Source organism: Mytilus trossulus, chromosome 10 (assembly GCF_036588685.1).
Source record: "Mytilus trossulus isolate FHL-02 chromosome 10, PNRI_Mtr1.1.1.hap1, whole genome shotgun sequence".
In the NCBI taxonomy this organism is placed as follows: Eukaryota; Metazoa; Mollusca; class Bivalvia; order Mytilida; family Mytilidae; genus Mytilus; species Mytilus trossulus.
Genome location: NC_086382.1, coordinates 38,543,618 through 38,672,088, shown reverse-complemented (window position 1 = coordinate 38,672,088; position 128,471 = coordinate 38,543,618). Strand labels below are relative to the sequence as shown.

The following is a 128,471-nucleotide window of genomic DNA, read 5'->3' as shown; positions in this document are numbered from 1 at the left end:
CGGAAATCGGTGATAAAAGTTCGCGATTACAAACTCTCTGGGCGTACTGTATCAGACATTTTCAGAGAACCCCAATAATTAATTTTTTGATGAAATTGAATTTAAATTTAATTTTGGCCCCTTTGGGACCAAAACTATCAAAATCAATCCAAACCTTCATTTTGTGGTAATAAACCTTGTGTTAAAATTTCCTAGATTTCTATTAACTTATAACATGTATAATAAAGTAATTGTGCAAAAACAAAGAAAAATGCTAATTTGGGACCTGTTTTTGGCCCCTTATTCCTAAACTGTTGGGACATAACTCCCAAAATCAATCCCAACCTTCCTTTTGTGGTCATTATCCTTATGTTAAAATTTCAAAGATTTCTGTTAACTTTTACTGAAGTTAAAGTGTGAAAACCAAATGTATGCGGACGACGACAACTTGATACCAATACAGACCAAAAAATTTCAATTTTTGCGGCCGTATAAAAAGTATTATATGAATATTTCTTAAGGTGGTACCTAACACTTTCACTAAAATTAATTTGGCTCATTTAATTTTCATAAAATTTTGTAAAACTATTTACTTTGACCCTTTAACAAAAATATAAAAATTTTAAAAATTTGAACCAACCGTTTTGTCAGAAAAATTACACTGGTTATATAGCAGTTTGACAAACATCAATTTTGATCATTGAGAAGCTTAATATTCCTTTTTCAACACAACCAAGGTTGGCAAAAAAGTGGTCAATACTAATATGACCATGCCAGTGGTAAATACCGGTATTTACCGGGAAATACTGGCAAATACTGGGATATACCGGCAAATACTGGTCGATTGGAATTTTGAGTGGTCATTACTATAAAAAAACACTATTTACTTGGTCAATTAATTATAATTACAATTAATAATTAATTTATAAAGAAAGTGTTCAAATCGTTTTTAATGCTTTCATTTCTAATTCTATAGTAAATTCAAAAAGGGATCTACATTGATAAATGTGTACATAATATACAAAAGATAAAAACTTTTTGTCCCTGCTTTAAATTTCCATTCCCATGCAGCATGAAGAAGGTTTTAATCTCACAGTTAAATAGCTATAGACAGGAAATAATTTATTGTTCAAGGGAGTCTTCATATATCAATTTTATTACTTTCAACCCATGTACTGTCAACTTTTATTGGAGGCTGTTGTTTTAGTAATTAAATTTTCACACCTAGCAATGCCAGGTGATAGGTAAAAAGACCCATGTAACTTCATTTACCTGTAGTTCTATTTACCTTTAATTTTAATTACCTGTAAAATCATACATTTTGAATAAAAATATATTGATTGAAACATGTTGAAATAAAATATAAAATTTGTAAATTCTTAAGTATGCAATATCATTATTCATAAAAACTAAATTTTAAATCAGTAAGAATAAGTGTTATAAATGAATAAAACATATCAAATTCATTCATTTTATAAGCTGACACATTATATTTGTCTTTTGATCAAGATTTTACTTCAATCAATAGTAGAAACAACCATGAAAATTTCAATTGACCAGTATTTGCCAGTATTGACCACTTGGGGAGTATTGTCCGGGGCGGTAAATACCGGTAAATACCACTGGTAAATACCGGGGGTGGTATTTACCGCCCAACCTTGAACACAACGTAATTAAAATGTTTAGCTGACTTTACAGAGTTATCTCCCTGTAGTGTAAGGTACCACCTTAATAACATGAAAGTTTATCAACAACATCTTCATCACAAGCACATTCAAAACCATATTTACTGATTGTCACGAGAGAATTAATAAACAGCTGCGCCATGAGCACATGACACGCTCGTCGTCTTGTGTGAAAGTTTTATGCAATAATCATAAATAGTTTCTGAGAAAAAGTATACAGATCTTTAGATTTATATTACAAAGAAGTGTGTAAAGTTTAAGCAATAATCACAAATTGTTTTTGAGATAAGGTGCTACATGTAAAAAAAAAACTCCCCCCTTTTTTTACAAAATACTAAATAACTGAAAAATAAAATTTTGAATCATCACCAAAAAGTATACATATCTTTAGATTTATATAACAAAGAAGTGTGTAAAGTTTAAAGCAATAATCATAAATCATTTTTGAGATATGGCGCGACATGTAAAGACACCCTCCCCTTTTTTTACAAAATACTATCTGTCATTGAAATAAACAAATATCTGATTATACATGTTAAAACGTGCTCAATCCCCATGCTTTTTGTGATTCGTTTATTATAAGGTGACAATCGGTAAAACTCGGCTTCAAAACACGGCATTTTATGAGCAACCATATTTGTTAAATCATAACAAACAGAGTTCAGTTTAACCAGGTTTCACTGTATATTATTTTGAGATGAGATATCATATACAATAATTCAAGATGAGGGGTCAGTAAAAGCCTTTGGCTTATGTAACAACCCAAAGATAAATGTATAAAGGTATATAATACTTGAGCATGAAAACTCACAAGAAAACGATAAATATAATTTAATAAAATATCTTTTCAACACAAGTTAAACGTTCTTCTTACAGTAACAACTAACAAGTGCATTCAGTTAGTTTCATTTGTATTTTTTTTAATGTTATACCGTCGTTAATATGGTGACGGACATTTTTTATTTTCATTTTTTCTGTACACTCTGAGACTACATGTACTATAACACATGTGTTATAGGGAAAACGGTAGAATTACATTTTCCCAGCATTAGGTTGGCCTTTTAAATTTGTGTACCCAAGACAGGGCGTAGGAAGTCAACTTAAGAGTGCTGTGATTGGATGTAAGGGTACAATATATTTTTTTATTTATCTATTAATAACTGCAGTGTGTATATTTACAATATAAATTTTAAAACCTATTGAAATATTTTCTATAGAATTATTCGAAAAGGCTTCCAAAATTTCATAAATTTGGTGTAAAATGACGGTGGGCATGGATAACATAAACCAGCTCCGTTGGAAATTGGGAATCCATGACAAAACGCTCCACTGGCAGATCGCACCACTCCTAATCACCCCACTTTTTCACAAACTCGCCCCATTTCATAAAAAAACGCCCCACTCTTGTTTACCAACTCGCCACACTTATGAAAAAGGATAAAATCCCAGTGCAAAAAGGTTGAACAACATACCCCATATATGAAAAGGGTTGAAATCCCGCTGAAATAAGGTTTGCAATTTAGCCTCACTGGGGACAAATAGATAAACCACAATGAATTTATTAGTGTCAACTCGGCCCACTTATGAAAAAAAGATGCAATCCTGTTGTATATCTATGTCCCTGTCCCACTCTTATACCTATGAAAACCTTTGTGAAGTGCACACGCTATAACATCAAACTGCTTTTAATTGAAATCCTTCAATTGTATAATTATGATACAATACACCTTATCGCTATTAGCCTACTCAGCCGGCGGACCCGGCCGCTAGACCTTTTGACACATACAACAATCACTTTTCCATTGTGGCGTCAGATATTTTGTTTTATGATGTCAAAATTTTACGGGAACCTGTGTGATATCTTGTAATGGCGGACAAATAGTGAGAAGGTGTATTAACAGGTTTTTTTCAATTGCTATACAATTAAGCTTACAAGTATACAAATTAACAGGATTTTACCCTTTTCACAAGTGAGGCTAATTTCTAAAAAGTGGGGCGAGTTGGTAAACCCGTTTGGGGCAATTTTTTTAATAGTGGGGCGAGTTGGTGAAATAATGGGACGATTTGGTGTGGGGCGTTTTGCCAGTTGGGCGATTTGTCCTGCTTCCGAAATTGGTCATGATACTACATGTACTATTTGGCTTCAATTTTTAAAATAGAATAATAAAGTACTAACACCACACATAACTGTTTTATCCAGGTTTTTATTATAAAAAGTGGGAAATTTAGAAAAAATGTTAGTATTGTCGCCTATGGCTGAATAAATAGTACCGTTTTCCCTATAGTAGTCTCATGTACATAATGTACACTCGATTAACTTTATAATTTTTTCAATTTTGTTTTGACTTTTGTCTTTTGTGGTGTCTCGTGTAAATTTTAACCTACTTTCTGTATATCTGCAGGACGATGAAAATCTCAGTTTCTTTAAATAAATATCTATTGAATACTAATCAATTACTGAGAGTCTAAGATACAACTATAAACATGATAAACTGTACGTGCGAAAGCATGTAATTGTACGAAAATCGGAAATCGACAACTGTTTCTAATATTCAATACGAAGTCGGTTCCGATTCCGGAATTAAAGATGTAAGTGCTTTTCGCTAGTCCGAGTCGCTAGTAGACTGAGTAAATGACATGAAGCATGACAACTTTGGTCAAAACTAATGAGTTACGACATATCTCAAAGGCTATGGAAATATGTTGTCTATATCATATATGGTTATTGAAAAGAAAAGAAAGCCAAAAATCAAAATTTAGAATATGACCTTGACCTTTGACTTTGACCTAATATTCATTTATTTGGACCAAGAAACTCAAATTTAAAGACCCCAGGTCTTTATCACTTATGGTTTACCAGTTAGAAATGCAAATCACTTATATGAAATACATAAGGGGGAATAACACTCATATGGAGTCTCTGGATAGCTTCGGTGTAAATGAATTTTCTTATCCCAAAGATGTAACGAGCAATTTGGTAAAATAAGTTTTTTGTTATCTTTTTCGGTTGCGAAGGAGTAGTGGCCACAAGAAAAACAGTGTTTGGGGAGATAACTCTTACAACGTAAAGTATTTTGTTACGCCGTTGTCAGTTTTTAAAGCGTATAAACTACATGATCTCATATTCCAAATATCTAAGCGACATCTTATGAAACAACAATACTACGCAAGAAAAAAATTGGGCGGAAGAAAAAAAAAAAAAAAAATAATAATAATTAAAAACCAATTGTTCAAAGAACAATTGAAGGTCTTTCCACAAGTAAAGATCTATTTTATTATCAAAATATTAAAAATCAATCTAAAATGTCAGTTCCTAAGACTTTATAATGTATAAATATGAATTTAAAGCGAAGGTCAAAATCTAGAACGTCCTATTAACCTTTGACCTTGACCTCAATTTCAAGGTCACCAACCAAGGACCTCAAACAAAAAGACCCTATGTCTGTAATATGTATGGTTAATGAGTCATATCACTATAGGCATGATTTTAAATATAAGATGGGCGAAAACTCTCATTTATTGTTTACGCACCCTTCCAACCAAAATTTATAAGTTACAACATGTCGCAACTCACAATTTAGTAAAAAGAATTTGTCAATATCTTTCACGGTTGTTGAAAATAAGAGAAAATAAACCAAAATCAAAAATTTAGAATATGACCTTGACCTTTGACCTTGACCTTATTTTCTTTTATTTGGACCAAGGACCTCAAATCTAAAGACCCTTGGCCTAAATCACTGATGGTTTACCAGTAAGAAACGCATATCACTTATATCTAATGCATAAGGGGAAATAACTCTCATATGGAGTCTCCAGATAGCTTCGGTCCAAATGAATATTCTAATCCTGAAGACGTAACGAGCAATTTGGTAAAATAAATTTGTCGTAATCTTTTACGGTTGCGAAGGAGTAGTGGCCACAAGAAAAACAGTGTTTGGGGAGATAACTCTTACAACGTAAAGTATTTTGTTACGCAGTTGTGAATTTTTAAAGCGTATAAACTATACGACATCATATTCTAAATATCTAAGCGACATCTTTTGAAACATCAATACTACGCAAGAAAAAAATTTAGGCGGAAGAAAAAAAAAAAAAATTAAAAACCAATTGTTCAGAGAACAATTGTAGGTCTTTCCACTAGAAAAGATCTATTTTGATATTGAAACATTAAAAATCAGTTTAAAATGTTAGTTCCTATGGCTTTATGATGTATTTATATGAATTTAAAGCAAAGGTCAAAATCTAGAACGTCATATTAACCTATGACCTTGACCTCAATTTCAAGTTCACAAACCAAGGACCTTAAATCAAAAGACCCAAGGTCTTTAATATGTTTGGTTTATTAGTAATATCACTTTACGCGTAATTCTAAATGTAAGATGGGCAAAAACTCCCATTTATTGTCTGCGCACCCTTTCAATCAAAATATACAAGTAAGGACATGTCGCAACTAACAATTTATGAAAAATTATTTGTCGATATGTCATTAGGTATTTGAAAATAAATGAAAATAAGCCAAAATCAAAATTTAGAATATGACCTTGACCTTTGACCTTGACCTCATTTTTATTATTTTCGACCAAGGACCCCAAATCTAAAGACCCTATGTCTTTATCACTTATGGTTTACCATTTAGAAATGCATATCACTTAATTTAAGGGAAAAGGGGTAATAACTCTCATATGGAGTCTCTGTAAAGCTTCGGTCCAAATGAATATCCTAATCCTGAAGATGTAACGAGCAATTTGGTAAAATAAATTTGTCGTAATCTTTAATGGTTGCGAAGGAGTAGTGGCCACAAGAAAAACAGTGTTTGGGGAGATAACTCTTACAACGTAAAGTATTTTGTTACACAGTTGTAAATTTTTAAAGCGAATAAACTATACGATACCATATTCCAAATATCTAAGCGACATCTTTTGAAACATCAATAATACGCAAGAAAAAAACATAGGCGGAAGAAAAAAAATAAAAAAAATAATAATAATTAAAAACCAATTGTTCAGAGAACAATTGTAGGTCTTTCCACTAGTAAAGATCTATTTTGATATTTGAATATGAAAAATCAGTTTAAAATGTTAGTTCCTATGGTTTTATGATGTATTTATATGAATTTAAAGCAAAGGTCAACATCTAGAACGTCATATTAACCTATGACCTTGACCTCAATTTCAAGTTCACAAACCACGGACCTTAAATCAAAAGACCCTAGGTCTTAAATATGTTTGGTTTATTAGTAATATCACTTTACGCGTAATTATAAATGTAAGATGGGCAAAAACTCCTATTTATTGTCTGCGCACCCTTTCAACCAAAATATACAAGTAAGGACATGTCGCAACTAACAATTTATGAAAAATTATTTGTCGATATGTCATAAGGTATTTGAAAATAAATGAAAATAAGCCAAAATCAAAATTTAGAATATGACCTTGACCTTTGACCTTGACCTCATTTTATTTTTTTGGACCAAGGACCTCAAATCTAAAGACCCTAGGCCTATATCACTGATGGTTTACCAGTAAGAAACGCATATCATTTATATCAAATGCATAAGGGGAAATAACTCTCATATGGAGTCTCCGGATAGCTTCGGTCCAAATGAATATTCTAATCCTGAAGACGTAACGAGCAATTTGGTAAAATAAATTTGTCGTAATCTTTTACGGTTGCGAAGAAGTAGTGGCCACAAGAATAACAGTGTTTGGGGAGATAACTGTTACAACGTAAAGTATTTTGTTACGCAGTTGTGAATTTTTAAAGCGTATAAACTATACGACATCATATTCCAAATATCTAAGCGACATCTTTTGAAACATCAATACTACGCAAGAACAAAATTTAGGCGGAAGAAAAAAAAAAATAATTAAAAACCAATTGTTCAGAGAACAATTGAAGGTCTTTCCACATGTAAAGATCTTTTTTGATATTGAAATATGAAAAACTCAGTTAAAAATGTTAGTTCCTATGGCTTTATGATGTATTAATATCAATTTAAAGCAAAGGTCAAAATCTAGAACGTCCCATAAACCTATGACCTTGACCTCAGTTTCAAGGTCACAAACCAAGGTCCTTAAATCAAAAGACCCTAGGTCTTTAATATGTTTAGGTAATGAGTCATATCACTGTATGTGTAATTCTAAATGTAAGATGGGCAAAAACTCCCATTTGTAGTCTGCACACCCTTTCAACCAAAATATACAAGTAAGGACATGTCGCAACTAACAATTTATTAAAAATTATTTGTCGATATGTCATAAGGTATTTGAAAATAAGTGAAAATAAGCCAAAATCAAAATTTAGAATATGACCTTGACCTTTGACCTTGACCTCATTTTCATTTTTTTAGACCAAGGACCTCAAATCTGAAGACCCTAGGTCTCTATCACTTATGGTTTACTAGTAAGAAATGCATATCACTTGAATCAAATGAAAAAGGGGGAATAACTCTCATATGGAGTCTCCGTAAAGCTTCGGTCCAAATGAATATCCTAATCCTGAAGATATAACGAGCAATTTGGTAAAATAAATTTGTCGTAATCTTTTAAGGTTGCGAAGGAGTAGTGGCCACAAGAAAAACAGTGTTAGGGGAGATAACTCTAATAACGTAAAGTATTTTATTTTGTCGTTGTAAATTTTTAAAGCGTATAAACTATATGATATCATATTTCAAATATCTAAGCGACATCTTTTGAAACCTCAATACTACGCAAGAAAAAAAATTAGGCGGAAGAAAAAAAAAAAAAATAATAATCAGAACAAATACAATAGGTCTTTCCACGGAAAGGTGGAAAGACCTAAAAATAATAATAATCAGAACAAATTCAATAGGTCTTTCCACGGAAAAGTGGAAAGACCTAATAATAATAATAATAATAATCAGAACAAATACAATAGGTCTTTCCACGGAAAGGTGGAAAGACCTAATAATAATAATTAAAAACCAATTGTTCAGAGAACAATTGAAGGTCTTTCCACTAGTAAAGATCTATTTTGATATTGAAATATGAAAAATCAGTTTAAAATGTTAGTTCCTATGGCTTTATGATGTATTTATATGAATTTAAAGCAAAGGTCAAAATCTAGAACGTCATATTAACTTATGACCTTGACCTCAATTTCAAGGTCACAAACTTAGGACCTTAGATCAAAAGACCCTAGGTCTTTAATATGTTTGGTTAATGAGTAATATCACTTTACGCGTAGTTCTAAATGAAAGATGGGCAAAAATTCCCATTTATTGTCTGCGCACCCTTTCAACCAAAATATACAAGTAAGGACATAAAGCAACTAAAAATTTATGAAAAATTATTTGTCGATATGTCATAAGGTATTTGAAAATAAATAAAAAATAAGCCAAAATCAAAATTTAGAATATGACCTTGACCTTTGACCTTGACCTTATTTTCATTTTTTTGGACCAAGGACCTCAAATTTAAAGACCCTAGGCCTATATCACTGATGGTTTACCAGTAAGAAACGCATATCACTTATATCAAATGCATAAGGGGAAATAACTCTCATATGGAGTCTCCGGATAGCTTCGGTTCAAAGTAATATCCTAATCCTGAAGATGTAACGAGCAATTTGGTAAAATAAATTTGTCGTAATCTTTTACGGTTGCGAAGGAGTAGTGGCCACAAGAAAAACAGTGTTTGGGGAGATAACTCTTACAACGTAAAGTATTTTGTGACGCAGTTGTAAATTTTTAAAGCGTATAAACTATACGACATCATATTCCAAATATCTAAGCGACATCTTTTGAAACATCAATACTACGCAAGAAACAAAATTAGGCGGAAGAAAAAAAAAAAAAATAATAATAATCAGAACAAATTCAATAGGTCTTTCCACGGAAAAGTGGAAAGACCTAATAATAATAATCAGAACAAATACAATAGGTCTTTCCACGGAAAGGTGGAAAGACCTAATAATAATCAGAACAAATACAATAGGTCTTTCCACGGAAAGGTGGAAAGACCTAATAAAAATTAAAAACCAATTGTTCAAAGAACAATTGAAGGTCTTTCCACAAGTAAAGATCTATTTTTTTATCAAAATATTAAAAATCAATCTAAAATGTCAGTTCCTATGACTTTATAATGTATAAATATGAATTTAAAGCAAAGGTCAAAATCTAGAACGTCCTATTAACCTTTGACCTTGACCTCAATTTCAAGGTCACCAACCAAGGACCTCAAACAAAATGACCCTAGGTCTGTAATATGTATGGTTAATGAGTTATATCACTATAGGCATGATTTTAAATATAAGATGGACGAAAACTCTCATTTATTGTTTACGCACCCTTCCAACCAAAATTTAAAAGTTACAACATGTCGCAACTCACAATTTAGTAAAAAGAATTTGTCAATATCTTTCACGGTTGTTAAAATAAGAGAAAATAAGCCAAAATCAAAATTTAGAATATGACCTTGATCTTTGACCTTGACCTTATTTTCATTTTTTTGGACCAAGGACCTCAAATCTAAAGACCCTAGGCCTATATCACTGATGGTTTACCAGTTAGAAACGCATATCACTTATATCAAATGCATAAGGGGAAATAACTCTCATATGGAGTCCCCGGATAGCTTCGATTCAAAGGAATATCCTAATCCTGAAGAAGTAACGAGCAAATTGGTAAAATAAATTTGTCGTAATCTTTTATAGTTGCGAAGGAGTAGTGGCCACAAGAAAAACAGTGTTTGGGGAGATAACTCTTACAACGTAAAGTATTTTGTTACGCAGTTGTAAATTTTTAAAGCGTATAAACTATACGACATCATATTCCAAATATCTAAGCGACATCTTTTGAAACATCAATACTACGCAAGAACAAAATTTAGGCGGAAGAAAAAAAAAAAAAAAAATAATTAAAAACCAATTGTTCAAAGAACAATTGAAGGTCTTTCAACCAATAAGGATCTATTTAGATATGAAAATATTAAAATTCAGATGAAAATGTCAGTTCCTATGGTTTAATGATGTATAAATATGAATTTTAAGCAAAGGTCAAAATCTAGAACGTCTAATTGACCTATGACCTTGACCTCAATTTCAAGGTCATAGACTAAACATCTCAAATAAAAAGACACTAGTTCCTTAATATGTATGGTTCATGAGTAAAATCACTTTACGCATAATTCTTAATATAAGAGGGGCGAAAACTCCCTTTTATTGTTTACGCACCCTTGGAACCAAATCTATAAGTTACAACATGTCGCAACTAACAATTTAGTAAAAAAAAATTGTCGATATCTTATAAGGTTAATGAAAAAAGGTGAAAATAAGCCAAAATCAAAATTTAGAATTTGACCTTGACCTTTGACCTTGACCTAATTTTCATTTTTTTGGACCAAGGATCTTAAATCAAAAGACCCTAGGTCTCTATCACTTATAGTTTACCAGTTAGAAATGCATATCACTGATATCATATATAAAAGGGGGGATAACTCTCAAATGGAGTCTCTGGATAGCTTCGGTTGAAATGAAACAGAACATCCTAAGGATATAACGAGCAATTTGGAAAAATAAATTTGTCGGTTTCTTATACGGTTGCGAAGGAGTAGTGGCCACAAGAAAAACAGTGTTTGGGGAGATAACTCTTACAACGTAAAGTATTTTGTTACGCCGTTGTCAGTTTTTAAAGCGTATAAACTACATGATATCATAATCTAAATATTTAAGCGACATCTTATGAAACAACAATACTACGCAAGAAAAAAATTGGGCGGAAGAAAAAAAAAAAAAAAAATAATAATAATAATAATAATAATAATAATCAGAACAAATACAATAGGTCTTTCCACGGAAAGGTGGAAACACCTAATAATCAGAACAAATTCAATAGGTCTTTCCACGGAAAAGTGGAAAGACCTAATAATAATTAAAAACCAATTGTTCAAAGAACAATTGAAGGTCTTTCCACAAGTAAAGATCTAATTTATTATCAAAATATTAAAAATCAATCTAAAATGTCAGTTCCTATAACTTTATAATGTATAAATATGAATTTAAAGCAAAGGTCAAAATCTAGAACGTCCTATTAACCTTTGACCTTGACCTCACTTTCAAGGTCACCAACCAAGGACCTCAAACAAAAAGACCCTAGGTCTGTAATATGTATGGTTAATGAGTTATATCACTATAGGCATGATTTTAAATATAAGATGGGCGAAAACTCTCATTTATTGTTTACGCACCCTTCCAACCAAAATTTATAAGTTACAACATGTCCCAACTCACAATTTAGTAAAAGGAATTTGTCGATATCTTTCACGGTTGTTGAAAATAAGAGAAAATAAGCCAAAATAAAAAAAATTTAGAATATGACCTTGACCTTTGACCTTGACCTTATTTTCATTTTTTTGGACAAAGGACCTCAAATCTAAAGACCCTAGGCCTATATCACTGATGGTTTACCAGTAAGAAACACATACAACTTATATCAAATGCATAAGGGGGAATAACTCTCATATGGAGTCTCCGGATAGCTTCAGTCCAAAGGAATATTCTAATCCTGAAGACGTAACGAGCAATTTGGTAAAATAAATTTGTCGTATTCTTTTACGGTTGCGAAGGAGTAGTGGCCACAAGAATAACAGTGTTTGGGGAGATAACTCTTACAACGTAAAGTATTTTGTTACGCAGTTGTAAATTTTTAAAGCGTATAAACTATACGACATCATATTCCAAATATCTAAGCGACATCTTTTGAAATATCAATACTACGCAAGAAAAAAATTTAGGCGGAAGAAAAAAAAAAAAAAATAATAATAATTAAAAACCAATTGTTCAAAGAACAATTGAAGGTCTTTCCACAAGTAAAGATCTATTTTTTTGTCAAAATATTAAAAATCAATCTAAAATGACAGTTCCTATGACTTTATAATGTATAAATATGAATTTAAAGCAAAGGTCAAAATCTAGAACGTCCTATTAACCTTTGACCTTGACCTCAATTTCAAGGTCATCAACCAAGGACCTCAAATAAAAAGACCCTAGGTCTGTTATATGTATGGTTAATGAGTTATATCACTTTAGGCATGATTTTAAATATAAGATGGGCGAAAACTCTCATTTATTGTTTACGCACCCTTCCAACCAAAATTTATAAGTTACCACATGTCGCAACTCACAATTTAGTAAACATAATTTGTCAATATCTTTCACGGTTGTTGAAAATAAGAGAAAATAAGCCAAAATAAAAATTTGGAATATGACCTTGACCTTTGACCTTGACCTTATTTTCATTTTTTTGAACCAAGGAACTTTAATCCAAATACCCTAGGACTATATCACTGATAGTTTACCAGTTAGAAACGCATATCACTTATATCAAATGCATAAGGGGAAATAACTCTCATATGGAGTCTCCGGATAACTTCGGTCCAAATGAATATCCTAATCCTGAAGAAGAAACGAGCAATTTGGTAAAATAAATTTGTCGTAATCTTTTATGGTTGCGAAGGAGTAGTGGCCACAAGAAAAACAGTGTTTAGGGAGGTAACTCTTACAACGTAAAGTATTTTGTTACGCAGTTGTGAATTTTTAAAGCGTATAAACTATACGACATCATATTCCAAATATCTGAGCGACATCTTTTGAAACATCAATACTACGCAAGAAAAAAATTTAGGCGGAAGAAAAAAAAAAAAAATAATAATAATCAGAACAAATTCAATAGGTCTTTCCACGGAAAGGTGGAAAGACCTTATAATTAAAAACCAATTGTTCAGAGAACAATTGTAGGTCTTTCCACTACAAAAGATCTATTTTGATATTGAAATATTAAAAATCAGTTTAAAATGTTAGTTCCTATGGCTGTATGATGTATTTATATGAATTTAAAGCAAAGGTCAAAATCTAGAACGTCATATTAACCTATGACCTTGACCTCAATTTCAAGTTCACAAACCAAGGACCTTAAATCAAAAGACCCAAGGTCTTTAATATGTTTGGTTTATTAGTAATATCACTTTACGCGTAATTCTAAATGTAAGATGGGCAAAAACTCCTTTTTATTGTCTGCGCACCATTTCAATCAAAATATACAAGTAAGGACATGTCGCAACTAACAATTTATGAAAAATTATTTGTCGATATGTAATAAGGTATTTGAAAATAAATGAAAATAAGCCAAAATCAAAATTTAGAATATGACCTTGACCTTTGACCTTGACCTCATTTTTATTATTTTTGACCAAGGACCCCAAATCTAAAGACCCTATGTCTTTATCACTTATGGTTTACCATTTAGAAATGCATATCACTTAATTTAAGGGAAAAGGGGGAATAACTCTCATATGGAGTCTCCGTAAAGCTTCGGTCTAAATCAATATCCTAATCCTGAAGATGTAACGAGCAATTTGGTAAAATAAATTTGTAGTAATCTTTAACGGTTGCGAAGGAGTAGTGGCCACAAGAAAAACAGTGTTTGGGGAGATAACTCTTACAACGTAAAGTATTTTGTTACACAGTTGTAAATTTTTAAAGCGTATAAACTATACGATACAATAGTCCAAATATCTAAGCGACATCTTTTGAAACATCAATAATACGCAAGAAAAAAAATTAGGCGGAAGAAAAAAAAAAAAAAATAATAATTAAAAACCAATTGTTCAAAGAACAATTGAAGGTCTTTCAACCAATAAGGATCTATTTTGATATGAAAATATTAAGATTCAGTTGAAAATGTCAGTTGCTATGGCTTTATGATATAAAAATATGAGCAAATGTCAAAATCTAGAACGTCCAATTAACCTATGACCTTGACCTCAATTTCAAGGTCATAAACCAAGGATCCCAAATCAAAAGACCCTAGGTCTGTATTATGTATGGTTCATGAGTAATATCACTTAACGCATAATTCTAAATATAAGATGGGCAAAAACTCCCATTTATTGTCTACGCACCCTTCCAATCAAAATTCATAAGTTACGACATGTCGCAACCAACAATTTAGTAAAAAAAATTGTCGAAATCTAATAAAGTTATTGAAAATAAGAGAAAATAAGCCAAAATCAAAATTTAGAATATTACCTTGACCTTTGACCTTGACCTTATTTTCATTTTTTTGGACCAAGGACCTCAAATCTAAAGACCCTAGGCCTATATCACTGATGGTTTACCAGTAAGAAACGCATATCACTTATATCAAATGCATAAGGGGAAATAACTCTCATATGGAGTCTCCGCATAGCTTCGGTCCAAATGAATATTCTAATCCTGAAGACGTAACGAGCAATTTGGTAAAATAAATTTGTCGTAATCTTTTATGGTTGCAAAGGAGTAGTGGCCACAAGAATAACAGTGTTTGAGAAGATAACTCTTACAACGTAAAGTATTTTGTTACGCAGTTGTAAATTTTGAAAGCGTATAAACTATACGACATCATATTCCAAATATCTAAGCGACATCTTTTGAAACATCAATACTATGCAAGAAAAAAATTTAGGCGGAAGAAAAAAAAAAAAAAAAATAATTAAAAACCAATTGTTCAGAGAACAATTGAAGGTCTTTCCACTATGAAAGATCTATTTTGATATTGAAATATGAAAAAATCAGTTAAAAATGTTAGTTTCTATGGCTTTATGATGTATTTATATGAATTTAAAGCAAAGGTCAAAATCTAGAGCGTCCTATTAACCTATGACCTTGACCTCAATTTCAAGGTCACAAACCAAGGACCTTAAATCAAAGGACCCTAGGTCTATAATATGTTTGGTTTATGAATAATATCACTTAACGCGTTATTCTAAATGTAAGATGGGCAAAAACTCCAATTTATTGTCTGCGCACCCTTTCAACCAAAATATACAAGTAAGGACATGTCGCAACTAACAATTTATGAAGAATTATTTGTCGGTATGTCATAAGGTATTTGAAAATAAGTCAAATTAAGTCAAAATCAAAATTTAGAAAATGACCTTGACCTTTGACCTTGACCTCATTTCATTTTTTTGGACCAAGGACCTCAAATCTGAAGACCCTAGGTCTCTATCACTTATGGTTTACTAGTTAGAAATGCATATCACTTGAATCAAATGAAAAAGGGGGAATAACTCTCATATGGAGTCTCCGTAAAGCTTCGGTTCAAATGAATATCCTTATCCTGAAGATGTAACGAGCAATTTTGTAAAATAAATTTGTCGTAATCTTTTACGGTTGCGAAAGAGTAGTGGCCACAAGAAAAACAGTGTTAGGGGAGATAACTCTTACAACGTAAAGTATTTTATTTTGTCGTTGTAAATTTTTAAAGCGTATAAACTATATGATATCATATTTCAAATATCTAAGCAACATCTTTTGAAACCTCAATACTACGCAAGAAAAAAAATTAGGCGGAAGAAAAAAAAAAAAAAAAAATAATTAAAAACCAATTGTTCAGAGAACAATTGTAGGTCTTTCCACCAGTAAAGATCTATTTTGATATTGAAATATGAAAAATCAGTTTAAAATGTTGGTTCCTATGACTTTATGATGTATTTATATGAATTTAAAGCAAAGGTCAAAATCTAGAACTTCGTAATAACCTATGACCTTGACCTCAACTTCAAGGTCATAAACCAAGGACCTTAAATCAAAAGTCGCTATGTCTTTAATATGTTTGGTTAAAGAGTAATACCACTTTACGTGTAGTTCTAGATGTAAGATGGACAAAAACTCCCATTTATTGTATGCGCACCCTTTCAACCAAAATATACAAGTAAGGACATGTCGCAACTAACAATTTATGAAAAATTATTTGTCAATATGTCATACGGTATTTGAAAAGAAGTGAAAATAAGCCAAAATCAAAATTTAGAATATGACCTTGACCTTTGACCTTGACCTCATTTTCATTTTTTGGGACCAAGGACCTTAAATCTGAAGACCCTAGATCTCTATCACTTATGGTTTACCAGTTAGAAATGCATATCACTTGAATCAAATGAAAAAGGGGGAATAACTCTCATATGGAGTCTCCATAAAGCTTCGGTCCAAATGAATATCCTAATCCCTAAGATGTAACGAGCAATTTGGTAAAATAAATTTGTCGTAATCTTTTACGGTTGCGAAGGAGTAGTGGCCACAAGAAAAACAGTGTTTGGGGAGATAACTCTTACAACGTAAAGTATTTGGTTACGCAGTTGTCAGTTTTAAAAGCGCATACGCATTACGATATCATATTCCAAATATCTAAGCGACATCTTTTGAAACATCAATACTACGCAAGAAAAAATTTAGGCGGAAGAAAAAAAAAAAAAAAATAATTAAAAACCAATTGTTCAGAGAACAATTGAAGGTCTTTCCACAAGTAAAGCTCTTTTTTGATTTTGAAATATGAAAAATCAGTTTAAAATGTTAGTTTCTATGGCTTAATGATGTATTTATGTGAATTTAAAGCAAAGGTCAAAATCTAGAACGACCTATCAACCTATGACCTTGACCTCAATTTCAAGGTCACAAACCAAGGACCTTAAATCAGAAGACCCTAGGTCTTTAATATGTTTGGTTAATGAGTAATTTAACTTTACGCGTAATTCTAAATGTAAGATGGGCCAAAACTCCCATTTATTGTCTGCGCACACTTTCAACCAAAATATACAAGTAAGGACATGTCGCAACTAACAATTTATGAAAAATCGTTTGTCAATATGTCATACGGTATTTGAAAAGAAGTGAAAATAAGCCAAAATCAAAATTTAGAATATGACCTTGACCTTTGACCTTGACCTCATTTTCATTTTTTTGGACCAAGGACCTTAAATCTGAAGACCCTAGATCTCTATCACTTATGGTTTACCAGTTAGAAATGCATATCACTTGAATCAAATGAAAAAGGGGGAATAACTCTCATATGGAGTCTCCGTAAAGCTTCGGTCCAAATGAATATCCTAATCCCTAAGATGTAACGAGCAATGTGGTAAAATAAATTTGTCGTAATCTTTTACGGTTGCGAAGGAGTAGTGGCCACAAGAAAAACAGTGTTTGGGGAGATAACTCTTACAATGTAAAGTATTTGGTTACACAGTTGTCAGTTTTAAAAGCGCATACGCATTACAATATCATATTCCAAATATCTAAGCGACATCTTTTGAAACATCAATACTACGCAAGAAAAAATTTAGGCGGAAGAAAAAAAAAAAAAAAAAAAATAATAATAATCAGAACAAATTCAATAGGTCTTTCCACGGAAAAGTGGAAAGACCTAATAATAATCAGAACAAATTCAATAGGTCTTTCCACGGAAAAGTGGAAAGACCTAATAATCAGAACAAATTCAATAGGTCTTTCCACGGAAAGGTGGAAAGACCTAATAATAATAATTCAAAGAACAATTGAAGGTCTTTCCACAAGTAAAGATCTATTTTATTATCAAAATATTAAAAATCAATCTAAAATGTCAGTTCCTATGACTTTATAATGTATAAATATGAATTTAAAGCAAAGGTCAAAATCTAGAACGTTCCATTAACCTTTGACCTTGACGTCAATTTCAAGGTCACCAACCAAGGACCTCAAACAAAAAGACCCTAGGTCTTAAATATGTATGGTTAATGAGTTATATCACTATAGGCATGATTTTAAATATAAGATGGGCGAAAACTCTCATTTATTGTTTACGCACCCTTCCAACCCGAATTTATAAGTTACAACATGTCGCAACTCACAATTTAGTAAAAAGAATTTGTCAATATCTTTCAAGGTTGTTGAAAATAAGAGAAAATAAGCGAAAATCAAAATTTATAATATGACCTTGACCTTTGACCTTGACCTTATTTTCATTTTTTTGGACCAAGGACCTCAAATCTAAAGACCCTAGGCTTATAACACTGATGGTTTACCAGTAAGAAACGCATTTCACTTATATCAAATGCATAAGGGGAAATAACTCTCATATGGAGTCTCCGGATAGCTTGATTATTCTAATTCTGAAGACGTAACGAGCAATTTGGCAAAATAAATTTGTCGTAATCTTTTACGGTTGCGAAGGAGTAGTGGCCACAAGAATAACAGTGTTTGGGGAGATAACTCTTACAACGTAAAGTATTTTGTTACGCAGTTGTGATTTTTAAAAGCGTATAAACTATACGACATCATATTCCAATTTTCTAAGCGACATCTTTTGAAACATCAATACTACGCAAGAAATAAATTTAGGCGGAAGAAAAAAAAAATATAATTAAAAACCAATTGTTCAAAGAACAATTGAAGGTCTTTCCACAAGTAAAGATCTATTTAATTATCAAAATATTAAAAATCAATCTAAAATGTCAGTTCCTATGACTTTATAATGTATAAATATGAATTTAAAGCAAAGGTCAAAATCTAGAACGTCCTATTAACCTTTGACCTTGACCTCAATTTCAAGGTCAGCAACCAAGGACCTCAAACAAAAAGACCCTAGGTCTGTAATATGTATGGTTAATGAGTTATATCACTATAGGCATGATTTAAAACATAAGATGAGCAAAAACTCTCATTTATTGTTTACGCACCCTTCCAACCAAAATTTATAAGTTACAACATGTCGCAACTCACAATTTAGTAAACAGAATTTGTCAATATCTTTCATGGTTGTTGAAAATAAGAGAAAATAAGCCAAAATAAAAATTTAGAATATGACCTTGACCTTTGACCTTGACCTTATTTTCATTTTTTTGGACCAAGGACCTCAAATATAAAGACCCTAGGCCTATATCACTGATGGTTTACCAGTAAGAAACGCATATCACTTATATCAAATGCATAAGGGGAAATAACTCTCATATGGAGTCTCCAGATAGCTTCGGTTCAAAGTAATATCCTAATCCTGAAGATGTAACGAGCAATTTGGTAAAATAAATTTGTCGTAATCTTTTACGGTTGCGAAGGAGTAGTGGCCACAAGAAAAACAGTGTTTGGGGAGATAACTCTTACAACGTAAAGTATTTTGTTACGCAGTTGTAAATTTTTAAAGCGTATAAACTATACGACATCATATTCCAAATATCTGAGCGACATCTTTTGAAACATCAATACTACGCAAGAAAAAAATTTAGGCGGAAGAAAAAAAAAAAAAATTAAAAACCAATTGTTCAGAGAACAATTGAAGGTCTTTCCACTAGTAAAGATCTATTTTGATATGGAAATATGAAAAATCAGTTTAAAATGTTAGTTCCTATGGCTTAATGATGTATTAATATCAATTTAAAGCAAAGGTCAAAATCTAGAACGTCCTATTAACCTATGACCTTGACCTCAATTTCAAGGTCACAAACCAAGGATCTTAAATCAAAAGACCCTAGGTCTTTAATATGTTTGGTTAAAGAGTAATATCACTTTACAGGTAAACCTAAATATAAGATGGGCAAAAAACTCCCATTTATTATCTGCGCACCCTTTCAACCAAAATATACAAGTAAGGACTTGTCGCAACTAACAATTTATGAAAAATTATTTGTCGATATGTCATACGGTATTTGAAAATCAGTGAAAATAAGCAAAAATCAAAATTTAGAACATGACCTTGACCTTTGACCTTGACCTCATTTTCATTTTTTAGGACCAAGGACCTCAAATCTGAAGACCCTAGGTCTCTATCACTTATGGTTAACCAGTTAGAAATGCATATTACTTATATCATTTACATAAGGGGAAATAACTCTCATATGGAGTCTCTGGAAAGCTTCGGTCCAAATGAATTGCCTAATCCTGAAGATGTAACGAGCAATTTGGTAAAATAAATTTGTCATAATCTTTTACGGTTGCGAAGGAGTAGTGGCCACAAGAAAAACAGTGTTTGGGGAGATAACTCTTACAACGCAAAGTATTTGGTAACGCAGTTGTCAGTTTTAAAAGCGCATACACTTTACAATATCATATTCCAAATATCTAAGCGACATCTTTTGAAACATCAATACTACACAAGAAAAAAAATTAGGCGGAAGAAAAAAAAAAAAAATAATAATAATTAAAAACCAATTGTTCAAAGAACAATTGAAGGTCTTTCCACAAGTAAAGATCTATTTTAAAATCAAAATATTAAAAATCAATCTAAAATGTCAGTTCCTATGACTTTATAATGTATAAAAATGAATTTAAAGCAAAGGTTAAAATCTAGAACGTCATATTAACCTTTGACCTTGACCTCAATGTCAAGGTCACCAACCAAGGACTTCATACAAAAAGACCCTAGGTCTGTAATATGTATGGTTAATGAGTTATATCACTATAGGCATGATTTTAAATATAAGATTGGCGAAAACTCTCATTTATTGTTTACGCACCCTTCCAACCAAAATTTATAAGTTACAACATGTCGCAACTCACAATTTAGTAAAAAGAAAATGTCAATATCTTTCACGGTTGTTGAAAATAAGAGAAAATAAGCCAAAATCAAAATTTAGAATATGACCTTGACCTTTGACCTTGACCTTATTTTCATTTTTTGGACCAAGGAACTTAAATCCAAAGACCCTAGGCCTATATCACTGATGGTTTACCAGTTAGAAACGCATTTCACTTTTATCAAATGCATAAGGGGAAATAACTCTCATATGGAGTCTCCGGATAGCTTCAGTCCAAATGAATATCCTAATCCTGAAGAAGTAACGAGGAATTTGGTAAAATAAATTTGTCTTAATCTTTTACGGTTGCAAAGGAGTAGTGGCCACAAGAAAAACAGTGTTTGGGTAGATAACTCTAACAACGTAAAGTATTTTGTTACGCAGTTGTAAAATTTTAAAGCGTATAAACTATACGACATCATATTCCAAATATCTAAGCGACATCTTTTGAAACATCAATACTACGCAAGAAAAAAATTTAGGCGGAAGAAAAAAAAAAAAAAAAATAATTAAAAACCAATTGTTCAGAGAACAATTGAAGGTCTTTCCACTAGTAAATATCTATTTTGATATTGGAATCTGAAAAATTAGTTTAAAATGTTAATTCCTATGGCTTTATGATGTATTAATGTGAATTTAAAGCAAAGGTGAAAATTTAGAACGTCCTATTAACCTATGACCTTGACCGCAATTTCAAGGTCACAAACCAAGGACCTAAAATCAAAAGACCCTAGGTCTTTAATATGTTTGGTTAATGAGTAATATCACTTTACGCATAATTCTAAATGTAAGATGGGCAAAAACTCCCATTTATTGTCTGTGCACCCTTTCAACCAAAATATATAAGTAAGGACATGTCGCAACTAACAATTTATGAAAAATTATTTGTCGATATGTCATACGTTTTTTGGAAATAAGTGAAAATAAGCCAAAATCGAAATTTAGAATATGACCTTGACCTCTGACCTTGACCTCATTTTTATTTTTTTGGACCAAGGACCTCAAATCTGAAGACCCTAGGTCTCTATCACTTATGGTTTACCATTTAGAAATGCATATCACTTAATTCAATGGAAAAGGGGGAATAACTCTCATATGGAGTCTCCGTAAAGCTTCGGTCCAAATGAATATCCTAATCCTTAAGATATAACGAGCAATTTGGTAAAATAAATTTGTCGTAATCTTTTACGGTTGCGAAGGAGTAGTGGCCACAAGAAAAACAGTGTTTGGGGAGATAACTCTTACAATGTTAAATATTTTGTTACGCAGTTGTAAATTCTAAAGCGTATAAACTATACGACATCATATTCCAAATATCTAAGCGACATCTTTTGAAATATCAATACTACGCAAGAAAAAAATGTAGGCGGAAGAAAAAAAAAAAAAAAAATAATAATAATAATAATAATTAAAAACCAATTGTTCAAAGAACAATTGAAGGTCTTTCCACTAGTAAAGATCTATTTTATTATCAAAATATTAAAAATCAATCTAAAATGTCAGTTCCTATGACTTTATAATGTATAAATATGAATTTAAAGCAAAGGTCAAAATCTAGAACGTCCTATTAACCTTTGACCTTGACCTCAATTTCAAGGTCAACAACCAAGGACCTCAAATAAAAAGACCCTAGGTTTGTAATATGTATGGTTAATGAGTTATATCACTTTAGGCATGATTTTAAATATAAGATGGGCGAAAACTCTCATTTATTGTTTACGCACTCTTGCAACCAAAATTTATAAGTTACAACATGTCGCGACTCACAATTTAGTAAAAATAATTTGTCAATATCTTTCACGGTTGTTGAAAATAAGAGAAAATAAGCCAAAATCAAAATTTAGAATATGACCTTGACCTTTGACCTTGACCTTCTTTTCATTTTTTTGGACCAAGGAACTTAAATCCAAAGACTCTAGGCCTATATCACTGATTGTTTACCAGTTAGAAACGCATATCACTTATATCAAATGCATAAGGGGAAATAACTCTCATAATGAGTCTCCGGATAGCTTCGGTTCAAAGGAATATCCTAATCCTGAAGAAGTAACGAGCAAATTGATAAAAAAAATTTGTCGTTATCTTTTATAGTTGCGAAGGAGTAGTGGCCACAAGAAAAACAGTGTTTGGGGAGATAACTCTTACAACGTAAAGTATTTTGTTACGCAGTTGTAAATTTTTAAAGCGTATAAACTATACGACATTATATTCCAAATATCTAAGCGACATCTTTTGAAACATCAATACTACGCAGGAACAAAATTTAGGCGGAAGAAAAAAAAAAAAAAAAATAATAATCAGAACAAATTCAATAGGTCTTTCCACGGAAAAGTGGAAAGACCTAATAATCAGAACAAATTCAATAGGTCTTTCCACGGAAAAGTGGAAAGACCTAATAATCAGAACAAATTCAATAGGTCTTTCCACGGAAAGGTGGAAAGACCTAATAATAATCAGAACAAATTCAATAGGTCTTTCCACGGAAAAGTGGAAAGACCTAATAATAATAATCAGAACAAATTCAATAGGTCTTTCCACGGAAAGGTGGAAAGACCTAAATAATAATAATAATCAGAACAAATTCAATAGGTCTTTCCACGGAAAGGTGGAAAGACCTAATAATCAGAACAAATTCAATAGGTCTTTCCACGGAAAGGTGGAAAGACCTAATAATAATCAGAACAAATACAATAGTTCTTTCAACTGAAAGGTTGAAAGACCTAATAATAATAATAATAATAATCAGAACAAATACAATAGGTCTTTCCACGGAAAGGTGGAAAGACCTAATTATTGCCATCTATTATAACTAAATTTTTATCAAAAATAAGGCTCAAAGAACTTTTTATAACATTTATATTATCATTAACAACGTACACACATGTTGGCGTATGAATACACAACGTCAGAGTGGACGTGTCGCCATCAAAATTGACATCATTGAAAATAAAACTATTCATTTGAACCAATCAGAAGACACATTAAAATATCAGATTTATTTATAATAAAATGGGTGGAATATATATGACGGATACACACGATAACGGAATCCTTCCGAAATGTCAATCATATAAACATATAAAGATGCAAAGGGGATTAACTGTCGTTATTCGAAATTGACTATCAGTCAGTTATTTGAATTCATCAAAATGGTTGAATTTTTGATCGACAATACATTTGTTGAATTTGATAGAATAATATCAACGCAGACAGTCTGTATTCCATTGGGTACTAATTGTACACCACTACATGACTGCTCCCGATTGTTCAATATGAAAAACTTTACTATCCCATAACATTCAATTGGCCCTATGAAATGTTTTCCTTCTTCCCCGGCATGTCCTGAAAGTCCAAAAAGAAATACTCAAATAATGTAGTTAGTATTGACCATGGCATTGTTAGAAGAATACAATCAGAGCAGTATAGTAAACATTTTAACATTTAAGTCCTTGCTTTATGTTTGACTAAATAACTTATTTTCACCTGTATGTACGTTCCGTATATTATGGTATTAGGTTGCTGTTTGATTAAACTTATTCTTCGCCTCACCTTTGATTAATAATTGTGTCCTACATATTTATTACACAAAAAGAAAACAAAATTTGGTATTATTGTTACAAGAGACTACCGCATAATAAGCTATACAAGACCAAGACATGACAAATTTAAAATAATTCCAACGAGAAAACTAACAGCCTATTTTATGTACAAAAAAATACTTTTTTTAAAGCGTCCCAAAATAAGGAATATGATACTTGTTCCGGTGATTGACAACATTTGAGTTTATCCTTTCAGTTGAAATGGAATTTGCCATTTTGAATTGCTTTGGAGGGTAATACTTTTGGAACACTGTTACTGTAGAAATTATGGCATCCATTTTTTTTTATATTTTTGTAGACTTGTTTTTTTCATTCCGATTTCCGGAAAATCTGCATATAATTATATCTATCAAATATAAGAATGTGAGTTGTTATCATTGCGATAATCACAAAGTCCCATGTTTTACATTTATACAAAACAATTAGGAAAAAGAATAGTTATCAAAGGTACCCGGTTTATAATTTATACGCCAGGGGCGCGTTTTATCTTTATCTCCAAAAGACACATCTGTGACGCTTGATAAAAAAGGGAGAAAGCCTAACAAGTATAATAACAAGTTTTTCTTGTATTATTTTAATTTCAGTTTCTTGTGTACAATATGGAAATTAGTATGGCGTTCATTATCACTGAACTAGTATATATTTGTTTAGGGGCCAGCTGAAGGACACCTCCGGGTGCGGGAATTTCTCGTTACATTGAAGACCTGTTGGTGACCTTCCGCTGTTGTTTTATTCTATGGTCGGGTTGTTGTCTCTTTGATACATTCCCCATTTCCATTTTCAATTTAATAAAGTAACATAGAATTGAGGACCTTCGATTATAATTAACCCATTTCTCTGACGTCAGTCTATTGTTCTAACGGTGGATTATTTTTCAAGAATCCACTGACCACCATGTTAACTTAAGATAACTTATATCATAACTTTTAACTTACGAGAGTTCGAACCTATATTAGTCACTCTCAAAAACGAGTGACTAATATAGGTTCGAACTCGCGCGTATTTTCGACAGTTAAGTCTGTAGTCTATGCATGATACCACTAGACCACGAGTGCTGATATAAATTGTGATTTAAATATCACTCTTATAGCGTATATCTGTCAATGCATGTCAATAAACTGTATTTCTGTCTTTTTAAAATATATAAACACTATAAAATCAATGAATTGTAGATATTACTTACTAGTACCATTCCTTGATAAAATAAACATCCATGTACACATTACACTTATCACTTTTAAGGTACAAGGCCTTTCCCTTTTCATCATCTTTTTTGGTTTTATGATTATAATGATATCATACTATGATCACTTTGTTAATCAGAATTGTGAAACCAGAAACAAAACCGTCAACTTTAGAGTAAAAATGAAATAGAGATACCTCTAAGATTAAAAACAATATTTTGGTAGTGAAAAACATTACAAAAAAAAATCATTCCGGGTACTAGGCTTGAACTTGGCACTGTTAATATCACAGTTTTTTCTTACGAAGCCAACGACAAGACGATCACGACTATGAACAGCTTACATGACACATTGCAAAATTTACATAATTATATATTGTACATATGAAGCAAAATCAATTCCGCTTGGGTTTTAGGATGCGTACAACAACTAATACTAGTTCATTAACTGATTGACGATGGATGACAAATGCAATAAAGTTAAAAAAAAATCAAAACAAAATGAAAGGGAACCAGTTTAAACAAAATGTATATATAATATTTCAATTATGACCAATCATAGTATCTATTCTATCAACAACTGGTGTCTAGGGAAGTGGTGTTATTGTGAATTTTGCACTTCATTTTAGTTTTAAAATGCTTATATATAGTAATTTTGAATGTGTTTTTTTTTTTATCTTTATTCTTGATGTGTTTTGTAAATTCAATCAAACGGGCCATCGGTTTGATAATTAGGTTGCTAAATACTATATATGTAAATATTAAAGGTTTCTAAATGTTGGTAATTAAAAATGTTTAACTTTCCAAACAAGATTTTAAAAAATCCATATATTAGTTATATGTCTTTTTGAATGAATTATAAATACTAAAATCTAATCAATATTAATTATTTGTAATGATTCAACATTGAATGAAATAATCATTTACAAATACCAAATCTGGTAATAAAAAGGGAAGATAACTACACAACTAAGTTAAATTGAACTTAAATTAAGTTAAATATAAATGTGAACCGTGTGGATCTAGTCAGTTCCAGCTATTAGACAATAAAAAAGACAAAATACGAAATTATTTTCATGAAATTCAGTTGATTCATTGTCAGATCATGAAACAGATAGTCGTTTTACTAGAAATGGGATAAGCTAGAGAATTGATAAAAAGTAGTGGATTCGAAAACGATAATCAACTCGCGACTAAAGTCGCTCGTTGATTATCGTTTACGAATCCACTACTTCTTATCAATTCTCTACTACATAATTTGTACCAAATACGGCAGAAGTAATATTAGGTGAAGTTAGATATTCACGTTGAAAATATCGTTAAACAATTTTCTATTCTTTGTTGAAATGAAGACAGATTACTCTGGTGGGCAAAATATATCATATACGCATATCTAAGTATTGCCTATTGTGATCTTATACAATTGTTAATTGATATTTATTCCTAACCTGTGTCCCCTGCAAAGAAAGCAACTATTGGCAAAGCATCCTTGTTTGTGACATATCCTTCATCGGATCGCCAAATACCATCGTTGTAATCGCAAGTACATAGTACGTTGCTCCGTTGACAGGTTTGAGAAATTCCACACTGACAAATTCTCCTTTCTACAAATCCATGAAAACACAAGGAAGGGGTATGTCGTCATTAGCTGCTAAGAACGCTGTGCTTCGATTTGTCCAATACGTATTTCACTTCTGATTTCCTACATCCCACATTTGAGAAGATTTTCATTTCGAACGCACAAACTGTCGACAGAACTGGGATGAATCTATTATGACAACAACGTACTCGAAAGAAATATCATTTGTGACTATAAAACTGTAGGATCCATACGTCTCATAGCCAACCACAGATACATCTCGCTCTCCATCATGATCTTGAAATATAAAAAAAATAATAGTGTACTTAGATTAGATATAGTTAAATACAGAACTCCACAGAGGGGCGAAAGATACCAGAGAGACAGTCAAACTCATATATCGAAAACAAATTGACAACGACATGGCTAAAGAGGACAAAACAAACAGATAAATAATATACTGACCGACTTAAAAATAGCAAAACTAGATTATTTTTGTGTTATTTTTTAATGAATGTGTCACCGTCAAAAGCGATGAATTCCTGTTACAAACGCCAAAATGATTGTCAGAAAGGTCAATAAATTCTGTCTGATATGTTTTGGGTTCTGTTTTACGTCTTCTGATTTTGCATTTGTTCAACCCAGTTATTGGTTTTGGCAATAATGCGGTTTGAACTTGGGCACTCTAAAGGTTTTCTTTCAGTCGATTCTTTTGCAAGTCAGTTGATGGGAAATTTATGACATGAATATGTACGCAATGGCATTTAGCAATTTGATAAGCAGTTGACGTTGTGGCTGTTAACATGTCTGGCAAATGACGTTGCGTAATCAAATTCCGTTGACGTTTCATTGTCAATACATGTTGATCTTTTCATTGATGGTCAGCAACAAATCTTGTCTACTTGTATCTTTGTCGGAAGGACAATAAGAATCCTTTCTGAAGTCAAACAGTATGGTTGCAGCACGTTTATGTTTTCATGTTTGCAGTATCCTTAAGGGCTGAATCATATTTTTTTTATTTCTCAGTCTTGACAATATGGAGATGCAACATTTTTTAACTGATTAAAGTGAATAAAAGGATTGAAAGAACTGATTAAAAAAGCAAAAAAAATGAAACAATCTTTTATGGTTCCAAAACTTCGATTTAAGAATCTCGTGCGACATCAAAAATTCGGTATGTTCATTAACCACAGGTAAGTAAGATTTTGATTTTTTTGGGAAGAGAAAGAAGTATGATAAGCTTGAAAAGAATCAAGCAAGATTTGGTAAAATAAATCAACAAAATGAGTGTTGCGTTTCTAAATTCGTTCAGTATAATACACATGACACAACACAGAAAACCAAAGACTGAGCAACACGAACCCCACCAAGATCTGGGGGTAATGTCAAGTGCCCCGTAAAGGGTAAACAGATCCTGCTCCACATGTGACATCCGTCTTGTTGATCCTGTTATTACAAATCCGGCAAATAGTCTCATTCGGTAGGTCACATCATGACAAAGGAAGAGGATTGTAGTTACAAGGAACATATCTGATATCATCTATGTAACGGTTATGCCATAACGGTCAAGTAACTCATGATGACGTCTGTAGAATTTACGCAGAAATGTTTTCAACTTCATCATTTGGAACTCTTGGTGTAATAGTTAAATTGTGAGCTGCAATCCTCTATCAAGAAAATCATGATAGGAAATACAAGCGCGGGAATATTGTATTAATTGGGAGATATATACTCCGTTTGCAGCGCTGATGGAATGTTGCTACATGGAAATGTAGTTAAGTACGGAATATTTGTTAAGGTTTATATTCGTTGAACTTATCGAGTTGATAAAATAACGACCCAATACAGGTAAGATGATATTGATGATGGACTTAAACTGAATTATAAGAACGAACAAAGGGGCTCGTATTTCTGACTGAAACTTTTACGTCTTAACCAATTTTCCAAAGACAAAAGACAAACTGATGTACCTTTGTTACACATAATAATGTAAATTCCTTTTTATATGTTTTATATAAACAGGATGTCCATAACATAACTATCAATAAGTGAGAACCCAATTAACAGGAAGGGAAAACGTAAAAAAACATTTTGGTCTTTGGTGAGAGTATGTGTTTTTTTTAGGTCAGTTACATTACATGTATGGAAGACTTATACACCTTTATGGAGTTATTTTCTTTCAGAACAATAGGTCATTCTTTCTTAGAATCAACCCAGAGGATACCATGTTTCAACAAAATAATCAAGAATTTTCATTATAAAACTGCAATTTATAATTTACTTCAAAATCATTTTCGTCTGATAGCTTTTTGTTGTCAATTTGGGAATTCATTTGTTCAGTGCAATCAATAATAGTTTTTAAAAAAAGTCCTTGCACACATTTCAAATAAAGAAACAAATAAAACGTGAAGATTTGTACATATATCTCTACAATGCATTGATATTATCCTATATGTGAGATAATTTTAATGTAGACTTACATAAAATAAAGCCAGATTTAACATTTTCGTGTGTAAGATTTTGAAAATCTTATTGACTCACACTGAATAGGTTATTTGATTGTTGGTTGATTAGTGTCAAGTGGCAAAAATGTCAGGACGATACACACACAAAAAAGGAAATTATACTGTGACCTTATGATGTATTTATATTCGTCTGCATGTCAGTCTTTAAGTTTTTAAAATTTATGTTAACATTTTACTCCATCAACTGATCAACTAATAAAAGAATACCATTCACGTAACTCACTAAATGGGCGGGAAGAGGGAGGGTATATAATTGTATTTTGAGAATTTGTTAAACAAAAATATTGCTATTCAAAAGACAATCTCTCTGAATATTTTATTCGATTCAATTGAAACTGTTAAAAAAATAATCACTTCAGAAAGTCTAAAATCACATGGCAAAATAAAAAAAAAAAAAAAAAAAAAGAATGGATAGGAATTGTCATATTCCTGACCTTACATTTTCAAATGTAGAAAATAGTGAATTAAACCTGCTTTTATAGCGCTAACCCTCTCACTTTGACGACAGTCTCAATAAATTCCGTTATATTTACAATGATGCGTGAACTAAACAGACACTTACTTTTCTACATTGGCTAGAGGTATAGGAGGAGGGTTGAGATCTCATAAACATGTTTAACCCCGCCGCAATTTTGCGCCTGTCCCAAGTCAGGAGCCTCTGGCCTTTGTTAGTCTTGTAGGATTTTAAATTTTAGTTTCTTGTGTATAATTCGGAGTTTAGTATGACGTCCATTATCACTGTACTATTATGCATATTTTTAGGGGCCAGCTAAAGGACACCTATGGGTGCGGGAATTCTCGCTACATTGAAGACCCATTGGTTGCCTTCGGCTGTTGTCTGCTCTTTGGTCGGGTGGTTGTCGCTTTGACATATTCACCATTTCCTTTCTCAATTTGATAATAAATAAAATAGTCAAAATATGGGTACAGCAGTCATCATCGTGTAACAAATTTAAAAGGAACAATTTAACCGAATACAAAAACATCAATATACAAAGACATTTATCGATTCCCGTGTCTGACGTCAGAATTCATAGTACAAAAAATATATGTCACATATATTTTTCGTTCTATGTATATTCAAACAATTTGAAAATTACTTACAATGTGTCTTGTATTTGTCATACACCGTTGGTACGTATTCATTTGTGTCTTCATGAAATTACAGTAATATTTTTATTGTGTATGGATACTTACTTCAACGGTTTATATCTTGATGAATTAGTGAGTTTTATTCCACATTCTAAATTAGTCGTATGGCATTTTAAAACCTGAATGCATTAGAAGGAATATCCAACTTAAGTGTAGTCGGCGCGCGGTGTAATAGGATGCTAAAAATATATTCTTTATATTTTTTTACGGTATATAATCAGATAAAGCATATTTTAGGGGTTTTCTTGTCGTAGAACACAAACCTCGGAGCGTCAGGATTGCCCAAAGAAAAGACCTCACTACGGTCGGTCTTTCAATTAATCAATCCTGACACCCCTCGGTGTGTTCTACGACAAGAAAAAACTTAAAATATGCATTATCTATAACATACCAATCACATTTACTCCAACTCCATTTTCCATTTCCATATCGCAATAAATCTGGACTGTTTGAAGTTGGATACCAGTAGATGCAATCGGTTCAATAAATGCATGTTGACTATCAAGGAGACCCTTTGTTTTCCAACCATTGCAGTTAAGAGGTAAAACAAATATGAGGAACAATTATAATATAAGTGTATAGTTTTAAATATTGAAACGATCAAGTGTAATGGGTTTTTTTTGTTATGGCATTCGCAAAGAACTAGTCCTTGGTGAATTATATAGATCTATATTGGATTTATATGGAGTATTCTTATTTTATTATAATATATTCTATTATTTAATAGCAAATATTATATTCACTTTCTGTAAAACTCATTAAATAAGGTAATTTCTTCATTTGGTAAGAACTTTATTTGGTTAGGAATGAAAGTCTTGAAAATCAAACTAACCAATTCGGTTTTTTTTTAAATGGGTTTTTTTTTTCAGACTGTATAAAATAGTCCTTTCAAAATGTAAATGAAAAATTAGAAAAATATAATTGTATCTCTTGATTTTTGTTTTATTTGCAATTTTTTTATTTAAAAAAAATATGTTATACGTTTTGATACAATTAGAGCCACTACCAAAATCTGTGTTTAATCATTTCCTTTTTTGTTTGGCTTCAAAACGTTCTGAACAAAATCATTTAGTCTCATCATGAATACCAGGCGTAAAAAATGTACGCCAGATGCGCGTTCGGTGTAATAAAACACTCACTCGTGACGCTAAACAAACAAAGAAAAACTAACTTAACACACTCTTAGTGACTTTGGATGTTAAATGTTATTCAAATGGGAGCTATCTAGTGAAAAAGGACTAATTTTCCTTATCTTAATATATGATGCCACGTTGTATCTTTTTCAAATGCCCACCAATATCATTACAACCAAATTGATGACAACTCTCTACATATGTAACGTCTCAGGTTTTAATGTTGTCGTGCTAATGTGACCTGGTTCTTATTCCTATTTCACAAGTTTTTGAGTACTTAATCCATGGAGCTCAGTTAAACAAATCTTCCCGTGCTTTATATCTTTATAATAATCATATTATATAATGATGCAAAGACAAACTATGTAGGATTAGCAAAAAGATGTTTCTTTTGCTTCAAAACATGACAATGTCACTCGTAAAGATCACATATGGTAACAATCAGAAAAGTGACACCAATGACCGAGGTTAAGGGAAGGTTTGGTTCCCGCTTGCCTGTTCAACCAACTACAATCTGTATGTATGTGTCTGTCCCAAACCAGGAGCGTGAAATTCAGTGGTTGTGATTTGTTGCTGTTTTACATTTTGTTTTCGTTCATAAAGGAGTAGGTCCGGTAAGGACCGATTTTGGCCTCAAATTTCACGTTCATCTGACAAAAGATTTGGACACTTTTTAAACACTTAAGTGTCTAAGTCAGTCAATAATAACGGCAATATTTTAAAACAAGAAAGCTCTTATAAATTGTTGTCAATATAAAGAAATCAGTAAACTTAAATATCCTACTAAAACATGAAATTTCACCAGACTCGAGCAACAAAGAAATATACACGTACAAAGTCAATTTACAAATGATAAACCAACAGGAATTTTAATATGGGAAAGAATTCTGCATAAAAAAATGTCTACAAAATTTAAATCCACATTCAACTTTTATTTTAACTACCTTGAAAATAACAAATTTAAAATGTTTAAATGGAAAATAATGCATTATATTTTAGCCTGTAATGAATCACTATATAAATGGAAAATAGTACAGAATAGTTTGTGCTTCCATTGTAAACAACATGATGATTATGAACACTTCTTTTTTTCCTGTTCATATAATGTTCAGTATTGGCACAAAGTTGAACAGCTTCTAGCACTATTAAAAGTTGAAAAGCATATATTCAGTCTTGAAAATTTAGTAACTGGCTATAAAATTGAAGATGAAGATTATTTTGATATTAACTATCTATTACCTATAATTTACTTTTCAATTTATAAAGCATAACTGACAAGAAAGACAAGTTAATTGATATTTACAATAAATAAACTCATCATAGATAAAAGGAATGAAATTTCATATTTACGCCCTACGCGCTTTTGGTCTACAAAGACTCATCAGTGACGCTCGAATAAAAAAAAATTAAAATGTCAAATTATTACCATTTCCTGTATTGATTGATGAACCAATCTCAATTGAATTTGATGTGACAGTCATACAAGTGAGAGGTTTAGCTAGCTATAAAATAAATTTCAATCCACCATTTCTTTTATGAAAAATGCTTGTACCAAGTCAGGAATATTACATTAATTTTGTTATCCATTCGTTTGATGTGTTTAGCTTTACATTTTGATATTTGATTAGGGACTTTCCGTTTTTAATTTGCTTCAAAGTTCAGTATTTTTTGGTATTTTATTTTTACATTTGTCCATTATAAGTTTTGATCAGAATTTAAAAGATGACATTTTTATATGAATATTTATGTTTCATATTTTCAAATGCATATTAAATTGTTCTTTTAACATGATCAAATGCCTTAAATTATACATTGATACATCCTGCTTGCTTTGTACTTTTCGCTTACTTAGAGTTCAAATGGAAAAATAACACCTTCCGTTTATTCCATTTAAATCGTTTTTGCAACAATAAAAGGTATCAATTTCTCAATCATTTTTGCTCATTATTTTTTTTTTGTCAGTGACTAATTCTAATAACGACAAAAAGCAAACGAGGAAAAAATCAATAGGGTCTCATTAAAATGATAAACCCAAATATCTAGTCAACATTGAACGGATGACATGAAAGACAAGGAATTTAGAAAATTCTGTTGATACGATATTCCAAAGAGCTTCCATGTCCTAGGATATAATTTTTTACGAATCTTCATAGTAACTGTGGCACTGCTGTGGTTGTAAAGGAGATTCCCATGGGAACTTGCATTGGGTTTTTTTCACACAAATTCACTTAACAAGGTAGCTATAATCAAAAGTGGTGCTATAGTATTACCTTCGAAATTCTACGTTTGCCATCACGGTCCTACTTGGTTACATTTTATAGATTATTTGTTTTACAGATGACGACGAAATTGACTCAATTGTTTTAACCAAAATCTTGTCTCTTCCTCGAATGTTAGATCATCAAATTAAATATATTAACGAGACGAAGGATTTCACATTGTGAGCGAGATATTCTTACAATTCCCATTTGTTAGTGGGTTCTTGTTGCTCTGTCTTTAGATTTTCCTTGTCATGTTGCATACAGTGCATTTGGTCTTTTTTATAGCTTTCCAAAGACAATCCAAACTAGAATATAACCGCCAAACGCATTTACTAAATAATGAACGAAAAACAAATACCGTATAGCGGGTTATTTTCGCGGGTGTAAAATTTCGCGATTTTCATTGAATAAGGTATACGAAAATTTTTGGCGGTTATTATTTTGGCGGATTCAACTTTTTTAACATTCCCTTTGCATGTACACTTTTAAATTGGCGGAATTTATTTTGGCGATTTTGTTGTATCCGCGAAAATAAGCGAAAATTTACACCCCGCGAAAATAACCCGCTATACGGTATTTTTACAGCAACAAAAAAATAAGTCCTTATAACAGCCTCCTTTTGGAAAGGCACATTCATAATGTGGAGGGGTTAAACTAATGTTCAAACGAGAACCCTCCCCAAACCAGATATTGGTTTAAAACATATAGATAAAATAGTATATAACTTTGGTCAACATGAATCCAAATGCCATCAACTTAGATACTATTAACCAACTTGTCATTCTCTTGTCAACTCTAAGAAAAAAATCATTACATTACAAGAGGTGCCCAAAATATGTTATTGAAGACGCTTTAAGGTTTTTCATTAAAAAAAATTATTATGTGCCTATGAACGATTGCTACATACAAGAAATATTAAGCTGTTTATTTGAATATATTTTTTGACGTCTTTCTTTTCTTTCAGACATAAAGCCAATATTGTGCCCTATGTATTTCCTAGTCTATTTTCCCCTTTAAAATTTACAACATGTTTGATTATTTGAAACATACAAAATTACATTTTTAACATCATTATGACAGTACTACAAACTAACGTTACTACATGTAATCATGAACGGATTCCATTTTGTATAAGAGTGAAGCGTATTGAAGTTTATAAAACGAAGGGACAAATATCTGTATGTTACTGCTTGTGTCTCGCTTAACAAGTTCTATTTATTTATTTTTATTTTTGAAAGGTCTTAAAAGGGATTTATGGAGTAAAATTTCATTTGTTCTTTTGAACCGTCAAAGTCAAACCGTAATTTCAAATGTATGTATATCATTACATGTCTTTATCTGACAAAGTTCAAGAGCCACACAATTCATTATTTTTGTAGTGTTGACAAAATATTATTTACATTGATGAATTTGTGTATGTGTGATAGCTGTTTCGTACAATAACATATATTTGCTAGCTTCTACATTTTTAGTCAATGTTGCAACGGTTTCGCATTGGTAATAATACAACTTACTTCCATTTTTATGGACGTTTATCCACGAGGACGACATGAATATCAATAATGTGGTCATTTTTTATAATTTCCTGTTTACAAAAATTTTAATTCTTAGAAAAACAAAGGATTTTCTTATCCCAGGCAAATAAACCTTAATCGTATTTGGCACAACTTTTTAAAATTTGTGATCCTCAATACTCTTCAACTTTGTACTGTTTTGGCTTTATAAATATTTTGATATGAGCGTCACTGATGAGTCGTATGTAGACGAAACGCGCGTCTGGCGTACTAAATTATGATTCTGGTACTTTTGATAACTATTCATAACATATGATATATGATCACATTTCAATTAATGTTTTATAGTGTGTTTTTTCTATTTTGTAATATTTTAGACTTGTATCTCAGGTAAAAGTTAGAGTTGGCGCTTGTTTAAAAGCTAAAACCAGCTGCATTTGTTTGCACATTTCCCTAATCAGACACCTGTTCAGCGGTTGTTGTTTGTTGATATGGTTCATAAGTTTTACTTTTTATATATATAATGCTGTTGTTTTTCCTGTTTAATTGAATTGTCCTGTTAATATTTGGGGCCCTTTAGACCTTGATGTTCGTTCTATGCCAACGTTCCGCGATGAAGGTTGTACACAGATCTAAAATGTTTACTTTATACACAGTATAAATTCAATGAAGATTTATCCCGTTGGCATACTACATCTTCTTCTTTCTATATAGGTATATATTAAGGTCTTATTTTACTTCAGTTAAAAGACGCTGAGTACTCATGTTTCCAGTTTTGAATTGTATCGGAAATCATAGCGACAGAGTACAGAAGTCGAAAAGGTAAAATTACAAAAAATCTGAAGTTCCTTTTCGAATGGCGAAATCATAAGCCCAAATACATCAAACGAATGGATAAAAACTTTCATATTCCTGACTTAGTACAGGCATTTTCTAATGTAGAAAATGGTGGATTGAACTTTGTTTTACAGCTAGCTAAAGCTCTCACTTGTATGAAAGTCATCAAATTCCAAACTTTTGTCTTCCCAACAAAAATTGTACAGCCCCTCAGATTTACTAACAGTGAAAACACATCATAAGCAGTTAAAGAAAAGGCTTTAAAAGCATACTACTAAAAAAAGATTATCAGCAGGAAAGATCGTGGCAAAAGAGGGACGAAAGATGTCAGAGGAACACTGTAGTACGTTTTAAGGAATATATCCGATTCTCAATGACGGTCAACCAACTCGTAATGGCATCCATTTCTCGAAATACGTGAGTTTTTTTTTCAAAAAAGAACCTTATTAACCTTTAGGTGGAACCCATGACCTAGAAAAACAATGTCATTTGTTGCTAGATTAATTTTTATCTAGAAACTGTTGCAAACATCATTTAGGTCAAATTACATTATATTGGCAATGTCACATATCACAGAATTTTTTTGCAAACAAATTTGGCTCGAAAAACTTCAACTTTTTTTAGATTTTCATTCGTAGTTCAACGAGGCAATTTTGTATGCAAATTCTTAGAAAAATATACGACATAACCCTATTACTGTTCCTTGGTCCCTAGGGCGTAATTAGTTGATCTACGGATATAGTTGACATCCCAATTATCGATATATCTAAAACGTTGGTTCCCGAGTCCAGGTTTTGATTTGTTTCTGTTCGATTTAGGTTTTATTATCCTTGGAATAGATATCTTTTGCCGTATTTGGCACAACTTTTTGGAATTTTGGATTCTCAATGCTCTTCAACTTTATAGTTATATTTGGATCTGAGAACCACTGATGAGTCTTATGTAGACATAACACGCGTCTGGCGTATTGATTTATAATCCTGGTACCTTTCATAGCTATTATTAGTTCTACAACGTTTGAAATTGTAATTGTTGAGTTAACTTTTGTAATAATTTAGCCTCCAGCATCACCTGAAGAGACATACATTGTTGGAATGCGTATCTGGTGCAAAACAAAAGGGATATACTCTTGCGTTTTAAATCATTTATAAATATTTTAACTCATGGGGTAGATATTCTATATTTAATCTGAGAAATATGAAAATCCTACATTTAAAACCATTGAATCGTTACGTTGTCCTTCATTAAATATGATTGTTATCATATAGCCCTTTAACTCTACCTTCAATCAAATGTAATAATCAAAGTTAAAAAAATAAATGTTCATGTTTAATATATGAAGGACTAGTGTTGTTGTTTTACATCAGAATATGTGTACAATACATATGTATCTAGTCAGAACATGTATTACAAAAAATACTATCACCAAGAGGTAGTATAATTTCAGACAAATTTAGATGATAATAGAAAATCCCTATAACGAATTTCAATTTGACATTAGAAATAGATAGATGATACGATATTAGAAACAATAATAAAATAGACAAGATAATGATTAAATAAGTTTATGACCTGACCTTGGAATAACATGACTTGTTTAATGATTGACAGTAAAAGAGCCAAGCGTGTTTTATTTTGTAAATTCGCTCAGGTCAATTTCTGACATTTTTAAATTTAATCACGATGTTTTTTAAGAGAGACAGTAGAAACGAAGGAGATATTCAAACAAGTAAGTCAAACTATGTTGTTTTTGTTTGTTGTAATTTTGACAACGCCCGGACTCTCGACAACGTGATACATTCTTGACTTTCAAATATTTGGCTTTGAGTGTTTCTGATTAAGGTGAATTTAAGAACGCTCTTCAGATGCATGTGAAATGAATATATGTTTTTGTTTTCATTTTATACCATGTTTATTCATCGGACGTGTTTGTCATACGTTATTATGGATTTAATTTACATGGCCGAACTGTCTGTTATCAATATCGATCATTTATTTATCCTGAAAGCTTTTAGGTTTTAGAGTATGAGTTCTGTCCTTGGAAGGTTAATTTGATAAGGATGGTCCATTCCCCTTCCGAAGTTCTGTGGTTATCTCCGGGCACTCGCACTTCCTCAACCAATTATACCGGCTGTCACGATATAGCTAGGAGTGCCAATATATACTTTGTACACAAACCATCAAGCAATGTAATACATGGGAGTTCTGAGTTGACAACTGTTAAACGGGAGCCAACCTAATTCAAATCATGAACAATCGTCTTAACAAATGCACAATGTGTATACTAGCCTGGTTCCCTGTCTTTCACTTGTTTGACTCAGACATATAAACACGACAACGATGCAAGCAAAAGAACAAACCAATAAGAATACTTTTAACTCGTTTGAATATGAACATTGTGATATATTAAGCTATAGTGAGTTAACAAGAAAGGGACTTATTGCATGCACAGAAATTCGTTTGTTTTACTAGTATATGTTTTTCGTTTGATTGTATCAGTTGAAATATTACACATTATGCTAAAACGTTGCAATGCATCTTAGTACGTACTCTTTATCACAAAGTTGACTTTTCTTGTAAACAATGTTTCACATATATAAGTGTGTTAGACTTAATATATCCAAAAAAGCAAATATCTATTGTAATCGTCAAACTGATTTGGAATTCAAAGAATTGTATCGTTCGCACAAGTTTCCACATGAAATCTTAAAAGGTGGATAATTTGAAATTCAAACTGAAAATTAGTTGTTTTAACCTGTTCATTTCATTGTCATCAAGCATCCGATCAGGAACAAATATTTTTTTATATGTAATCGACTTTTTTTATTCAAAATTTATCACTTTTTTAACACATTATGCAATAGACATTTGTTGAAAAAATCTAAAATAATAAGTATAATAGAACATCAATATTACAGATATTCTAAAATTTCTAGACAACTATTCCAACATTACCGGAAAATATGATTCGAGGACGTTTAAATATCTATTGAATGATGTTTCAAATTCGCGCAATTTCCTGAAATTAGTGACAAGCATAAAGCTATTAACATACGAGAAAACTGCAATATAAATTGAGCTGGCATTATGGAATAATGACATTGAAATTTATCATATGTATTTTAAGTTATACATGTAATAACAGACGATCTTGGCTGATTCTAACTTCAGTCAATTTCACCCGTTCATTTAAATATTAACATTTTAGTTGCATTTGTTACGTTCTGAACAGTCGACGTTGTAGAGTTTGATATTGCTCTTCAAAGGTATGTTCATAGATATATAATACATTTCTATTTACATTTACAAACTTCTAGACAACTATTCCAACATTACCGGAAAATATGATTCGAGGACGTTTAAATATTTTATTGAATGATGTTTCAAATTCGCGCAATTTTCTGAAATTAGTGATAAGCATAAAGCTATTAACATATGAGAAATTTGTAATAATAAATTGAGTTGGCATTAGGGAATAATGACATTGAAATTTATCATATGTATTTAAAGTTATACATGTAATAACAGACGGTAATGGCTGATTCTAACGTTAGTCAATTTCACCCGTTCATTTAGATGTTTACATTATAATTGCATTTGTTACGTTCTGAGCAGTCGACGTGGTAGAGTTTGATATTACTCTTCAAAGGTATGTTCATAGATATATAATATATTTCTATTTATATTTATTTAAAATACAAGTTTAACTTTTTCTTTAAAGATGCACTAACTGTCAAATTCATGTTCACCGATTTGACTCAAATTCTTATATTTGCTGTATAACATGAACACAGAACCTATATCCAGGTTAAAACAAGTCTGAATACCAGTAAAAAAAAAGCATGTACTCGATAATTGTACAATTGCCTGCGTATTTTAATCTAGGCGCCATCTAACCAGTTATCGAGATGGCGTTCGAACACTGCAGACGACCACATACCCCGATATAAACATACTCATATATATAAAAAGATTGCCACCTCGTGCAATTGGGTTTGTATAGGTCTGTTTTATGTCATATTATAGATTAAAAATGAAATTAATCAACGTTTTTATCTTTATAAGAATGATTTTTTGTGTATCGGTAAATGGTAAATGTAAACCTACAAGTGAATAATTTAGCTGCGGTATTTCTTTGCTTATTTTGACAAAATTGAACCAAATTGGCTGCTAAAAACGAGTTATTATTTCTTTATTTCACTTTTACTAGTGATTGAACAAAACTAAATCGTATTCTAATTTGTTTTGTCATATGTCGTAGCTAGTGCTCCTTTAGAAAGATACCAATGTATACTATTTCTAATAAAGTAATAACTTATTGTTCATACTTTATTCAGGTACACATGTATAGCCAACAAAAAATCAGTATAGTTTCAGACATATGCATCAGCTTCCATGAGATTCATTCAAAGTTTTAAGTTAAATGTTGATTTCAAATAAAGAAAACACGATTTTCCATACCGAAAATGTGGAAGCAATTAGTTAATTTTGAGATAAACCCGATATTTTGAAATAAAAAAAAGTAAAATAAACACTATTTAAGTCGTCACTAATCCACACTTAAAATAATGATTTATTGCTTCATTCACAAGTATAGACTTTATTGCGCTATTCAAAAAAGATGTTTTTTCTGTTTGTCTCTCATATTTCTCTAAAACTGTTGTTTTGAAACTTTAACATGTTATTCTGTACACAATCTATTATTCTCTACTTATATATCATATTTTCTGGTCGGACTTTATTGTACGTGTTTGTATCTTCCTATCGTTCTACACAATTGAAATTGTATCATTCAACATTGCACATGAAAGAAAAGAAGGGTAGACTATATTATTAATGCATAAACCATTAAACAAATATTTGTATAAAAGTGGATGATGTGAAGAAATTGTAAAGCTTCATTTCATGTTATTTTTAGTTTTATCTTGTTCTTCCTTAATTGGTCAGTCTTCATTAACAAATAAAAGACAAACACATTTGCATTGCAGATAAAAATGAATGAGGTATGTGTGTTGCTGGTGGTACTTTGTCTCTTATACGTATGTGGTAAGTATAGTTTTATTGAAATGTCTAAACACTGACACATTATCGTATTCTATGCCAGAAATTTAGGGTATTCACAAAGCTTTTAAAACCAAGATAGATCTAACTGTTCTATTACAAAGGTTTTACGATCATTGATTTACCAACGGAATAATTGTAAATGAAACAAATCCTTCTAAAGTCTTTTTAAGATAAATCGACGAAATAATAACAGTACGGTTTAATTTGTATTCTGACATATATGTTGTCGTCAACTTTAAATTGCACGTATTTAAAGGGCATTGGCTGTCAAATTCATTTCCACAGCTTTTATTCAAATTATCATATCTGGCTTATAACAAACTTTAACGCACATCTAAATTACAAAAATTACACAGAAAACAATTTATAAATGTAGACGAAACGCGCGTATCACATACATACAAAATTTAATCCTTGTATCTATGATGAGTTTATTGAAAACGCCATTTGAAATAAAGTCTTTCATAAAAGAAACATAATATAGCACAATAACGTCTGGTCATTTAGAGTGGAATAATGATAATTAAAGCAAGAAGTCCAGAAATTATCACACGTTTGTTCATTCTTCTTTTCAGACTGCAAGTGTAAGACTGGATATATACAGTGTAACTACAGTAAAGAATGTGTCTATGCTGATCTTGTTTGTTATGGATGGAAACACTGTCCCGATAACACATTGCCAGAGGCCTGCAGAGGTATTAAGATCAGATTAACATATGTATTTAAAAAAAATCGTAAAAACCTCACAAGGAAATACAATCACTATGCAAATGCAAAATCAAGCTATTTTACTATAAATAAAGCCAACAGTAGTATATCACTATTCAAAAGTCAAAAATTGATAAAGAAAACAAATTCAGTTCACAAAATAAAACCGAGGAAAACAATAAGAGGAACACAACGGAACAACAGAAACACTGAACTGCAAAAGAACCAAAGGCCACCATACATAGACACGGAACTATTGATAACACTTGCCACGGACTTGGTAACAGGACGTTTAAAGACTTATGAGTCAAATGTTTTGTTGTACCAGGTGTTATGGCTGACTAAACCTCCCCGCTTATATTGTAATGTGAAAATATATCATTTAAATGACAACACTACATGGCCGGAATACATCAAAATCGAAGACAAGAACACTTATCACAGGCACATGCATAACTAAATAATATAGATATAAACATGCATATTGATCCATCGTTCAATTGTAGGTTGCACTTTGTAAATACAGCTGTTTCTCAAACCACATCTCTTTTGGGAAGATCTAAAATATTCATAGAAAAATAATTTAGTTAACATACTGGCTCCCAGTTCTGATCTGTATGTTGCATCTCATAGAGTCATAACTAGTGAATGTTACCAGTAAATACACATATGCATATTGTTTATATTGAAATCTGTGTTAACCCTTCATTCGAGGTAGGGGTAGTTAAGAAAATCAGTGTTAGTTTAAAACCTTAGAGGTTCAGAGCATATAAATGTTGATAATATGCCGAATCGCCCTATATTTTGACCTTTGAAAAAAATTCAATTCTTTGATAAGATTTTATTCAAAACTTCAAAGTAAAAGAAGTACAGTTTCCGTTGTGTCGTTTGTTTTCTCTTATTTTTTAGTTAAATTCACATTACTATAAAACGTGTGACAAATTCATGTATTTGGTTTTGATGTTATATTTGTTATTCTCATAGGATTTTGTCTAATGCTTAGTCCGTTTCTTTGTGTGTTACATTTTAATGTTGTGTCGTTGTTCTCCTCTTATATTTGGTGCGCTTCCCTCAGTTTTAGTGTGTTTCTCCGATTTTGATTTATGTCCATGGATTTATGAGTTTTGAACAGCGGTTTACTACTGTTGCCTTTATTTGGCCGTAAAAGGAGGTCCTATGGGTAATTTCCTTGTCAATATTTACAGAAATGCAACCTGTAAGATGTTGTTTTTCCATGATTAAAATGGTTGTCTCATTCCTGTTGTCTATTCTTTAGTTTTCTATATTGTGTCATGTGTACTATTGTTTTTTCTGTATGTCTTTTTAATTTTGAGCCATGGCGTTGTCAGTTTGTTTTAGATTTATGAGTTTGACTGTCCCTTTGGTATCTTTCATCCCTCTTTTTGCACTCATACCACATCTTCCTATATGTATTAGAGTGTAGTTATTGTCTTTTTTAGATATTGCGTGTCAGAAAGGGTATATAAAATGCAGTGACCAGCTACAATGTATAAACGCAGACCAAGTATGCCATTTGAAGGAACATTGTATCGATAACAGTATACCAAAGGCTTGTAAAGGTAATATCATATCTGAATATGCTAATAAGGTTAAGATTGGCATCAGCCTTTTCCTCTTGTCACAAATTTCACTGCCTATAAAATGATGTTGAACATGAGATGTACCAGGAGAGGCCACTAAAGAGCAATAAGGGACAGACATGACATGTTGGACAGAATCACATAATAAATGTCAACCTAAGGCAAGGGGGGATAATTCAAATACAATCAAACAAAAACAAGTATATCAATATATATATAACAATATCAATAAACATATATTATAATAGTACTTTTACGATCCACACAAATCACTGTCCAGTTGTGATGTGCATCAACATATTATTGATTATACATGAATTATTATAAAGCCTTATAAGTAAGTACAAAATAGAAAGATCTCCCCTCACATGTGAACTAAGTTTTACTATCAAATTTCTCTCTTGATTTAGGGGATCTGTAAAAGGAGATAGATATTTTTTCTATTCGGTAGAAATTTTTAATCATAGCTATGACACCTGTAAGAGTTGGTAATGAGGTATTAAAGCGACATGTACAAATGTAATATTTAACCAGAATAATCAATACGTTTAGGGAAACATCCCAAGACTTTGACCCAAGAACAATATTTTCCGCATTCAGTATAAAAGTTAAATTATTTTCAAGTTGAAAAAGTGCTGCAAATTAAGTTAAGTTAGTTAGTTTCTTTTAATCTATATTTCTGCAATAATGCATTTGTAGCGAGAGTTCTATGTAAAATCTTAAACTGGAACATAGTAAGTTTGTTGTTTTTAGTGCATCTAAAAGGTAAACTATATATAAAATCCAAATTTAAGTAGTAATTAGATCTTTCCAGTTTTTTGGTATCATATGAAGCAAAAAATGGTTTTCCAAGATATAAAGATTATATTTTTCGCAGAATTCTTATAAAGTAAATAAATTATGTTTTCATCAAGTAAATCACCTACAAAGAAAACTCCTGACTCAACCAACCTCTGGTAAAAGACAGTTTTATCATTTATTTTCAAACTCTTGTTTAGCCATACGGATTGTTACATGATCCCTTCATCAGGGGTCATCAACCTTATTTTGTCTGCTTATGTCATAGTTGTTGACTGTCGTAAAATACAAAGGTTTTCGCTAACAGAACATGCAGAAGTTAATGCTTCACTCATAATCAAGACAGTCTATTATGTTTCGTTTGTCGATTCAAGTTAATAAACGTACATGTATAACTATGACTTGATGTTTAATTTTTGAGAATTAAAAAACACACTGCTTTTGATTTATCAATTTGAAATCTTACAAAATGAATACTGCAAACTCCTGAAAAGAGCTGTTATTTGAAATTCTGATAGGATAAAACGACTTTTTAAAGGAATTAATTGGCGTATAAACTCGACCAATTTACTCAAAAACAAATAAAAGTCCAAAGGAATGTGAGTGACTTGGTCCAGTCTTAATATAATCAATTCCTTTTTAAAATGCGTTTAATTCTCATGATTCTTTGAAAATAAAAATCAGAAATTTGTTTTCTATTTTCGAAACCGATATTTAACGCAAATTAGAAATTTTAGGCATTTATTTTACCTGAAGCATAAATAAATATTTGTGATTAACGCCAAAAATATTTATTAAATGAAATTTGCTTTCTAACGAAAAAAACTAAATAAAAAACTTATTTTCTTGCAAATAAATGTTTTGTGTTTATTATTATATTTGAAGAAGAACGCGAATTGAACATTTCGTATACATGATCTGCATGCGAATTATACCCGATAACAGCTCTTGTTTTCATGGGTTTCTATTCTAATCTATACATGTCAGTCTGTCTAGTGATTTGTATACTTTTGCTAGACTTTTTTTATTATCTTTTCTCTGTTTTCTTAGCCTCCTGATTATTTTATCGTTTTGTGTGTCTTTTGTTTCGGTTGTTAATGCCTGCAATATTTACATTTTGTTACATTGACAACTTAGGATTTAAATGCCCTGAATATGAAGTTAAATGCTTGGACGGCAATAAATGTATCCATGAAGAGGAACTATGTGACGGCAAGTCTTCTTGCCTTGATTCATCAGATGAATTCAAAGACTTTTGCAGAGGTAACTAATTTATTTAGAAAACCACATAAATCTGCAAAAGGACAAAACTCACAACATTATGAAAAAAGTAACTGCATGTTACAAAATATGTCATACAGTATATAATTTCCGTGTATGGAACGGTGAAAAAACAAGTTTTTTGGTTAACAAATATGGTTAAACATTTATTAGTAAAATAATATATCTTTCGTCTATTTCAAATGAACATATTTCAACGTCTGCATGCATAATTGACTTACTAAAATAGAAGACTTAATAAACTTTTAAGTGTCCACGTAAAAGCGTGATTATAGATTTATCAAACCATTTCATCACTTATAACATACCAAATGTATGGCAGAAAGTTTCAAAACACTAATTCATTCATAATTCAACATTCTGTGAAATGTATTTTAGATATAGTGTGATAATATTACTTAATTTCATATTTTAAAAGGTCATACGTGTAGTTGGGGCTATACTAGATGTGACGATGGGTTGCAATGTATTCCTGAGAAACAAATATGTGACGGTACAGTCAACTGTCGAGATGGGTCTGATGAAATCACGGATATGTGTTCAGGTACAAAATTATATGCACGCGGAGTAAAAAAACTGACTGGTCTCAGATGCATGGTTGCTGGTGTTAGTATAAAATTACATAAATGATAATAGAATATTACAATAATAAATAGGTGCATGTATACAATCATTCTAAGACGGTTAAAAGATATGCATTAATAAAAAGGCTAATAAAATAAATTCCAGTTTCTATCTGGACATTTTGACTGAAGCTGGATTTGTAGAGTGAACTGATGAGGCATGTATAGCTGAAGAAGCGAACCCTTACAACGCACTTGGATTTTTTCGTAATTTGTTTTACACGAGAGTAAAAGCAGCACATGCAAACAACAATGTATAACACAGTTCACAAATATCAAGATGGCAAAAGCAGTATTATTGTTAAAGCAAGCAAGGCCATGAACTCTTTAAAGAATCGGTTTGCAACAAATGGAAGTTTTTATACAGCCCTTGCACGGTCGGGAATCGGTTTGTTACTTGAATTATTGTTTATGTATGTATGGAGAGAGCTTAACAGACTTCCGCCCGTCTGTCAATCCGTCTATCTATACAATGTACCACCGGAAATTGCTGTTAAAATAAATGGACCTAGGTATAATTTTAAACCCTTTTTCAAAAGTTTATTATCATAAAAAAACATATTGCATTTTATTTGCAATTGGATGTGTACTTGAAAAATACCGAAAATTGGTTTTATACAATTTATAAAGTTTTCTTGATAATGTGCTATTTTCTTCTTTTTGTGACAACTCTAAGTTATTTTAAGTTATTGCTTTTCGAACTATTGTGTGGCACGAAAGACGGGAAATATATATTAAACAATGTTGTTAACTTTATGGTGATAATAATATACTCGAATACCATTATATTTGAATAAAAGAAAATAATTTGCGTTCGACATACTACTTTTGTTAAGTTGAATTCAAAGGAACATAATGTTTGCTGAATTCACGAAGCGAATTCGAAACAATCCAAGTTCATAAGTCGGTGGGGGAAAAAACAACAGGCTGTTAGAAAAACATGACATACCAAAACCAACACTTTTCTAAAAATGTATCACAATAAACAGCAGCACTCACAAAAAGGAGTGAAACACTATTTCAAGAGTGTTTATATTTAAGAATCACGTTATGCTCTGGGGTAATTTTAACAATTTGTTATGATTAATCATGCTCTAGTACCTATATTGAATTGACACGGAAAACGTATTTTCTGTAAAAAAAACAACCACAGCAAACAGTCAAATTAATTGAAGAATTAATCGCGAAGAACTTTGATGCACTAGGAGGAAGTATAACCATCCATTTCATATGAAACGCTTTTTAATTCATTTTATAATTTGTGAAATACATAATACACTTACTTTTCTACACTGGTTAGAGGTATAGGGGGAGGGTTGAGATCTCACAAACATGTTTAACCCCGCCGCATTTTTGCGCCTGTCCCAAGTCAGGAGCCTCTGGCCTTTGTTAGTCTTGTATTATTTAAAATTTTAGTTTCTTGTGTACAATTTGGAAATTAGTATGGCGTTCATTATCACTGAACTAGTATATATTTGTTAAGGGGCCAGCTGAAGGACGTCTCCGGGTGCGGGAATTTCTCGCTACATTGAAGACCTGTTGGTGACCTTCTGCTGTTGTGTTTTTTTTTTTTTTTTTTTTTTTTTTTTTTATTTTGGTCGGGTTGTTGTCTCTTTGACACATTCCCCATTTCCATTCTCAATTTTATAATAAACATTTCAGAAATACAAATCATAGTAAACTTATACAATAATCTGGGGAAAAAACCCATCAATTTCACTCAGTTTGATATAAGAAAATGTTTTTTTTATAATTTAGGGTATCGATGCTTTCGTGGTTTGGTGAAATGTGACGACGGGCTTCAATGTATTAAACTTGAGTCCCTTTGTAAGGGTGATGCAAAATGCAATGATGGTACAGACGGTTTTAATGGAGCATGTAAAGGTATTATATGTATAAATATGTATGGTGCAGGTCACATGGTAAAATTTTTCGTAAATTTTCTCTTCGCTTGCCAAGGGTTGCGCTCAACTCCCTTCGTAGCTCTTTAATAGCACAGACTTCTATAAGTGGGATGCTTAAATAATTCATAGGGTGAACATTTGTTGAAGATACAATTCGCATAGCATGATGAGATACAACTAATAGTAAAATCATAAAAATACTGAACTACGAGAAAAATTCAGAAAGGAAAGTCCCTAATCAAATAGCAATATCAAAGGCTCCTACACAACAAACGAACAAATAACAACTATCATATTCATAATTTATTAGAGACCTTTTCATATATAGAAAATAGTTGCTAAAAACTGGCCTTTAAGCTAGCTGAACCTCTCTCATATGTGACAGTCGCATCAATTTCCATTATATGATATACCTTGAAATTGATCTGTTTGAGCATAATATGCGTTTCTCAAACTGAATTGATTATTTAAAGTCCCTTTAGGTAGAGAACCACTAATTCGAGTCCAGTCAAAAAGAACAGTATATATGCTAAACAAAATTGTTTCTACGCTAAACTGTAAATTAACTTTGTCAATAAGTTCAACATTTGGATGATTTAGGTATAAGTCGAAAGCTGTTGGATCAAGGTTGAATCATTGTTAGACGTTTCATAAATGACTTTTTTTTTAATTTGTAATTGGAGGGCATAATTGTCCTGTTGATCAGATCGAAAGTACCTCTTTGTGTTTTATAGAACTTCCAGGAACCAGTGTGCTTAAAACTGCAACGAATTCTTCAGCACAAGTCAGGATAAGTAATAATCCTTATGACTTTAAAAGCAAGGGTCAATGAATAAGTGGCTTTATTCCTTTATAACGCGTGAAAATCTTACATGTAACACCAACCAAAACAAAAGTGCGTACCAAACATACATTTGTTCATGCAAGTTTATAAATATATTTATTTATTGATACCAAATACACAAAAAATGCAAATACCTTTTCGTGCTTGTTGGTTTTATTTAACATATATGTTTCTAGATTATCAGTGTCCACATCTCTATAACAAATGTCCCAGCGGAGGCCAGTGTATTTATCAGCAACACACGCTATGCGATGGTAAACAAGATTGTTCCAATGGGAGTGATGAATCAAAAGACTTTTGTACATGTAAGTTTTTTTCAACATTCCTCAAGTCTGATTAAATAGTGCTGAAAACCTTTAACAATATTTAAGTTTTTACATTTAAAGTCGCACGGATATTCATGACAATCTATTCGGTTTGTATATAACGGTAACGTTAAGTAAAAATGAAACGTCATTTCCCTTGCACTCTGGGTGGCTATTTGTTGTGAGTATACTAAATAGGTACAACCTTCTTTAATGATTTTCACTGAATGATCATACGTTTTTATATAAAAGAAGTTACGCCATATGTTTGAAATCTTTTTTACTTTTCTTTTTAAGACTACCAATGTGAACAGCCGTTTATCAAATGTCCAAGTGGTTTACACTGTATTTACCCTAGAAGTAATATGTACTGTAATGGAGTAGATGATTGCATTGATGGATCTGACGAGGCTGACCAGTTTTGTCGCTAAGGGAAGCCCACTACAGGGAACATGGTATGTCAAACAAAATAAAGTAACTGCACAACAGATGTCACAGATTGTTTTCATTACTAGATAAATTAAGTGCATTTGTTTCAAGATGTACTTATTAATACAAGTTGAATTGAATAGTTGAATATTTGATCAACATAAATAGACTGGATGTTGATATGTTAGTTCCCACCATTATAGTTCAGTATGCCATTGAAATATAGAAGATTGTCAATAACGGCCGTGTACCAGTCTAGCGAACAGTAAACTATAACATCTACATTATTTGGTCTCTGGTAGATAGTTTGTAGAAAATGTCAGTATTCACCGCAGAAACTAACAAAACCTTTGAATAGACTTATTAAGAAGGGATATAGTTACGATACTGTTGTCAGGTCATTAAAGATTGCATATTTTGCCGTTAATATTGATTCACTTATAGGGTCTTTGCATCGGAACTAAACACATTTATTCAAAAACCAGTTGTTGGCATGACACGGTTTATGTTCTTCTCATATATGTCATGATGGTATGATACTAAACCCCTAACGGGAAGGAGTGTGCCTGATATTCATATGACGACATCATAATCTTTCAATCAGTTCAATTGAAGTTGTGAGCTGGCATGTCAGTTAACTGCTAGTAGTCTGTTGTTATTTATGTATAATTGTCATTTTGTTTATTTTCCTTGGTTACATCTTCTGACATCAGACTCGGACTTCTCTTGAATTGTATTTTAAATGTGCGTATTGTTATGCGTTTACTTTTCTACATTGGCAAGAGGTATACGGGGAGGGTTGAGATATAATAAAAAAGTTAAACCCCGCCGCATTTTTGCGCCTGTCCCAAGTCAGGAGCCTCTGGCCTTTGTTAGTCTTGTCTTATTTTAATTTTAGTTTCTTGTGTACAATTTGGAAATTAGTATGGCGTTCATTATCACTGAACTAGTATATATTTGTTTAGAGGCCAACTGAAGGACACCTCCGGGTGCGGGAATTTCTCGTTACATTAAAGACCTGTTGGTGACCTTCTGCTGTTGTTTTTGCTATGATTGGGTTGTTGTCTCTTTGACACATTCCCCCATTTTCGTTCTCAATTTTATCATTTGCAATCACATCATTATAGCGAGGAAATCTTTGTTTATTACATGTAATAATGCATTTATGAGTTAAAGTATTGACTACATAGGTGCTTTTAAACTTCAACAAATATGTCATGAGAAGTACAGATGATAAATTATAAAATATGAATACAATTTGTACAAAAACTGTTGGGTAAACTTAAGACGACGGTAACCAAACGACAAAACTAGTTAAATGACATGATTTTATTTAATCCCAAAAAGTCCACTTTTTCTAAATATTAAAAGAAATTTTTCCCGTTTCTTGTTTTTCAAATAAAAATATGTAGATGAGACGACTGCTAGTTTTCCCGTTTGAATGGTTTGACACTAGTAATTTTTGAAGGCCCTTTATAGCTTTTCCTGTTCAGTGAGCTAATGCTCCGTGATGAAGACCGTACTTTGATATATAATGGTTTACGTTGAGAAATTGTGAATGGAGAGTTGTCTCATAGGCACTCATACCACATCATCTTAAATATATTGAATGAAAGCTTATATTAGCATACTGCATTGACGAATTAACTATTAATTAGAAAATCTTTATTATTCTTGATAACCAAAATAAGAAATAAAGATTGTCATAATTTTTTTTTTATCTAAGGAAGACATGGATATTGTTTTGACCCTAAAGTTTAATAGAAAAAAATTAAATATTATGAACAAATAAACTTTTCATAATTATATATTTTTTATTTTTATTTTGTAGATTACAGACATGGACGGATACGCATTACGATTTAATATAATACAGTTCAAATTTATAATAAAATTAACTTATAATGGTTTTCCTTTATATATTTATGTCACTTTTTTTTTTAGGAAAAGACAAATTTTGTATGAAATTTTTATTCTAGTCAAAGCAAACAAGTTTAACTAATTCATTAATGACTTGAATTTTGTTAGAACAACAGATATCCAAGTCTTCGAAATCATATCGAACTATTATTCTATTCATTCTATTTCTAAAAGCCAAAATTTTCTAGTGGCTAAAAGTTCATAGATATGGAGAAACAAGTAGACGGTCATCAAGTGTATTGGCATGTATTGCTGCAAATTAATAAGAGTACTGTAGACAAATGTATACGAAGCTATAGGTTCTGGATCAAATTGGAACGTGGTTAAAATTATCTCAAGAGGCTACCATTATCTCTATGGCCCTTGAAATACTGTACTGCAGCTTTTTAATTCACGTTGTATATTTAAAATCCACAGTAACTGTTTCATTTAAAGAACATAAACAAAATTAGTTATCACTAAATTGACATGCATACGAAGAAAGACTTGTCAGAATGCAAGGACTTTAGGTGCAGAATTCGAAGCAGAGCATTACTAGTGCAGTGTATATGTAAAGGACGTTAATGTTATTAGTTAAAGATTTGATAGCTTTTTACTGCAAGTGGGATGTTATAAAAATTTGCGATAAATTTAAAGTCTTTTAGCAATGAGCTATTTCTTCATTAACTCCTGTAAACACGTACACATACTTTTTAACTAGCGTGATATATATTTAGGTAATATAACGTTTGTGCTCTCTGTCAAATGATTTTAACAATTTTCTTTTTGTCCGATACTTTAGGTATTTGTCCGTTGCTTAGACCGATCATTTATTTTAATGTCATATCAATTAGCATTATCTTTCCTAGCAGAAATGAGGGAACAAACAACATAACAAAACAACAGGCAAACATAAGTATACAAATAGAAAAAAAAGTATTGCAACAGCAAATTTAAATGCAAATTTTAAACAAAAAAACTCTAGTTAATTGTTTTGTGATATGATATATTAAAAAACGACTAGTTATATTATTTATATACCTGAGTTTAATCAATAAATGTCGACTTAATAAGTTCTAATCTGCACGTGCAGCTACCGTACAGGTAAACAATTAAAACAAACATGTTTTTTCACATTGTTTTCAACACTTTGATTAACCAAGCGTGAACAGTTATGGGTTTGCCATAATGTTATAAGTAATCCGCAACTGCCACATGCAACAAGATGGCAGATAATTTGCATGAGAGAAATGATGACGTGGACACAATTTATTTAACAGTTTATACGTATCCATGAGAGATGTATGACTACATTAAAAAGAAGATGTGGTATGATTGCCAATAAGATAACTATCCACATAAGACCAAAATGATACAAATATTAACAACTATAGGTCACCGTACCGCATAGTCAGCTATAAAAGGCCCCGATAAGAAGAAAAACAATTCAAACGAGAAAAAACTAACGGCCTTATTTATGTAAAAAGATGAACAAAAAACAAATATGTAACACATAAACAAACGACAACCACTGAATTACAGGCTCCTGACTTGGGACAGGCACATACATAAATGATGTGGCGGGGTTAAACATGTTAGCGGGCTCCCAACCCTCCCCCTAACCTGGGACAGTGGTATTACAGTACAACATAAGAACGAACTATAAAAATCAGTTGAAAAAGGCTTTACTCATCAGATGGACAAAAAATAAAGTGGACGTGGCGGATTACTTATACATCCCGACACAAAAAGACACAATGAACAGATCTGAGAGTACTTGCAGTTATCTCACAGCTAGTTCAAAGCCACTAACAACTAATAAAAAATCATGCATCTAAGACTAAACAATCAATCCGTACACATCCAACATCCAATGGATTTAGTGTGAATACGTCATAAACAGCCAGAGAAAACATGACCTTGTGCAATGCCAAGTTACAGGTATCGACAGATTGTAGATCCATGAATATGTATTTTATATATGTTGTGTACAAGTTGTAATGTTGTTCAAATTATAATTTGTACAGATATTTTGTACAAGTAATCAGTGTTTTGTCACCTGCTGAACAAAAATTGATGATGCAAGCACACATTCTTTTGCTTCGCATATTTCTGTCATATTTTTACAACTTCATGGCACAGTCTAATACTGAGCATTGATACACAAACATTATAAGACCACACAAAGATTTTGTATGGATATGCATATGGTTTAAGGGAAAAAATAGAATTTAGACCAGTCAGGTATCCTCATTTCTAGTTTGAAGACAAGGAGAATATCACTAAATGTTAGGTTGAAGTATATTTTTTTTTAGTTTAAAACATTCTACTGATACATTTTATTAGATAAACCTGTATCACCTATTGCAAGAAGGTAGGTGTCAAAAAACTTATAACTTGTACAAAATCCCTGTACAAATTATAATTTGTACAAACTTACATCTTGTACACAACATATATATAAAATACTAGTAATATTTAGTTAGCTTTTAATATACCGATAACAAAATCAATATGTATACCAATAAAAACAATATTCAATGGTCTTATTACAGTGTTGAATAGGTAACCTTTTAGAATAAGTTTATTCAAAGGAGTGACAGCTAGGTTTACATGGATCATTTCTAAATTTCTGGGCACGGTTAACAACATTTCCGTAAAAATGAGGATGTGCTATCCCGTTTGAAATAAGTTTTCTACAGGTACAACCAAACTTCAAAACCCAATCTTTATATCTATGGAAAAATTTAGAAAAGATTTTTAGTAATTTATGGTAACGATATCCCTGGTTTAATAATTTACCAGTGATACATAGGTTGCGTTCGTTAAAATCAAAAACGTCACAACAGACACGCGCATAGCGAACACGTTGTCAAATATAAACACCGTAAGATGGTGCCAAAGAAACAGCACCATCTAAAAATGAAAAATTGACAATAGGCAAAGAAAAATCGTCCCTTTTGTCGTAAATTTTAGTGTGTAGTTTCCCGTTTAAAACCGAAATATCTAAATCCAGAAAAGGACTGTTATTACCGAATAAATTTGATTTATTTAAAGTAAGTTCCTTGGGGTAAATTTCAGCAGTATATTGAGAAGATTCTTGATTATTTGACGAAAAAATATCATCAAGATAACGGTAAGTGTTTTTGAATTTGTCAATTAAATGCAATTTCGACGGGTCTTTACTGAGTTTAGTCAAAACATATGATTCGTAACAGTACAAAAACAAGTCTGCTATAAAAGGGCACAATTAGTGCCCCTGGGGAAACCTACAACCTGTCGATAAACTTTGTTGCCGAAACGTACGTAAATACATCTGTCTATTACACACGATGTGGTCACATAAATGGTTTTCCTCATATTATATGTCTGTTCTTTCTGAGGCATACACTGACCATAACTAGTTCATGACAGTGTCTCACTACCCACAAAATCTTGAGAGAAATCCTTGTATGTCGGTGTCGTAATTATAAATATGAAACTGAATAATATTTAAAAATAATGAACGGTTCTTTGCATTGGAATGTAATAATTTTAAAATGTTTCAAAGTTATTAAATTATATTCATACATCAATGCCTTTAATACAAAATGTACACCAATAACAAAAACTGAAATCTATTTTTGTAATTATTATAAATTAAATCAAATAAATGTACTCAAATATAAAATCATGAACCTATACAAGGTATGCAACACTTTCATAGCCTGTAAGACGCATTACAGATCGTAAGCTTGCATCAACTTACCCAAATATAGATTAAATTAAATTAAGGAAGCAGTACATGTAGTATACCGCTGTTCGAAATTCATCAATCGATTGAGAGAAAAAAATCCGGGTTACAATCTAACTTAGGGGAACACATCAGAAATAAGAGGAGAACTACGACACAACAGAAAAACAACATTAAAATGTATCACACAAAGAAACGAACTATAATATAACAATGGCCATTTTCCTGACTTGGTACAGGACATTTTAATGAAAAAAATGGTGGGTTGAACATGGTTTTGTGGTATGTAAAACCTCCCGCTTTTATGGCAATGTTAGATATAACATTACCATGAAAACTTTACATGATGAGACTACAATACAGAATAGATTTAATTCCTGAACATTTCGACATTGTTTAATTCGTTTTAACAAATACCGATTTGTAAACAAATCATAATTACATGTTAAGATTCGACTTAATACCCGTATCACGATATCGTCAGATAAATATGAAGCTTATAACTAGCAATTGTTATTTTCCCGTTTTTACTTCTTTGGGAGACAAGATTCGATAACAAACAAAATTTAATAGAAGAGCTTTCCTTCATCAGCAAACAATTACAGATTTTGGAATTAAAACCAGAAAAAAAAGATAGTACAGCAATGTATACTGCCACGCAGAATCAGTGACGAGAAAATTAATTTGATAAAAAAAATACAAGCAATAAAAATGTCATTTCAAAGCCCTAACTACAAAACATCTCCTAGAAGTGATACTTCATCTTGAAATTTTCTAACAATGATGCTGTTCCTGTTTTATCAAAACTAATTGCTCTTTTTAAAATAGAAGAAAAGATAAAATATTTATTCATTTTTCTAATCAAATCAGATGTTATCGTCTCAAATCTAGTACAAAAAGAAAACACGGAGAAAGTGCATGACTTCATACACAATATTTGAATAATATAGACGTTCGGTATTCAGCTGTAAGTTTACATGTTTACATATTCACCTTTATGTAAATCAACAGCTGCGTATTCCTAACTGATACATTTTTACGTAATTGTAGCTAAACTGGTAAAATCAACTTATATTTTTGTTATAAAGTTTAGAAATTAATTAAAGTTTAAATTGCATGTTGTATCACAATTTTCAACGTTTGCATTATTAACGAATTTTTAACAAATTCTTGAATTTTAGAGTTCAACGTGGACAAATTCCACATCTTTTACCAAAACATATAAATTTACTTTAGTATAATTTAAAGGCAGATGAACAATTTTCTTTCGCATTTGGTTGAGTATTATAACTTAAGGGTTATACTTTATAAGTTTTGTTTTTCACCCATATAGGACTAATCACAAGTTTTTGAAATAAACATTATATCAATGCGAGACCTAACTATTGTATCATGTGGCTAAATATTTGACTATTTCATCGAAAGAACATTTTCGTATTTGTAGGCAATTAGTTTTTATATCGAACAGTTTATTAACACAGATTTTCAATGCGTTTGTGACATTTTAACCTATTGTTTCTGTTTGTTTTTTTCACGCATGGTTTTCAATATACAGGAATTTGATGCAATTGTCGTACAAGTGAGAGGTTTAGCACTATACAACCAGGTTAAATCTTTCATTTTCTGCATTAGAATTGACTGTTCCAAGTCAGGAATATGACAGTTGTTATTCTTTCGTTTGATAGGTTTGAGTTTTTGATTTTCCCATTTGATTACGGACTTTCCGATTTGAATTTCCTCGGAGTTCAGTATTTTTGTGATTTTTTTTCACAAACAATATCAATCTGGTCTCAATCATGTATAAATAGCCTCCAAGTATAATTAATTAAAGAGCCTGAAATGTTAACTTATTTGCAGTGTACTAATATTCCTGCATCAAGGTCAACCATCAGTCATATTTGATATTAAGTTACATCTGATGCATATGGACAATCATTCATACATTTTGATATCTTAATAAATTACATTGCATGCACAGTTAAGTCGTTGTTTTTACCTCATGAGTGATTGACCTTACGACCTACCGCACCGAAAGTAAGCATGTTATTATGTGAAATCGCTGTACTAATGCAGTCCATGCAGATAATTATATAAACAAATTGCAGCCTTGAAAACCCAAAGATAGATTTTAGTTAAATCTTTATGTATATCCATGATGCATTTTATGTCACGTGGGAACATATATTATCAGCTGTAGATACTACTTTAATCGAAGCCATTACGCAATTAGATTACTATAATTCGATTCTTAATGAATTAAGATGAACTACGATAACCTTCTTACTTAGTTATTACACATTTATGAAGCATTTTAACTGGAATCATTAGATTAAAAAGTACATTCAGCGTGTTCACCTTTTGAATTACGAAGAAAAAAATCAAACGGTTTTCAAAGAAGATAACAAATCAGCTTGGTTCATAAATTAACTGTTAGAGAGAAAATAAATTTCATCAGTCATTTTATTGGAATAAGCAACGTTGGGTGTTCGTATAAGATTGCTATCTCCTTTTTTATTCCTTTTTTGTCTTTTGGTTTGTTGTTTGGTGGGGTTTTTGGGGATTTTTTTTCGGGAGCTGTTTTTGTATCTTTGACTATGTTAAACAAGAATGTTAATGCTCATTTGTTTAAAAGAACATATAAGAAAGTATTGTTATGAACATAAAAATCATTTCAAAACCTATGCACGCATTACCTAAATGATGGAACACCCGGGAAAAGCAGTATACCAGTAGAAATATCGAACCAATAGAAAGTGAAAACAAAAAGCTTAAGGAAGAGATCTATCCCCAAATAAGGTATATATTCTTATATGAGTGGCCAATTTATTAAAACAATTGCCGTTACGTACATCAATTTAACTGTCGTCTGTACCTTTAATCCGTTTAAATTTGTTTTATTTAGTTGACCGATATGGAAATTCGGTTTTACAGATGACAATTGTTAGAACCAAAATTCCATCCTAATTTTCCTAGAAAAAGGCCTGCAAAAATACACTTTCCAACGCAGTTGTGCATACATAAACACCGCGACGAATGCAACTTTTGGAGCATGAACTGATTATTCTTCAAAAGCACATGAGATCGACCAGGTTTTTTTTATAAAGTTCTTATTGCTAAGCCTTTAATTTTCCCATGATATTTTTGTTTGTACTTGTTTTTGTCATGGCACTGTCAGTTTGTTTTCGACTTATGAATTGGTTTGATTGAAATTATATGCAGATTGGAGTTTGGTAATTTTTTTCCGAATAAAATACGGAAAAGCTGCTTCACCCGATCACGTTCATATGAGAGCTCATGTGATATGTAACTGGTCACGCTCATTTGAGAGTTTATGTGATGTGAACCCGGTCACGTTCATATGAGAGTTCATGTGATATGTACCTTGTCACGCACATATGAGAGTTCATATGATAAGTAACCGGTCACGCTCATTTGAGAGTTCAAGTGAAGAAAACCTGGTCACGCTCATACGAGAGTTCATATGATAAGTAACCGGTCACACTCATATCAGAATTCATGTGAAGTGGACCTGGTCACGCTCATATGGGAGTTCAGGTGAATTGAACTTTGTCACGCTCATATGAGAGTTTATGAGATATCAACATTTTCTGCTCGTAACATTGATTTATAAGATAAAAACATCTGAAAAAAAAACTGTCGCATTAATTTATCTTAAACAAATGAATGTCACCTGTATGTAATTAATGAGTTACACTAATTGGCGATCCTTGAGTGTTAAGTACCAATTAGAACATCATAGGTGTTATTAATTGCAAGAACTCAAATAAGAAACATATTGTTTATGAATTCCTAGGTAAAGAATGCATGGATTGCAGACATCACATAGTGACTAATTGCTTCTTTAACCAGTAAGTAAGTGTTAACCTATGTCAAAAACAAATGAGATTGATGAATGAGTATGAACTATCAGTGCAAACGTTCTATTTATTCAAATTAGAATGCTTTCAAAAATCAAATTGAATTTTGTTTTCGAACGGAATGAAACAAAAACAGAATAGTTATATCAAAGTCAAGAAATATCATTAATTGAAGATGTCACAGTTTTTTTGTTTTTTTTTTTGTTTTGTTTTACACATTTCATTTCAAAATTAATGTTATGTCATATTTTGTTTAAAACAATTTGATACATTCGTATTTTTTTCTTCTTTCTGTTTCATCTTAAAATGGCGACATTGTTTGCAAACAGGGTAAAGTATCTAAGATATAATATATTTACCTTAACCTGATCTTGAAAACATTCAACGGACATGTTTTAAATCAACATGGGCACCACATTTTGTATGAGTCGTGTTAATGGTTTGTGGTTTTTTTTTCTATTTCATGAAATATACATGTATGTGTGCTTCAAACACGTGAGGTCAAATAATTTGATGTTATACTTATACCGTTTTTATGGAGATTTGTTTTTGGATTTATTAACATGACGATCAAATGTATCATTTTGCCATTCTTTGTTTATTAGCATCGTACTATACCCATTAAACGATATTTCAAAGAGTAAGAAAAAATAGATATTCCTTGGCACTGCACAAAAAATATTTTATGACACAAGTTTGCTGCGTACATTCGCTAATAACATATACAACATCAAAAAACCTTACGTTAGCTTTCATGTATATACACTTAGTATTAATGATTCTCATATGAGAAACATAGTATGAAGACAACAAATGCAATAGTAACATAACATGAGGTATAACGTAAGTTTACCTCTCTAGCAACTAAGATAAACGAGTACATCAAATACGTAGCTAAAGGACGCGGTAATATAACTAAATTTATTTAAGGGAAGCACCGAACCGATAAAGATTAGTTAAAAAATAAAACGCAACTTCAAAAGACGTACCAAAACGTGCCCACTATCGGATTTTAATCGAACTTATCGTGTAAGGAAAAAAGAACGGGTCGTATTTGGTCATAAACTATGAAAGAAGAGCACGCATGGAAAATGGACGATTACATGTATTTGGATTAAACAGAAGTTTAGTATATTCCGATGAAAAAAATTAAATCACAAAAATACTGAATACCGAGGAAAATTCAAAACGGAAAGTTGCTTATCAAATAACAAAATCAAATGATAAAACACATCAAAGAAATGGACAACAACTGTCATATTCTTAACTTGGTACATGTTTTTCCAAATGTAGAAAACGGTGGATTGAACATGGTTTTATAGGGCTAAACCTTTCACTTGTACAACAGTCGCAGCAAATTCCATTATATTGACAATGTACGTGCACAAAATGTCACAAATAGGGGTAAAAAAACCAACACGAACCCCTAGAGGTGATTGCAAGTATAGCTTGTAGACATCTTCGCACTTCTAAACACGTACTTTTCAAAACAAAAAAAGATAAAAGAGGTAAATGAAAAGCAAGAAAAGGCGGCAATTCTTTAAATTTGTTGTTTTATATAAGCTATATAACGTATATGTTTTCATGGAAATTCGTTATAAAAAAAATTGTGATAAATATTGGATATGATTGTCCCGTGCATATTTATGTGTTTGAATGTTTGAAAACTAAATGTTTTAACCTTTTTTAAAGATTTATTATTCTGCATTGACTCTATTTTCAATTAGACATAAATAAACACAATACAATAGTGTTATATCATTATATGATTAACCGATACAACGTGTCGGTGTCTCAACTTCCTAGCGCAAACTACATATTAACAAAAATACGAAATTCGGTAACAAATAAAAAAGGGAAAGTCTATAAAATTTACAAAATTTACATCAACACGACAGGTGCCACATGTTTGAGCATGATCTGCTTACCCTTCCGGAGCACATGAGATCACCCCTAGTTTTTGGTGGGGTTCGTGCTGTTTATTCTTTATTTTCTATGTTGTGTCATGTGTATTATTGTTTTTCTGTTTGTCTTTTTCATTTTTAGCCATGGGGTTGTCAGTTTGTTTTAGATTTATGAGTTTGACTGTCCCTTTAGTATCTTTCGTCCCTCTCTTCTTTTACAAAACGAAACGCTTTTAATCGATGAAATAAATCGTAGCTATTTTTCATACTTGAAACTGACTCAAACCGTAGTTTACCAGTAAATTCACTGATTGTGTTCTATTCAACATTTGCGTGAAGGGTGATACGTTCATTAAAGATACGCTAATCCTGTCAATACACCATGTCACACTCTTTTGAGAGTTACAGCAGTTCCCTCGGTGTCTGTCCTTTACCTTGATTTGTTTTACTTTTTTTATTTTTTTGTTAATTTACATAACCTGTAGTTATTAATCAATGTGTAAAAGTAAATGGCTATATATATTTGTGAGTATGTACCTATCAGCACATCAAACATGTATTTCATTGTTGGAACTCAAATAGGAGAAAGACTGTTTTTAAATTTTTTGGTGATGGATTGCAGACATCGCATAGTGAATAAACTCATCCTAGACTAAATTTTGTATATACGCCAGACGCGCGTTTCTTCTACAAAAGCCTCACCAGGGACGCTCGAACCCAAAAAGGTAAAAAAAAGGCGAAATAAAGTACGAAGTTGAAGAGCATAATGACAAAAATTCCTAAAGATTTTTTGCAAAATCCAGCTAATGTAACTATGCCTGATGTAAAAAAGCCTTACTATTTCAAAATTTCTAAATTTTGTAATCAGTTAATTTATAAATATAACCATATCAATGATTATTCATGTCAGCACATGACTTATTGCTTCTATTATAAGTGTTACACTATGTCACAAAAAAAGAACACAGTGATGTATTATTCGGTAATATCCTAGCAAAAGATTCTTTTGTTTTTCAAATTGAATTGATGATTAGAAAACAAAGTTTTTTGGAAAAGAATAGACATATTTAAAATGGGTCTATCAAGGCAAATAACTATGAATTGACAGTTTACAGATTTGTTTGAATTTTGCAAGCAAAAATATTCTTGAAAATTGGCTGTTGGTCATATTTTGTAAACCAGTTGATACATTTGGTTTTTTTTATTTATTTATATTCTATCGCATCTTTAAAATTTCGAAATAGAATGCAAATTCGGAACAGATATATGTTGGTTCTATAACCTGACATTAAAACACTAGTTCTGAATTAAATAGGCACCGAGTCATGTAAAAGTTTTGTCTATCTATTAAAGTACACAACATCTGTACATGTTTGTTTCAAACACGTGTGATCAAATTATTTGAAGGGTTACTAATACCGTTTGTATGTTGAAGATTATTTTGTTTTATAAACACAACGATCAGTTCCAATATTTGTTGTATCATTTCGCCATACCTTCTTCATAAATCTCATTCTGTACAAATTAAAAGAAACAAATAAAACAGTGAGAAAAAAATGGATACAAAACAAAATGACATTGCGTTTCTTTTTAAGAAAGATGTCAAATAACAAATGTTTGCTGCGCACATTTGCCAAGAAATGAAGCAACTTCAAACTTCAAACAATTTGACGTTTTCTATCATGTTTTATGCAAGGGATTTACAGGTTATATATAAGAACCATTCGAAAGAGTATCAGTAGCATAAAGCATGTGACTATTCTTTAAAAAAAAAAGTAAAATCACAAATATACAGAACTCCGAGGAAATTCTAAGGGAAAATGAAATGACAAAGCACATCAAACAAATGGAAAACAACTGTTATATTACTGATTTGTAACATGCATTTAAAATGTAGAAATGCTGGATTAAACCTGGTTTTATAGCGCTAAACCTCTCACTTATATGACAGTCACATTAAACTCAGCTATATTTACAACGATGCGTGAACAAAACACACATGATAAATAAAAGTCAATTTCTGGGTATAGAAGAGGGACGAAAGATACCAGAGGGACAGTCATACTCATTAATCGAAAATAAACTGACAAGGCCATGGCTAAAAATTTAAAAAGACAAACAGACAAACAATAGTACACATGACACAACATAGAAAACTAAAGAATAAGCAACACGAATCCCACCAAAAACTAGGGTGATCTCAAGTGCTCCGGAAGGGTAAGCAGATCCTGATCCACAAGTGGCACCCGTCGTGTTGCTTATGTGATAAAAAATTCCGATAAATAGTCTAATTCGGTAGGTCACATTCATGAAAGGGAAGGGGATTGTAGTTACGAAGTAAGGAACATATCTGAAATTCCATAACGGTCAATCAACTCAACAGCAGCCCTCACTGTGTTACAATCTCAAACCACTGAAGTACTTATTTTTAATTATTAGTGATATAAAACGCCTTATAGCATGAACATTCTATTTAAGAATATTTAAGCATGTAACTTTTTAAACGACATGTTATTCCAACTTTCTATCAGAATCGATAGAAAATGCATTAAAGAAAACATAAATCTATATAATTACACTTACTTTTTTATTCCATGAAATATTTTAGAATAACCTATTAGTTTTAATTGTGAAACACTTATTAGATAAAAGTTATATCACCAAAATACCAAACTCTGAAGGAAATTCAAAACGGAACATCCCTTATAAAAGAAATAATAACAAGAAACGATATTTTACTTTTAGTCCTCAGCCGATGGACTATCATTCCCCTAGAGTATAATTCAATCAGTTACACATCATTGGCTTATAAATATTCTACTTTGAGCGTTCCTGGAAAAGGTAAATGTTACAACAAACACTTCAGACGAAAATAATGTATGACGTGTTGCTTTCATTTTTATAGACACCGATTAGTGAAGTCTATTAACCATTAAGTCATTCAGCCATTATCATTCTGCAGTGTCATATGACGAAAACTTACATATTTTTTTAGTTTGCAATCAATGTAAAGTATTATCAAGCAGTTCTCACTGAATGTTAAGTACTATCTAGCAGTTCTCACTGAATGTTAAGAATTATCTAGTAGTTCCACCTGGTTTAGCAGTCCGTGTAAGATCAAATATGAAAAATGTCGATTTATTTGAGACGTTATAGTGTAGGGACACTACAAGTGAACTGTCTGGTCTTAACTTTCTATATGGAATATGGCTCATTTGTCAATAAGATTGACATTAATTTGAAATTGCCTTTGTTAGTCTTGTATTATTTTAATTTTAGTTTCTTGTGTACAATTTGGAAATTAGTATGGCGTTCATTATCACTGAACTAGTATATATTTGTTTAGGGGCCAGCTGAAGGGCGCCTCCGGTGCGGGAATTTCTCGCTACATTGAAGACCTGTTGGTGACCTTCTGCTGTTGTTTTTTTTCATTTGGTCGGGTTGTTGTCTCTTTGACACATTCCCCATTTCCATTCTCAATTTTATTGAAAACGTTTTCGCAATTTCCAGATTCATATAAAAGAGACGAAAGATGTCAATGCCACATTCAAACGTATAAGTCTAAACTAAGCTGACAACGACATGGCTAAAAGATATAAAGACTAACAGACGGACAATAGTACACATAACACAATGTAAAAAGCTGAAAACCGAGCAACACGAATCCAATCACAAACTGGAGTTGAACTCAGGTGTGCAGGAAGGATAGGCAGATCTTTTGGGACCCGTCGGGTTGCTCTTACAAACCAGGTAAAAAGTATACTTTGGTAGGTAACATTCATGAAAATAAAACGAGACGGGATTTGTCCGCTACCATCTGTAGAACGGATATTTCAAACCAAGTAACCAACTCGTGATGGCGTCCGTAAAAATCGCGTAACTTCTTTGTGTGTTAAAAGTATTCTATTCACTCCTCCTCTTTAATTTATCATTTTCAATTCGTAAATTATAATAAATAAATTCGTTTATAAATTAACAAACAGAAAATGAACAATATGTATATACACATGCACTAAGTTAAATATTCATCGAAAAATGTCGAACATAAAAAAAACAATTTTTGTTTTATTACTTACCAAGTAAAACAGTTTTTTCTATTGTAAACGTATATTTACAAACATTGGTAATATAATAACTGTTTTGTAAACAGATAGCTGGAACTATTTTGCGCTTCTAATTGGTCAGTGTCCTTATTATGTTAAACGATCGATAGCGAAATATATAGACTGGACAGTTGTGTTGTAAAATAAAGACTGACGAACTGACAGTCACGTATTTGCATGGTTAACGCATGCATTGCTGATATGTTGACATATTCTTCTTATATGCTTTTCATAATCATAATCTACTTTTTATACATATAAATAAATAATAAGTGACGGCTGTGAGTGATTTTTCACGTGTTTTATCAATATGAGTTGCATCAATTGCCAAAAGGTGACTACAGGGGGTTTGACGGTACAAGTTTCACTTGAGAATAATAGTTACTATGATTGTTGCATTATACGAAAACAACAAATTAAGAATATGATAAAAATATGTATCGTTATCATTTGTACCACTCCTCTACTATACGCTTTTTTCTATGTTTACTTTCACTTTATGAAGGTTGTTTTTTTCTTTGAAAACATTTGTGATCACACACAATAATACTATATGCAACAGTGTCAATTTAGTAAATCTTCAAACATTATATACTTAGTATTGTGATATAAGTATTCATTACCATGATTACCAAAGTTAATGTAAACATGTTTTTCTCTGATGATGTGAGAATAATGAAATCATCAAACGATAATCCGTTTCGTGTTACAATATTTAACAGGTGGAAAAAAACATAAAATGTATTATTTCTTTTATTGCATAAGAAAAAGATCATTTGAACTAAAAACATAGTAATTCTGACAAGTAAAAAACGTTTATAGTACAAATGATACGTTTTTGTGACGTAATTGCGTGAATTATATACAAAATTTAACCTGTGTTTACTTCTTTTATCTTATATAATGCTGTTGCAGATATAATTAGATTAGTCTGCCTATTTGTATAGCAATCAAATTGATCGTTCACGGTTACGCTAATCACCTGCCATTCAATACGTTAATTTACAAGTGTTTTTTGTTTCAATTTGCCGAAATTATGTAAAATCAGTTCATTATGTATTTGTATGTACACTTTAGACATCAGAAAATTGTTAAGGAGATGCAACGCTTAGTCTATATGATACTAAGCATTGGTAATGGAATCAACATAGTTCGAATACAAAATTAATAGCAAAGTTAATGACAATTAGCGCTTTTCTTGGTCTCCAATGCATCTTCATTGTAAATGTTTAAAAAGAATATTTTTAAAGCCAAGATACATTTAAATAGCTAAAATCATGTTTCTTAGTTTTAGGAGTAGGTCCGGTAAGGGTCGATTTTGGCCTCAAATTTCAGGTTCATCTAACCATCTAATCAATATTTTGGACACTTTTAAGTGTTTATTTCAATTGATTCAATTAGTTTATGTGAAAGATTTTAACTGATAAAGTCATTAATAACGCTCAGATTCAAGCTAAAATATGAAAAATCTATCAGATATGCAAAAAAATAGTCCCTTTTCCGATGTTTTTTGTCAAAAATTAATGTGGCCGTATCTGTGTTCATCCTCAACCTTTATATATGTTATGTATTATCATCAAATACAACTTACATTTTAATATTATGAATGAACATGAATGCAGCTACTTTCATTCAAGCCGAAAACCGTCTAAAATATTACTAAAATGCTAAAAATGTGAAGATTTCAGTAATTTAGCATGACTTAATGATGTTAGTACCCGATATATGTACATTATATTGTAAAAAAAAAATCCCATATTTGTGTAGCAGAGCCATTCTTGTTTCCCATAATTAGCTAAAAGATTACATTTTCACAATTTTGTAAAACTGCTGTATTTTGGGACCAAACAGTGGTCTTACTGAACCTTCTCCTTGGTACTCACGAAAATCAATTATTCCATAGTAGTCTACATACGCCTGACGTTCACACTAAGGATGTAGCAAAAATCAAAATATATGTGTGAACGCTTAACCTTCCTCTTTATTACAGATTCCTACGTAAAAGCACACCGTTAAAACAAGATGTAAAAATCGACTAATTACAAACAAATATTTAAGCTTTTGCATAGCTAATGGTACTTATAGTTAAAAGTGGTACCGTTTCAGATAAAAACAGCACTGCTATGCGAAACTTGGTTTGTCATACTAAAGCCGTTAAGTCTATCAATTCTACAGAGAATTTAACTTAAACTACTAAATATAGAATTATATAATATGGATAAAAGTTTACATCATATTAATGTTTTGAATTCAATTACTAATAATTTATAACACACTCTTATCAAAAAACAGAAAACAGAAATACCTACGTAATTGACTGTTATCTAATAAGATTCAAACTTCAATTTACAATTTATCTGATAGCGGTATATCAACAATAAAATTTAAACTTAAACAGAATACCAACATGCAAAATACTTATTCAGTGCATTTTGTTGACAAAAAACCAGCTGAGGGTAAACAAACACGTCAAAAGAGTCGACCCAATAACATTTGACACTGTGGACAATCCTTTTTTTCCGGGTTATGCGTCTGTTAGTTTTTGTTTTGATTCGAGCGCCACCGATGAGTTTGAAATTAAAATCAAAGACACACTCTTTATTTTTTGTGATATAATTTGTTAAAATAGAACTAATCAAACATTATTTATCACCTGAGTTTAAGCAATACATATCAACGACTCGATAAGTTATTATCTGCACATGCAGCTACTGTACCCGTAAACAGCAAAACAGACGTTTTTATCCTCATTGTTTTCAACACTTTAAATAACCAAGTAGATAAAGTTATGTGATTGACACCTTGAAATGGGTTCTCCACAATTCTAAACTGCAGCAAGATGGCATATTATCAACATCAGAAAAGCAGGTATGTCGCTGTGACAATCGCACGTATTGTTGGTCATCACCATTCCACTATAAGTCGTTTTGAGAATATACATCAGTCAATCAACGATGTTAAAGACCTTTCGAGATCAAGAAGACCCCTACACCATCTGCTAGGGGAAAACAAGCATAATGAAGCATGGTCAGAAGGAAACCCATTGCATACAATACAATCCTAAAAAGAGAGTGGAAGCCATACAGGAGCTACTGGTTATCGTTCGATAAGACCATTTCGGGGACCTTTGCCTACGAACAGACACACAGTTGTCCGTATCCAATGTAGTGCAGAGCTCGCCAAAGTGAGAATTTATTATCTTGGAAGAAGATCCATTGTTCCAATGGAATTCTGTTTATCTTCCTTGGCCCGATCGAATCCCGGATTTGAACCATATAGAGCATATATGGGACACTGTTGGGCGTAAAGTGTGCGAAAGGACACACCAGTTTAAACACGTCATGAAATTAAAAATGCCCTTCATCAGAAATGGTTGCTGCTACCTTAGCAACAAATTAGTCGATTTATGGCAGGAATCAGAAGACATTAAGAGGCGGTTATCCGTTTGAATAAAGGCTGCGCACAAAGTTCTTATTCTTTGGCGTATAACGAGCAACTATGATGTAAACAATCATCTTAAGATTAATTTTGAAATGTCTGACTACAGTAAAAGTACAGTAAATTTGTACGTTTGAATGGCAATGTTTAAATATCATTTTACAAATATTTTATCATATTCCATTTAAAATAAGAAGCTGATTTTTTAAGTTTTAAAAAATCAAGGTGTTGCAATACTTTTTTTCATGTGTATAGTTGAAGCGCGCAAATCTTGCATATCAAATTATAAGCCAGGTATCGTTAATAAGTTTCCACTTTTATTTTTTGTCTATCTGATGTGTTAAGCTTTTTCAACTGATCTGTATAGTTTGTTCTTATGTTGTACTGTTATACCACTGTCCCAGGTTAGGGGAAGGGTTGGGATCTCGCTAACATGTTTAACCCCGCCACATTATTTATGTATGTGCCTGTCCCAAGTCAGGAGCCTGTAATTCAGTGGTTGTCGTTTGTTTAAGTGTTACATATTTGTTTTTCGTTATTTTTTTTACATAAATAAGGCCGTTAGTTTTCTCGTTTGAATTGTTTTACATTTTCTTATCGGGGCTTTTTATAGCTGACTATGCGGTATGGGCTTTGCCCATTGTTGAAGGCCGTACGGTTACCTATAGCTGTTAATGTTTGTGTCATAGTGATTTGTGTGGATAGTTGTCTCATTGGCAATCATACACATCTTCTTTTTTATATTTATCATAACAAATTTACATACAAACTTTGATGTTTTCAAAAAATTGTTATTTTATTTATAAACTCATAAATCCATGGGGGAAAAATCGGGGTAACAGACTAAAGTTGAGGGAAACGAATTAAATATTAGAGGAGAACAACGGCACAACATTAAAATGTAACACACACAGAAGCGAACTACGCATTAGACAAAATCCTATGAGAATAACAAATATAACATCAAAACCAAATACCTGAATTTGGGATAGATAAGTACCGCGACACAGATATTAATAACTTTAGAACCGTACGGCCTTCAACAATTCGCAAAGCTCATACCGCATTTTTTATTATAAAAGGCCCTGATATGAAAATGTAAAACTTGTAGACATTCATTCTTTAATTATGGCTATTACACAAACATATTCTAATAGCATTACACTAAGTCCAGACCACTCGATTTACATAACAGTTCTATTGACATTACAAAAGCAATTTAGTTATGTAAATCCAATTTACTACTTGATAATACTGAGCATTCTACAAACTAGTCAATATTTAGGAGCATGAATATGTATAATGATCGAATGTCACATCGCCGAATTTGTAAGCTAAAGATGTATAAAAAACTGAAATGACGAAGAGTAGTATGCTCTTAAAGGACGATACAAACTTATATAGCTAATCGAGAAAAGGTCAACTTTGTCTGAGATAGTCAAAGCCTTAGCTTCTTTATCAATGTAAATGTCTTAACAAATAACAATTTTACAAATTTTGTTATTAATCATGTCAATACTGCTAGGCTTACGATACTTTTGGGGACTGATATTCGACTAGCAAATGGCTTGTACAGTATATATAGTCGTTTCAAAATTAGTTTTTGACAATTTACAAATTCTGCGGATATATTATCGCAAAGGATAAAAAAAGAGATTGCATTTATATAGATATTTCCCCTTAGTGTATATGTTATCTATTTTAAAACGTTTGAGTTTAATTTTGTTTAGCGTGTATGAAGATCCACAATTAGGAAAATCTTTTTTCAAATCCCTTTTGAATCAACCATTCTTTAAAGTGAAAAGATACAAAATTTAAATAGAATTTGTACATGCTACTCATGTAAATGCTACTGCTATATTTTTTTTTAAAATAAAATGGTTCTCCTATTGTAACTGTTTGTTCAAAGTATAAAAATGGGCAACAGTAATAACCACTGTTCGATAGAAAAGAAACAAATTCGGGATACAAACCAAAACTGAGAGAATACTTGAAAGAAAACGTAAAATTGTTTGAATTTGTTTTTTTCTTGACTAATGTACACAGCAACCGTCTGTCATAAACTATTTTTCTCATAAAATAAGACTTGTTTGTACATGCATTGTTTTCTGTGTACAGTATGAGGTTAAAAAAGAAAGAATGTCGAAATGATACGAAAAAAGGATTGCAATCTTAAATTAATATGTATTTAATTAGCCAGAGAAAAGGCTTCAATAACATTAAACATGTAAACAGTTTAACAATTATTTAAGTGACGTGATGGTAACATGCTCATAAATTAGTTTGGTTGAAAAAATTTATGAAGGCTGTCCAATTGTAGCCAAATAAACATATGTGTATAAAAAAGCAGGTGTATTCAATGATAACGATTTATTTCAAACCTTGCATATGCGTCTGGAAATTAATCAAATTTTGCACGAATCTAGTTATTGAAGATATTATTTTTTATGATTGTATGTATGTTGCGCATCACAAACCAATGATCGTTACGAAAACCAGGGGGAAAAATAACGAGTCTAGTATCTTTACCTTCTTGTTGTTATCTTTTCCCCCTAATTAACAAAGTAAACTATGAAATAAAATAAAGAAGTAACGAACAAATTAAATAATGTCTCTTGCGGAAAGTTGTCTCACACATCTTCTTTTTTCCACCATTCAATCCACCATTTTCTACATTAGAAAATGCCTGTACTAAGTCAGGAATATGACAGTTGTTATCCATTCGTTTGATGTGTTTGGAATTTTGATTTTGAATTTTCCTCGGAGTTTAGTATTTTTGTGTTTTTACTTTTTATATCCAAAAAAAAATAAGATCGTTAAATAAAATCAAGTGCTAGTAACTTTAAATAGCATTATATATCATCTCTACATATAGATATACATGTTTACATATATCAATAGATGTAGGAAGATGAGGAATGAGTGCCAATGAGACCACTTTCCATCCAAGTAACAATTTATAACATTGAACCATTATAGGTCAAGGTACGGCCTTCAGCAAGGACCCTTGACTCGCATAGAACAACAAACTATTAAAATTACTAGTGTAAAGCCATTCAAACAGGAAAACCAACAATCTAATGTATGAACGTGGCCGAGTACTTGTACATCCAATCGTGCATCTTAGACTTAGTTATTAATCATAACACATCTTACATCCAACATTGCTTTTGTTTTTGTAACATGTCAGTGTTCCTTGGGGTTTTTTTTTCTTTCGTTTTTTTTCCTCTTATAGTTTTGATCGATTTTAGTTTATAACCCGGATTTTTTTTTCTCTTTCCAACTTCGGTTTACAGCTGCCTTTATTTGTACAATAAATATATAATAAAACCAATTAGGCCGTTTTTTTCTCGTTTGAATTGTATTACATTGTCATTTCGGGGCCTTTTATACCTACTATGCGGTATGGGCTTTGATCATTGTTGAATGGAGTACGGTGACCTATAATTGTTCATTTCTGTGTTATTTTTGTGGAGATTTGTTTCATTGACAATCATACCAGATCCTCTTTTTTTTGTAAACTTTTGGTGCATTAAAACAACGTCAACACACAATTTAAGTTAAAACAAGTTCTATTTTTGGAAACAGATATTTCTTCACAGAACATCAGCGACAACCGGGACACGCATCATATATACGTCGTTATGTAAATTTCTGAAAGTACCTTCAAATCTTTCGAAAACCATAGCTCTCTGCTGGTCGTTTTGATGTTGACTTGATATATTCTTATTCATTTGGCACAACGTTTTGGAATTTTGAATCTTCCATGCTCTTCAATTTTGTACTTGTTTGGCTTTATAAATATTTTGATATAAGCGTCACTGATGAGTCTTATGTAGACGAAACGCGCGTCTGGCGTACTAAATTATAGTCCTGGTACCTTTGATGGCTAGCTACCAACTAATCAATTGTTCATGGATGCTTAAAAGATAAGCTGCCAGCATAGCTTTTTTTGAGATCTCTTAATTTATATTTAGTAATAGGCAAGAGTTTTAACCAAAAAGACACGTATTCTACAAAATGCATTTAGCTACGGTGTAAATTTGTATTTGAAATCATATTTAGTAAATCTCTTCATCAAATGTATATGATTTTACTTGATTTATCTGTGTTATGTCAGAAACGTATATTTTATACCTGTACATCCTGTCATGTTTGTTTGTGATATTCTCATATGCATGTGTCGTTGATCTGTTGGTACCAACCAGTTATTGTGCTATTGTAAAACTTTTCTGTTGCTTTTTTAATTGTTTTGCTTTGTGCTTTGTCTATGTGTCTTTTTATGTTTCTTCGTTACATATACGACGTTGCTCTGTTCTGATACATTCCGTCATTTTGTTGTTGTACTATGGCAAATTGATGCCATTTTGTGCTTCTTTGTTACATGTTCGTCATTTTTTTATTGATTAAAATCACAAAACAATGTTGATTACTGTATATTTGACATTTTTACCTATAATGTCTGTTTGTTTTGTTCCCGCATCGTTGTCAATATAATGGAACTTGATGCGACTTTCATACAAGTGAGATATTTGGCTGGCTATAAAACTAGGTTCAACCCACCATGTTTTACATAAGAAAATGCCTGTACCAAGTTAGGAATATGATAGCCGTTATCCAGTCGTTTAATGTGTTTGAGCTTTTGATATTGCTATTTCATTATGGAATTTCCTCGGAGATCAGTATTTTAATGACTTTACTTTTTTACATGTTTATGACGTCAAATAGATAATGCAAGTGAACTTCTGATTTTTACTTTTTATTTTAGTGGCTTTGAACTAGCTGTCAATAACTGCTAGTACTCTCAGATCAGTATTTAGTGTCTTTTTGTTGTTTTAATATACAAGTGCCCGTCCACGTCCGTTTGTAGTTGTGTTACAGATTTTTTTTTCATTCAATTTATGTACATAAATTAAGCCGTTAATTTTCTCGTTTGAATTGTTTTACATTTTTCATTGCGTGGCCTTTAATAGCTGACTATGCGGAATGAGCTTTGGTCGTTGTTGGAGTCCATACGGTGACCTATAGTTATTAATTTCTTCGCATTTGTTTTTTTTGTGTAGAGTTGTCTCATTTGAAATCATACCACATCTTCTGTTTTAAATTATCAGATCCACATGTTGCACCCGTCATGTTGCTGATATTAGTTCAAACTCGGTAAGGATTGTTCGGTAGGTCAAATTAATGAAAAGTGAACTGGATTGAAATAACGACTTTATGAACACATCCGCTATCAACCGAAAAACAGATTTTCAATAACAGTCAATTCGTTGTAGCGTTTGTAAAATTGGCAAAGGTGTGATTTCAACTTCACCACTTGGAACTCTTTGTTTTATAGCTTCCTTGTGTGTTATGATTACTCTATTCACCGCTCCTCAGTTTTCATTATTAATTTTGCATTCTGCTCATAACGGAAAACCGGTAACTGAAAATCTTAAAGACTTTCTAAAATAAATAAAGAGGTGTGTATATTAACAAACAGAAAATGCACAAAATTTATATACAAATGCATCGAGTAAAATGTACATAGAAGCTCTTCGCAAAAATGTACAATAAAAACAAATACTAAACATTTAATAACAACTTTTTGGATATTCATTACCGAGAAAGTCATCTTTAAACAGTTTTTCTATTTTTTTATACGTTTATTTACAAATATTGTTAACAACTGTTTATTAAAAAGAGTTAAGGTTAAGCGATCGATAGTCTTTTGAAATATACAAACTGGATTAGTCGGGTTCTAAAAGAATGACTGGCGAACCGACAGTCACATGTGCAAGTAACAAGTAATTTTCCACATGTTTTATCAATATGAGTGTCATTATTTGCCAATAGGTGACTACAGAGTGTTAACTGTACAAGTATCACTTGATTATGATTATAACTTCGAATGAAGCATTATAGGCAAAAAGTAAATAAGAATATGATTATCTTGTAAATTTGTACTACTTATCTACTATACGCTTAGTCTATGTTTAATTCTACTTAAAGATATGAAGTGGGATTTTTTTTAAAACATTGGTTATCCCACACAATAATAATAGATTCCATACTTTCAAATTATTAAATCTTCAAACATTATAAACTTACTATTGTTGTATTCATTACCATGATTACTCAAACAAATGTATACATATGATTTTCTCTGATGATGTGAGAATAGACCTAATCAACGTGATCAGTGCTTTTTTTACAATATTCAACAGGTGGAACAATAACATCAAGCGTGTGATTACTTTTATTGCGTAAGAAAACGATCATTTGATTTGAAATTATAGTAATTTTGACATGTAACAAACGTTTATAGAACAAGTAATATGTTTTTGTGACGTAATTGCGTGAATTATATACATCATTTAACCTGTGTTTACTTCTTTTATCTTATATAATGCTGTTGCTCATATAAATAGATACACCAGTCCTCCTTTATGTATAGCAATAAAATTGATCGTTCACGATTAAGCTAATCACCTGCCATTCATGAATATGGTTAACAAGTGTTTTATGTTTTAATTTGCCGAAATAATATAGTTAGGGTGATGAAAAAACACCTTTACCGCTTTTCCTGATCTACAATGCACCTTAATTGGGTAAGCTCAAAAAGAATATTTGTAAATCCAAGATACATTTAAAGAGCAAAGTAAATTTCTTTATTTTGAATTTATTCAATAGGATGCTATACAATCATATTGTTCTGTTAAAAAAAAATTAACGCAACAAAGAAAAAACAGGAATTATTTCAACGGGTTTTTTTGTATAAACATTTTGCAAAATGTAGTAAACATTTTCCAATAAGTTTAAAACTACAGAGCCTTAAGGTTCATGCAATTTACTTAATTTATTTCTTATATTTTTATGTTTATTATTTTTTGTGATTTTCGACTTACATATTATTTTTTTATTATTATAGATCTATCATCTGTAAGGAAGGTTAAATGTGTGAAATGCTCACATAGTCTTTCTCTGCTTAAGTAGCACTTGGTTAAGTGAAGTATAACGTATTTGAAAAAGAGAATAATATAAAGAAAATTCAAGTACTTTAGGGTTGTGCACTTGACCCAATTAGTACTTCTAAAGGTGGTGAAACTGTTTGCTTCAAACGTTGTTGTAATTAGTTCGAACAAAGACCAAACGGAATATAATAAGATTGCATTTATACTTTTATTGATAATAATGGAATACAATTAGACAGGATTGAGGGAAGACACACTTTCGTGAATAATGTATTTGTTTCTATATCGATATATTAGTTTTGTAAAAGACTAATAGCAATTCGTAATATAAATGTTATCATTATCACAATAATCAACAAGAAGAAATTACATATAAACACATCATCAATTACAAACATTTTATATTTCCGTCCTCAATAAAACAGTTGTCTAATTAGACATCTTTACGTTTAGCTAAACGCCAAAAGTATATCTTATACGTAATGTGTAATCTAAGCATGTGCATAACATACATTATTTAGCCTTTGCATTCTTCTAACATCATATAATATTGTAACTGTTATAATAAGACACATCCATCGTTCTGTTTCTACAGCAAGTAAATTGAGTGAACAAGATAAAGCTAATTTTCTAGTCAAACAAGTTCCCATAACTCAATTCATGACGCAACGTTATCTTTACATTCAGGTTGCTTTTTTTAATTTTGGTGGTTCAGTGCTGTAAACTTATATTATTGTGTTTGTATGTACAAATCAAAGGAAAAGTTTAATTAATAAGTTCCGAAATGCCGTTCCATAAAGATCCAAAACCAGCAACTGAGGAAAAAATTCAAAAACACAGTCATAAGGATTTTAATATTCTCATTCTTGGAATCCAAGGTGTCGGAAAGTCAGGTAAGAAATTCCAACTGTTTAAACTATTTGATGATTGATCTTTGCCCTAATACAAATCAATGGTTAACATTGTTTTGGGATGACGCGTTCATTATACAATTATCTTTCATTTTAAATATGTCGATATTAGATCGAAACAAATCGAAAAAGACATCGGCAATTTAGGTAACTCCTATAACAATACAATCAAACCTTATATTTTAATAATGCAAAATTGATGGAAGTATGGAAGGATTCTGAATTCAACATATGCATTATATTGAACCAAATTGAAACTTGACCATAATGAGATAAATCGTGCTGCTAGTAAAGCAGGATGTTCTATATCTCTTTCAGAATATGTTATAACTCGTTGGAATGCGTCTCCCCAAAGCTTTTTTTTTAATTGATTTCTCTTGTCAAGACTGTGGACGTAACACACGTCAGACCTATTAGATTTTAAACCTGTTATCTTTTGTTAGCTATTATTCGTGTGTTTCTCTGTCCTAAATGTTCTCCCATTTATTTGTATTTTAGTCCTGTCATGTAATGTTGTCATTTTAATGTTATTTTAACATTGTCATAAAAGCGGGAGGTTTGGCATGCCACAAATACAGCTTCAACCCACCATTTTTTCTAAAATGGCCATTGGTATGAAAATTTTGATTGACTATATAGGATATGACCGAAGCATGACTGGACTATGCCCCTCTTAGGCAGTCAGTCCCCCCTCCCAAACACACACTGAATGACAAATCATGGATCCGCCACAGCTATTTGTAATATTGTTACTATGGGGATGCTAAAATGTAAAGTCATAAAACAACATTCCAAACGAGTTTAAGACTGTTGGCATGGAAAGCAGTCGTCCATAAAAAAAAATCGCACAACGATTGATATTAATAATCATATTACCGAAAATGCAATACTCCGAATGTAAATAAAGTTTGTCTTTTTTTAAAGTGGGATGCTTTATACTTTTTTTTAACTTATAAATATAAGTAATGAATGAAAGAAAGGAGACAACACAGAAAACACACAAATGCTATGAGCAAAATATACCTTTTTGTCCTTAATAAAAATCGTTTTAATCGATAATATAGTACTTTTTTATGTTACATGCATGTTATACATGAATGATTTAAATTTTTAATACGACCCCTCCATTTCTCCTGTAAACTGTAGGTGTCAATAGTCGGTATCGAGAGTTGTTGAAAAGGTCTACTAGAAAGTATGTAACGTATATGTTACATATGTTAAAAGTGACAGTTTGAAATGACATCGACATGAGGTAACTATGTTTGAAAATGGAATTAAATCGATGTTACTGTCTTTATTAACAGGGAGTCGATATCATTCTAAAAAGGTAACGTCAAAATGTAAAATAGTGAAAAAAATCTAATGGAGATTTGAAAACAAGTGATCTTTTCAATCAATGAGAACTAAGAAAAATCAAACCTTATCAGATATATTCAAATATCGTATGTTTTCTTCCTCAACATTACATACTCCATTCAAATCAATATCATGGTATAATGGGTCAAAAAACATATAACGGGAAAAATGTTGCATAACTTTTTTGGAGGTACAAACAATGTTTTATTTTCTGGTTGGCGCATAGGTACAAAATACTCATATCAAAGGAAAGACAAACGGACAACGATGTTGATGTACCAGTCTTCGCAAGGCGTTTTACAAAGAACAAAGCACATTTCGTATCGTTAATAAGGCTCAAATAACAGTATATAAATCAATAAAAATGAGAATACTAATTCAGAATAATAATATAGTGTTATTAACTGGCTGTTTCTGTATTGGCACTGGAATATATTCAAGGTTTGCTGCATTGACCTTGATAACCGGAGAGTCAATGACCAATACAGCTGACCGAGAATCTATACCAGTGCCTATACAGAAACACCAGGTCATAACATTTTTATTAAATGATCCAACTTTTTTAAAACAGACTTGTTCTGAAAGCTGTATTACATACATAAAATGTGAATATAAGGCGATATTTCCAATACGGACTGGCAATGAAGTAAATAAAGGGCCAATATTTTCAATACGAACTGGCAATGATTCTTGAATTACATGCACAATATATGTTAACATGTAATTCAGGATTCATTGCCAGTCCGTATTGGAAATATTGGAACGGGCCTAAAAGCAATATAGATAACGTGATTTATATGACCAGGACGACGTCACCAGTATGACACATTCCGTTTTGGTAGTATAAAGGCTGTTTTAATTGTATTATAGTGTTATTAACTGGCTGTTTCTGTATTGGCACTGGTATAGATTCAAGGTTTGCTGTATTGGCCTCGAGACCCGTAGGGTCGAGGGCCAATACAGCTGACCGAGAATCTATACCAGTGCCAATACAGAAACAGCCAGTTCATAACACTTTTATTAAATGATTATAAGAGAATTAAAAACCGGAAGTGAACGTCCCGTATTAGCCCATGGGCCAATACAGCTATTTTCCCGCTTTTTTCTGTATTGGCCCTGTTTTTTTCCGTTTCAAAACTTCAAGCCGTTACAAAACATTGCACATCATTTAACCTGTTTATTTTATGACTTAAATTTAAAAAAATATTATACAAATGTTTTCATGCATAACGATACTTCCAAAGTTAAGTAATTGCGTAAGAAAATTGAATACCGGAAGTGAACGTCCTGTATTAGCCCTAGGGCTAATACGTCTTTTTTCCGCTTTTTTCTGTATTGGCCCTGTTTTTTTCCGTATTGGCCCTGTTCGAAGAGCAATATTAAATCTTGATTTATATCGACAGTGGAACATTTTTAGTATTGCACATGCTGATTTATCCGTATTAGGGCTTATTTGCTCATATCATTTAATAATATGTAATAACAATTAAAAAAAATCAGACACGACAACCACTGACAATTATTAATGATAAGTGAAATAGCACATTAAACTCATAATATGTTAAAATCAGACTTATTACAGCCAAATAGTTTAAACTTGTGCAAAGGCAATTGTGCTAATCATTCAAAGTGACATAGTTTTTGGTATGAATACACGAAGTGTTCCTATATGAAACAGTATTTGCCATACTACAGACGTAAACCATTTCTACAGACGTACAATCCATGTTTTCCAAAATATTAAACTGTAACTATTAAATATAGAATTATGTAATCGTAATAAAATTTTTACATCACACCAGTGTTTCGAATTCAATTACAAATGATTTAATATAAACTCTTATCACAAAACAGACTGCAGAAAGACATACGTAATTAACTGTTATAAAAAGGGATGCAAAGTTTAAATTAGATTTATCTAATAAAAGTATATCAACAATAAAATATGAACTAAAATGAAGTACCTACCTGTTAAGTACTTTTTAGTGCATTGTACATGTGTTGACATAAAGACTAGTTTGAAGTAAACAAATACAGATACAGAGGCAGAGGCAATCATTTATAGCAAACTTCAATTTAAATACACTTTTTCGAGTTGTGCACTGTTGTAAGTTTCCAAATCAATAAACGTTTCAATGGCATCTATACCAGTGCCAATACAGAAACAGCCAGTTCATAACACTTTTATTAAATGATTATAAGAGAATTAAAAACCGGAAGTGAACGTCCCGTATTAGCCCATGGGCCAATACAGCTATTTTCCCGCTTTTTTCTGTATTGGCCCTGTTTTTTTCCGTTTCAAAACTTCAAGCCGTTACAAAACATTGCACATCATTTAACCTGTTTATTTTATGACTTAAATTTAAAAAAATATTATACAAATGTTTTCATGCATAACGATACTTCCAAAGTTAAGTAATTGCGTAAGAAAATTGAATACCGGAAGTGAACGTCCTGTATTAGCCCTAGGGCTAATACGTCTTTTTTCCGCTTTTTTCTGTATTGGCCCTGTTTTTTTCCGTATTGGCCCTGTTCGAAGAGCAATATTAAATCTTGATTTATATCGACAGTGGAACATTTTTAGTATTGCACATGCTGATTTATCCGTATTAGGGCTTATTTGCTCATATCATTTAATAATATGTAATAACAATTAAAAAAAATCAGACACGACAACCACTGACAATTATTAATGATAAGTGAAATAGCACATTAAACTCATAATATGTTAAAATCAGACTTATTACAGCCAAATAGTTTAAACTTGTGCAAAGGCAATTGTGCTAATCATTCAAAGTGACATAGTTTTTGGTATGAATACACGAAGTGTTCCTATATGAAACAGTATTTGCCATACTACAGACGTAAACCATTTCTACAGACGTACAATCCATGTTTTCCAAAATATTAAACTGTAACTATTAAATATAGAATTATGTAATCGTAATAAAATTTTTACATCACACCAGTGTTTCGAATTCAATTACAAATGATTTAATATAAACTCTTATCACAAAACAGACTGCAGAAAGACATACGTAATTAACTGTTATAAAAAGGGATGCAAAGTTTAAATTAGATTTATCTAATAAAAGTATATCAACAATAAAATATGAACTAAAATGAAGTACCTACCTGTTAAGTACTTTTTAGTGCATTGTACATGTGTTGACATAAAGACTAGTTTGAAGTAAACAAATACAGATACAGAGGCAGAGGCAATCATTTATAGCAAACTTCAATTTAAATACACTTTTTCGAGTTGTGCACTGTTGTAAGTTTCCAAATCAATAAACGTTTCAATGGCATCTATACCAGTGCCAATACAGAAACAGCCAGTTCATAACACTTTTATTAAATGATTATAAGAGAATTAAAAACCGGAAGTGAACGTCCCGTATTAGCCCATGGGCCAATACAGCTATTTTCCCGCTTTTTTCTGTATTGGCCCTGTTTTTTTCCGTTTCAAAACTTCAAGCCGTTACAAAACATTGCACATCATTTAACCTGTTTATTTTATGACTTAAATTTAAAAAAATATTATACAAATGTTTTCATGCATAACGATACTTCCAAAGTTAAGTAATTGCGTAAGAAAATTGAATACCGGAAGTGAACGTCCTGTATTAGCCCTAGGGCTAATACGTCTTTTTTCCGCTTTTTTCTGTATTGGCCCTGTTTTTTTCCGTATTGGCCCTGTTCGAAGAGCAATATTAAATCTTGATTTATATCGACAGTGGAACATTTTTAGTATTGCACATGCTGATTTATCCGTATTAGGGCTTATTTGCTCATATCATTTAATAATATGTAATAACAATTAAAAAAAATCAGACACGACAACCACTGACAATTATTAATGATAAGTGAAATAGCACATTAAACTCATAATATGTTAAAATCAGACTTATTACAGCCAAATAGTTTAAACTTGTGCAAAGGCAATTGTGCTAATCATTCAAAGTGACATAGTTTTTGGTATGAATACACGAAGTGTTCCTATATGAAACAGTATTTGCCATACTACAGACGTAAACCATTTCTACAGACGTACAATCCATGTTTTCCAAAATATTAAACTGTAACTATTAAATATAGAATTATGTAATCGTAATAAAATTTTTACATCACACCAGTGTTTCGAATTCAATTACAAATGATTTAATATAAACTCTTATCACAAAACAGACTGCAGAAAGACATACGTAATTAACTGTTATAAAAAGGGATGCAAAGTTTAAATTAGATTTATCTAATAAAAGTATATCAACAATAAAATATGAACTAAAATGAAGTACCTACCTGTTAAGTACTTTTTAGTGCATTGTACATGTGTTGACATAAAGACTAGTTTGAAGTAAACAAATACAGATACAGAGGCAATCATTTATAGCAAACTTCAATTTAAATACACTTTTTCGAGTTGTGCACTGTTGTAAGTTTCCAAATCAATAAACGTTTCAATGGGATCACCACTGATCAGTCTGAACTCAAAGAAACACGCGTATGTCGTATAATTATAAACCTGGTGTCGTTTATGAGTTTTATCACAACAACAAAAATAAATACACTTTTTGATATACTTTAAAATTGATATTTTTGTAATGAAGACCAATCCATTTAATCTAAATATCATAATGAAAACACCTATGCAGTATGCTGTTTAGTTTATCATAAAAATAAAGGTATACCATGAGTTGAAGATTGTCAGCCTTGTTTTAGCTTAAAACAGGTAATAAACTTTTTTTGCAAAAATGAAGAACGGAAGATCAACAAACATCTAAAAAAAATAATGATACAGCAAACAACCAATATGACAAAAAAAATGAGGAATTATCATCCACTACACGCATGCCTATGCTTGTTCAAACTCGAATACTTCGTCTAAGGTTGCCCAATAGAAAACTAAACACGTTTCATGCTTAAAAGTTTTTTTTTAGAATTCTTATTGATGTTTCGGGAATATTTCTGTTCGTCAATAGTGAAAGCATAAGACATTTTTGCCTACTAGTACTTAGCAAGCAGGAATTCCGCAAAATGACCGGTATTAGGAGCAAAATAAAACAATATAGTGAATATAGCATATTTCTTGCAACTGAAAAAGCCAGATTAGGAAGTCTTTTGTCCTTGCACATTCTACATTAAAGACATAGACTTCCCTTTCTTAAAGAAAATTCATTCAGAAAAATTTGACACCAGAGGAGATGACATTGTATGCGATACTGTATAGCATCTAAGTCAACTATTACTTGTTTTATTTTTATCAATTAAAACAAGATGATCAATTTAGTAAAATCGTTATTTTGTTAGTTTTGGTTTTAAATAGATCATTGGTCTATGATGAACACCATACATACAATCAAAATCAAATCTTAATCCATAACCAGATTCGTGCAAAATATGATTCATTTCCAGATGCAAATGCAATTTTTCAATTATTTCCATATCATTGAATACACCTGATTTTTTATACATGGATATTTATTTGAATACAATTTGACAGCCTTCATAAAATTATCTAACCAAACTAATTTATGAGCACTTTACTATTACGTCATTGAAATAATTGCTAAACTGTTTACATTTTTAAAGTAATTGAAACCATTTCTCTCGCCACCTCCGGATAACGTTTTATATATAAATGCAATATATATACTAATCTAAGTGTTCAACCCTTACAGAATTGATCCCAGTAAAACCTGGTTTGACATGGTTGCATAATTGTTTTTTTAATTCATAAACTGAACGATCAGTGTCAGAATTTCGTTTCATTTCGGCAAAAAAAGAAACATATTCGAAGAAGCTGACATTTTCTTTCGAATAATATTTTTTTGTATTTACATTTTATGTAGAAAAACCATTCTATAGAAAGAACAAATGTTGCAGTAATATATACATATTTAGCATGTGATTATCCTAATTAAATTGTGTAGCTTTTTTTAATGCTTTTTTAAAACACGTTTGAAAAATACTTTCCTAATCATAGTGGATGTTGATACGTATTAAGCGACATTAAGTTCCGACGTTCTTTCAAGTAAGATAGAATATCTTTTTAGTAAAATGCAAATCTATATAATTATAATGGAAAATTGTAACAAAAAATTTGAAGTCTGTATTAAATGATTTTTTCAACTTTTTGTGTATATTTGAAATAACTGTGAATAAATGTTCGGCATAGGGATAAATGGATTGATTCTGTGCCCCTGAACATTCAATGTCATCATTACTTTAATGTAGCGTTCGATGACGAATCGAAATATTACGACTGGATTAGTCTGGTTGTAAAAGAAAGACTGAAAGTTACGTACCTGGTTACCGCATGAAATACTTAGATGTTGACGTTTTCCTTTCATAATTATGCTGATCATAATCATATTCTACTGATACATATAAATGAATTATAAGTGATGGCTGTAAGTGATTTTTCACATGTTTTATCAATGTGAGTGGCGTCATTTGCCAAAAGGTGACTACAGGTTGTTTAACTGTACAAGCATTACTCGATTTATAATTACATTGAATGAAGCATTGAAGGAGAGGAGTGTATTGAGAATATGACAATATCCCCTCTTTTGTTGTGCATCACTAATCTCCTATTTATTTATGACTTTTTTTTAATTCTACTTACTTTTTTTTAATTCTGCTTACCTTTTTTTAATTCTAATTACTTTTTTATTTATTACACTTAATTGTTTCTTAATCATACTTACATTTTTTCTTTATTATACTTACAGCTGTTAAGTATGTTTTCCAACAATTGTGATCCCACTGAAATACAGATGCAATAATTTCAAATAATTGAATCTTCAAACATTGTATAATTACTTTTTGTTATTCATTGTCATTATTACAAAAGTAAATGGATAAAACATGTGATGATGTGAGAATAAAAAAAATTTTAAAAATCCGTTTTGTATTACAATATTTAACAGGTAGAAAAATAACATAAAGCGTGTTATCAGTTTTACTGCGTAAGAAAACGCTCGTTTGTTTGAAATTTAAGTAAATCTGACATGTAACAAACGTTTATAGTACAAGTAATACGTTTTTGTGACGTAATTGCGTGAATTTTATACATCATTTAACCTTTGTTTACTTCTTTTATCTTATATAATGCTGTTGCTGATATAATTAGATACACCAGTCCTCCTTTTTGTATAGCAATCAAATTGATCGTTCACGATTAAGCTAATCACCTACCATTCATAGATTTGATTAACAAGTGTTTTTGTTTTAATTTGCAGAAATAATATATCATAAATTAGTTCTGTATTCGCATGTACACATTAGACAAAAAATTAAAAAAATATTTGTTTAGTAGATGCCGTCTAGGGATCAGTGGCAATCGAATCAACACTTCTGTAAGACAAAATATTAAAAATCACAATTTAATACGCAAATTATTCTGCACATCTCAATAAAATGAAAATATCAAAACTTTGTAAATATTATGTATCATTAATAAAGGTAACAGTAGTATATCGCTAGTAAGTATTCAAAACTCATAAATCCATGGACAAAAAACAAAATCGGGGTAACACACTAAAACTGAGGGACACTCATTAAATACAAGAGGAAAACAACGACAAAACATTAAAATGTAACACACACAGAAACGGACTAAGCATTAGACAAAATCATATGAGAATATAAAATCAAAACCAAATACATGAAACTGGGATAGATAAGTACCGTGGCACGTCTTATAGTAATATGAATTCACTCTAAAAAAAAATAAGAGAACACAAACGACACAACGGAAACACAACGTTAAAATGTAACACACACAGAAACGAGCTATAATATAACAATGGCCATATTCCTGACTTGGTACAGGACATTTTTAAAGGAACAAATGGTGGGTTGAACCTGGTTTTGTGGCATGGCAAAGCTCCCTCTTTTATGGCCATGTGAAATATAACATTGAAATGACAACACAACATTACATGACTACAATATAAATAAATAGGACAAAACAATTGACAAAGAAACACATGAATAATAGCTAACAAAAGGAAACACGTTAAAATTACAATACGCCACAACTGCATTTTGTCCACACAAGACTTACAAGTGACACCCAGATACACAAATTTGAAAGCCGAAACAAGTACAGAGTTGAACAGCATCGAGGACTAAACGTTTAAAAACGTTGTGCCAAGTACGGCCAGGGTTTCCTGTTAGGTACCAGAACATCCCTTTTATTTAGAATGATTTATACTTTTGCAAACAGTAAATTTTATAAAATGACTATACAAAAGATATATGATAAAACTGAAGTATTAACTAATTACAAGGACCAACCGAAATACTTATTAACTCGCCAAAATGTACAACAAATAGACAAAACCTCACCGCCAAGTGACGTTATATTTGAAATTGTAAAAAATGATAAAAAAAAAAATGACGTCACATTTAAATCTGTAAAACAGATCATCAAAAAATGAAAAGTGACGTCACATTTGAATGAATAAGATGGAATAAGGATTGACTAAGATAAATTCATCAAAGATACCAGGATTAAAATTTTATATTTACGCCAGACACGCGTTTTGTCCACAAACTACTAATTAGGAGCGTTTTTCAGAATCTACAATGAACTGTCCTCGGCAGGGCGCAAAGTTAACTTTTAATAGCCAATGATGTATGTATATAAACAGACACAGAAGAATATCTTAAGGTGACTCGCGGGTATAAGATTTTAAGAAAAAAAATAAACATTAATTTTTCAATACAAATTTTATTCATTACCTTAAGTAGTTGTGACTTTATCATATGGTACAAAAATCATTCCACAAAACCAATCCGTGTTGGCCGCAGGTGATTTTTAAAATGTATATATCATTGAAAAAGCTCCAAATTATCCCCTTTGGTGCAAAAATGCCATTTGTTTTGTATAAAATTTGAAATTTCTTTTTTAACTCGTCGGTGACCTTTATTTTTTATTGCTGTTTTCGAAAATGCTGTACATATAAAACTAAATAATTGTAAAATTTAAGTGATTTCTGTAATTTAGTTCTTTTTTTATTTCGAGATTACCGCTATTTCTCCTATTAATTCAACAGAAAAAAAGGACATTAACAAAAATGTATGCTTCTGTCGAGGGCAGATTGTGAGCGTGAATGAACGATGACCCCATTTTTTTATTTTATTTTTCTAGTAAGTATAAAATAAAGTTCAATTATAGAAAAATATAGAGAAATCCTATATTAAATTTAAAAAAATGATTTTGACCCGCGAGCCCCCTTAAGTCTATTTCCTCGGTGAATATAAACTTTAAAATTCGATACTATACATGTTGTTTTATATGAAAATTATTAACGCACATTAGATACAACAGGAAGTAGTGATTATTTCAACAGTTTGTATAAACATTTTGAAAAGTAGTCAACAACATTTAATAAGTATAAAAACAGGTAACTAAGGTTCATGGAGAGTTTACTACATTAATTGTTTATCAGTAAATTCATATACGTTGTTCTTGTTATATTTTACTTCTGCATATTTTTTAATTGAGCTTAACTCTGCCTCAATTTTTATATGACGCGTCAATAGGAAATTCCCACAGAGCGTTTCTATGTTTTAATAGCACTTGGTTAGCGGAAGCAGTTTGGATTTTTGTTTGAAAATTATGGATGTAAAGAACCTCTTAATACTTAATGGTTGTACAATTTATCCTCAAATTACTCGTATACGAGAACAAAATGTTTGTTACAATCGTAGTTGTTATTAATTTGAACATTTCAAACTGAATATAATCGATTTTAATCTCATTCTCTTGATAACAAATAAATATAATTTTGAGAGAGTGGAAGGAAGAAACACTTATATTATTGTTTCGTCTGATGCTTGGTCCGTTTCTGTGTTGTGTCGTTGTTCTCCTCTTATATTTAATGCGTTTCCCTCGGTTTTGGTTTGTTACCCCGATTTTTCTTTTTTGTCCATGGATTTATGAGTTTTGAACAGCGGTATACTACTGTTGCCTTTATTTATATTAGTGGAGTGAATATTTAGTTTATTTATATATAGAAATATTAGTTTTGTATAGGAGTTATAATAACTCGCTATATGAATGTTATCAGTATCACAATTATTAACAAGAATATAGGATATATAATTCATTAATACATCAGTGTTACGATAATATCTTTCCTTCCTCCAGAAAACAGTTGTCTAATTAGACATCTTGATTTTCGGCTAAACGTTTTAAGTAAAAGAAATACGTCTGTGTAATGTAAGCATTTGAATTGAAAAATAAAGAGATACAGACTACATGTAGCACCCAGTATAAAACAACAAACTGAATTTATGTAATGCAGTGATTGCCGTATATAAAAAGAAAAAATCGACTCATTAAAGCCAAATATTTTAACTTTTGCAAATGTCATTGTGCTTATAATTAAATGTGATACAGTTTTAAATAAATCAGTGTTCATATGCGTACTGCCATACTAAAGACGTTAACTCTTTTTTACGAATGTTCATTCAATTCGACTTAAAATTTAACTTAAACTATTAAATATAGAATTATATAATATTGATGAAATTTTACATCATTCTATTATTTTGACTTCAATTGCAAATGACTTAAGTGAAACTCTTATCGCAAAACAAAAAACAGAAAGACCTACGTAATTGACTGTTATCAAAAAAAATTTCAAACTTCAAATTGCAAATTATCTGATAACAAGATATCAACAATAAAACTTGAACTTTGAGGACCCGAAAATCCCAAAAATACGTCTAAGGTAATCTACTCCTGGGGTAAGAAAATCATTAGTTTTTTTTAATATACTTGATTCGACTTCATCTATAATTACCGTATTATTGTGTTATTTTCAAGGTAATTTTTTTTTTTGAAAGGTTAGACTTTGTGGTCTGTAATTTTTTTTTTGTATTTTCATATATGCCCTGTTTATATTCATGAATATTTGATTCCATGGTCAAAGTCTTTTAAAAAAAAAACTTGTACCTTATCGAACAAGGTGATATTTATTTATGCACGTTGTTTTGAGTAAATTTTCCTTGAAATTCGTTTTAGGAATATAATGTATAAGATACTTGCTTTGAGTAAGTTATCATAGAAATCCTTCTAGAGAGGAGTTGCGCTTTTTCATGTTCTAATATTTTATGGTTTATATCTTATCTGCATACTATATCTTCTGTCATAATCCTTATGTTGTGTATTACATCAGTGCAAAATTCATCAATATCCATCAATCTGCTTAGTCGGAGCTTGGCTATCAAAGTAAATTGACAGACAGTCACACTGATAGATACTCAGTGTGTAAGTGACTTGTACACTACCTAAGTATAATAAACATACCTGTTTGTTCTGATATTGCTGGAACAGCATGCCATAAATTACAGCAGTGATAACACCCTGCATTGTCACTTTCCCAAACTGCTGTTGTCACAGTAGATTGTTGTTTTTTCAAAACTAATAGTACATGTTACAGCATACATGCTATTCTGCGCCAATCCTATTCAACACCATCTATAACATGATCATACATTATATGAACGATGCTGATATCAAAGAAACATGATTTAATATTTTGAATTAAACTTTTGATTAAATATTTATAAAACAGTAACGATTTAAATGTGCTTTTTTGGTTCTCGTGTTTGTCGATCTCCCCTAGGGAGGTCCAACGGATCATACTTCGGAACAGTACCTTAGTTATTCAAAGCAAGGTTTTCCTCTTTAATAGTTTCATAATTCATTTCTGAGCTCGTGCATTGATGATAAGGTCAAGATCAAAATCGACAGGGCTTTACACGTTGCAGAGTGTTTGGGGAACATGAGGAGATATAAAAGACTTGATTTTTAGAGAATGCATTTTACTTTCTGAGTCTCCTGTTAGTCTTTTCTATTATTATTTGTTGTCAGATCTTGTTTTCTGTCTTTTATTTTTCTCATGTTAGTTTTGCCTGAAACATCCTGGTCACAAATAATCATATTGTATAATCCACATGAAAGATGCAAAGAATCATCTGAAAGAAGCAACGTTTTCTACTTGTATGTGTAAGTGGTTAATAAATTAAGAAAAAATCATTTTATGAATATTTGATTTTATATATACAACTAGATTTAAAAAAGAATATTCCAACATTAACATAGAATGTACTGACTGAAGAAGAAAAAACAAAAAGAGATGAAGTTGAGAGTAATAATGGCCTTTGTTTATGAAGTAAACACAAAGAAATAGACACATACTAAGCTGGTTACATTATAATCTGATTTTCAGTTTTAAAAAAATAATGTAACATCGGTTTTTTTAAACTGAATAGCTATTTTAAATTTCTGTGAAGATACTCAATATGATAAAAATGGAAATATATATATGTCACACAAAATCTTAACCTAGGCTGGTTTTCATAATCTTTAAAAACATAAACAGTTACATGCGAATTCAGCCCCTTCTGTCTAAACCAATCGCTTTGTTTTTTTGTCTGAACAATAAAGGGGGGGATTGTATTGCCGAGTCCATAACAACCATAACTTCACCATTCTTAAGGTTTAAAAATTTCTCTTTTCTGCAAGAATCTTGGCCGATCAATCTCACTATGTGGCATTTCCAATCAAAAACTGCGCTTTCTGATGCCCTTAAATCGTGCTCTAACTCTCGCAGTTTTTCTATAGACAAATCTGCAATTATGATGAAAAACACTTTAACGTGTCTAACATCAATAACAAACAATATAACAAACAATATGACTAGAACATGAAATCTTAACAAAATAATAACCCAATACATCCATACCTATGCCTGTTCAAACTAGAATACTGTGTCTATGGTTGTCGTATACAGTATCTAATAAGTGTAATGCTTTCAAATTATTTTGAGAATTCTACATGCTATAACTATTAAGTACATGATTCGGTTTGGTACGTCAATACTGAAAGCATAACACATTTTTTTACTAGTAATACTAGTCAAGCACGAAAAATTGAAGTTTTAAACGACTTTGACTGGTTTTACAACCCTTCCGCGGTTGGTATTCGAGCAGAAATGCCACCAAATAACTGGCATTAAGAGCAAAAAAACAATATAGTGACTCGAATATAGACTATTTTTTGCAACTAAAAATTCCTGGATTATGTTTCCACATTATCGACATTTTCATTTTGAAGAAATCCATTTTCCTTTTGAAAAGAAATCCATTTTCCTTTTGAAAAGAAATTCATTTTCCTTTTGAAAAGAAATCCATTTGCCTTTTGAAAAGAAATCCATTAAGAAAAGTCTGACACCAGAGGAGATGACATTGTATGTGATACTGTACAGCATCTAAGTCATCTATTACTTTGTTCATTTTAATAAAAACAAAACGAAGATGATCAATTTAGTAAAATCGTTATTTTGTTCATTTTGGTTTTGAATAGATCATTAGCCGATGATGAACACCATACATACAATCAAAAAAATATTCTTAATCCATAACAAGATTCGTGCAAAATATGATTCATTTCCAGATACACATGCAAGTTTCGAATGAAATTGTTATCATTGAATAAACCTGATTTTTTAAAACATGGATGTTTCTTTGCATAAAATTTGACAGCATTCAAAAAATTATTTAACCAAACTAATTTATGAGCATATAACCATTACCTCACTGAAATCATTGTTAAACTGTTTACATGCTCAATGTAATTTAAACCATTTATCTCGCTACCTTCTGATAACTTAATATATATAAATACAATATAAATACTAATTTTAGAATTTAATCCTTATATAATTAATCACAGTTGAATCTGGTTCTAACTTATCGCTGATATTATTTTTTTAATTTCATCAACTTAATCAGTGGCAAAATTTTGTATCATTTCGGCTTTCCTTTTTCATTAACCTTACTTGTACATAGAAACAATCAAAGAGTAAGAAAAAAAGTTGATGACAAAAGATACATTAGCCAAGAAAATAAACAACTTCAAACAAGCTTACGTTTTCTTTCAAGTATTATTTTTGTATAAATTTACAGTTTAGATAGAAGAACCATTCAATAGAAAAACAAATGTAGTAGAAAATATACATATGTAGTATGTGATTATCCTAATTGAATTGTGTAGATTTTTTAATCATCGTTTATTTAAAACAGATTTACAAAAGACTTTTATAATAGTGGATGTTGATACGTGTTAAACGAAATTAAATTCCGATGTTCCTTCTCATAAGTAAGAACATGCATTAACGAAAATACAAACCTATATAATTGCACTTTTGTGTTCTTTGCAATAATATTTCTGAAGAACTTGCAAGTTTTAAATTTCAAAAACTACTTTTGAAACGACTTTATACTGTATTAGTCCTCACCTAGTAGACAATCAGTATCCGATGGTGTTTTCAGACAAGTAGAGTCAGGACTTTTAAAAACTTGTTGTCCGTTTATACATTTTGAAATGATGAAGAAACTAAGGTTTCGACTCTCTCAAGTAAAGTTGACCTTCGATATGTTTAGCTACCACGGATGTATTAATGTTCGTGCTAATGAATTTCAAAACTTGCATTTTCGTGGTTTTGCCAATCGCTGCATAGACATTCTTTAGAAAATTTGTCATTCGTACCTGGTTACCGCGTGAAGTATTAAAATGTTGATGTATTCTGTTAATATAATGATCATAATCATATTCTTCTAAATATATAAATGAATCCTAAGGGATTGCTGTAAGTGATTTTTTACATGTTTAATTAATGTGAGGGGCGTCATATGCCAATAAATGACTACAGGGTGTTTAATTGTACAAGTATCACTTGAGTATGATAATTACTTCGAATGTAGGATTATAGGATGTAAATGAGGATATGATAATTTTGTTCATTTATACCACTTATCTTCTACGTTTTTTCAATGTTTATTTCAACTTACAGATATGAAGGTATTTTTTCTGTGGTAAACAAAATTATAGATGCAATAATGACAAAATATTAAATCTTGAAAAATCATATACTTATTATTGTGGTATACCATGATTACTCAAATTAATGTATATACATGTTATGCTCTGATGATGTGAGAATAGAGTTGATCAAACGATAATCCGTTTTGTGTTACAATATTTTACAGGGGAAAAAATAACATAAAGCGCATTATTTCTTTTACTGCGTAAGAAAACGATAATTCGATTTGAAATAATAGTAATTCTGCCATGAAACAAATTTGTATAGTACAAGAAATACGTTTTTGTGACTTAACTGCGTGAATTATATACAACATTTAACCTTGGTTTACTTCTTTTATTTTATATAATGATGTAAATGATAATAAGATACACCAGTCCTCCTACTTGTATAGCAATCAAATTGATCGTTCGAGACTAAGCTAATCACCAGCCATTCATTAATTTTATTAACAAGTGTTTTGATTCAATTTGCCGCATTTGAATACACTAAATTCATTATGTATTTGAGGTATTATCATGAACCCATCAGGAATAATGGGAATCTTTGTTTAGTAGATGCCATGATGAGAATAATACTGCATACATAATACTGATCAGTGGCAATAGTTACATCACAATTAATGGCACAGCTGAAGTATAAAACGTATATTAGTATAAACATATATCTAATATTATGTGTGCACGAAGTTCGTATACTGTTCATTAAATTAGTTTTTGTATCTTATAATTGACAAATTGTACCACTAGATCAAACATCATAATACAGCACTCAAATCATAGCTTGCACTTCTTAAGAAAACAAAATCATAAAACTTTGTAAATATTATGAGTCATGTGCGCTTTTCAGAATCTATAATGAACCTTCATCGGGAGAGCTTAAAGTCAATTTTTTAAAACCCAAGGATCTTTAGAACAAAGTTGAATAACTTAAGGTTGCCTCGATGAAAATCTATAAAATGTGATACTATACATGTTGTTTTGTGTGAATATTAATACCGTACCTAAGATACAATAGGAAGTCGTGATTATTTCAACGGTTTTCGTATATGAATTTTGCAAAAAAGAGTAAACAACTTATAATAAGTATAAAGACGAGAGAAAACTAAGGTTCATGCAGAGTTTAATATATTTCTTATCTATCAGTACATTTATGTACGTTGTTCTTTTTGATATTTAATATTATATACTTTTTAATTGATCTATCATATGCTTTAATCTTTAAAGGATGCATCAATGGAATATTCCCACAGAGCGTTTCTATGTTTAAGTAGCGCAATTTGTTAGAAGAAGCAGTTTAAATTACGCATTCGAAAAAGTTATTGATGTAAAGAAACTTCATATACTTTATGGTTGTACAATTGACCCCAAACTACTCATAAACGCGAAGCAATTGTTTGATTCAATCGTAGTTGTAATAAGATTGAACATATTTTCAAATTACATTTCATTAATTCTTTTATTGAATATTGAATACAATTAGACAGAAATGAAGGAGGAAATAATTTAGTGAATATTTGTTTTTCTATGGTCATGCTTGAAAGTTATCAGTATCATAATAATTAACAAGAGGAGATGATGTATATATATATAAAACAGTCATATCTTTCCTTCCTTAAAAAAACCGTTGTCTAATTAGAGATGTTGCGGTTCAGTAAAACGTTTAGTATATAAGTAATGTGTCTGTGTAATCTGTAAGCATGTGCATAACATTGAGCCTTTGAGATCTTCTTATATAATATTGTTATTGTACTATTATAATAAGATACATTGGCCGTTCTATTTGTACAGCCACCAAATTGATTCAGCCTGATAAAGCTTATCATTTATTCCAGTAAACTAGCAGAACTCGATTCAAGACATGACGCAATGTAATGTGTCTGTTTTTAATTTGTGGTAGTACAGTTACGAATACCTATTGTGTTTATAGTCATAAACCAAAGGAATATTTTTTTTTAAATATTTTCTGATATGCCTTTGCCGTTTCACAAAGATCCAAAACCTGCAACTGAGGAAAAAATTCAAAAGCACAGTCATAAGGATGTTAATATTCTTATTCTTGGAATACAAGGTGTCGGAAAGTCAGGTAGGAAATTTCATTTATTCAAACTTTTATTAAATCTCATATATAAATGTATGCGTAAGATCGTTTTGGAAAAGTGTATTTATCAATTCGGTGTTCTCCTTAATAAGTCGATTTTGGACCCTAACACTGACACTCTTGACATATGCATCAATCTGGATTTTAACTCTTTCTAGAGACAATCAATTCTACTAAGTTCATTATCACTGAACTTGTAAATATATTTGTTTTGGGGCTAGCTGAAGGACGCCGCCGAGTGCGGGAATTTCTTGCTGCATTGACGACCCATTGGCGGCCTTCGGATGTTGTCTGCTCTATGGTCGGGTTGTTGTCGCTTTGACACATTTCCCATTTCCTTTCTCAATTTTATGCTTATTTTCAGAAACTTTGTATTTCTCCCGATAGTCAATTACGTAGAACTTAAATTAATATTTCTTTTGAGAATATATCTTCGTCAATACCAATACATACAATAGTTTGACAGGTGCTACTAGTCGAGCAGGAAAACTACCAAATTATGGGCATCAAGAGCAAAAACAACCCAATTGTGGCTTGAATATATATAATATGTCTCCTATTTTTAACAAATTAAAAGCCCAGTTTAGTAAGTCTTAGGTTCTTGAAAATCCTTCTATATTTTACACATACAAAAAATAAACTTCCCTTTTAAAGATACAGCAGGGGAGATGAGTTGGCATGCGATACTATATAGCATTTAAGTTATCCATTACTTGTATTTATTTCATAAAAAAAAAATTGTACAAGAAAAAATATAAAAACAAGATGCTAAATTTAGTTAAATGATTATCTTGTTTCTTTTTGGTTTTCGTATCGATCATTGGACTATGCTGCACTCCATAAATACGATCACAAAACGTAATCTTAACCAATAACCAGATGCATGCAAAATATGAATCATTTTTAGGTGCACATGCTTGTTTTGATTTAAATACACCTGCTTTTTTATTTGCAAAAATTTTGACAGCCTTCATGAAATTATGTAACCCAGTTAATTTGTGAGCCATGTTGCCATTACATGTATTAAAAAAATGTTAAATTGTTAAAAGTTTGATTTAATTTAAACCATTTCTCACATCAGCTATAGCCAATGTTCATGAATGAAGAAAAAAAAACGTCTATTTTGCTGAATATTTATCCAATTTACAAAATTTACACTATTGAATTTTTCATGAAAATTGGTACACATAATCTCCATACGTAATCAAACCACATATCATTTAAAAAAAAAAAGGGGGGGTCTATGAACTCGTTTACAAGTTAGATCAGTTTGAATGATAAAATCAGTCGAAGACTGCATTTCTTTCCCGATAAGTCACTGTTTGACGTCTCGAAAATAACAATTTACGATAACAACGTCATTACCTCCCCTGTATCTGTATCATATGCCCTTTAACCTGGTTCAGACTGGTTGTTGAGAAGCAGGTTTTGCCGTTCAACCGCATTTGAAGATAAACTGATTTAAAAACGATCAATGTATACATATATGCTGCAACGGTAGTTGTAAGGAAAGACAGATAAATAAATAATTGTACATAAAATAATTTCTTACTACATGGGTAAATTATATATAAAAAGGATAATAATCAAGAAGCATGTTGCATAAATATAGATGAAATATAAACAAATGCTTCTTTTATCTACCAGACAGCTAACGTGACTTGGATTTTACAAAGTAATCGATAACGCGTTCATTTTCATATTTTCACTACTAAAAATGCGAAAATAAATTCTTTTATACACTGGGGTTGGGTTTGTTTTTCAAGCTAAAACGTTTTGTACATTATATTTGCATATATATTGTGGAAACACGTTTATCACTTTTACCTTTAAATACTCTGTTCTACCTAAACATCTGACAAGACAATAATTGTGACCGAGTGACTTCCTTGATAACTAATTCACATGCATTCTATAATGAAAAGCTTTTAATTATGGTTAATAGAAATGTTTATTTTGTTGGCTTCTTTCATACACTTATGCATTTAGCAGAAATATTAACATGGCAAAAAGTGTAAGTTTAATGGTGTAGCACAGTCGTAATATGTATTAATCAAGGTCTTTAAGGTATTTATTTATTGAACTTGCTTATCAACGTCACATGAATAACATTATTACTGTTTTTTTTACCCCAAATTTACATAAAATCATATCATTATCTAATAAATGTGAAAATTATTAGCAAAATCATATAGAAAAGTGTTTGATCAAAAGCTTTTCTGTATACCTTTGTTTATCCTACTTTTATTTTTTTTACAAAGAACAGCTGCGGCACCTAAAACTAATTTGACTAATACACAGACAATGTTACGTAACGAATCTTCAGCATACATTAAATTATAGAATTTAAGAATTAATTTGCTTCTAATTTAAGGAAGATCCATGATCTCAAGATAAGAAGAAAGTGTACATCATAAACGATATATGCTGTTGTTAAGAAAACATTTCTGTGGGTACTTTTAGCACAGCTATTAGACAAACACTATGTCAACTCTCATTCAAAACTAAAATTGTCCATCTTCATAACTTGCAATCGTATTGCTTAAACAAGATGTACTAACGGAACAAAGCAATTAATAGACAAAGTAACCTATATCTGGTTTAAAAAAATATGCTGACACTTTTTTTTTCAAACGAACAGTTAAGTTTTAAAACATACATGAGTCAGTCCTTTTTTCTTGCGTATGTGTATAAATGGTAGACATATGTTCCACAGTTAAAGAATATGTGTTGCTGTTATAAGTTCTTTTGGTGTTAGTGTACGAGGGTTTGCGTTCTTTTTTCTTCTGTCTTTGTTTAAGGAACAGCACTAACTTCAAAATGTCTCGACATATACATTTTGAAACTAATAAAGGATTTTTTTAATATTTGTTTATAAACTAAAACTTATTGTCCAAAAATTTTAAAAAACGAACCATCTACTCGCGGTCTTCGTTTATAGCCATCTAGGTTTTCGATATCACAAACTAGTCAAAACATTTTGTAATTTTATCATCGGTATAAGGACATTATTCTTAATTATAGATCAACATGCAGACTTCTTATACTTTCAGGTTATTCACATTCATTGTTTTATGGAAATATTCCTTATAAAGCACAAAAAAAGTTAATATTCACCTCAAAAGCTAACAAAACCTTTAAATAGACTTATTAAGAAGGGATATAGTCACGATACTGTTGTCAGGTCATTAAAGATTGTATATTTTGGCGTTAATATTGATGGCGTTCATTATCACTGAACTAGTATATTTGTTTATGGGCCAGCTGAAGGACGCCTCTGGGTGCGGGAATTCTCGCTGCATTAAAGACCTGCTGACGACCTTCTGCTGTTGTCTGTTTTATGGTCGGGTTGTTGTCTCCTTGACACATTCCCTATTTCCATTCTCAATTTTATATTTATGATAACATATTGTATTTTCCACTCTGCTATACGGAATGTAAATTTAAGAGCGGAATTGCTAGAGAAGTAACGAGAAAAATCCATCATTTTTTTGGACTTGAAAATACTGATTCAGTAAAAGTCTGTATATCGAAAACGGTTACATGTAGTGTTGTAGTCCACGAAGAAATTGTAGCTACCAATCTAAAAGCGAAACAAACAATTTAGATTAAGACAAATAGCCTAGGATTGATTTAGCTCTGTTCTATTTTGTCTAACTTTCTAACTAAATAAAGCTTTTACACTATTACATTTCCGAACTCTCTGTTGAACAGTTTACCGGTGAAAGCATATGAGTATTCTTTTAAACGCCAGTTTCTTCAAAAAACAACACGATCGCTGTCGGGGTTTTACATATATATATAGTGTAGCTACTTAAATTCAGCTTTTACAACAAAACAGGAAACTTGATTACTGAAATCCCAGATATTGCAAAACATACAAACCTTTACTTCTCTTTTCTAATTTTTTTAGTAAATGTGTAAGTTAATTAGGATATTTGTAACATCCCTGACCCAAAACCATAAAAATATTACGATAACAATTTTTTTCAGGTTATTATACACTCACGACATCAAGTTAACTGTTTCTGTTTTCTTCATCCGAACATCTTCCCGGATATTAATTCTGCTTTTTCTAAATATTGTTATAAGCACATCTGTTTTTCCATTTATAAAAACAGGCCTTTTAGAACAATAATTTTACAAATAAACTGACGATAATTGATATTACGAAAATATCGTTACTTTAAAATATTCTCAGTTTTCTTTAACATAATGACATAATATTTCAGTCCATTTTCTTCCTCCTGTCGAAAAATAGTCTTAGCTGTTACATGACCACCGTGAATAAATGTTCATGTGTCGTTTAATGGGTTTCATGCATTCTTCTTCTCATCCACGAATAATCCCTTGCAGTGAAAAGTAAAATCGAAAAAATAATGAACTCCGAGGAAAATTCAATCGGAAAGTTCTTAATCACATGGCAAAATAAAATGAGAAGACACATCAAACGAATGGAAAACAACTGTCATATTCCTGACATGGTACAGGCATTTTCATATGAAGAAAAGGCTGAATTGAAGGGAATAATTTCCGAACCCTTGCTCCTCTCACGTGCATGTTTTGAGTTCAAATAACGTGCGTCACATCATGTAAAAACAAAACCTCATTTCTACCTGATTTTAAAAAAAGGACTAAGTAATTTTAATTGCATATAAGCGCATATTCAAATGTAGAAATGGTGGATTGAAGGGGGTATTTCCCGAGCCCCTTGCTCCTCCAACGTGCATGTTTTGAGTTCAAATAACGGATATCACCAGCACAGTAGTCAGCACTTCGGTGTTTTTTTTCGAAATACTAAGGAATTTCTTACCCCAGGAGTAGATTACCTTAGCCGTATTTGGCACAACTTTTTTTGGAATTTTGGGTCCTCAATGCTCTTCAACTTTGTATTTATTTGGCTTTATAACTATTTTGATCTGAGCGTCACTGATGAGTCTTATGTTGACGAAACGCGCGTCTGGCGTATAAAATTATAATCCTGGTACTTTTGATAACTATTAACACCACTGGGTCGATGCCACTGCTGGTGGTCGTTTCGTCCCCGAGGGTATCACCAGCCCAGTAGTCAGCACTTCGGTGTTGACATGAATATCAATTATATGGTCATTTTTTAAATTTTCTGTTTACAAAACTTTGAATTTTTCGAAATACTAAGGAATTTCTTACCCCAGGAGTAGATTACCTTAGCCGTATTTGGCACAATTTTTAGGAATTTTGGGTCCTCAATGATCTTCAACTTTGTATTTATTTGGCTTTTTAACTATTTTGTTCTGAGCGTCACTGATGAGTCTTATGTAGACGAAACGCGCGTCTGGTGTATAAAATTATAATCCTGGTACTTTTGATAACTACATCATGTCAAAACAAAACCTTATTTCTACCTGAATTAGCCGTCCCGCTAAACCAGACGACCAACCGGGACGTCTACAGTGCAGGCGATTTGGTGTCACGATATCTCAGTAGCATGGGTTCGAATCCCGGCGAGGGAAGAACACAAAATTTGCGAAAGCAAATTTACAAATTTAACATTGTTGGGTGAATGTTTAGACTAGTTGTATATGTGTCGTGTACAAGTTGCGATTTTGTACAGTTTATCACATGTAGAAAAGTACCTTATACATGTTATAACCTGTACAAAGTATTGCTCTAAAATGATTTTAACTTATAAAATTTAAGATAAATCTTACTGAAATAAAATATACATTTAAATTCACCAATGCATAAAGAACAACAATAAATAGGCCAGACCGTGTTTTTTTTCTGTAGAGGACAGTGATCACAAAGCTTAAGAAATATGTTTCTTGACTTTGTTGGCAAAATGTGTGTTCGTGTAATTGTATGTTTTATGCAGTCCATCATGGCTTAAATAAGTGTGACACTATTTACTACAAGCTTGCATTTCCTCAATGACAATTACATAAGATAGAAGTAACTAAATTTTTCCAAAAAATTTAAGAACAATGCCTAATAATTTTGAGTCAAACTCCTCCCTCTCGTTTTATAGCACGCAAAGACTAAAACAATGTCTTATATGCTTACTCTGTAAAAGCAAGAGAGAGCTGAAATAGTTTCCATTACCACGCTTCATTATCAATATCTTTGGGACTACTCTTCAACATTTTTAGCCTTCAGCATGACTTATGTAAATTTATAACTCAATTTTTTTTTTTTACAAACTATAAGATCATTGCACAAGGTGAATTTCATTTTGATGTTTTAAATATATATCATCTACTTTGAAAGCATGTATTGTGGCCTTTGGATGGTGTCTGCTCCATGGGCGGGTTGTTGTCTTGTAGACACATACCCCATTTCCATTCCCAATTTTATTTGTAGACACATCTATCCTTGCCATCCTGTTATGCCTTTTAGTGTCAACTAGAATAAAAGTATTTTACTATTGCCTTCAAAGTGGACACTCACAACTATAATTCATCAAATAAAGATATGTCTATAGATAGTCATAAGAGGATCATAAAAAATATCGTATGACAGGTCTAAGAAATGCTTCGAAATACCGACCCCTGGACATTAAATGTATCAAAAAAGGACAAAACACACAAACATGAAGGAATAATAAAAAAATTATGAAAATATTAATGAGGCTTATAAAGTCTATTGCGATAATAGAAACATATTCCTTTTTTTTTATTTTGTTCAAGTTGAAACCATTTTTAAACAATATTTTGTACAGGTTATAACATGTACGAGGTACAAAATCACAACTTGTACACGACATATATCTTATGTACACAGCCGTGTATCAACGTCACTGTTGGTGATCCGACGGATAAATCTGTTGTAGAGTTGTCATTTGCTCAGACGTACTTATAATAGTATATATATACAACTCTATTAGCGACTGCGTCATGGATTATTGATTCTATTTCAGAATTAAATTCGACTATGATAGCATAATAGTCTTAACGAATGTAGGGTCAAAGTAGATGGACGTGAATAATACGTCAAATTTATTAAGACACATTGAAACTATATATAAGTAAAAGACATGTAAGGGTAAACAAACGGTCTTCAACAACAAGCAAATTCCCCTGCAACAATTAGTGGTTAACAATCAATCAATAAAAGCAGATTGTATATGCTATTTTTGTCAATCATGAGTGAATTTTACTGCTGATGCATCTTTGTAATCGAGGGCATTGTCCGCAGTGTCGTGACCGCCGAACAAAATATTTTTGTTAAGGTCATCTTCATTACCTCAGTTGTTATAGCCGAGATATTTCCGTGTGTGTTAGCGCACTGACACAGTGTTCATCATCTATGATTAATGTAATAAACGATTAATTTGTTTTAGTTCTTATCTTTCTTATTCTTAAACTTCTAATAATCGTATTACTATGTTTCATTGTAGTCTCATAAAACGTTCTGTGATTGTGAAGATAATATTAAGGGCGATAGCTGTTTACCAATGAATTCAAATCAATGAAAAGAAGAAAATCCATGTACCGTATTGAAAGATCTTGTTCATTATTCTCTGAATTTGTATATGAAAAAATTGTTAATTGATTAATTCAATTTCATTTTTTTTTTCATTTTCCAGTTAGTAAGAAAGCTTTGAACGATGGCAAAGGGGCATTTAAAACTAAGGTTTTATACTGGAGGTGATCTTATGTTCTTTTAATGTTTTTTTCGTATGTGCCGTATAGCAGGTTGCTATGTCATATTATACTTATACGTATAAATAAATTATAGTAATTCTACTTCAGCAATTAATACAATTGAGAATGGAAATGGGGAATGTGTCAAAGAGACAACAACCCGACCAACTAAAAAAAACAACAGCAGAAGGTCACCAACAGATCTTCAATGTAGCGAGAAATTCCCGCACCCGGAGGCGTCCTTCAGCTGGCCCCTAAAGTATTTTGCAAACAGTTGAGTGAGTCAACTGAAATGCATATGCAATAATTTCGAATAATTGAATCTGAAAACATTATATAATTACTTATGCACTGTTGTACATTGCTATTATTACTCAACTAAATGGATATACAATTTTTTTCTCTGATGATGTGAGAATTAATTTAATTGAACGATATTCCGCTTTGTGTTACAATATTCAACAGGTAAAAATATAGAATAAAGCGTATCATTTATTTTATTCGACTGATATTTAAAAAACGATTGATTAAACAAGTAATACGTGTTTTGTTACGTAATTACCTCAATTATATACAACCTTAAACCTTTGTTTACTTCTTTTATCTTATATAATACTGTTGCTGCTATAATTAGATTAACCAGCCATTCTTTTTGTCTAGCAAGCAAACTGATCGTACATTGATAAGCCCTTCACCTGCCATTCATACCTTTTATTATCAAGAACGTGTGTTTCAATTTGCCGAAATATTGTAACATAAATTAATACATAAAACTAACCTGTTGCAAAGAATAATATATAGTCAAATAAATAGTCAAGTCGAAGAGTAAAACGCATATTGACATGTATATTTAAGTTTTAGCGAGAGAAATATTGAAAACATAAATTAGTTATGAAATTCAAATATACTAATTTCTTTACCAATCCTTCATTATATATGAAATAGGAAGATGTGGTATGAGTTCCAATAAAACAACTCTCCACGCATGTCACCATTTATAAAGTAAATCTTTATAGATCATGGAACGGTCTTCAAAATGGAGACTCGGCTCAAGCTGAACAGCATGCCATCAAGCTAAAAACATTCTAGTGTAAAACCATTCAAAGGAGAAAATCAACAGTCAAATCTTTATAAGAAACGAGAAACCCTCATGAACCACATAAAAAACGACAACTATGAAACATAAAAATCCTGACTTAGGACAGGTACAACAATTGAAGCGGGTTAAAACGTTCATATGGTACCTTATCTTCACCCTTATCTATAACAATAGTGTAACATCAAACATAGAAAGACACACTAAAAAATATCAATTTGAATGTCTTAACTCGATCAAAAGACATAGTAACACAAATTAACATACATTGTATATCAACGATTTGTGCATATAAAAGCTATATCTAAACAAGTGCCTTTGAAGTGAAAAAAAAATCAAACACTGTTTTCGGGTGTTTAAATCAATCCATTGTAATTATGATTAATTCGAGTGTATTGATATCGCTGTTTTTCAATACATATATAAATTGTATATTAAATGATTTGTATGCATTGTTGAAAATTCCAATCCTTACATATACTTTTGACAAAGGAAAAAAAATGTTTGATATTTTTTGTGGCTTATTTCCTTTCAACGAAAGATAATAGTTATCAAAGGTACGAGGAATATAATTTAGTACGCCAGACGCGCGTTTCGTCTACACAAGACTCATCAGTGACGCTCAAATCAAAATATTTATAAAACCAAACAAGTACAAAGTTGAAGAGCATTGAGGATCCAAAATTCCAAAAAGTTGTGCCAAATACGGCTAAGGTAATTAATGCCTGGGATAAGAAAATCCTTAGTTTTTCGAAAAATTCAAAGTTTTGTAAACAGGAAATTTATAAAATTGACCACATTATTGATATTCATGTCAACACCGAAGTGTTGACTACTGGGCTGGTGATACCCTCGGGGACGAAACGTCCACCAGCAGTGGCATCGACCCAGTGGTGTTAATAGTTATCAAAGGTACGAGGAATATAATTTAGTACGCCAGACGCGCGTTTCGTCTACACAAGACTCATCAGTGACGCTCAAATCAAAATATTTATAAAACCAAACAAGTACAAAGTTGAAGAGCATTGAAGATACAAAATTCCAAAAAGTTGTGCCAAATACGGCTAAGGTAATCTATGCCTGGGATAAGAAAATCCTTAGTTTTTCGAAAAATTCAAAGTTTTGTAAACAGGAAATTTATAAAATTGACCACATTATTGATATTCATGTCAACACCGAAGTGTTGACTACTTGGCTGGTGATACCCTCGGAGCGAAACGTCCACCAGCAGTGGCATCGACCCAGTGTTGTTAATAGTTTTCAAAGGTACGAGGAATATAATTTAGTACGCCAGACGGGCGTTTCGTCTACACAAGACTCATCAGTGACGCTCAAATCAAAATATTTATAAAACCAAACAAGTACAAAGTTGAAGAGCATTGAGGATCCAAAATTCCAAAAAGTTGTGCCAAATACGGCTAAGGTAATCTATGCCTGGGATAAGAAAATCCTTAGTTTTTCGAAAAATTCAAAGTTTTGTAAACAGGAAATTTATAAAATTGACCACATTATTGATATTCATGTCAACACCGAAGTGTTGACTACTTGGCTGGTGATACCCTCGGAGCGAAACGTCCACCAGCAGTGGCATCGACCCAGTGTTGTTAATAGTTTTCAAAGGTACGAGGAATATAATTTAGTACGCCAGACGCGCGTTTCGTCTACACAAGACTCATCAGTGACGCTCAAATCAAACTATTTATAAAACCAAACAAGTACAAAGTTGAAGAGCATTGAGGATCCAAAATTCCAAAAAGTTGTGCCAAATACGGCTAAGGTTATCTATGCCTGGGATAAGAAAATCCTTAGTTTTTCGAAAAATTCAAAGTTTTGTAAACAGGAAATTTATAAAATTGACCACATTATAGATATTCATGTCAAGATAACCATTGATAATGGAAATCCCCCTATTGCAATCATTAAAAATTCTAATACATTATGGACGAAAATCCCAATTTTTATTCCATTGTTAAGGATAAACGGTAACAACTTTGTGCTATTAAAGTTGACTTTTCTGTTCTGTTACTGTAATTCTTTAAATACGTATGTTCAAAACTTGTTTATTGTCTTTTAAATTAGTTTTTGTATCTTTTAATTGTTGTACCCACATGTGTATCTCAACCACATAAGACAATACAAAAACTATACAAATATAGTTTGCACAAATTGAGAAAATAGATGAAAGATAGATGAAAGTATTTTATAGGTACAAAGAATAAGAAAAAATTGTAATGCATGTACTTAACAAATTGAAAATAGTGTATAAATGTTATGCATCCGGAGTGTTTTCCAAGATCTACCATTTACTATCATCCGACATGCTCCAAGCTGAATTTCAAAATCCAAAGGATGTAAAAGAACCGACATGGTTGAAGAGCTAACAGTATGTTTTATCGTTTAAGATTTATAAAATTAGATTCAATAAGTATATATTGTTTTGTATGAATATGAGTAACGCGACAACGAAACCGCAGGAAGTTGTGATCGTTTAAAAAAAGAGGGACGAAAGATTCCAAAGGGACAGTCAAACTCATAAATCTAAAACAAACTGACAACGCCATGACTAAAAATGAAAAAGACAAACAGAAAAACAAAAGTACACATGACACAACATAGAAAACTAAAGAATAAACAACACGAACCCCACCAAAAACTAGGGGTGATCTCAGGTGCTCCGGAAGGGTAAGTAGATCAAGTGATTTCGTATTAAAACATTCGCAAAAAGGAGTAAACAACTTATAATAGGTATAAGACGAGAGAAAACTAAGGTTCATGCAGAGTTTAATTTATGTCTTATCTATCAGTACATTTATGTTCGTTGTTCTTGTGATATTTTATTTTATAACCTTTTTAATTGATCTATCATATGCTGTTATCTTTATTAGAAGCTTCAATGGAAAATGCCAACAGAGCGTTTCTGTTTAAGTAGCGCAATTGGTTAGAAGAAGCAGTTAGAATTACGCATGTGAAAAAGTTATTGATGTTAAGAAACTTCATATACTTTATAGTTGTATAATTGATCCAAAACTACTCTAACACACGAAGTAACTCTTTGCTTCTACCGTAGTAGCAATTAGTTGGAATAAATTTCAAACGGAATATTATTACATTTCATTAATAATTGTATGAATTAATTAATAAGAAATATGTGAGGGAAGAAACACTTTAGTAAATATTTTGTTTATTTATACATAGATATTTTTTCGTAATGGGAATGATTGAAAGGTATCAGTTTCACAATAATTAACAAGAGAAGATCATATATATAAACCTATCATACCTTTCTATCCTCAAGAAAACAGTTGTCTAATTAGAGATCTTAAGATCTTGAGGTTGAGGAAAACGTTTAGTATATATGTAATGCGTCTGTGTAATGTTCACATGTGCATAACATACAGCCTTTGCGATCTACTAATATAATATTGTTACTGTTATAATAAGATACATCAACCGTTCTGTTTGTACAGCCACCAAATTGATTAAACAACAGCTAGTCATTTATTCCAGCAATTTAGCAGAGTTCGATACATGAGATGACGCAATGTAATTTACTTGTCTATAATTTCTTGTAATTCAGTTACGAATACTTATTGTGTTATATTGATAACGCATAGGAATAATTCAAAAACAAATTGTGATATGCCGTTTCATAAAGATCCAAAACCTGCAACTGAGGAAAAAATTCAAAAACACAGTCATAAGGATGTTAATATTCTCATTCTTGGAATACAAGGTGTCGGAAAGTCAGGTAGGGAATTTCAATTTTTCAAAGTTTTCGTGATAGATCTTTATATCAAATATAAATGTATACCTTAGAAAGTGTTTTAGCAATTCGGTATACTCTTTCATAAGTCGATTGTGGATCCAAAATATCGAACAAGACACAGATAATATAAGCATCTGTTATAAGCCAAATCAATTTTCTGTTTTGCTGGTATTTGGACACTTCCCTTGTCCCCTCTATTAAAGACAAACGTTATCTGCTTCTTCATAATCCAAGATTGAGGAAGACACCAGTGCGTTAACGTATATGTGCATGTAGTTCTTTGTTTGTTTGCTATAAACAATAAATGTTAATTTAAACTTACATATTATCGTAGCTAGGAAATGGTACGTCCGCTGTAAATAAAAATTTGAAAAAATATTTCCTTGTATATATACAAGAGGGACGAAAGATACCAAAGGGACAGTCAAACAAACTGACAACGCCATGGCTAAAAATGAAAGAGACAAACAGAAAAACAATAGTACACATGACACAACATAGAAAACTAAAGAATAAACAACACGAACCCAACCAAAAACTAGGAGTGATCTCAGGTGCTCCGGAAGGGTAAGCAGATCCTGCTCCACATGCGGCACCCGTCGTGTTGCTTATGTGATTACAAATCCGGTAAATAGTCTTATTCGGTAGGTCAAATTCATGAAAGGGAAGGGGATTGTAGTTACGACGTAAGGAACATATCCGATATCATTTGTGAAACGGTTATTCCATAACGATCAACCAACTCGTGATGGCGTCCGTAAAATTTACGAAGGGATGATTTCAACTTCACCATTTGGAACTCTTGGTTTAATAGCTTCCTTGTGAGCAGTAACCCTCTATCAAGAAAATCATGATAGGAAATGCAAGCACGGGAATATCGTATCAATTGGGAGATATATACCCCGTATGCAGGTGCTGCTGGAATGTTGCTACTTAGAAATGGAAAGTTCACAATTGGAAAGCTGAAATCATCTCTTTTGTCGTAAAGTTTTTTCTTCAACCGACCCTCATTGTCAATTTCTAGATGTAAGTCAAGATAAGCCGACTTAACTGTATCTGTAGTATACTTTATCTCCAATTCGATGGGATAGATGCGATCCACATAGTCACCAAATTTTGAATTGTTTAGTGAAACACACTTGTTTCATACAATTGTGCGTTTAACAGAAATATTAACATGACAAAAAGTGTTAGTCTTATTGGGTAGCACTCGTAATATTTATTCATTAAGGTCTTTGAGGTATTTATTTATTGAACTTGCTTATCAGCTTGTTTTAATATTTTGTTACCCCGATTTTGTTTTATGTCCATGGATTTACGAGTTTTATATATATATCTGTATTTACCAAAGTCATAACAACTATAGGCATACAACATATAAACTACACAAGTGCACATAGATAGCAGAAGGTAATGTGTTAAACATATTACATCATGTCAGATTTTAATTTAAGATTTTAGTTTTGAACAGCAATATACTACTGTTGCCTTTAATTATCAATGTCAAATCAATAACGTTATTACTGGTTTCCCCTAATTAACATAAAATCTTATCACTATGAATTGAATGTGGAAATTATTAGCAAAATCATAGAGAAATGTGTTTGATCAAAAGCGATTCTGTATACTTTTGTTTATCCTACTTTTATTTTTGACAAAAACAGATGCGGCATCTTAAACTAAATTAACTAATAAGCAGACAATATTACGTAACAAATCTTTCATGTGCATTAATTAATAGAATTTAAGAACTAATTTGCTTCTAATTCAAGGATGATCCATGATCTCAAGATAAAAAGAAAATGTACAGCATTTCACAACGTTTTAACGATATATTTTGTTGTTAAGAAAACAGTATTTTTGGTACTATTAGCCCAGCTATTAGACAAACGCTATGTCAATCAGTATTGAAAATAAACATTTTCCATCTTCATAACTTTTTGTTTCAACAAGATTTGTTAGCTGCATAAAGCAATTAATCGACAAGGTAATCTATTTTAGGTTTAAAAATTATGGCGACACTTTTTTTTTTAAAAGGTGAACGTAAAAACATACAGGAGTCAGTTCTCTTTTCTTCCGTATGTATTAAAATGGTAGACATATGATTCGACAACTGTAAATGATTCTGTGTTGTTGCTATGAGTTCTTTTGGTTTTTGTGTACTTGGGTTGCCGTCTGTCCTCTTTATTTTGATATTTGGTTTGTAGATTGGTTAGTTTTAAAAGAAACTAATATAAACAAACAATGTAAGAGGCATTGATGTTCTCTAGTAACATTTGCAAACGGAACAACACTTACTTAAAAAAAAATCTGTAAATAGACATATACATTTTGAAATTGTTGTCCTTGAAAGATAGCTTCAAACAATAAAGGATTTTTAATTTATTTGTTAATAATGAAAACCATGCAATATATCACACAGTTGAGTACACAAATAAAACAAAACCAGCTATTGTAATTGAGAATAATTTGTAAGGTATAGCAACCAAGTGCGAGTTTGAATATGCCTAATATGGCATTTGATTTATTCATTTTAAAGCATATATTAGTCTCGTGTCCGGCGTTGAAACACTTAGACGTAAAAATATTGTCTACAAGATTTTAAAAACAAACCATACACTCGTCGTAGTCATCTCGTAATAATAACATATGATATTTAGAGACGTCTTTTCACACTGAGATGCGGAGCGTAATAAAATAAAAACTGGAAATTGGGAAGGTGACAATGAGACAACAACCCGACCATAAAGTAGACAACATCCAAAGGTCAAAAGGTCTTCACCTCAGTGAGAAACTCCCATCTATGTAAGTGCGGAATTGATAGACAAGGGAATTAAGAAATTAATAACGATATAAAAAAAGTAAAATCACAAAAGTACTGAACTTAGAAGAGAATCAATTCGGAAAGTCCATAATCACATGGCAAAAACAAATAACTAAACGCATCAAAAAAGAATGGACAAGAATTGACATACTCCTGACTTGGTACAGGCATCATCAAATGTAGAAACTGATGAACTAAACCTGGTTTTATAGCACTAACCCTCTCACTTTGATGACAGTCTATTTAAATTCCGTTATATTTACATTGATGCGTTAACTAAACAGACACAATTAATAGAACAGTCAAAATATGGATACATTATATAAGAAAAGTAACGAGAACCATTATTTTCTGGACTTCATAATCCTGTCTTAATAAAAGTCTGTATCTCAAAAACGGCTACATGTAGTGCGGAAATTGCGTAGGTTTTGGTTTAGCTCTTTTCTATTTTTTCTTACTTTCCTACCCTTATGGTAATGCTATTACACAAATTACATTTCCGAACTTTCTGTTGAACCGTTATCGGTGAATGCATATAAGTCTTCTCTTATTTCAACAAACACCACGATCGCTGTTGGAGGTCTAAATAAATTGTAGCTACTTAAATCCAGCTTTTACAACAAAACAGGAAACTTGATTACTTAAATCCCAGATGTTGCAAAACATACACCCCTTTACTTCTGTTTAGTAATTATACTAATACATGTGTTTGTTACTTAGGATATATGTAACATCCCTGATACAAATCATTAAAATATTACGATATTTCTAGATTACTGTATACTCACGGCATCAAGTTAACTGTTTCTGTTTTCTTTATACGAACATCTTCCCGGTTATTAATTCTGATTTTTTCTAAATATTATTATACTCACATCTGTTTTTCTATTTATAAAAATAGTACTTTTTGACCATTTTTTTTGCTAATAAACTAATGAAAATTGTTATAACGAAAATATCGTAAATTTCAAACATTTTGACAGTCTTCATAAAATAATATTTTTTTACTAATTTATGAGAACGTTCTGAAAGTGGATTATAAGTCAAATTTAAGAAGACACATAAAAAAAATATATACTTGTAAAAGAAGTATATGTGTCGACATTCGGTCTTCAACAATTGTAAGTTAACAGTCAAACAATAAAAGCACATTGTGTATGATAAAAAAAATGATCATGAGTTAATTCTACTGTTAATATAAAAAAAAAAAAGAAGATGCGGTAGGATTGCCAATGAGACAACTGTCCACATAAGACTAAAATGACACAGACATTAACAACTATAGGTAACCGTAAGATCTTCAACAATGAGCAAAGCCCATACCGTATAGTGAGCATCAACAAACGACAACCCCTGAAATACAGGCTTTTGACTTGGGACAGACACATACTTACAGAATATGGCGGGGTTAAACATGTTAGCAGGATCCCAGCCCTCCTCTTACCTGGGACGGTGGTATAAAAGTACAACATAAGAACGAACTATAAAATCAATTGAAAAATGCTTTAACTCATCAGATGGATACAAATAGAAATACATCTAACAAAAACATAGTGAGTACTTCGCTGGGTATTTGTTTATCTCAACAACAAAAAACAACTAAGTACTTTCATCGATGAAGCTCAAAATTGTTTTATTAAAATCTAAGAATGTATAAGATCCGAAACATGTATGTTTCTTTCTTTAACATTTATAACATTGGATGTTATACGTACTGTTTCTGTTAATATCATTAACGAACCAATGATTCAACAGAAAATTGTGATTATTTTAACGGTTTACGTACTGAAATATTCAAAAAAAAAGTAGGAAACAACTATAACAAATATAAAGACCAGAGAAAACTAAGGTTCATGCAGAGTTTAATAAATTTCTTATTTATAGGTATATTTATGTACATTGTTCTTGTGATATTTTACTTTATATACTTTTTAATTGATCTATCATATGCTTTTATCTTTATTGGAAGCTTCTATGGAAAATGCCCACAGAGCGTTTCTGTTTAAGTAGAGCAATTGGTTAGAAGAAGTTTTGAAAAAGTTATTGATGTTAAGAAACTTCATGTACTTTATAGTTGTACAATTGATCCCAATCTTCTCATAAACATGAAGCATTTGTTTGCTTCAACCGAAGTTGTAATAAGTTGGAACAAATGTTAAAAGGAATATAATTACATTTCATTAGTAATATTATTGATAAATACAATAAGAAAGTAGTAAGGAGGAAACACTTTAGTGAATATTTTGTTTATTTATACAAAGATATGATTTCGTAACGGGAATGATTGAAAGGTATCAGTGTCACAATAATTAATAAGAGAAGATCATATATATAAACCTAGCATATATTTCAATCCTCAAGAAAACAGTTGTATAATTAGAGATATTGAGATCTTGAGGTTCAGGAAAACGTTTAGTATATATGTAATGCGTCTGTGTAATGTAAGCATGTGCATAAAATACAGCCTTTGCGATCTACTAATATAATATTGTTACTGTTATAATTAGTTCTGTTTGTACAGCCACCAAATTGATTGAACAACAGCTAGTCATTTATTCCAACAAATTAGCAGAGCTCATACATGACATGACGCAATGTATTTTACTTGTTTATAATTTCATGTAGTTCAGTTACGGATACTTATTGTGTTTATATTCATAACGCATAGGAAAAATTCAAAAAAAATCCTGATATGCCGTTTCATAAAGATCCAAAACCTGCAACTGAGGAAAAAATTCAAAAACACAGTCATAAGGATGTAAATATTCTTATTCTTGGAATACAAGGTGTCGGAAAGTCAGGTAGGAAATTTCAATTATTAAAAAGAAATCGTGATATATATTTATCTTAAATATAAATGTATGACACATTTTAGAAAAACGTGTTTTTATCCGTTCGGTATACTCTTTAATAATAAGTCGATTCTGACTCTTAAATGATCAGTCAATTCTGGACCTAAATCAATCGAACAAGACAGAGACAATCTAGGCATAAGCATCAACCTAGACTTTAACTCTTTCTACAAACATACAAAAATATTAAAATCACAAAAACATTGAACTACATGGAAAATAAAAAACGAAATGCCCCTAATCACATGGCAAAATCAAATGACAAATCACATCAAAAACGAAAGGACAACGACTGTCGTATTCCTTACTTAGAAAAGACATTTTCAAATGTAGAAATTGGAAGGTTGAATCTCGTTTTATAGCGCTTAACCTCTCACTTGTTATGACAGTCTCGTCAATTCCGTTATATTTACAACGATACGTGAACTAATCAATTCTACAAAGAATGGATTAAACTATAAAATATAGAATTGTAAAATCTTGATAACATTTTACATAATACCAGTGTTTTGAATTCAATTACAAATAACTTAATGAAAACTCTTAGCAGAGCACAGAGAGACATATGTGATTAACTGTTATCAAACAGGATTCAAACTTTAATACAACTTATTTAACAGCAGTATATCAATAATAAAATTTAAACTAAAACAAAATACTAACATGTAAAGAGGATTAAGTGCATCTTGTTGACTGATAACTAGCTGTTGGTTATACCAATACATACACGGAGTCGACCCAATAAATAATAGAAAAATAATAAATTGAATAATACAAAGTTAAACCCATTTTTCCCGGGTTATGAACAATTTTTTTTAGTTTTCAAGACACTGTTTCAGTCTATAGATGAATATTTTATACATGACGATTAAACGTGAGTCTGGCGTACTATCTTTAAGGTCTTGTACCGTTAATGGGTTGTATCGCAACAACGAAATTTCATTCACATTTCAAAATCCTTCGACATTGTTATTCCGCTTATACAAAACTATTCGTTTAATGTAAATATTATTATAATGAAATCCCGAATTCATGAAAAGACGCTGTATACTTTACTTGTTTATAATAAAAACTAGGCATTGCATGAGTTCAGCATTTCTAATTCTGTCATTTGAAATAGCATTTTCCATTTTGTTGGCTGCAATTGAGAAGTAAAGCCAAACACGTGTAATACAGTGGTGTTTTCTGTTATTGTATATTCTAATTATTGTTTTTATTTGTTGGTTTGAACAGAAAATCGAGGCAATGTTTTCTAATTTGGATTATTCCATGTTTAGTTATATAGAAATACTTCTATAGTTTGCTATGCCCAATTGTTTATGTTGATTTCAAAGGCCGAACGTTGTATAGTAGCTGATCGTTGAATTGTAACCTTAATCGCCTTTTTGGAGCACCTGTGATCACCCCCAGCTTTTTGGCTGGGTTCGTGTTGCTTAGGCTTTATTTTTTTGTGTTGTGTCTTGTTTATTTTCAGAAACTTTGTAGTTTTCTCGATGATCACGTACATGGAACCTAAATAAATCTTACTTTTAGGAATATTTTCACCGTCAAAAAACCATTACCAGTTTGACAGGTACTTATACTCCAGCAGGCTCGAATATATATGATACGTCTCCTATTTTTAACAAATTAAAAGCCAAGTTTAGTAAGTATTTGGTTCTTGAAAATCCTTCTACATTTTAAACAAACAAAAAATATACCTCCCTTTCAAAGAAATCACAAGGGAGATAAGTTTGCATGCGATATTGTATAGCTATTAAGTTATCCATTACTTATATTTATTTCATATAATATATAATTGTTTATAAGAAAAACTATAAAAAACAAGATGGTAAATTTAGTAAAAAGGTTATCTTGTTTCTTTTTGGTTTTCGTATCGATCGTTTGCTTATGATGCACTCCGTAAATACGATCACAAAAAATAATCGTAATCAATAACCAGATTCATGCAAAATATGAATCATTTTCAGCTGCACATGCATGTTTTGAATTAAATACACCTGCTTTTTTATACAGGGATGTTTATTTGCCAAAATTTTGACAGCCGTCATGAAATTATGTAACCCAGCTAATTGATGAGCATGTTGTCATTACATCTATTAAAAAAATGTTAAACTGTTAAAATTTTAACTTAATTCAAACAATTTCTCTGGCCACCTTCTGATTGTATATAAATCCAATATAAAATATTAATCTAAGATTTTAACTTGATATAACTGGTCAAATTTAAGGGCATACGGTACACTTTGGAATCCGTATTAAAATTTTGATGAAATTTTTTTAGGCTATTTTATACCTTATTTCATCAGTATGTAATAAAAAAATATATATACCATCATGCGCTTCTTTTTGAGTAAATTGAGGTTGAAATTTCAGATATCTCCTCAAAATTTTCCTTCATGTAGCATGTTTTATAAAATTTTAATATTATGTAATATGATTTCAGGATAAATTAAAGCTTGTTCAAACAACAAGCAACATGCTAACTTGATTGGGGTTTTACAAAGCGATCGATTTCCCGTTTTTTTTTCAGCTTTTCTCCACCAAAAATACAACGAAAAATTCGCTTATCCACTAAGATTTTTTTTTTCAATTTTAAAACGTTTTGTATATTATGTTTTCACATCTTTTGTGAAAACACGTTTTATGCACAATTACTTTCAAATACTCTGTTCTACCTAAACATATAACAAGACAATAATTTGGCCTAGTGATTTCCATGATAAATAATTCACATGCATTTTGATTTCAGAAGCTTTTAAATAGGATTCATAAAAACGTTCAGTTTGTTGGATTCTTGCGTACAATTGTGCATTCCGTACGAATATTATCATGTTAAAACTGGTAGTTTAATTTTGATGCACTCATAGTATTCACTTTCAAGGACTTTGAGTCATATATTTATTGAACGTGCTTATCAACGTCACATGAATAACTGGTTATCTTCTTTTCTCCTAATTTACATAAATAATATCAAGATTATCAAATAAATACTGAAAATATTAGCAAAATCATAGAGAAATGTGTTGATCAAAAGCTTTTCTGTATATCTTTATTTATTCTTCTTTTATTTTTGATACAGAACAGCTGCGGTATCTTAAACTAATTTAGCTAATAAATAGACAATACTACGTAACAAGTATTTCACGTGAATTAATTAATAGAATTTAAGAATTAATTTGCTTCTAATTTTAGGAAGACCCATGATCTCAAGATGAGAAGGAAATGTACAGAATTTCACAAACGATATATGTTGTTGTTAAGAAAAAAATGATTACGTCTAGCGCATGCTATTAGACATATACAATTCCAATTCTTATTCAAAATAAACATTGTCCATTTTAATAATTTGAACCTAATAGTTTAAACAAAATTGTATACCATTACAAGGACAGCCAAACAGATAACTAAGTAATTACTAGAAAACGTAACCTATATTTGGTTTCGGAATTATTGCGACTTTTTTTATATGAACTAACTAAAAAAAGTTTAAAACAGTGTTCAATAGTTATCAAAAGTACCAGGATTATACGTCAAGTTTCGTGCTCATCTCTTTCGTATGGATATAAATGCTAGACATATGTTTAGACAATTGTATATTAATAAATACTATGTGTTGCTGTTTTGTTTTGTATTGTAATTTGGACTAAAAATTATTATCTTAATAATTGTTCTTCATTTCTAACAAGGGTGTGTTCTTAAAATCATTTTTATAAAGTATTTCGAAAAGACTACATTTAGAGTAGTCGCCAATGAGAAAATTGTAGTTAGCAATCCATAAGCTCAACTAGCTATTTATATCCTAGCCTTGATTCAGCTCTGTTTTATTTTGTCTAACTTTCTAACCCTCTATTATACAAATCACATTTCTGTTGAAAAGTTTATCGGTGAATGCATATACGTCTTCTCTTTAACGCTCGTTAGTTTAGCAAACAACACGATCGCTGTTGGATGTCTACATATATATACTAATGAAATTCAACTTTTACAACAAAACAGGAAACTTGATTACTGATTACTGAAATCCCAGATGTTGCAAAACATACAACCCTGTACTTATCTTTTGTAATTATATTAGTAAATGTGTAAGTTAATTAGGATATCTGTATCATCCCTGACTCAAAATCATTAAAATATTAAGATAACAATATTTTTAGATTATTGTACACTCACAGCAGTCAGTTAACTGTTTCTGTTTTCTTCATCCGAACATCTTCCCGGATATTAATCTTGGCTATTTTTAAATATAAGTTTGAGCACATCTGGGTTTTTTTTCTATTTATAAAAATAGTACGTGTTGACCATTATGTTTTGCAAATAAACTTATGATAAGTGTCATACCGAAAATATTGCTACTTACAAACATTTTAATAGTCTTCGTGAAATCATACTTTTAACTAATTTTTTAGGACGTGGTAAACGTGGACTATATGTCAAATTCATGATGACACATAGAATAAACTATATACTTGTAAAAGACGTCTAGGGTCAACATTCGGTCTTAATCATTTGTGGTTAACAATCTATCATTAAAAGCACATTGTATATGATAAATTTTGCTATCATTAGTTACTTCTGCTGCTGATACATCTGTGTAATCGAGGGCATTGTCCGCAGTGTCGTGACCGCCGAACAATTGTTTTTTGGTCAGGTCATTTATCAGTACTGCAAGCTGTAATCGCCGAGCGATTTGCATGTGTGTTAGCGCACTGACACCGTGTACATGACCACGCTTAATGTACGAAACGATGTGTTTGTTGAAGTTATTTTTCTTTCGTATGCTTTAACTTCTAATGTTCGTTCTTTTGAATTTGATTGTAGTCTCGTATTAAGTTCTGAGATTGTGAAGATAATATCTAAGTGAGATAGCCAAATATATAGCTATTCAAATCAATGAAAAGAAAGTCCTTTTACCCTATTGAAAGATCTTGTTCATTTTACTCAGAATATGTATGAATTATTTGTTAATCGATTAAATATTTTTCTCCATTCTCCAGTCAGTGAGAAAGCTACTGATGATATCAAGGGGGCATTACAAACTAAGGTGTTATACTGGAGGTGATCTCATGTTCTTTTGGGGAATCTCTCGTATGTGACTTATAGTAAATATCCTGGCTGGTAAAATAAATTAGCATGAGTAGTAAATATATGAAAAGGAATAGTCAACCCAAACACATAAAAATCAAAATTAAACATAGCCCGCAGTAAATTGATTCACTTTAAGTTTCATTAACCATCGTATTCTTTGTTTATTTTGCAGCTCTTACCGTTCGATACTTAACGAAAAGATTTATTGGTGATTATGAAACTGAACACGGTAAGTAAAGGATATAATTCATAAACCAACTTATTTTTATGTTATGCTACAAACCTGCATATGAGTTCTACTAAACTAAATTTACAATGTATCAATTGAAACTCATAGAAAAAAACTGTTACAAGTTCTTTTTAAATTTTAACAGACATAAACGACAGGGTACCACTGTTTTTGTCTTACTTATTTGTATTAATACTCTTCTATAAATTATAAGCCTTACTAAAATATTCTTAAGGGTTGAATTAATATGATGTGTATAAAATCTATTCCAAATCATAATTGTGAAGAGCAAACATGACATTAAAAGATATAAAAAAGAAGATATGGTAGGATTGCCAATGACACAACTATCCACAAAAGACCAAAATGACACACACATTAACAACTATAGGTCACCGTGCATACCTTTATACGAATTTGAATTGATGTCAATACCATAGAATCTTAAGTTCAATATTATGGATTATGGTCACTGAATCTTTTATAACGCAATTATCGTTAGTCGTTTGGATCTATATGTTTATAAATACGAACCACGTCCAATGTCACTCGTGATCCTATACAAAAAGGATAAAACATTGAAATTTATTTAAGAGACCGCACGTGCATTTTTCTTGTTGCAGACCTTTTTTTAATCCTTTATCTCGATTAATTCGCTGTGTGGATCAAACTTAAGTTTTTCAAATATTTTGACCACGAGCATCACTGAAGAGACATGTATTGTAGAAATGCGCATCAGGTGTAAAATTGGTACCGTTAATGTTATAACACTTTGATGTTTTACTGTCGTACCAGTGAGAGGTTCAGCTACCTATAAAACAAGGTTGAATCCACCATTTTCTACATAAGAAAAAGCCTGTATCAAGTTCGGGATTTGACAGATGTTATCCATTCGTTTGTTTTGTTTGAGCTAATAGGTTAGCAATTGCTTATGGACTTTCCGTTTAGAATAAGTTTTGTAATTTTCTTATACTTTTTATTGTTTAATTTGTTCTGATCTGAAATATGCATGATAATACAAAATGAAACGGCAATCAATCAATCGGTTATTAATTGAAATATATGACTTTTCTGTACATTAACAGAAGTGTTGCTACTTTCAATATACAAGTATTTGAATATATGTATTTCATTCAATATTTAGATGAAAGCACTAACTTAAATGAAAGCGTATACATATGGAATAATCTACATGCTGTGTCAGAAAATAAACACTATTTTTTCATACATTTGTAAGAGTAACAACTTTCAAAATAACGTAATGTTTGCCTAGTAAGCCATTCTGGCTTTTTTTAGAACATATTTTATCGACTCTGCTACACAAAGATGATCGCAATACACAGAAGGCTTTCACATCATTTTGCAACATTAACACTTGTTTAATTTGTAGTGATTAAATAAAGGTTTCTGAAATAAAACCTAATGTTATTTGACTTATCTAATAGACGTATAATGCATTTGTAATAGAAGAATATATATTTTTTACATTAACTGTGGTTATCATTTACCACGAGATTTTGACAATTAATGTTATGTTTATGGCGTTGTTAATTTGGAAACGCCATTTAGCAGTGTATCAACCAGTGCAACTATGATCAACACTGTAGGTCTTATATTTGGAGGGAGATATAAGTAATGACAATGATATATGGTGGATACTAAATTAACAAATGACCTCGATGGCCGAGTGGTCTCATTAGTTCATCTTCAGTGATCTTGTCAGTACTCCGGTTTCCGTTAAAATATCACGCGTGCGAAGGTCCAGTCGACTCCGATCTTAACTGACTAGCTATGATAGGAGCCTGTTATTCAGAGGTTGTCGTTTGTTTATGTGTTGCATATTTTTGTTTTCGTTATTTTTTTCACATAAATTAGGCTGTTAGTATTTTCGTTTGAATTGTCTTACATTGTCATTTCAGGGTCTTGCATAGCTGACTATTATTATAGTTTTAATTTCTGTGGTATTTTGGTCTCTTGTGGAGGGTTGTCTCCTTGGAAATCATTCCAGATCTTCTTTTTTATAGGATGACTTGGATTTCCGCCCAAACTTGGTTGTTTTTTCCGAGTACGATTGGACAATAATGTATCAGACCAACATTGGAAACATCTAATATCCAGTTTAAAAGATCTTGAATAGTCAGGTCGAAACAAACAATTAAGGTTCTGATATATATTTATACTTGAAGGCTCTGAAGGCTCTGAAGGCCAATTGTAACTTATATATATAGAGAGAGAGGGAAAATATGTATAAAAATGAGACAGCTTATGTTATTTTTTATTATTTTAAAATATTAGTAGTATTACGTTTTTAATGCTCTGTATAGGATTGCATGTACGTGATGCACAAAGACAACATGGAAACAAACAAAAAAGGTTTTGGATATTTCAGTTTAAGGCGAAGTGAACGTTTTAAACTACACCATGGATTTTTTTTTAAATTTTACATGTGGATTCTGCTTGTAAACAGAAATTGGAAAATAAAATAAAAAAAGGGGGTAACCTTTTTCGATTTTGAGATACGAGCTGTTGAAGTTAACTGCATGTCACACCAAATTTACAAAGGATATATCGGGAAAATCGTCAAATTCGGCAGGGATTGCTACATTTCCAAGATTCTCTATTTTATATGTCAATCCATTTTTTTTTAAATTTATGAGACGATTCCAAAATGTCTGAGGAATCGATTGATGCAAAGAAAGTCCTTCGCAACCGTGCTACTTTTCAAGCTATACCCTGTTAAATTTGAATCTTGAGTGTAAAAAAAAAAGACGACGTTATTGACGTCGCCGCAAAAGTTATGACGCTTCATATAGTTCTGTACCTGTATGAAATATATACACTTTGTTGGAGTTCGTGTTTCTCTGTCTTTAGTTCTTTATGTTACGTTTTGTGTACTGTTGTATTGTATTTGTCTATTCGAATCGCCAAGCTAAAAAACGATTGACACTTTCTTCATTATGAGCTAGAACTATTTTCGACCTTGGTGCCTTATTTTTGTTTCAATCTAACCACTGCGACGTGTTTTCAAAATTTTTGTTCCCATTAAAATTCATTTCAACCAGGTCTCTTCTAAGAACGTGAGCCAACTGTCTGGCGCAGGAAAACAAATCAATCTTTAAGTAAATTTAAGTTGTGTGGTAATTCTTTATTTCATTTGTGTAAATTAATCTTATCTTTGTGCCGCATAAGCATCCCTATAATTCAACACATCCCGGACCCACGACATAAAATATTTTATGCATTGCATGCGCTTCTTTTTATAACAATCCAGACCAACTAGTAACCGTTGTATAACTTTACACGTCTGAAGACGAATATTTGTGTGAAACATTTTTGTATGATTTTTATTTCTGGAAATCAATCTGATATCTACAACAGTCCTTTTCCCATAGACGGGCCGGACCTTAACTTTTGTGTGTATTCGGTCGGATTTACACAAATTGTTACCCGAATAATTCAGTCGTATTATTCAGCTGATCTACGAATGCTACATCCCTCGTGTGGAGAAAATCGGACACGGAAAGGGCTTGAATTATTCGAGTTACACAAATTGAAATTTGGGAACATATTTCTAGCAGTTCGGAATTCGGGGAAACAAATTTGTTTTTTCGGCATTACGGTATTGAATCAATATGAGATATCAGTTATTTCTTTAAACAAATTCGAATACTATATAGTATAAAGTCAGTTTATAGGACTTCAGTTTGAAAGAGGCGCGGCAATCCATCCCTGTTATCCAATCAATTGTCCTTACTGATTAAGATTTGTGTGCAATGGGTGTCGAAACAATGTTATTTATATAACGACATTTTCATAGTTTTAGGACATAGTTACATCAACATCAAAAGGTATTGTACAAGATTATCAGAAAAAAACATTTTTGGTTACGGTGAGTGTACGAGGCATTTGCACATTAACATTTTAAATTGATTCGTTCTTTACATTGCATAATAACCGGTCAATCGTTCAAATATTTAGAATAAGCTGCAACCGTCATGAGAAGATGTGGAAATCAAAATATAAATGAAACTGTCTTGAGAAAAAAACCTACTATCTATGCAACTTCCTACCAGACATAAAATAGGCAGAAAAAATGTATGCCGTTCATATGCATGTGCGATTTATTACATAATGATGTAATTAACCATTTCTGATTCACCGTTACTTAAATTTATTTATTTATAAAATGCCGTTTCCATTTATTGTTCTGCTGCTTGATTTTGTTTTTTCATCTGATTTGATGTAAACATATGTTGATGTTATAAGCATATTCTGTTTTTATGCACTTGTGATAAAAGAATGGTTCCGTAAGAAACGGTATTTGCTATAAAAATGTATAACATTTGATGCATTATCGATATATATTCAGATGGGACAACTGTTGTTTTTTTATTTAAAGATTTCCGGATAGAAGTTAATTATTTAATGTTCTTTTAGCGACGTTATATGTGTATAAAAAAAGTGAAATCACAAAAATACTGCACGGAATTCAAAACGGAAAATCCCTAATCAAATGGCAAAATTAAAGTATAAACCCATCCACCGAATGGTTAACAACTGTCATATTCCTGACGGCTTGGTATAGGCTTAACTGGACCCCTGGACCAATGTTGTGTTCCCTTATAACTTCCTTCGGCGCGAGGTTTGAGGGAATGGCGGACCAGTTTAGGTACAGGCATTTTGTTTTGTAGATAAAGGTAGATTGTAAATGCACTATTTGCAAATATATTGTATGTAATGACGCACAATATATTCGCTCTTGAGTCTTTTGTCATGTTGACATCATTTTGTTTAATCGAACTGACACATATCTTGTGATGGTTATGATAACTAGGTGGTTCAAACATTTCTGTAGACAAGAGATATTCTATTCCTGTATGTCAGATAGAATATTATGCTAATTGGAATTGCAATTAGAAAGCCATTCTGTGTTATGATTGAATGATTAACTTTTCTCGTAACATATTTGATATAAAGAAAAAATATAAATAAAAGAGATTCCATTCACCACACGCACTATGGCATCTTCTACGATAACGATAAGTATAAAATAGAAGGGAGTGGTTATTTCAAAACAAGTGTCAAGTAATGCTTTAAATTAGTCAGCATTGCTATAGAGTACCGTCCATTTGCTAGATTAAGAAAAATCAAATTTACCTTTTCCTAAAAATGTTGAGTAAAATAAAAATAGTAAACCTGTATATTTATAAAAAGTAAATTTAATATAATATGGTCGAACCAATTATTTAACTGAGTTACCTCCTGTATATTTACTTTTCTTGCCGATTTGTTCATTTAGTCGTGTGAGGCTGACATAAAACTGTATATTCTTAAAAAGGATGAAAAGAAGCTATCATTATTCTTTAACTTCACTTTCTTGTATATGGATGTTGTCATCTCACTTTACATTATACATCTATATAATGTGTATCGGTTTATATAAAATTTGATCTTTCTCTTTTTCAGAATCACTTTGTTCACATGTAATTATGATTGATGGTAAACCCTTGAGTATTCACATACTTGACACGGCATGGAAGGTAAAGGGCTGTTAGTTTAATTTTCTTATATGCAAAACAATAAAAGCTTTATTGAATCCTTCGTACAAAAGTAAAGGGAACATTTTCAATGAAGAAAAAACACCCATCTTAGACCAAGGATTAGTATGTGGCCAAAAATAAAACAATACACTGCTTTAGAAAAAAAATAGAAAGCTATTATCGGCCCTGAAACGAACACAATTTTAAAAGTATTCATCAGATAAATTCAAAGGACTGATTTGTTCTAAAAGTAATAAACGAAGCTATAATAGACAGAAAAACACCAACACAAACCACTGAGGCTCAAGCTTCCGATTTTAGAAAAAACACGTTAAGAGTGGCGGGGTTACACTTGTTTATAAACTCGAAACCCTCCGGTTTACAACAGATTAAATTGCAATCTGAAATGGTCTGTATGATTCCTGAGTTTTAAAGTAAAAACAAATGTACAAAGACTACAGATCTGTTTCTTTACAATATTAACACTCTAATGATTTCAAAACGTCATACTTGGAATCTACGAATGAAACATACAATATTTGTTCGTTTTTGTTTGATTAAATTTGCTGGTCTTAGATTTTGTGTACGACATTTGAATGAGATTTTGATGTTATCACTATTGCTTTTCATAAATTGAGACCTCCAGGGAAGTCCACTTGTATATCGACGTCTTGTAAGCGTACCAAACACTAAATTAATCTTGCAAAATATATTATGAATTCACTAAACAAATCCTACGTTCAGGTACTTACTCATTTCAATAACAGCAATTAAAATTCGAAAAATTCAACCTGCAATAAAAAAACATATTTCAGATTAATGATTTATTGAAAAGTGCCAATGTCAATTGTAATCAAACCAAATACATGTTATAATTTACGATTGATTTTTCATTATATAAATACTTTAGTAACATTCAAATTTATTTTCTTTCACAGGACGGTGCTTGCATGAAAGACGAATATCTTATGTGGGCAGATGGTGTTATTCTAGTGTATTCAATGGTTGACAAATCAAGTTTTGATAAATTACGTGAAATAGCGGAGTGGATATTAGCCAAAAAAGGAGAAGAAAAAGTAATTGCCGTGATTGGAAATAAAAGCGATCTTATTCACCGGAAACAGGTATCTGACACGGAAGCGACTCGATTTTGTGCCGAATACAATTGTTTGTCTTTTGACACATCTGCAAGTGATAGTTATACAGACGTATCTAATGCGTTTAATACGATAATTCGGGAGATTAAGTTAAACAATAAAAAGAGGGAAAAACTAAATAAACTAATGCATAATCCCAGCGTTTTAGCTAAGTTACAAATTAGACAATCTTTGAAGAATTTGGCTGAGATGAAATGGCGGAGTCGGACTTCTACAATGTAGAACTGATATATATTACTTATTTTGTATTTTATATTTACTCTTAAAATAAAAGGTGTTACAGCAGTTGTACGAAAACCTCAAAATGTAACTGCAACCCTCTAACATGTTTTTCGTTCTTAAACTAAAAACATTGATATTCGAATTATTGTCTCAAGAGTAGCATATTTGGAATAATCTGCTAGCTGTAGCTTATGAAGTTCATGAAAATAACATAAACATAATAGTACTCATTTCCGTTATCAGTGTGAGCTAATTTAGGTGTTTATCCTGGTTTGGTTATACATACGGCCCTTGTCGGTTGTATCTGCATTTCTATATTTCAGTTCAATTTTGACTTGATCACTATTATAATGTTATTTTAGCAACTATCATTTGCAAGTAATGTTATATAGGTTGTTGTTTTTAGTTATTTATGTTGTGTTTTATGGTATGAATGCTTGTAACATATTTTTTTTGCCATCGCGTTGTCAGCTTCGTATGATGTTTAAGAGATGAACAAAAATACCAGGGGCACATTCAAACTCGTAAATCGAAAAAAGAAAAATGACAACGCCATGCCGTACAATACAAACAGACAAATATTAGTACACAAGACACAATATAAAAAAAGGTAAAGACTAAACAACACGAACACCACCAAAAACTGGGGATGATCTCAGGTAGGTCACATTCGTTAAAAGAGAACGGGATTGTAGTTACGACATGAGGAACATATCCGATATCATCCATGAAATGGAGATTTCCGTAACGGTCAACAACTCGTGATGGCGTCCGTACAATTTACAAAGGATGATTTCAATTACGCCATTTTGGAACTCTTGATTTAAAAGCTTTCTTGTCAAAAGCAACCCTCTATCAAAGGAATCCTGATCGAAAATACACGCGCTGGGAATATCGTAGCAATTGGGAGTTATATACTCAGTATGCAGGAGCTGTTGGAATGTTGCTACAAAGAAACAAAAAGTTTACAATTATGATGCTGAAATCATCTCTCTTGTCCTAAAGTTTTGTTTGCAACAAACTCTCATTATTTATTTCTAAATGTAAGTCAAGATATGAGGCAGACTTAACTGTATGTGTGTATCTTTTATCTTTAGTACGATGGGAAAGATGCGTTCAACAAAATACCAAATTTCGAATTATCTAGTGAAAGAACATTATCTTTTTAGATGAAAGTAAAATCAAAAGATATTGTGAACTGTTTTTTTAAGTTCCTGTATAAAAGCAGCCTAAAAAAATACAGGAACAATTCAACAAGAAACTGGTACAATTGGTTCCAACGGGAAACCGATATTTTTTTTTTTAAATCGTCTTAACGTTACAAATAATCGATACTTATACATCTTTGGATTTCAAATGTTTGGCTTTCAGCGTTCCAGCTGATGAAGGTAAATCCAGAAAAGCGCTTCAGACACATGAAATTATAAAACGTGGGTTTTTTTTGTTTTGTTTTTTACACCCCTAGGTCGATACCTCTGTTGGTGGACTATCAGTTCCTGAGGGTATCATCAGCTCAGTAGTCAGTACTTCGTTACTGACATGATTTAATAATCTTTACTAAAATTGTCCCTTTATTCATTTTGAAATTATTTAGTAACTAGGATTTCAACTCCCTCAGTCAAAGCTTGCTTTAGATGGAGTTGGCTATTTATTTTTGGTATTATTGACATAAATCTCGTCAACGGTTCCGGTCCTTATACATCTTTGGATTTTCAAATGTTTGGCTTTGATCGTTCCTGATGAAGGTGAACCCAGAAAAGTGCTTCGGACGCATGAAATTATTAAACATGTTGTTTTCAATTTTTTGTCAATCAAGAAAATAAGTTCATGTTTAATTAAGTGATCATGTCCAACGTCCAAAATTTATCTTTACGTATACATGAATCGATATCTCAAACAACACAAGTGCAAATTTCAAAAACAGGATATTTTTTTCATTTTTGCCCTGACCTACTTAAAAAGACAGCATATCTTCAACAATGCTGCAGTTTATGACTCTTTAGAAGCTATTTGTCGGCAAAATACGTGGCCCTGATAAACCTTTCAGCAAATAAACATAAATTTATTCTAAAGTATCTTACCATGCCAAGTTAAATGGAGAACATTAACACGTGTAGTATGAAAAATGGAAATGCTGGTAAGCAATGTCATGCATACTTTCATCTTTATTTACGACTGTTAGATATGAAAATGTTCCCCTGCAACGTCGAATAAATTATTTGCTGTGTAGTCAGCAATTTATGTTCCTATGTAGTTTACACGTTTTAAAAGATGGGACAACTACTTACTTTTAAAGGAAACACGAAGATTTGCTATGTGAAATATTCACATATTCACAATCTGTCATTTGAACTTCAAATAAGAAGCAAGCAAAAAAAATACCGAACAAAGTGAACAAAGAATTAATATCAAAATAAAAAGCCAAATACTAGTAAACAAATATCATCTATATGTTAGTAATACAGTTTTGGAACATATTTTCTGTATGTTACTGATACGAATCATGTTTTATATAAATGTAGAATAGGAGATGTGGTATGATCAAAATTGAAATCCTTTTTGATTGCACCGAAA

The 128,471-nt window shown here is 31.4% G+C and overlaps 2 protein-coding genes across 7 annotated transcripts; both read left to right on the top strand.

The window, feature by feature from the left end:
* Window positions 1–39,971: 39,971 nt before the first annotated feature.
* Window positions 39,972–52,225, top strand: LOC134686218 (very low-density lipoprotein receptor-like). 3 transcript variants are annotated; one of them, XM_063545897.1, is made up of 10 exons: window positions 39,972–40,029; window positions 41,752–41,809; window positions 42,403–42,522; window positions 43,996–44,115; window positions 46,072–46,197; window positions 46,634–46,759; window positions 48,597–48,722; window positions 49,763–49,891; window positions 50,189–50,346; window positions 52,152–52,225. In XM_063545897.1, the coding sequence occupies exons 2-9, from the start codon at window positions 41,758–41,760 to the stop codon at window positions 50,320–50,322; spliced, it is 933 nt and encodes a 310-aa protein (XP_063401967.1). In that variant the 5' UTR covers window positions 39,972–40,029; window positions 41,752–41,757; the 3' UTR covers window positions 50,323–50,346; window positions 52,152–52,225. The 3 variants fall into 3 exon arrangements, with proteins under 3 accessions (XP_063401967.1, XP_063401966.1, XP_063401968.1); XM_063545896.1 differs by lacking the exon at window positions 39,972–40,029 and adding an exon at window positions 40,299–40,412; XM_063545898.1 differs by lacking the exons at window positions 39,972–40,029; window positions 49,763–49,891 and adding an exon at window positions 40,299–40,412.
* Window positions 52,226–76,830: 24,605 nt separating this feature from the next.
* Window positions 76,831–126,161, top strand: LOC134687318 (ras-related and estrogen-regulated growth inhibitor-like protein). 4 transcript variants are annotated; one of them, XM_063547519.1, is made up of 4 exons: window positions 76,831–77,121; window positions 118,922–118,978; window positions 124,445–124,518; window positions 125,457–126,161. In XM_063547519.1, exons 1-4 carry the CDS (start codon window positions 77,013–77,015, stop codon window positions 125,895–125,897), a joined length of 681 nt encoding a protein of 226 aa, XP_063403589.1. In that variant the 5' UTR covers window positions 76,831–77,012; the 3' UTR covers window positions 125,898–126,161. The 4 variants fall into 4 exon arrangements, with proteins under 4 accessions (XP_063403589.1, XP_063403585.1, XP_063403588.1 ...); XM_063547515.1 differs by lacking the exon at window positions 76,831–77,121 and adding an exon at window positions 95,129–95,486 and having other exon boundaries at window positions 125,457–126,156; XM_063547518.1 differs by lacking the exon at window positions 76,831–77,121 and adding an exon at window positions 107,654–107,967.
* Window positions 126,162–128,471: the final 2,310 nt, after the last annotated feature.

Excerpts from the sequence above, each read along its gene's own strand:
- LOC134687318 (XM_063547515.1), top strand. The coding sequence starts at position 95,372 with ATGCCTTTGCCGTTTCACAAAGATCCAAAACCTGCAACTGAGGAAAAA. Across the intron at positions 95,487-118,921 it reads ACAAGGTGTCGGAAAGTCAG|CTCTTACCGTTCGATACTTA; the intron begins GTAGGAAATTTC and ends TTTATTTTGCAG. Across the intron at positions 124,519-125,456 it reads TACTTGACACGGCATGGAAG|GACGGTGCTTGCATGAAAGA; the intron begins GTAAAGGGCTGT and ends TTTCTTTCACAG.
- LOC134686218 (XM_063545897.1), top strand. The coding sequence starts at position 41,758 with ATGAATGAGGTATGTGTGTTGCTGGTGGTACTTTGTCTCTTATACGTA. Across the intron at positions 42,523-43,995 it reads ATTGCCAGAGGCCTGCAGAG|ATATTGCGTGTCAGAAAGGG; the intron begins GTATTAAGATCA and ends TGTCTTTTTTAG. Across the intron at positions 44,116-46,071 it reads TATACCAAAGGCTTGTAAAG|GATTTAAATGCCCTGAATAT; the intron begins GTAATATCATAT and ends TTGACAACTTAG.